The sequence below is a fragment of the Quercus robur genome, chromosome 3 (assembly GCF_932294415.1).
Source record: "Quercus robur chromosome 3, dhQueRobu3.1, whole genome shotgun sequence".
Taxonomy (NCBI): domain Eukaryota; kingdom Viridiplantae; phylum Streptophyta; class Magnoliopsida; order Fagales; family Fagaceae; genus Quercus; species Quercus robur.
The window spans coordinates 60,477,936-60,622,114 of record NC_065536.1 but is presented as its reverse complement, the minus strand read 5'-3'; the positions used below and the strand labels follow the sequence as shown (position 1 = coordinate 60,622,114).

General features: G+C 34.7%; 7 protein-coding genes, 2 long non-coding RNA genes and 2 pseudogenes across 13 annotated transcripts; 8 read left to right on the top strand and 3 right to left on the bottom strand.

Annotated features, from left to right (window-relative positions):
- Nucleotides 1-1,759: 1,759 nt before the first annotated feature.
- On the top strand, nucleotides 1,760-9,757 carry LOC126718696 (uncharacterized). Its single transcript, XR_007653020.1, has 2 exons — nucleotides 1,760-2,548; nucleotides 8,544-9,757. It is a non-coding gene; the product is annotated as an uncharacterized LOC126718696 (long non-coding RNA).
- Nucleotides 9,758-30,496: 20,739 nt separating this feature from the next.
- LOC126719883 (uncharacterized) lies at nucleotides 30,497-31,546 on the bottom strand. Its single transcript, XM_050422388.1, has 2 exons — nucleotides 30,871-31,546; nucleotides 30,497-30,783 (listed from the first exon to the last, which is right to left on the bottom strand). Exons 1-2 carry the CDS (start codon nucleotides 31,544-31,546, stop codon nucleotides 30,497-30,499), a joined length of 963 nt encoding a protein of 320 aa, XP_050278345.1.
- A 6,102-nt stretch (nucleotides 31,547-37,648) lies between these two features.
- On the top strand, nucleotides 37,649-43,210 carry LOC126718695 (protein NRT1/ PTR FAMILY 2.13-like). The gene is made up of 4 exons (XM_050421009.1): nucleotides 37,649-38,059; nucleotides 38,189-38,406; nucleotides 40,715-41,286; nucleotides 42,207-43,210. Exons 1-4 carry the CDS (start codon nucleotides 37,849-37,851, stop codon nucleotides 43,081-43,083), a joined length of 1,878 nt encoding a protein of 625 aa, XP_050276966.1. The 5' UTR covers nucleotides 37,649-37,848; the 3' UTR covers nucleotides 43,084-43,210.
- Nucleotides 43,211-65,565: 22,355 nt separating this feature from the next.
- On the top strand, nucleotides 65,566-77,457 carry LOC126718688 (AMP deaminase-like; annotated as a pseudogene).
- Nucleotides 77,458-79,394: 1,937 nt separating this feature from the next.
- LOC126718689 (uncharacterized) lies at nucleotides 79,395-87,819 on the top strand. 2 transcript variants are annotated; one of them, XM_050421004.1, is made up of 4 exons: nucleotides 79,395-80,346; nucleotides 80,442-80,611; nucleotides 87,064-87,132; nucleotides 87,255-87,819. In XM_050421004.1, the coding sequence occupies exons 1-4, from the start codon at nucleotides 79,623-79,625 to the stop codon at nucleotides 87,651-87,653; spliced, it is 1,362 nt and encodes a 453-aa protein (XP_050276961.1). In that variant the 5' UTR covers nucleotides 79,395-79,622; the 3' UTR covers nucleotides 87,654-87,819. The 2 variants fall into 2 exon arrangements, with proteins under 2 accessions (XP_050276961.1, XP_050276960.1); XM_050421003.1 differs by having other exon boundaries at nucleotides 79,399-80,346; nucleotides 87,058-87,132.
- Nucleotides 87,820-103,280: 15,461 nt separating this feature from the next.
- LOC126718691 (thioredoxin H5-like) lies at nucleotides 103,281-104,330 on the top strand. Its single transcript, XM_050421008.1, has 3 exons — nucleotides 103,281-103,482; nucleotides 103,740-103,862; nucleotides 103,963-104,330. Exons 1-3 carry the CDS (start codon nucleotides 103,366-103,368, stop codon nucleotides 104,092-104,094), a joined length of 372 nt encoding a protein of 123 aa, XP_050276965.1. The 5' UTR covers nucleotides 103,281-103,365; the 3' UTR covers nucleotides 104,095-104,330.
- A 1,670-nt stretch (nucleotides 104,331-106,000) lies between these two features.
- LOC126718690 (uncharacterized) lies at nucleotides 106,001-123,519 on the bottom strand. 3 transcript variants are annotated; one of them, XM_050421006.1, is made up of 2 exons: nucleotides 122,717-123,518; nucleotides 106,001-106,832 (listed from the first exon to the last, which is right to left on the bottom strand). In XM_050421006.1, exons 1-2 carry the CDS (start codon nucleotides 123,277-123,279, stop codon nucleotides 106,385-106,387), a joined length of 1,011 nt encoding a protein of 336 aa, XP_050276963.1. In that variant the 5' UTR covers nucleotides 123,280-123,518; the 3' UTR covers nucleotides 106,001-106,384. The 3 variants fall into 3 exon arrangements, with proteins under 3 accessions (XP_050276963.1, XP_050276964.1, XP_050276962.1); XM_050421007.1 differs by lacking the exon at nucleotides 106,001-106,832 and adding an exon at nucleotides 119,161-120,042 and having other exon boundaries at nucleotides 122,717-123,519; XM_050421005.1 differs by lacking the exon at nucleotides 106,001-106,832 and adding an exon at nucleotides 120,188-121,019 and having other exon boundaries at nucleotides 122,717-123,514.
- On the top strand, nucleotides 107,768-122,711 carry LOC126718694 (uncharacterized). The gene is made up of 2 exons (XR_007653019.1): nucleotides 107,768-107,905; nucleotides 122,081-122,711. It is a non-coding gene; the product is annotated as an uncharacterized LOC126718694 (long non-coding RNA).
- On the top strand, nucleotides 117,889-118,935 carry LOC126718692 (thioredoxin H5-like; annotated as a pseudogene).
- A 5,280-nt stretch (nucleotides 123,520-128,799) lies between the features above and the next one.
- LOC126718687 (pentatricopeptide repeat-containing protein At1g59720, chloroplastic/mitochondrial) lies at nucleotides 128,800-131,931 on the top strand. 2 transcript variants are annotated; one of them, XM_050421002.1, is made up of 2 exons: nucleotides 128,800-130,607; nucleotides 131,772-131,931. In XM_050421002.1, exons 1-2 carry the CDS (start codon nucleotides 128,883-128,885, stop codon nucleotides 131,853-131,855), a joined length of 1,809 nt encoding a protein of 602 aa, XP_050276959.1. In that variant the 5' UTR covers nucleotides 128,800-128,882; the 3' UTR covers nucleotides 131,856-131,931. The 2 variants fall into 2 exon arrangements, with proteins under 2 accessions (XP_050276959.1, XP_050276958.1); XM_050421001.1 differs by lacking the exon at nucleotides 131,772-131,931 and having other exon boundaries at nucleotides 128,801-130,901.
- Nucleotides 131,932-137,394: 5,463 nt separating this feature from the next.
- Nucleotides 137,395-140,594, bottom strand: LOC126718684 (uncharacterized). Its single transcript, XM_050421000.1, has 3 exons — nucleotides 139,949-140,594; nucleotides 139,560-139,854; nucleotides 137,395-137,736 (listed from the first exon to the last, which is right to left on the bottom strand). Exons 1-3 carry the CDS (start codon nucleotides 140,459-140,461, stop codon nucleotides 137,714-137,716), a joined length of 831 nt encoding a protein of 276 aa, XP_050276957.1. The 5' UTR covers nucleotides 140,462-140,594; the 3' UTR covers nucleotides 137,395-137,713.
- Nucleotides 140,595-144,179: the final 3,585 nt, after the last annotated feature.

Genomic DNA, 144,179 nt, shown 5'->3' with positions numbered 1-144,179 from the left:
TGGTTAAACAAACTAACTAATCCAAAAAAAATAAGTCTAGCAACACAACAAAATTTCATGATATTTTTATAATACTTTTTTTAGCTATGATGGATCCTAGTCTAATAATTTATTATTTTATTTTAGAGTAATACTATGTTTATAATATTTTCACAATAAATCTTAAGTGGTAAATTGTTATTGATTCTAAATTATGCATTTAAAAAAAACAAACAAACAAACAAGCCAATTGAACAAAATGAATTTTGGCTCAGCAAATTTTTCTAAACCAAAAAAGAAGCCTAGAAACACAACAAAATATGAAACATTTTCACAATATCTTTTATTTCTAGCTATGGAAGGTCTCAGTCTGATATTTTATTTTTTTACGTCCATAATATTTTCACAACAAATTTTAGGCAGTAAATTGCTACTAGTTTTAAATTGGGACCACCACTTTAAATTGTGTATTAAAAACAAAAAATAAAAAGATTGCCGTAAAAACAGTGCGTAAAATAATGAATTTTGACTCACCTAATTTGACTAAAATATAAAAAAAAAAAAGTCTAGGAGCGCAAAAAAATATCATAATATTTCCACAATACTTTTATTTTTAGCAATGATAGGTCTTGATATGATATTTTATTATTTTATTTTAGAAAAATGTTACCTCCACAATATTTTCACAGCAATTTTTTGATGACAAATTGATACTGGTTTTAAACTAGGCTCATTACTAATATCATTTTTTTTTATCCATTAATAATACATTGCCACTTAGGATTTGTTTTGAAATTATTGTGAAAATATTATGAACTTGACATTTCTTTTTATTTATTTTATTTTGATTTATAAGGAATTGATTTCTCAACAATTGTGAAAATATTGTGACAACAACAACATGTTATAGCATTTTCACAATATATATGTTTTCAACTGTACTTGGTCTTAATCTCATATTTTGTTATTTTATTTTAAATAATAGAGAATTAACACCTCAATAATCGTGAAAATATTGTAAAAATATTTAGAGTCAATACATCAATATTATGTTGGAACATATAAATATTTAAAAGAAAAAAACAGAAAGAGCATAAACCAAAAGGCTAGCATACTATGGAAAAAAAAAAAAAAAAAAAATGCCAGCTCAGGCAAATACCTCACCAAGTTGAATAAACCAAAGACTACTGTAGATAGAGCCATTGGTTTTTTTTTTTTTTTTTTTTTTTTTTTAGAAGGAGCTCTTTTTATATAGTTAAAGTATCTACATCGTTGGAGTTATAAATTTAGTTATTTTATACCACAAAAAACTATTTTATTTATTTTACCTTTTTATTTTACAAAACACCTAACATTGATGTTTTTATTTTAGTTTTCAACTCAATAAAATAATATAAACAACAAAATAAAATAATATATCTATAATAATAAAATAATATATCTACTACAATAAACAACCATCACAATCACTACCATTTTAACCACAATCACCACCACTACCTCCACTGCCAAAGTAATCGCAATTACCACTGCTATTGCCACTAACTCAAGTGTTGGTAATTACAATTTTTAATTGAATGGTTGGGGAGATAGTCATATCATTTTTTTTTTTTTTCAATATTGGAGGCAAGTAGTTGTAAATTTAAGTCAAATTAATGTCTTAACGATGAAAAACCATTAAAAAAAAAAGCAATCATATTTTTTTTGCTAAAAAAAAAATCTCATTGATTAAAAATTTAAAAGATAGAAACTATCAAGTAAAATAGCAATAGAATTGAAACAAATATCAACATTTTATTATTTAAGATTAAAAAAAAAACATTTATTTCCCCAAGACTCTCCTTTCCAAGATTAAATCTACACCACATATTGTTTAAAGAATCTATACAGCATGTACTTCTACCCGTCATTTTTTTCTTCTTCAGCTCACTTTTCTCCCATTTGTTTCCTCACTGTCACTGCAACTTCCAAATTTGCAGTTCGCATCATTTTTTTCATCTCTTAGAGTTTACACATGCAACAATAAAGACAGGTGAGCTTGAGTTTCGGCGGCCATGGGTTTTCAGTGATGGTACCAATCTTGAGTTTCGGTTGGTTTTGGGTTTCCAGTTGCAGTCGATCTTGAGTTTCGGTGTGCCAATCTTGATTTTCTGTTAGTCTATCTCTTTCATTAGTCTCTGGTAGTGGGTTTTTGGTTGTGGTGTCTGGTTTTGAGTTTGGACGGAATGGGTGAGGAGAGAGCTTAGGTCGGCGGTGAGATGGAGGACTGGGCTTGTTGAACTTTCAATTCAAATAACCCAACACACCGATGGCACATTCTCTCTCTCTCTCTCTCTCTCTCTCGGCTTAAACCCGAGCCAAACACTTCTCTCTGTCCGATTTCCCCAAACCCTAACTCTCAAACTCTCCCTCTATCCCGATCTAGCTACTATGAGAGCCCCAAACGGCGCGTGATTGATGGATCGATGGTGTGGAGGCCAAGGATATCACGGATCGATCGAGAACTATGGCTGTGGTGGAGCGTGGGTTCGTGGCTTGAGGCGCGTGAAGAACACGTGCTTCACATAAGGTAAGCTATCGAGCTTTTTTGTGCTTTGGTGAGCATGTATCATGGTGGCTGAAGGCTTAGAGCGAAGAGAGGTTAAATTGTTTTACCAAAATTTCATTTCAACCTCCAAATGTTTTCCAAATTGTATTTTGACCTGAAACTTTCATGAAATCATAAAATGAATTCATGAGAGAGAGCGTTTGATGTTTAGAGTGGGAGGAAGAGAGCTCAGTGAGAGTCTTGGTGAAGGGTGAACCAGTGATGAAGCTTGAGAGGCGGCCATGGGAGTCTGTTGAGAAAGCTTCAGAGGTTAGGGATAGAGAAGAGGATGAGAAAGTGGGGCCGTGTGAACTGTGAAGATACAGAGAAGGTTCTAGAGAAAGGTTAGGAAAAAGTTGGGCCTGGCCCGGACACCTAGACCCCCTATTCGGGTCAGTTTGGGTTGAGGGTTGGGCTTTAGGCCCATTCCGTAAGGGACCTCAGTTCATTTAGGTCTAAACCCTTGTTTTGATCTTATTCCATTGGCATTTAGGCCCAACCCGAGGATGACTTGAGGCCAGGCTGTGGGTTCAAGCCCAGGTCCTTCCCCTTTGTCTTTAAACCCATCTCTTTTTCGTAAACTTTCAGCCCACCTTTTTAAATAGAAGGGCTCATACATGTTTCTTTTTAGGCTCTGTTTTTTTCAACTCTGTGTGTTTCACGTTCTTCTTCTTCTTTTTTGTTTTGAAGGAGATTTGTGATTTTTGTTTTTTGTTTTTTTTTTTTTTTGTTTTTTGTTTTTTTTTTTTTTTTTGAGTTGATTTGATGACTGAGTTCTTGATGCAGATTTAGTATGTTGTTTATTTTTAGTTGCTGCGAAGGGTGAAAAAAATAGTAATGGAAAAAAACGAGTTTGAATCTCATTTTGGGGATTCTAAAAATTTGAATGTCACGGTTGAGTAGGGTAAATAGTTGTGTCAGGCTTAATTTGGTGGAGGTTGTTCTACCTGGGATTCCTATTTATGGAAAATCAGATGCTGAAGATTTTGTTTTTTTTTTTTTTATTATACTTTTCATTTTCTTGGCTACCAAACAGAGGCATTGAGGAATTGAATAGGTTTTTTGGTAGTAGTGGTTTTCAAATCATTGAAATTTAGGTAGCTGCTTGGTAAAATCTTTGTTTTTAAGGAATTGACATTGGAATTATTTGTGATTTTGACTTGACGTGTTAGTTGGGGTTAGAATATAGTAAAAATGACCGTTTCCTAATTTGATGCAGAAAAATCATTGGCAAAATCAATCACTCCTGTGATTAATGTTAGTGGGTCAGTTCGATGATTGTAATTCGTTGCTGTTGTGTAGCTAAGATCCACAATGATGATGACCATGAGGATGATGCAGATGCAATGATCCGATTTTAGAAGGAATCATCTGCTTATAGTTGCTCTGTGTGAGTGTGCCTATTTTGCATTTTTAAGTGAATGGGGTGAAATATTTTTAGTTTTGGTTTAGATAAATGGCTATTGTTGGTCTACACAATGTTTCTGTGCTTGATTCCTTTGGGTTTATGATATTCAAAGTTAACCGTGATGTGAGTGACCAATTTTGACGAGTTTTGTGGTTGATCCCTAATTTCATTCCTTGTATAAGCACGAAGTCCAGATGATCAAAACTTTTCCATAACACCCGCTTTGTAGATCCATTGCCAGAATCCAATAAAGTAGCGACAGTCTTATTGGTAGTGAAAGAGCATAGCTTAATAGGAATCCCACCTAATTGGCGCCTAATTCTCAATGCTCCATCCTTGTTTTCCAAAATAACCTTGTCAGAGTCGTTAACAATAGGAATGCCTGGATTTGCATACCATATATTTTGAAACGATTCATTGGATAAAACTATAAGTACATTCAAATTTGTGTAGTTAGCCAGCAGTATGAAATCCAACCTAAATCTCCCATTTGGAGAATGTAGCTTAGGCCTAGGAAAGGAGCTAATCATACTGCCTGAATGAATGTATTGGGCATTCTCTAAATTAAAAGAAGTTCATAAAACTATTTCACCATCAATGAGATCCAATATTAGATTGTGGGATTTCAAATCTAGTAGCACTTCCTAATATGTTACTTGGAATGATAATTCTATTCCTGAAAGTCCTTAGCAAAATATCTATAAAATTATTTGGAAATTCAGTATTCTTATCTCAAATACGATACGTTTTATCATCAAAAAAACTCTAAAAATCATTCTCCTTTTCACTTAGGGTAGTCCATCTTATATAACTCCTTAGATAGAAAACCAGGTAACTTAACACCACTTTCCTTCGCAAGTTGGATATCACAACACATTGTTGCAAACGAATTTGCTACTGTATTACAGTGTCTGCTAATCTATTCAAGCTCTACACTATAACTCTTCCCCTCAACTAAGTCATCTCTTAGTTTCTTTAGGGTTTTGTCAATTTTTATATCCTTCAAAACCTTATTTGGACCAAGATTTTGAGGGATATGGAGCATATCCAATTGAATATGAAAATCCTTAAATCCATATTGATCTGTAACTTTGCCCATTGGCAGGTGGCCTTCACATCCAACTCCACAATGTCCTCAATATATATATATATATATATATATATATATTATCGATAGAAAACCACGATGGACCACAACATAATGGGTAGCAAGCTTGATCGACCACTACAAGCTCGGTACCAGCCAACTTTTTTCTCGAATTGGCTCGATATCTCTTCACCACAGCATCCTTAAGATAAGAAGCATTTAGCAAAATCTCTCAGATTTGCAATAAAAGGCAAACAACGTGTAAGACTTTTTGAGCCTGAAAAAAAAAATATATATATATATATATATATATATCAAAGTACAAAAATTAAGCATATCATGTAAAGAAATAAAAGTAAAAACACCTATGATATGCTTGATTTTTCTTTACAAGATATGCTTCATTTTTGTACTTTGATTATTACCTAGTTTTTTCCCTGTTGCTTCTAGCACACATTGTGGGCTTCTTCTCTTTTTCCCTCTTTTTTCTTACATATTTTGTCAATGAAGTTTGTTTTATTTTTTAGGCTTAAAAAGTCTTACACATGCTATTTGCCTTCTATTGCAAATTCCGAGGGATTTTGGGAGATTCTTCTTATCTTTTAAGGATGCTGCGGTGCAAAGATACCGAGCAAATTCGGGAAATAAGTTGACATGTACCGGGCTTGTAGTGGTCAATCAAGCTTACTACCCACTATGTTGTGGTTCATCATGCTCTTTTATTGATAAAAAAGAAAAGAAGATATTGTCGACATTGTGGAGTTGATGTGAAGGCCATGTGCCGATAGGCGAAGTTAGTTATAGGTCAATATGGCTTGAAGGATTTTCATATTTAGTTGTATAGTCTCTATATCCCTCAAAATCTTGTTCCAAATAAGGTTTTGAAGGATACAGAGATTGACAAAACCCTAAAAAAGCTATGGGATGAATTACTTGAGGGGAAGGGTTATAGTGCAAGGTTTGAATGGATTAGCAAACACTGTAATATGGTGGTAAATTTGTTCTCAACAATGGGTTGTGATATCCAACTTGCAAAGGAAAGTGGTGTTAAGTTATTTGGTTTTCTACCTGAGAATGAGTTCTATAAAATAAACTACCTTAAGTGGAAGGGAGAAGGATTTTCAAAGTTTTTTGACGAGGAGACATATCTTGTTTGGGATAAGAATACTGGATTTCTAAACAGTTTTAGAGATATTTTACTAAGGACTTTAAGGAATTGAATCATCATTCCAAGTAACATACTGGGAGGTGCTACTAGATTTGAAATCTCACAATTTAATATTGCGGACTTAATTGGAAAGCAACTTTTAGATCTCATTGATAGTGAGATAGTTTTATGAAATTTTATTAAGTTAGAGAATTTATTTATATTTTATATGTTTGCAAAATATTCGACTTTTTTTTTTTTTTTTTTGTTTTGTTTTGATTCTTTTATATCCTAATAGTTATTGCAGGCCATATTCTTAAGGAGGAAATTTCGAACTTTTTAGTTCAGTTCTGGTGTGAGAGAGAAGATAATCCCAAAGAAGAGTACTGGCAGAGCTAGTGGGGGTCGGGGGGGCCACTGATTTTTTTGAATTTCCTTCTTACAATCTTAACAAATTCATAAATTATTTGCAAAATATACTTGCCAACCCCCCTAGATTTTTGAAGAAAACAAATACACCACAAATTTTAGTTTAGACTGGAATTTCGAATTTGGTAATTAAAAAAAAAAAAAAACCCTCAGAAAATTAATATAAAGATGGAAAAAAAAATCCCAAATTGAAAAAATATATATTGCACAGTATACCAACCCACATGTGGAATGTTGACATGACTGAATTTAGACTCTACATGTGAAATGACTGTGAGCAAAAAGAGAGGAAATGTTGGCTGGGGTAAAGGATCTTTGGTCCATGCCAACGGTGTGACCATCTTGGGAAAGAGTGAGATTTGCATTTGATATAGACACCCAGCACTCACAAAAAGAAGATATTGACTCCTAGTGTGGTTAGAGGCTATGAAATCCCCTTATTTATTGGTTGTGCTTGTGTTGGACCACTGTTAAGGACATGTGCATCACTCTCAATGCTTTTGATGTCCATTTTCTTGTTCAAGGATTGCTTTCCACATAGTGGTAAGGTCACTCTCTACATTGCTACCTTGACTTCGGCGTGCTCACTCTCTCTCCTACAGCCACTACATAGTACAATAGCAGTATTAGGATTCAAATAGAGGAATCATGGTTTGACACCTGTCTTTTGTACTTGGCAACATTCCTCGGACTGTAAGAGGAACATGTTGCTGGACCATTAGGGCAAGAACCCGGAGAGAACATTAGGGAAAAGAGTAGAAAGTTTGTAAGGAAGTGAGGTAGAGAAAAGACCTCTCTTTTAGGAAGAGCACCATCATTGTACAAGGAAACTTCCATTTTTCACATAATAGAGAGATTGAAATAGTAAGGGATATTCCCCCTTGCTCACCTGTGGTTGTTCATCAATATTTAAGGGTTTTTCACGTACATTCTTTGTTTTCTTTACTTTCTTTGCAATGCTTTCTTTTTCTCTTGACTTTATGATGTTAAAGCTTTCATTTTTTATCACTTCCAAGCTTTTTATCAAAATGTATTGTTAGATACTCAGCCACTTGTCATATATACATATATACTTGCTAAACTAACATATTGTAACCAGTCTAATAAAAATATAACCAACATATTGTGACATTTCTAATAAAAATATGTTGATAAAGTATAATACTACATCCACAATATTTTCATAATAATTTCACAGCAAATCTTATATATTAAGTAATTACTAATTATAATTTTGATTCAATATGGATTCAATAGTAACATAATTTTTTTACCTATCAATAATAGCTTTTCACATAAAATTTATTTAAAAAATTTGTGGACATATTATTACACCAAAAATCATTTTGGCCCTTAAATATAATTCTTAACCCCTTCAACAAAAACAAATGCTTAAATTACATCAATAACATTTAGGCCAAATAACAACAAAAATAACTCAAACAAACAACAAGTGAATAAATTACTTAACAAAAAGCCTATTAAAAACAAAAAGATAAAAACCTCTAATCATTCAAATTTGTTTGTAACTCGTTCACCCATTCAACAAAAATAATCCATAATTTTATTTTTCCTTTAAAAATGGTACTCAGAGAAATATTATAGTCGTTAGTTCTCTTTAGTGGTAATGGTAGTTATGCTCTCTTTGGCTTTAGTGTCACAACAATTTTGCTCTCCTTTTATCTCACTTTCTCTCTCTCTCTCTCTTATTTTAGACTCTCTCTCACTTTATTACACTCATTTTAGAACTCTAAGTTCCTACTTTATATGCCATTAGTCCCTTTTTTTTCTTTATCCCTTTGTCAGTAGAAAAAAAAATTGTAATACTTTATGTATTTGCGTGTTTTTTTTCTTTTCTTTTTGTAACATTGATGTATTCAAATTATTTTTATTATTATTTTAATAGGCACAAAAATACACCATAATGGTATAAATGAGGGCAAAAATTTCTGTGAGGGCATACCCATATCCCATTCCTGTTTCTTCAAGATTTTGTATGAAATTACCATCAAAGAGCCCAACAGTTGGAAAATTTTGCGCCCCAGAGGATCAAATTGACTCCACCAGCTTTAGGAAGTAATCCGTTCGGCGAAAAGGATCAGTAACAGACTTCAGCGAGAACTGGTACCCTCTTCACCACCTTTACATGCTTGTAAGCTCCATGTCAGTAACAAATTTTACAAAAAAGGGGAGCAGAAATTGACTTTTAGAAACATAACCAAGCAGGTTTTTCCAAGTTTATTTTAAGTTATATTGATCATCCCATAAATATAGAAGATAACTGAGACAGAAATAAGAGTTAAAATAAATATATCAACCAAATCTTTTAGGCCAATAAAATGTTGATAATTGACCAAATAATCTCATATTGAAACATATTACCTTTACCGTCTGAATCCAATTGATTGAACTTTTGGTATAAATTACAGCTTAGAAGAAGGATGTTCAACTCTTCTCTTATGATCTGAAAAATTCAACAAATATCAAGTTCTTGATTCATAGGATTCAAACGTTTCTCTTGAGTCAGACGTTGGTTAAAATTGCCATAAACTGGTGATGATCCACTGTTCCTCTTATATTACATGGTGACTCTTAGTTCCCTCAACTCCTTTTACTACCAAAATTTTGAACTGTAGTTTGAATAAATGCTTAGTCACGTAAGTGAAAGTTAGCAGAAGTTTAAGACAATGTTTCCAGATGATTTAATAAAAAGCTTCCTAATAAACAACTTTTAATTCAAGCAAGCAGTTGAAACTTACTGGTAACACTTCATTGGCCATGTCAAGTACTATAGCATTTGCATCAGCAAAAGGCAATAAGCCAGCTAAGGAGCCCCTTCCGGCCATGTGAAAGCGACCTGAGTTGTACGACACTATAAGATCAACACCACCAGCCTCCTCAAACTTTGCAGATATGTCCCTGCACTAGCTCCTAGTATTGGAATTCCCTTACTTGACCTGGTTCTTTGTAAAGTTACTGTTGTAAAAATAGTTGGTAACTGGTTAGCTGAGTCCACCATGTCAAAGAACAACATCTACTCCTTACTACAATGGTATCTGGTAATTGAAACCTTGTGATACAAAAGTAATAAGTTTATTCTTATTTTGCTTTCTTAGTTAATATGTAATCAAGTTATACGTATTGACATGGCTTTTCTCATAATAAAATCTAAATCACAAATAAGACTACTTAAAATGTTTGAAGTAGTAATTGCTGGTTTTTGTGACAGTATATTGGAAACATTAATTGCTTTGTTAATCTTTTATATAATGGATGCTTATGTCATATTGTATTGACTTTGCCTTGTCAATTTCCATCAATGTAGTCTAATTTGTACATGTCCTGTCCACTTGAGTATCCCTTTTTAGAGATAAAATTGGTTGTCAAAAAAATTCTAGTGCCTCATTTTATTGAGCTGTACTTTCATACGTAACATATGAATTCAAGTTCTAAAACTACGACCCGGTCTTGCATCTGGGAAGTCACTTGGGCTATAGAGAATAGCCCCAAAGCTTGATGAGTTCATCTTGGAAACAGTATTTTTGTGAAATTCTTGATTGGCTTCAGGACTAGCAATTTGCTGAAAACTGGAATCCTCAGAATTCAGTCGACCAATGCATTTGCAAACTCAGAGTCATTAATATAACAAGGATACAACTTCACCTATAAAACACGAACAACTTTTAATTGTACAAGGTAAACAAAGATATTTAAGCGCAAAGAGAAGGTTGAAATTGTGACACTAATACAATCAATTCAATTCAAGAAAAATAGAGAGAAAGTTGAGTTGTTCTTCAAGGGAACTAGACCTCCTAAGGAAAGTGTAGAGAGAAAGGTTCTGCATTAACATTCTGAATGATTCTTTACAATTCATATAATCTCCTTTATAGGCTTTACAATGCCAATATCATTACACTAAGGGTCTGTTTGGATACCGTTTATTTTGCTGAAAACTGAAAACTTATTGTTGAAAACGCTGTAACAAAATAAATTTTAAACTAGTTGATTTTTTTGGCTGAAACTACTATAGTTTCAGCTGAAAGATTGTGGGGTTCGTAAATAGTACCGTGGGACCTAGGTGATAAAACGCAAAACGTAGCCTGTAAACGCATTAGCCAAACGCACGCTAAAGCTACTAATTGTCAATTAGTTATACCAACTAACTACCCAAAACAACCATAACAAAATAAGTCCAAGCTCAGCATAACTAACTCCTACTCAGCATGATTGACTTCAGCTCCTATCATTCACTTCCCCTTAAGAAAGACCTTGTCCACAAGGTCTATGCAAGATTTCAAGTACCTAAATAGAGTGTTGATCCTTAAAATTTAGCTCATAAGCAATTTTGGTCCAAACACCAAACAATGTATTGCATATATCTATGCAAAACCAAACTAACTAACTACCAAAATACATTGTTGGCCCCTAAAATTTAGCTCATAAGCAATTTTGGTCCTTATAGTTTAAAGTGATTACATTTAGTCCCTATGAAGTGTGGAGTGATGATGGAGTTGGTTTTTAAATTGGTCACGTTGTCAAAGGACTAAAAGTGATCACTTTAAACTTCAAAAACAAAAATCACTCACGAGCTAAAATTAAGAAATCATTTTTTTTTCCTTCACAAAAAAATAAATAAATAAATAACTAAAGAAAATGTCGTGTAATTCATTATAAGAAATATTCATAAACTATTTTGTGTACTTACAAAAATCAAGTAGGAAAAAGGATAAACCTAATGCCCATATTATAACAGAGGATATGACCCTAAAAAGAGCTACACTATGAAAATGAACTTTGACCATTTGATAGGTGTAGGGACACAATTTGGAGTCCAGGTCCAACAGGTATGGGGTTCTGGCCTAAAGAGTCCCGAAACAATGAATTAATAGAGAGTAGGTTACAAAACTAGGCCTTAACGAAGTGTATTCTAGCTAGAATTGGGCCATGCAGCAATTGAAAGTAAGAAGATCCCCTTCATGTTCGTTAGATATTCAGTCCGAGGAGACGTGGTTGACGTATACGGGACTCCGCTTAAAGGCTATGGTTCTGGCACTGTTCTTCTGTTCTAACTCCCTCTTTTCTCCGTCCTCTTCTTCATGGGGACTCCCCTTTCTTATATAGCCTTCTTGAAGTCATCAGGACCTTACACTTGTTGATCATCTGGACTTTCACTTGAGTGCCTATTCCATCAGACATCCCCTCCATCTTTCTGTGAGTTGTGGTAGCATAAGCAACACTGTTCACAAGTCCTCTCCATATTAATGCGGCCAGAAAGGTAGCTGTCATGCATTTAATGTGGCAGCTGCAGCCTCACTCTTGGCATCCTATGCTTTCTTCCTTCTTACGGGCTTATGGGACTCATCCTTGTTACTAATGCTCAATGCGGTGGGTCCATCTAGCAGGCAGAGTGCATGTTTGAGCTATTTTTGGTACATCCGAGGAGAAATTTCTCCTTAGACTGCCTTTTAAACATCTTCAGGCCCATAAGAATTGGGTCGAGAGCCCTTTTGGCACCCACGTCTTCTCCTCGGACGCGGTCGAATTTCCCATACGGGACCCAAGACCCATTGTATGATCTTGGGCCTTTGCCCCTACAATAGGTATAAAAAGTAAAAAGTGATATGAGTTACACTCAGAGCTTTATTTTTACTATACAATCTTTAAGTTGGTTGACCTCCTACATATAGATTTTAAGATAGAGAAATGATTGGCAATATTACTTATGTAGTTAAAAAAAAAAAAAAAAAAAAGATTTAAGGAATCAAACAATCAATTTAAACAAAAATTAGGTTGTAATCCGTGGTTACGCAAGAAAACATTCGACAATAGAATGTCACAAGTGAGATGGACTTATGGCTTACAAGCTGAGTATTATGTGACTTGGCATCAAAATTATGAAAATCAAAATGGAAGCCAATTGCAAAATTAGACTACAAATAGAAGCTAATTTAAATTCAATTTGGATTCTCACCATGCTTCGACTTTAATATATATACATTATACATGATAAATAAATACCAAAAGCTAAATACATAATAAATGTCAAAGCTATTTATCTATGAATCCAATTCACAAAATGAAGCACTACACTAGAATTCTATTTTTGTACAATCAAACACACACACACACATGCACAAATATAGAGACAAAGATTAGAGAATGTGTAATGTGTATATAGCTTTAGAGAAGAGAAGAAGAGTTGTTGGAGAAGGTGTTGAGGATTGGATTGGACAAGAATTGGAGCTTATCGAGCTTCGTATCGGTCGTTCCAACAACACAGAAAACTCGGAGAGTTTAATCACGTACGGTCCGCCATTTTCAAGTCCCAAAGCTCTATAAATTCGGATTTCGGAGTTGGTTTGCAAAACTTTGCAAGGCTAGCTTGTTAGTTAGTGTCATCCCGTAGGTAGAGGGGGCAGACAATGACTGAAGTTTTAAGTAGAGTATAGGGTTAGATATGTAAAATCAACCACTGACTCATATTATATTAAAACTAGTTTTTTTTTTTTTTTTTTTTAGAATGAATTAAAACTAATTATTGACCCGTACAATTTGAATTTTAATATTTTGTTAAATAGTAATTATTTCCTTTTTAATCTAAGATAATATAAGTAGACATTAAGAATAAGTATAACCACACCCAATCAATTCTAATACCCATATATAAATCCAACTAAATTAGGAATTTATTGAGATGTTATTTGGTGTGATAGGATGTATTGAATTTAAGTAAAATACTGATGTGGCAATCACATATTAGATAGTGTAAAACATGGGTTTTACACCCCATCCTCACCAAATTTAGACTCATCTAAAAAAAAAGGTTGGATAAGTTCTATAAGGTATTTGTTATTTAAAAGAAGTATTTTTAAATAATAATTAGCCAAATATGTATTAGGGTCTTCTTTATTAAGAATAAGTATAACCACACCCAATCAATTCTAATACCCATATATAAATCCAACTAAATTAGGAATTTATTGAGATGTTATTTGGTGTGATAGGATGTATTGAATTTAAGTAAAATACTGATGTGGCAATCACATATTAGATAGTGTAAAACATGGGTTTTACACCCAATCCTCACCAAATTTAGACTCATCTAAAAAAAAAGGTTGGATAAGTTCTATAAGGTATTTGTTATTTAAAAGAAGTATTTTTAAATAATAATTAGCCAAATATGTATTAGGGTCTTCTTTATTAAAGAGAATTTAACAGGGCAACTAAAAAAAAACATAATTTCAACGAAACAAAAAAAAAAAAAAAAAAAAAAAAAAAAATTTATTTGAGTTATACATTATTAATCATTATTATAAAATAAAGGGAATAAAATCCCATACCCGAATACAAATAGGAGTCTAAATCTTCTGTCTCATTCTTTCTGCTCCACTATATACTCCACAAATAAAAACATGCCACATGTCTATTTAATTTATTAAATGTTAAATTTATGTCTATTATTATTTCAGTTTCCTAAAATAAATAAATAAATAACTCATCATATTTAGGTAATTGAAATAATAGAAGGCATAAATTTAGCATTTAATTAATAAATTAGATGGACATGTGGTATGTTTTTATTTGTGGAGTATATAGTGGAATAAGAAAAGTGAGATAGAAGATTTGGACTTAACAAATAGTTTGTTAGTCCTAGAGTATAATAATATACTTATGTACTTTAGTGCTTATGTTGATTATAAAATATCATAAAAATGAAAAAAAAAAATTCTTTTATACTCATTAAAAAAAAAAGATTCTTATTAAGTTGAGCAACGAAAAGTTTCTCCAACCTAAGGCGGCGCTAAAACCCTAGGTTGGTAGAATACGTGCCTACTCTCTGAGTGAGGCTTCCGTTTGGGTTTGTGGGATTCTTGACCGGCGCAGGGAGAAGCATGGAGAACCTGTCTACTCTTTGGGAATCCTTTTCGTTGACGGAGTCTGAGGGCAGTACGTTTCAAGTGGAAGATGGTGGACTTGAGGGGAAGTTTCTTCTGGCGGCTAGGTTTTTTACGGGAAGAGTGTTGAATATTGAAGCCATAGCTCGCACGTTTAAAATATTGTGGCACACAAAGAAGGGCTTCGAAGCAAGGGACATGGGGGACCACTGTGTTCTGTTTGTTTTCTCGGAACAGAGCGACGTTGACAGAGTGTTGGCAGGGGAGCCATGGTCGTTCGACAAGAATCTAGTTGCTTTAAAAAGAATTCGACGTCAATCTGAGATGAAGGGTTTGGTCTACGATAGCGCATGTTTTTGGATTCAGGTGCACGATCTTCCTATCAGTAGTCTGAAGCTGCATGTGGCACAAAGTATCGTCTCGGTAGCAGGGGAGGTCATACACATGGATGGGGGAGAGGAGGACTTTGAAAGTAGCCACTTTGTGCGAGTTCGAGTTCGATTGGATATTACAAAACCATTATGCCGAGGCAGAAAAATTGGACTGAGTAACGGAGAGGACGGCTGGGCGGGGTTTAAGTACGAGCGTTTGCCGAACCTCTGTTATTGGTGCGGCCGTCTTACTCACCAGGACAGGGACTGTTCGCTATGGGTGGCTCGCAAGGGCTCGGTGCAGGGCAGTGGACAGCAGTATGGTTCGTGGCTGCGATCAAGCACACCGAATCTGGCAAAGAAAACAGTTATCCGGGTTGATGGGTATGAAGAGATGCGACATGAGGATGAGGGTCCTGTTTTACATTCGGAGCACAGTGAGGAAGAGGACGGGGCAACTTTGAATGCCACACATGGTATTGGGGTTGAAGATTGTGATCATGGTGCTAAGAAGGAGAGTCGGAGTGAGAGGCTTGCTGAAACGCCATGCGAAGGGGCTGGTCCAACAGTTTCGGAAGGTGTTTGGCGGAATGTTGACAGGGATCCGACCAGGAGCATGGACATTGGAAAGCCATGGGGCCTTACCAGCCAGAATTTCCAAGCCCAACTTGATGAAATTGATGCTAAGATTGGCCGGCTGGATGGTGGTATGGACTGTGGGGAGCAGCACCAAGTTGGGAAGAATAATGGTCTAGGGGTCCGGATGGAGAAATCAGTGGATTTTGTTTCTACTCAGCATGATGATGGTACTGTGTCAGTAGACTTGGGCTCCTTGAAACGTCCAAGGGAGGTGTCCAGTGAGGAGTTGGGTATTGCAAAGGTTAGTAGAAAGAAACAAGCAGTGGTGATCAAAACTCAATCGGTGGAGGCTGATGCTCAGCCCCACCGACAGCCATGAAAATCTTAGCATGGAACTGCAGGGGGCTTGGGAACCGGCGTGCAGTTTAAGAGCTTGTCGAAATAGTACAAGCACAAGATCCCATGATTGTGTTTTTGTTAGAAACATGGTCATCTACGGAGCATATGAGATGGGTAAAAAATCAGATTTTCTTTGATGGGTGTTTTACGGTTTCAAATGATGATAGGGGAGGGGGTTTAGCTTTGTTGTGGAAAGCAGGGGTGGATGTGTGGGTGGATAGTTTTTCTAAGTATCACATTGATTCTATTGTGCATGGTGGTTCAGAGAATGCTTGGAGGTTGACTGGGTTTTATGGGGAGCCTGATACAGGTCGAAGGAATGAGGGGTGGAACATGCTTCGTATGCTTAGCTCTAAACCAAAGCTTCCTTCGTGTGTTCTAGGTGATTTTAATGAGTTGCTTGAGGTACAAGAGAAGAGAGGTGGGGTCCCTCGGGCACACTATTTGATGCAAAATTTTCGTGATGTGTTGGACCTTTGTGGATTTGCGGATTTGGGATATTCAGGACCAGATTTCACTTGGCACGGTAGGCGGAGGGGGGAGTGGATTTGGGAGAGATTAGATAGAGGTATTGCAAATTATGAGTGGATGACTTGGTTCCCTACAGGAAGGGTGAAGCATTTGAATTGCTTTACTTCAGATCATCGACCAATTCTTCTTTCTTTGGATGGGTGTATAGAGTACCAAAAGTGGCGTCGTAAGCCTTTTCGGTTTGAAGCAATGTGGAGTTCAGACCCTGAGTGTAAGGAAGTGATAGAAAGGGCTTGGGATTGTGCTCCTAATGGTAATCCCATGTTTGTGGCTGCCACTAAAATTAAAAGATGTAAGAAACAGTTAAAGACCTGGAGTCGGGTCCATTTTGGCAATGTGAAGCAACAGATAAAGCAAGTAACGAATCAATTATGGCATGCTGAAGAGGTTTCGGCCAGGACTGGGGAGCATTAGGAGGTTATGAAGATTAAAATGGAGTTGAATTCTCTTTATGATAAAGAGGAGAAGATGTGGCAACAGAGGTCCAGGGTTCAATGGCTGAAGAATGGGGATCAGAACACAAAGTTTTTTCATGGGACTGCTACTCAAAGGAAGAGGAAGAATTTTATTAAAGGGTTGCGTGATGAGAATGGAATTTGGCAGGAGGATGAGGAGGTTTTTTCAGCTATTATTACTAATTTTTATACTCATCTGTTTACTTCCTCAAATCCACAGGAACTTGACAGGGTTTTGGAGGGGGTCGAAGCTGTGGTCACTGGGACGATGAGAGAAGACTTGGAAAGGCCTTTTACTAGTGAGGAGGTAGGAGTGGCAATTAAGGAAATGGCCCCGTTAAAAGCCCCAAGTCCGGATGGAATGCCGCCTCTTTTTTACCAGACTTATTGGACTAATATTGGTATGAATGTGGCTCAGGCTGTTTTATTCTGCTTAAATACAAAGTCCATTCTTAAATCAATTAACCATACTTTTATTACTTTGATCCCCAAAGTTCCTAATCCAGAAAGAATCTCTGACTTTCGACCGATAAGTTTGTGCAATGTTATTTATAAGATTATTAGTAAGACGATTGCCAATCGGCTTAAACCCATTCTTAATTCTATTATATCGGAGACTCAGAGTGCTTTTATTGCTGGAAGATTGATCACAGATAATATTTTAATTGCCTTTGAATCTTTGCATCATATGAAGACTACGTGTACAGGGAAGAAAGGCTTTATGGCTATGAAACTGGATATGAGCAAGGCGTATGATAGGGTGGAGTGGGTGTTTCTTGAAAAGATTCTTCTTAAGATGGGTTTTTCGGCTACATGGGTAGGCTTGATTATGGAGTGTATTACCACTGTTTCTTATTCTATCTTAGTGAATGGGGAACCGAAGGGTATGATTGTTCCATCTCGAGGATTAAGACAAGGAGATCCTCTGTCCCCTTATTTATTTCTCTTTTGTGCTGAAGGTTTGAATGCTCTCTTACGTGGGGCAGCAATGATTGGTGAAATCCAGGGGTTCTCACTGTGTAGAGCGGGACCAAAACTAACGCACCTCTTCTTTGCAGATGATTGTTTAATTTTTTGTAGGTCTACTCTAGATGAGTGCAATAAAATTCAAGAGCTTTTAGCATGTTATGAGGCTGCGTCAGGTCAGGTGATAAATAAGGAGAAGACCACTCTTTGTTTTAGCAGAAATACAGATGAAGCAACTCAAGAAGCTATAAAAGTGGCCCTTGATGTCCCTGCCATTAGACAGTATGAGAAGTATTTGGGTTTACCTTCGCTAGTTGGAAGGAATAGGACGGCGTGTTTCACTCAAATCAAAGAAAGAATCTGGGGTAGGATGCAGGGGTGGAAGGAAAAGCTGCTGTCTCAAGCCGGTCGAGAGATTATGATTAAGGCTGTGGTTCAATCTATCCCGGTTTATTCAATGAGTGTGTTCAAACTTCTGGTAAGTCTTTGTAAAGATATTGAAGCAATGGTTCGTAAATTTTGGTGGGGTAATGGTGGTGGGAAGAAAATTCATTGGGTCAAATGAAGCTCTCTTTGTTCTTCGAAATCAATTGGTGGCATGGGTTTTCGGGACTTTCAAAAATTCAATAACGCACTGCTAGCCAAACAGGTGTGGCATTTCATCCATAACCGAGACTCCCTTCTTTTTAAAGTTTTTAGTGCCAAGTATTTTCCGCAAGGTAATATTCTTGAGGCGGCTGTTCATCCAAAATGCTCCTATGCATGGCGGAGTATTCTACAAGCACGAGAAGTCATTGAAAAAGGGGCTATTTGGAGGGTTGGTGATGGGAAGTTGATTGATGTGTGGCGACATAGGTGGCTGCCTGACCTTAATCACAGCAAGATCATCTCTTCAAGAGTTGATTTATCAGTGCATCGGGTGTGTGATCTGTTTTATCCGGATACTCGAGTTTGGGACCCGGGTCGTCTTGAGAATTGTTTGATTCCATGGGAGGCCGATTTGGTGCGAAGGATACAAGTGTGTGAAGCTGAGGCAGAGGATACTTTAGTTTGGCCTTTGACGACTGATGGGGATTACAGTGTGCGGAGTGCTTATTGCTTGCTTGTTTCAGCCGAATTAGCTCTTCAGCCCAGTTCATCAGTGTTGGGTAGAAACGGGTTGGTTTGGAAGAAAATTTGGAAGATGAAGGTGCCTCCAAAGATTCGACACTTTATTTGGCGTGCTGCGAAGGATGCTCTGCCCACTAAACAGAATTTACAGGCTCGGCACATACCTGTTGGAGTGGAATGTGATGGCTGTGGAGATCACACGGAGTCGATAATTCATTGTTTATGGGTGTGCGATCAGGCGAGGTCGGTGTGGATGTCGCTCCTGGAGTTTCGCTCACTGGTGCAGAAGAAATGTCGGATGTTCTGTGACTTACTGGAGGAAGTCTTCAGTGCTGGGCCAGCGAAGAAGGTAGCTTTGTTCGCTACTGTGGCGTGGTGCATATGGCAGCGTCGCAATCGGTTAAGGGAGAACCAGTCAACGTGGAAGCTGCATGAAATTGGTGATAACGCACAGCGATTGGTGGATGAATTCTGGAGCGTCAATTCCCAAGAGAGTGGCGCGCCTATTCCTCGACACAGGGTACGCTGGTCTCCTCCGTCAGAGGACTGCTTCAAAGTTAATTTTGATGCTGCGTTTTGTGAGGATTCAGGTTTGGCTGGAATCGGAGTGGTTTGCCGGGATAATTCTGGTCAAGTTATCGCGGCTCTTAGGCAAAATTTGGGTCAGGTGCAGTCTGTGGAGATGGCTGAAGCTCTGGCGGCGCGAAGGGCTGTGGTCTTTGCCAGGGAAATGAGCTTATTTTGTATCATTGTTGAAGGTGATTGTCTGGCAGTCATTCAGGCCTTGCGTCGAAGTGGTCTTTGTCCTCTGCTATTTGGTCATATTGTGGATGAGACTAAGCGTCTGGGATCCGTCTTAAGAAGTTGTGAGTTTCAACACGTTAGGCGGGAGGGGAATAGATTAGCTCATAGTTTAGCTAAAAAAGCAGTTCTAACTGCAGATTTTGAGGTTTGGGTAGAAGAATTACCCGAGGACGTGGATGGTGTTTTCCAGTCGGATCTTCCTTGAGTTAGGTTTTTGTTTTTTGCTTTGTAGTTTGTTTTTTCTTTAATAAAATTTCGCTTACCTTTTTCTCAAAAAAAAAAAAAGATTCTTTCCTTAAGAAATTTCTTTCTTAATTAATTTGAATGAAAATTTCCTTTTGATTTACGGTCTAATTATTCCATAACTCATGAGATTTCTTAATTATATATACACACACCGTAAATGGGATTTGAGTTGTATTTGAACCTATAATAAGTCATGCAACCGTTAATGGTATGTCCTTGATATGGAATGGGGGCGTTTGGTTCGCTATAATGTTACATTATGTCGTAATATTACGTTATTGCAATATCAATACAAGAAAATAATATTACATTATTTAGGAAGATAATAAAATTAAGATGATATGATATATTTTGTAGTTTTAAATTATGGTAATGTTAAAAAAATAAAATAAACAAATAACTTTAATGTCACATTATTGTAATGTGTATTACATTAAGGACACATTATAGCGAACAAAACACCCCCTATTAAGTGATTTCCCTGATATGCTCAAAAACTTTATTTGATTTACCTTGTATCACTATCAAAATAATTTGGAAACATTTCAAGATTATATAAAAATTAAATGTTCATTTGTTAAAATCAAAATAGTGTCTTCATTCATTTAAATAAGAAAACAAAACTGACTGATACAATTTGGACACAAAATAGCAAAAAAACCAAAACATCACCTTTCTCTTGATCAATCTTATTTTTCTTCATAGTATCCTCTTATTCATTAGCATTTGCCTCAAACTTTTTTTCTTTTTCTTTTTTTGCCTCAAACTTGATTAACCTGCATTGTAATATAATATTACATTCCTTATGCGGTTATGCCAACTTATACTTTCAAGTCTAGATGACCATAGATTTACTTCTTCTTCTTCTTCCTCTCTTTTCTTTTTTCTTTTTTTTTTTTTTTTTTTTTTTTTAGAATAACCATAGATTTACTTGAGGGACTGTGTTGCTTGCAATAAAATATTATATATATATATATATATATATATATAACTGTTTTGAAAATTTTAAAGAAATTATTAAGGGGTGAAAGTGGAATTTGCCTTCTAAAAATATTAAATATACGTATATGTGTTTGAGCATATGGCACATGGCAATACATTAGACTTCAGTGGGGATCCATGTTTGTTGGGTACTTGAGTTGGGTACCTCCACGTGACAATAGGCACCATGCATGATTGGGGAAAGTCCAAATTCTCCACATTGGTTGCATACTTGCATCATGCATTTCATTGTTAGGATTTTTCAAATTGGAAATATGAATATTTTAGTTTTACTCATTTTTTATGATGCCAATTGTATTAGGAATCAGGATACAATGTAAATACAAAGTAAAAGATTGTGCCTGGGATGGGCTTGTCTCGTTTTTAACTCTTAACTGGACTTCTATGATACCCAATTACCCGTACGTAGATCCGTGCCAGTGCATGATATGCTGGCCAACTAGCTATGAAGCACGGGTGCGTTTCGAGACTCGGGTGCGGGTGCGGGTGCGGGTGCGGGACTCGGCAATTTTTGAAAAAGGTGGGTGCGGGTGCGGCAGGACTCGGCGATTAAAAAATTATTAAAAATATTTTTATAATATATATTTAATATATTGCTAAGCATACTTTTACTTTTTCATATTATATAAACAAATACCAAATTTAAGAGTAATAATAGATAACAACTAAAACGTAAATTTTCAGATTCACAAATTTATTTCTAAGCAATTTGAAAGAGAGAAATCGTAAAGAACAAAGAATAAAAATTAAAGAAAGAGCAGAGAGAGCACACCTAAGGCTGAAGCAGTGCAGTGTGAGGGACGGAGTGACTGAGGAGATGAGGGACGAAGATGAGGGACGAAGCAGCTATGAACACAGAGAAGGAGATGAGGGACGGAGTGACTGGATGAAGTGTGAGGGACTTAAGGGGTCTGGGAATAAGGTGCGTTTGCAACTTTTTTTTTTTTTTTTTTTTTTTTTAATTTCGGCCTGACTCGGCCGTTTCGGCCGATACAGGCCGATACGGACCGAGTCGGCCCGATTTCGGCCGCGTCGGCGCCGATTTCGGCCGCGTCGGCGCCGACTTTGGCCGCGTCGGCCCGCGTCGGCCCGATTCGGGATCTGCCACGTGGCGCGACGCGGCACGACACGGGACGGACGCGCGGTCTGCGGCGTCCCTCCCGCGTCGCCGCGTCCCGCCGCGTCGGACGCGGGTGCGCCGGCCTGGGAGCCGCGTCCGTGCATCCCAGCCAACTAGTGAACACATCTTTACTACTCTACATTGATGGCGCCAATCCTTAGAGAGCAATAGCATCACGTATACTAAATGCTAAAAAACTCAACCGCATCAAATATTTTAAATCTCAAAATATTTAGCATGGGGCTACAATGTCATTCTCAAAATGAGATGATACGGACCAAAATGCTAAAAAATTTATTTATTTTTTATTCACTCTCTCTCCTCTCCACTGGCTCTCATCTCTATCTTCTCTTCTAATTCTCTGTCTTCTCTTTCCATTCTCTCAATCTCTCTTGTCCCTCTTTGGCGATGGCATTTCGGTGGCGGTGCATGGCTAATCTTATGGGTCTTCGACGGTGGTTTGATCTAGTGGGTTTCGGAGGTGGGTTGCAAGAGAGAGGTGCTAGTGCTAGTTTCGTTTTGTGGGTTGCCCATGGTTGTGCCCATGGGTTTTGTGGGTCGTTAGATTTTTGGTGGGTCAGCGTTCTTATTGGTGGTATTGGGTTGCTTTTGGTTGGTTGAACTCAAATTTATCTCTTTTTCTTCTTCTTCTTCTTCTTCTTCTTTTTTATTTTATTTTATTATTATTATTATTGTGGTTTTGGTTTGATTTTGGGGCTTATTTTATTAGTAGTATTTTGGCCTTCTTTTGCTGGTACAAATATATATATATATATATATATATATATTATTAGTAGTATTTTGGCCTTCTTTTGCTGGTACAAAAAAAAAAAATATATATATATATATATATATTATTTTCTTCATTATCAATTGTTATTATATGTGATTCCAAATGTACATTTTCAGAAAAAATAAATAAATAAATAAAAGATAGATTGCAATGGAGAATCTATAACAGTGCAACCACCTGTCGGAGTTTATGAAAACAAACATTTTATTTTTCATTTTTTATGGCCATTTTATTTTTTAATGTAATTCTGCAGTTTTGTTATAATTTAGACGGTTCAAAAAAGTCAAGCATTTTATGTAGAATAAAAAAAAAAAAAACTAAGTGAACATTACAAATCAATGTATAATTTTTTTATTAAGAAAAAAAAAAATATATATATATATATATATATATTTTGTCTATGTGTGAACTACCATTCAACCTACAAATATAAGTAAAGAAAATCAGTGGAACTTGGAACTATAAAGGGAATTGCTGCATGTGCCAAAGGACCATCAATCTCGCACCCACATTGCAGATGGAGAAGGTGTTCTTGATTCTGCCTGATGATGAACTGATCGTCAGTTTATTATGATCGTCCAGATGGAAACCGTCCCTCACCAATCCAATCCTCTGCAACTTGTGGACGAAAGAAAGGGAGTAGTTCGCGGGCGTTGTGTCTGCAAAAAGGTCTCCGATGCCAAAGTCAGAAAAATTGACAAAGGAGAGCAGTGAGAATAATGTGTTTGAGTATTTTTCTTACCCTACCCCTTTTGGGGTTCAGTCTTTATATATGTGTGCTTACAGGTGATTTCTTCTAGCCGTTGGTGGAGTCTTGATGGAGGCTTTAATCTTGCCTGATAACGCTCTTGCAGGGTGTTAATGATGAGCTGCCCTTCCCAACGGTCTGAAGGTTGATTAATGTCTTGTAACGGCTCCGCGAAGAGTGGGAACGAGTGTTCATGTCTTTGAGCGACGACCTTTTCCCTCAGGACGGTTTTATTAAGGTCGTCCATGACCTGCATTGTATGGACGATTACCATTTTGGTCGGGCGTATGACTGCCCAAAGTTTTCCTCAGGTAAGATTTCACATTTTCGTTCGAATATAGCTATATCCATGCTTCTTTTCTTTGCTTTAAAAATGTTGCATATGTCTTTTGAGATGAGAACGGTTAAGAGCAAAATTTGGATTTGTTTTCTTTTAATATTTTGGCATTGTCTAATTTAGCCGATTGAAGTTTGTGTAATCCATTGTCATTTTTCAAAATACTTTTCAACTCCAAGCTATATCAAAATTTCATTTTAACCCTTCAAATTTTACAATTACATTCTTGATCCAAAACATTTCTGAATTACATTTTCAACCTAAATTCCATTTCAACCCCCAAATGTTTTCCAAATTGTATTTTGACCTAAAACTTTCATGAAATCATAAAATGACCTCCAAAATTGCCAATAACTGCACAAGGGTCTTTTAGACCATAAAAATGCATTTTCAATCCTTTTTGTGCCAAAATAAAATGTTTTCATTCAAGAATAACAAATTGTCAAAATGACGATATTCTCATATTTTATAAGGAATTTTGTTCTTTTGTTCTTTGTGTCTTTTGCATGAGATAAAATATTTTGGAAAAAGGAATTGCAAAATTTCATTTTGTTTGGCTATGCTTTGAAGTGAGGTTAGCTTTACTTAATTCAATAATGCAATTTATTTCTCTTAGAAAATGTCTTGTAATCACATGCTTAGCAATGCCGGTTAATCTTGTTTTTTAAATAAATTGTTTACGTGTACATGCATTCACATGTCATCCTAGGATAATTGATATATGTCATTCATGATTCACATGTCATCCTAGAGTATATTATACATACATTTTGTGCATTACATGTCACCCTAAGGTAGATTTTACATGTTATACATCCATTTGCCCTTCTTAGGATAAACTTGCATCATTTAATTTTTTTCAAGTAAAAAATTTAAAGTCTAAAAAATTAAAAAATATACTTACCGCGATTTGAAAACAAAAGGTACCAAAGTATTTCCACCTTCGATGGAATTCAATTATTGGATTAGGTATTGACTCTTTGAGTACCGTATTTGTCTGCATCAAAAAAATTTATTCAATATGACTTCTTCAATATTAATATATAATAAAGAATGATGCTAACGAGTGCTCTTAAAGTAATAGTTAATAATCTATTTTAGGAAAGTTTTAACATTACTTTTATGAAAAATGAAAAAAAAAAAAAAAAAAACTGTCAAAACATTAATTGTTTTTCCTTTATTTTTCTATAAAAACTTTCTTTAGATGAATTGTTAACTAATGCCATTTTCTGTATATATAAAAAGTGCAAGTTTTTCTTTTGGTAAAATGCACAAGGAGAGGCTACAAGGAAAATGACTTGTGAAGACCTAAAGTGGTAGAGTTAATAACTTGTGCTACATGTACACGATAGAGAACAGATAACTCACTTTAGTACTTTAAACCTATAAAATAATATAAAATAGTAGCTTTTTTTTTTTTTTTTTTTTTGAGAAGGATATAAAATAGTAGCTGTTTGGGTGAATATGGCAATAAAATAATATAGTTTATAGTGAAAAATAATAATTTTATGTTGTCAAAACGTTAGAACTGCAAGCTGTATCACAATACACAATTTTAACTTTTAAAAACACACACCGGTTTTTGTTCTGTCTTTTTTTGGTTTGCACGTATTCACAAAAACTCACTTTACATCTCAAACATCAAATATGAAGAGTGAGATTACTGCACACTGATGACTGATGACTGATGTGGAGGCAGCCGACACTTGTAGTTGAGTGGACTTAGGTAACAACTTGGGGGTGGGGAGGCAAATTATCGAGGACTAGAAAGTTGGGAAGAGGCGTAAGAGCTACTCTTCTCTCTTTCTCTCTCTCTCTCCAAATTTGGGTTTTTGTTTGATAGTTCATGTTTAGACTTTAGATGAAAGAAGAATCCTTATTTATATATATATTGGATTTTTTTTTCCTTCTTTATATTAATTTTTTTGAGGTTTTTTTTTAATTTTTTTTATTTTATCAAATTCGAAATTTGAGGCTGAACTAACTAAATTTGTGGTGTATTTATTTTCCTAAAAAATCTAGGGGCTAGCATGTATATTTTGCATATAATTTATTATTTTGTTAAGGATTGTAAAAAGGAATTTCAAAAAGTCAAGGCGGGTCATGGTCCCTCGCCTCCTTAAAATGAGCTAAAATGTTCGAAATTTTCTCATTAAGAATAAGGTCTGCAATAACTATTAGGAAATTAAAAAAAAAAAAAAAAAAAAAAGAGTTCAATATTACGCAAACATATAAAATAGAATAAATTAAAAAAAATTCTTAAAATTCTCTAAATTAAAAAAATTCTTAAAATTCTCTAAATTAAAAAAATTCATAAAACTATCTCACCATCAATGAGATCCAAAAACTGCTTTCCAATTGGATCTGCAATATTAAATTGTGGGATTTCAAATCTAATAGCACCTCTTAGTATGTTACTTGAAATGATGATTTTATTCCTGAAAGTATTTAGCAAAATATCTTTAAAATTGTTTGGAAATTCAGTATTCTTATGTCAAATACTCTATGTCTTTTCATCAAAAAACTCTGAAAATCCTTCACCCTTCCACTTAGGATAGTCCATTTTATAAAACTCCTTTCTCAGGTAGAAAACCAAATAACTTAACACCACTTTCCTTTGCAAATTGGATATCACAATCCATTGTTGCAAACGAATTTGCCACTATATTACAATGTTTGCTAATCCATTCAAGCTCTACATTATAACCCTTCCCCTCAAGTAAGTCATCTCTTAGCTTTTTCAGGGTTTTGTCAATCTCTGAATCCTTCGAAACCTTATTTGGACCAAGATTTTGAAGGATATGGAGCGTATCCAACTGAATATGAAAATCCTTCAAGCCATATCGATCTGTAACTAATTTTGCCTATCGACACATGACCTTCACAACCAACTCCACAATGTCCACAATATCTTTTTTTTTCTTTTTTTATCGATAGAAGACCATGATGAACCGCAACATAATGGGTAGCAAGCTTGATCGACTACTACAAGCTTGGTACCAGCCAACTTTTTCCTCAGATTTGCTCGATAACTATGCACTGCAGTATCCTTAAGATAAGAAGCATCTCGCAAAATTCCTCAAGATTTGCAATAGAAAGCAAACAACATGTGTAAGACTTTTTGAACCTAAAAAAATATTTAAAAAAAAAAAAAAAAAAAAAACTAAGTAACAATCAAAGTACAAAAATCAATCAAGCATATCATGTAAAGAAATAAAAGTAATAATACCTATGATATACTTGATTTTTCTTTACAAAAATATGCTTGAGTTTTGTATTTTGATTGTTATGTAGTTTTTTCCTTGTTGCTTCTAGTTAGGGGTGTCCACGGGTCGGTCCGGGTCAAGTTTGGGCCCAACCCAAAATCGACCCGCTCACATCAGGTGGGAGGTTGAACGACCCGCCACTGACAACCTCGGGTTGAGTCGGATCGGTCTCCAGTGGACAATGGTCGGGTCGGTTGAAGTCAGAGTGAGTTTCAACCTCCAGATCTTTGCCGAATCTTCACCAGATTTGTTGATTTTTCTTCGGATTTGTGTGATAACCACGGGATCGAAGCAAAAAACCACCTCAAGCCCAGATTCGAGCGAAAACTTCCATCTCATCGCCAGATCTTCACCGAGTCTTCGCTAGATTTGTTAATTTTTCTTCGGATCTATGTGACAACCACGAGATCGAAGGAAAAACCACCACCTCAAGCCTAGATTTGAGTTAAAACTTCCATCTCATCGCTGGATCTAACCAAAAACAACCAAATCTTCACCGGATCAGAATGGATCTAGGTAGATCCGACCTTCTTTCACGGGTTTCGTTGGTCAGATCAGGTTCATCGGGTTTTGGAAAAGAAAACTTGCCATCCAACCCACCTAAGTCAGTTTTTGGTGGAGAAGACCCGCCGCCGATTGTCACCGACATCAGGTTGGCCAGTTTTCGGGTCAGCTCGGGCGATTTAGGCAAGTGGGTCGGTTTTCTGTTTCCGGTGGACAGCCCTACTTCTAGCACATGGCCTGTGTGCTCTTTTTTCTTACATATTTTTTAGGCTTAAAAAGGCTTACACATGCTATTTGCTTTCTATTGCAAATCCCAAGAGATTTTGCAAGATACTTCTTATCTTATGGATGCTATGGTGTAGAGATATCGAGCAAATTTGGGAAAAAGTTGGCTGGTATCGGGTTTGTAGTGGTCAATCAAGCTTGCTACCTATTATGTTGTGGTTCATCGTGGTCTTCTATTGATAAAAAATAAAAAATAAAAAATAAAAAATAAAAAGATATTGTTGACATTGTGGAGTTAGATGTGATGGCCACTTGCCGATGGGCGAAGTTAGTTACAAATTGATATGGTCTGAAGGATTTTCATATTTAGTTTGTATACGCTTCATATCCCTCAAAATCTTGGTCCAAATAAGGTTTTGAAGGATATAGAGATTAACAAAACTCTAAAGAAGCTAAGAGATAAGTTACTTGAAGTGTAGGGCTTGAATGGATTAGCATACACTGTTATACGGTGTCTAATTCGTTTGCAACAATGAGTTGTGATATCCAACTTACGAAGGAAAGTGGTTTTAAGTTAGTTTTCTACCTGAGAAGGAATTCTATAAAATAGACTACCCTAAGTGGAAGGGAGAAGGATTTTCAAAGTTTTTTGATGAGGAGATGTATCGTATTTGGAATAAGAATACTGGATTTTTAAACGGTTTTAGAGATATTTTGCGAATTAGTTTAGAGGTATAGAATCACCATTCCATGTAACATATTAGGAGGTTCTACTAGCTTTGAAATCTCACAATTTAATATTGTGAACCTAATTGGAAAGAAACTTTTGGATCTCATTGATAGTGAGAGAGTTTTATGAACTTTTTTTAATTTAGATAATTTTAAAATTTTTTTATTTATTATATTTTATATTTTTGCATAAGATTTGACTTTTTTTTTTCCTAATAGTTATTGCAGACTTTATTCTTAATGAGGAAATTTTGAGCATTTTAGCTCAATTCTAGTGTGAGAGAGAAGATACTCCCAAAGAAGAGTACTAGTGGAGCTAGGGGGGCTGGGCGATCATGGCCCCCTTGACTTTTTGAAATTCCTTCTTACAATCTTAACAAAATCATAAATTATATGCAAAATATATTTGCCCTGATGTCTGAGCATGCCCACATGCCTAACTGTCGAAATCATTAGACACAAACATCAAAAACCAGACAAAACACCTAAACTATAGTCTATTTGTTCTCATACAAATTTTCAACTCAAACTACCCCCCGCCCCACAACAAATGCCAAAGGGTATAAAATTTAATATTAAAAAAAAATGTCGAATATAGGAATACTGTAATTGAAATCAAGAAACTTATCTTATAAAAATATGAAATTACTATATATATATATATATATATATATAGTCAGCGACATAGAAAGCAAACTATAGAATTGATTCTAGATGTTGAAATTTATTATCCCCAAGGATTGCAATCAATAATAACACCATTCAAAACAATTGAAATCGAGGCAAAGATTGAAAGAATAAATAAACAGAAGAAGAAGAAGAAGAAGAAAATGAAAATAAAGATAGATATATGTATGTTAAAACTTGAAAAGACATAAAAGAAATTAATTAATTAAATGTCCTGGGGTGGTACTCGATATCGAACTAGCTAAGCTCGATTGCCCATTGGACCATTCTCCCAGCTGCCTCGAGTTTGTTCATGGACTTCCTGATGGATTGGTCCATCATTACCAAGATGGAGTTCGCCTGAAAGTACAATCACAACTTGCGTGAAGCTACTATCAGTGCAAATGCAATCTTTTCGATCTTGGGATACCTAGCTTCTGCTCCTTGGAAAGCTTGACTGACGTAGTAAATTAGGAGTTGTTTCTTGTCCTCTTTTCTAATCAAGGCTACACTCATGGCTGTGGCTGATACTATCAAATACAAATATAGATTTTCTCCTTCCTTGGACGGACTTAGGAGGGGTGGATTGCTCAGGTAGCGCTTGAGTTCTTGAAACGCTATCTCACACTTGTCAGTCCAGGCAAAAGCTTGCTTCAGTATCTTGAAGAAGGGCAAGCATTTGCCCGTTACTTTAGAAACGAACCTGTTAAGTGCTGTTATCCTTCTTGTGAGCTTTTAGACTTCTTTGACGGTCTTAGGTGATGTCATATTGAGTATGGCTCGTATCTTCTTCGGGTTTGCTTCTATCCCCTTTTGGGATACCATGAATCCCAGGAACTTCCCCGAGGCTACTCCAAAGACGCACTTGCTAGGGTTCAACTTCATCTGATACTGTTTAAGTATGGCAAATGTTTCCTTGAGGTCGTCTAGATGGGCAAACTCCTCCTTGCTCTTGACGAGCATGTCATCCACGTATACTTCCATATTTCTCCCGATCTGTTTGCTAAACATTTTATTCACTAACCTCTGGTAAGTTGCTCCTGCATTTTTCAGTCCGAAGGGCATTACCTGGTAACAGTAGAGCTCCTGACTCATGATGAAAGTGGTTTTCTCCTAGTCCTCTTCGGCCATTTTTATCTGGTTGTACCCTGAGAAGGCGTCCATGAACGTCAGTAACCTATGCCTGGCAGTAGAATCCACAAGTTGGTCTATCTTTGGCAGAGGGAAACTATCTTTTAGGCAAGCTTTATTCAGGTCTATGAAGTCCACGCACATTCTCCATTTCCCATTCGCTTTCTTCACAATGACGACGTTAGCGAGCCACTCTGGATAGTAAACCTCTCGAATAAAGCCAGTCGATAACAACTTGTTAACCTTGTCTGTAACTGCTTGATTCCATTCTAGAGCGAAGACTCGTCGTTTTTACTGAATGGACTTCATCTTCGGATCCACACTTAGTTTATGTTGGATGACTTTTAGAGATATACCTGGCATGTCCTTGTAACTCCATGCGAAGACATCCAGGTTCTTTTTAAGGAACTGGACGAATCTCATCTTCATCTCGGGACTTAGTATCGTCCCTATTCTGGTCGTCTTTGCTGTCTTGCCTTCGACCAACTCCACTGTCTCCAGGGCTTCCACTTTATCTTCCTCCTTCTCCTCGATCATCCAGGTATGGTTTTCTTTTGCCGCTAACACTGCTTGGTAGCATTCCCTAGCTAATACTTGATCTCCTTTTACCTCGCCCACATCGTTCTCTGTTGGGAACTTTACCTTCAAGTAATAAGTAGACGTGGCTGCCTTCCAGCGGTTAAGAGTAGGTCTCCCGATGATCACATTGTAAGATGAAGGGCAGTCTACCACTAAAAAGTCCAGCTGGCGAGTCAACTGTCTCGGGTGAGTCCCCACTGTCATCGTCAGCGTCATTATGCCTTTGGGATACACCCTGTCTTCATTAAAACTTACGAGGGGAGAGTCAAATAGGTGCAGCCTTCTTGGATCTAGCTTCAGCTGTTGGAAAGCGGAGAGGTAGATGGTTTCTACCGAGCTACCATTATCCATAAGGATTCTCCTAGTATTGAATCCTTCTATCATGAGCATTATGACCAAAGGATCATCATGAGATTGCTTCACCCCCCTAACATCTTCTTTTGAGAAACACATGTCTCAAACCGTCCGTCTTTGTTTAAATGGGGGCATCCTGTGGATGCTGTTCACTTGCCTCTGATACGCTTTCTTGAGGGATTTGAACGACCCACCCATGGATGGGCCACTTGTGATCATCTTGATCTCTCCAATCACATTTGGTGGGCGCTGGGACGTGCGATCCTCGTCATTGGGTGAAAATTCGCGTTGGTTCTTGTTATCATCTCTAAATCTACTGGATTCCCCCTTTTTCACATACTTATGCAGTTTCTCTTTCCGTATAAACTCCTCTATTTATTCCTTTAGGTCCCTGCAATCCTCTGTGTAGTGGTCGTGATCCTTGTGGAACCGGCAGTACTTTTTCTTGTCACGGACATTAGGGGACGAATGTAATGGCCTTGGCCATTTGAGGTAATGTTCATCCTTAATCTGCGCCAAAATTTTGTCAACAGATATAACTAAATGAGTGAATTTTATCGTTCGATGGGTTTTTTCGTCTTTCCTTTTACCCCCGTCATTGGTCCGACGATATGGACGCTCCTTTTTTTGTCCTCTACGATCGTCCTCCTTTCTTCATGTCTCCTAGCTTTTCTACGTCCTTTATGGCGACTAATGCATCTTCAGAGTTCATGTACTTCTATGCCTTCAGAAGCATCTCTGCTATCATCTTTGGAGGATTCTTCGCTAGTGAAACCACAAACTCTTTGGACTTTAGCCCCACCTTAAAGGTCGTCAACTGCACCTTGTCATTAGCTTCGTCTACTTCCAGGGCCTCCTTAGTAAAGTGTTTCACGTACGACCTCAGGATTTCTTTCTCCCCTTGTCTAATGGGGAGTAAGTGATCCGCTGGCCTCTTAGGGTGTTGTCCGCCAATAAAGTGGCGCAAAAAGGCGTTGCTCAACTGCTCGAAGCTGTCAATAGACGAAATTGGCAACTTTGTGAACCACTCCCTTGCTGCTTCTTTGAGAGTGGTGGGAAAGGAACGACACAGTATCTCGTCAAGAGGTTGTTAAAGGCCTAGCGTCGTCTTGAAGGTGTTGAGGTGGTCCTAGGGGTCCTTCAGTCCGTCAAACGGTTCAAATTAAGGCAACCGAAATTTCAAAGGCATTGGGCATTCCAAGACCGTTGTAGTGAAGGGCGAGTTTGTTGCCCTAACCATTCTATCCAGCCTTTGGTCCGTTTTCCCCTTAATGGCGTTCCTCAGTTCGTCCATCTCCTTCATCATCTCTCTCAGAAGATCTGAGTTTTGTTCATCCGGAGTAGTAGGTCCTCGACGGTCACTTCTTTTATGGCTATTTCCTTCATCCTCCTGGTTGGCTCTGGACTGGTTCTCCTCCTGTTGAAGTCGTAGCCTCATTTTCTGATTTTTTCTGGTGAGCTCTTTGACGGTGGCCGCAAGAGCTTGGACTTGCTGAGCTAAGGTTGCTGAATCCTGGTTGGACTCCATCTGAATGTAGAGGTTGATTGAAAACTACGTTTTCGAACCTGAGTACGAAAGAATGTCGTCCCCACAAACGGCACCAAACTGATGAAATGCAGATTCGTTAGTTATTGTAAGTACATCCAGATGAAGCCGAATGTTCGTCAATGTCACCGTGAGAAGGGTAAGATAGTTCCCTTAAGATGGTCACCGATGTGGTGTCTGCCACAACGTCTCCAATGCCAAAGTCAGTATAAGAAAGCTTTTGGGAAATAACAGAGTATTAAAATAACTAGTAGTGCTTTTTGGTGTGTCTATGTACCTTATATTGGAGCTGTGAAGGCTTTATATATGTTTCCACAACCCCTAGCCGTTGTAGTAGTTAATGTGGCTTTAATGTCTCTCTTGGCAACGTTTCATGCTCAATAATGTGGGCCTTAATGAGGCTTCTAACGGTCTGTACAGCTGGTCTTATAACCGCTTGGGACATTATTGGCTGCATTAAATGGCTTCGTTACTTTTGTCAGTGATATGGACATGTGGTTAGCTCGTTGCAGAGGACGGACTCGTTGGTCTTGGTGAGGTCATTCAAGGAGGTTGAATTCGTTAGTCCCATCAGTCATAATAATCTAAACCTTTGCCCGTATAAAAAATCACAAACAGAGCAACCTATATAATGGGTGAAAATTTTCACTGGCACCCATTACACTCAAATCGCATCATTATGTTTAATAAAAGGAATGAGGAAAGCTCTAGCAAAACAATAATAGAAAGTAAAAATATTTTGAAGATGGACCTGTAACTATCCTAACTAAAATCATTTGTTCCCATTCGTTATAATGGAATTAACAGATACTTCTGCTTTGTTTGATTCAGCAATGATGTTTTCTAGAAAATGAGTCATTTTTCAAAAAGTATTTTCTATAAAACTATCTCATTTTCCTATGTTTGGTAGCAACTTTAAATGAATTGAAAAAAAATCTCATTACTTCCCTTATTTAGCTTGCTGTGAGATAAAGTTGTTTTTTCTAAAAGAATTAGTGGAAAACAATATCTAAAAATAAGTCATACTTTTTATGTTTGGTAGCAACTTTAAAAGAGTTGAAAAAAAATCTCATAACTTCCTTTATTTAGCTTGCTGTGAGATAAAGTCATTTTTCAAAAAAAAAAAAAATTGAGAAACAATATCTAAAAATAAGTCATACTTTTTATATTGACTAAAAATAGTTTTCCTTTGACTCATTTTTTATAAGAGAAAACATTGGGTCCGGAACTGGCGTAAAACCAGTGTTTTACGCCAGCTAATGAGACCACACCACGTCATATATTTAATATTATTTTATTCTCTTTTTCCCTTTTCTCTCTCATATGACTGTTGTCCTTCTCCCTTTTCCTTTTTGTTTTTTCCTCTTTTCTCTTTGCACTCTTCTCCCTTCTCAAACAACTCTCGTCACTCTCCTCCCTCTCTTAGGCATCTCTCCATTCTTTTGTCCCTCTAACACAAATCAATAGAAAATCAGCCCAGCAAAGCCAAGCCATAGCCACCATCCATAACCCATTAATCAAACAAACCCACAACCCAACCTACCACCACCAAAATTCAACCCAAAATAAAGAAATTTTGGTTTAATCAATGCGAAAATGAATTTACTTGAGGTGTTTGGCTGAAAATGCAGAGAGGGAGAGCTCAAAACAGGAAAAAAAAAATGGAGGATTTACGGACCCAACCACCGCGATCCACCACCACAACAGCTAGCACCATCACATTCTGCCACCATCATCTAAATCCTCAGGAATCACAACCACCACCATCGAAGATAAAGGGACAAAAGAATGGAGAGATGCCTAAGAGAGGGAGGAGAGTGACGAGAGTTGTCTGAGAAGAGAGAAGAGGAAAAAACAAAAAGGAAAAGGGAGAAGGATAACAGTCATATGAGAGAGAAAAGGGAACAAGAGAATAGAATAATATTAAATATATGACGTGGCGTGGTCTCATTGGCTGGCGTAAAACACTGGTTTTACGCCAGTTCCAGACCCAATGTTTTTTCTGTTTTTCTAATACTACCAAATAGTATAAAACACGAAAAATTATCTTTACATATGATTTTCCATTGAAACAAACAGAGCATTCCAATTAGAAATATATATCAAAGAGTAGTTAGCATTGGACACATCAAAAATAAAAGATTATGACAAGCTTAATTAGTTTCATTATTAACCCTTCGACAACACAAAAATCCGTTGAAAAATCCAATTTTCAACTCCTAGATAACATGAAAAACTAACCCTTCTCTATTGGATGAAAGGGTTTTGTGTCATATCTCTCTCTCTCTCTCTCTCTCTCTCTCTCATGAGGAGAAAAACTCAAACCATACACGACAAAATTGTGTTGTTTAGGTATAGTAGGTGCTAAGGAAAATATTCCTCCTACCAAATAAATTGCTCCATTAGAATGTGATTTTTAATAAATATGGATAGTGGAGATTATATTGTCATAACTTATAAAGTATAGGGTTTAAAATGGTGAAATTAAAAAGTTTAGGATTTAATTTATAATTGAAAATAAACTTTCAGGATATTTTCTTTTTTGATTTTCCCAAAAAACCTTAGATCTATTATTCGGCAACAAAATACTTTACTACAAAAAATAATCTAAATATACTATAATAAGTGACATGATATGGAGTGCAAAAAAAAAAAAAAAAAAAAAAAAGTGACATTATATTGAATCTCGTCTACACTAAAAGAAACTCATTGATATCTTGATTTAGTTAAAATTAATTATCATGACACATATGTCATAAATTCAAATCATATAGCATCTAAAAAACTTTTACCAAAAAAAAAAAAATTGTATCTAATTTTTTTTTTTTTTTTTTTTATAAAACAAACGTAAAATCATTATTACTCAAAATAAATAATAACCAACCTATATTAATAATCTTTGAATATGAATACTGGATAAGATGAGAAATTTCAAGAACAATCAATATCACAATAATTTGCAATTTTAATATTAGATGGCATTTTCTGGTTCCGTTTTTAAGTTTGCAACTTTTGTGACCAAAACAGGTTGGAATTATCACAAAAATGGAAAAATATGATTAAATAATGTGTTAAGTTCAATTTACCAAAAAGAAGCCAAAAAAAAAAAAAAAAATCTTCTCTTCTTCTCCAAAAAAAGAAGAAAAGAAAAAAGCAAAATTATTAATGTTCCATCAGTTGAACAAGTGATGACTGTTTGGATCCAGCTGAAAAAACCAGCGTGTCTACGTCTAGTGTTTTCCTTTTTTTTTATGCACGCGTTTTTAGGTAGTAGACAAAGTTACTATTCATGCACTGTTCACACACTATTCACGTACTATTCATGGGACCCACAACCATTTTATTCAGAAAAAATTATTAAAAATGGGTCTCACAGCACTATTCATACATTTAAAAATTATTTTGTTACAGTGTTTTCAATTTTCAGTTTTCAACAAAATAAGCTGTATCTAAACGTATCTAAACGGACCTGTGGTACCGACTTATATGATACTTCTTTTTTTGTTTTTTTTGTTTTTTTTGAGAATCAACTTATATGGTACATAATCAATCAATCAAAGCCCTATCTATGATATCGGAATCCTTCATGATATATCCTGTCTGCAAGTTTGAATTCCACGTTCTACCTATAGCTTCTAGGAGAAGACTGAGAATTACTTTATTTATTATATTTTTACGATAAATCTTAAATAATATATTGTTATTGATTATTACATGAAAATAATTTTAATAATGAGTTTTTTTTTTTTTTAAGACAAAGCGTCGTTTTTAATGATAGTTTTTTATTATCAAATCAAAACACCAATCGGTTTATAATATAGGCGAAAATTGAATCTCAGATCACTTATTCAACTATTAGAAGATTTATCAATTGAGTTAATTGAAACCCACTTTTAATTGTGAGAATTTAAATTAGAATAAAAAATAACTTACTACTTAAAATTTATTGTAAAAATATTGTCAGCTTATCACTTCTTTAAGGGGAATACTACCATGATTAATAATGGTTAAAAAGTTCACCATCAGAGTGAAAATGTTTGGGTAAAATTGGTGGTCCAAGCCAATATGCCATCCACAGTCCACTGACCACAACGTGGTAGACCACCCAGATGAAAAACACACTTTCAGTTTCAACACCTTTTGTCTTTGCATGTGATGACCTGAAGGTGAAAGGAAGCATCAGCAAATGACACACGTCTAAGTCCTACCTTAAAGCATCCACTAAGCCAAATTTTTAACTTTTTAGCACTATAAAAGTTCATTTTATCTGTTTTATTTTCTCACATCTAACGGTAATAATGGTTTTATTTTAGCTATTAACACAATAAAATAATATAAATACTATAATAAAATAATATTTTATTCAACAACCAAAACACAACCACAACAAAAAATAGTGTGAACACATGGTGGACATTAGGAGAGACACTGAGGTAGTGAGGAGAGAGACAAATACAGTGTGAACGCAAAATAAAAAAAAAATTTACCTTTCAGCTACAGTGCACTACCAAAAGTAGCTGTGCACGGTAGCTGTAGAGCCAAAAAATATAAATTTGGCTCTACTATTGCAAGATACATTTTGATATTTAGTGGAGATAAAAATAACTATATAACTATTTAGCACCACTATTGCTGGTGCTTTTAGAAAGTATTTTTATTGTGTCTGACTAAATTTCGTCACCCATTTAATATCATCCCCACCCTCACCACCTCTTCCCTTCATACATATTTGTGCTATATATAGGTTATACATTCTTGCCTTAACTCAAACCTCATCAAAGTGAGCGCCTCTATGTGACTTGAAAGGAGTGCTAAAGATAATAAAAAAGTAGTCTAAATCAGAAATATAGTAGTAATGGCTCTTGAGGTTACGAAGCAACAGTCAGCAAGCTCATCATCTTGGTCATTCTGCAACATGAAATGCTTACCAATCATACCTTCAAGATTATCATCATCATCAAAGGAACAGCAGCAACAACAACAACAAAGGGATGGCAAAGTCTTATCAGATTCAGATACAAAGCAAAGAAAGCCTGGTGGTTGGAAGGCTATGCCCTTCATCTTAGGTCTCTCTCTCTCTCTCTCTCTCACACACACACGCACGCACACACACAAATACAAACAAATAGACACAGTAAGGAATGAAAGAGATCTGACAGAAAAGGTGTTGCCGTTATATATATTTTGATGTGCAGGAAATGAAACGTTTGAAAGGATGGCATCTTTTGGATTGTTGGCGAACTTTATGGTGTATTTGACCAGAGAGCTTCACATGAATCAAGTTTCTGCAGCCAATATTCTTAACCTATGGGCTGGTGTCTCAAATTTTGCACCCTTGCTTGGTGCCTTCATCTCTGATTCCTATGTGGGCCGCTTCAGGACTATTGCTTTTGGATCCTTCGCATTATTTTTAGTATGTCCCCCCTCTTTTAGAAATTATATCCTGTAATAGGTATACCAAAGCTCATGGGCATGAGCATAAACTATTCAGCCGGCTAGGGGTAATGTCTTTGAATTATCCGACAATTGATTTTAGCGATTAAGTTCTAGGTTTTACTAGTAGGTTTTACTTGTAAGGGCGAGTACAAACATGGTTTAGAAAGGTTTTGTACCAAAGTTATAAGAAGTTCAGTCCAAGTTTTACCGGTTAAAGACCAATATAAACATTATTCATTAAAAATGTTATATATTAAAGTTATTACAAGTTTTATCGGTTGAAGGCGAGTCTAAGTTTTACCGGTTAAAGACATGTATAAATATAATTCATTAAAAATGTTGTATATCAAAAAGTTATATAGTCACATAATAATATTCAATTGTTAATTTAAGTCATAATAAGGTTGACTTAGTATCTCTATTATAAGTGTTAAATATTAGCATAGAGATGTGTTATATCATGTTATGTATGCTAGAGTAAATGCGGAAGAGGAAGCATAGAGGAGGAACATTGAGAACACGAGGGTTACGTGGTTCAGCCTTACGGCCTACATCCACGGAGGAATCCCTTAAGGGCTACATCTTTATTGTATGAGAGTGTAGTACAATAACCTCCTGTGTTACAATGAACCCTAACATGAGTATATATAGGTGACTAAACCCTAGACTAATAGACTTCTAGTACAAGTAGGAGACTTGACTTGCACACAAAGTAGAATTAGGGTTGGGCCTATTACATTGGGCTAATATGAATAATATATATCTCTAACAATAAGTTACAATTTTCTTTTTCTCACTTTTTTTTTTTTTAACGTAAGTTCAGAAATCTTAATATCTAAACCTCACCCCAATCTCACCCTCGAATCTCGAACTAGAGAGCCCATGAAAAACCCCCCTAAGTCCTCGTGGCAAGAGGAGGTACCACTTTGAGCCTATCATCGGTGGTGATTCCTCTCACTCTCTCATTTACGAGTGTTAATTTGGTAAATACCAAATGTTATTGGAAGACCCTCCAAATCGTCATGATTTATGTAGAAGAGACATATTTAATTTGTTTAGGTGGCAAATACTAGGGTGTGCGACAGTTATCTACACATGTATGGTATTTAACGCAGTGGATGTAACTACAAATACATCTTTTTCATTTTTGTTTTGGTTGATAGTGAAACCTCAAGAGTTGGCTCTGTCACCTCTCTACCGCCAAAATTCGATTTTGTGGTGCATGATATGGAACTGTAGAAAGAAAAATTCTGGCACAAGCTAACCTTTTGCTTTCTCGTGGACCCAGTTGGATGGTTGATATTATTACGGTAGCTTCGCAAAAACATAATGAATTGTTTGGTCAATTATATTTAATATGCATATGTGACTCATTAATAATACATTGTCCAGAATAGACTATAGAGTCCCTACTAGGTGTCACCAATTTGGACTAGTTTAATAGTGAGTATTGTTAATTTGTTATTGTTGTTTTGGTTAAATAGAACTTTCTGGTGTTTTAATTCAATATAGTCCTCTTGTCAAAAAATAAATAAATAAATAAATAAAAGTAAAATTCATTAAAGTCCTCTATATATGATTTGAATACCCCTGCAACACTTAAAAATCTATATAAAGAATAAGATAGTAACAATTTAATTTAGTTCTTCACTTCTTTAACTATGAGACACATCAACTACAAAAAAAAAAAAAAAAAACAAAACAAAAAAAAAAAAACAAAAAACAAAAAAAAAAAAAATTAAATGTAATTAATTAAATGGTGCTTTTTCTGAGGTAGATTTAAGTGCATGATACTAAAAGGTATTGATTATTGGGTTGTGTTAATAGGCACAGTAAAGTATCCATTAACGCCAAATTTTGTGTGAAAATTTTTTGTCTCTATGTCAGTATTTTGTCAGTTTTATACACTTTAGAGTCAGATTTATATCATTTTTCCTATTTATTCATTTTTCCTTTATTAAATGACACCTTGATTATTTTACCCAAAAAAAAAAAAGTATTGATTAGTCCCAACAATCTCTTAAAAATAGCCTGTACATCATTGAATATGTACAAAATTCCAGAGAATAGTAGTTGTTGAATAAAAACCGAGTAATTTCACATGCATTTATTTATTGATGTACATATCCTATAGTGCCAATTAATCAAGTATATCATATGTCACTTTCATCATTAAAGTAGTTTTACTTCAAGTCTTCATACAAATCTTTCTGTGAAATAGTTTAATACACAAAATTATACTAGCTTTTAACAATTTTGATCAACAATAATTCACAATTCAACAGGGAATGCTGACTGTGACTTTGACGGCCTGGCTGCCAGAGCTTCATCCTCCCCAATGCACCAAACAAGTGCAAAAATTGGGTCAATGCATAGGTCCAACCAAAGCTCAACTGGGTATTCTAATAATGGGTCTTGGCTTTTTGTCCATAGGCTCAGGTGGGGTTAGGCCATGTAGCATTCCTTTTGGTGTGGACCAGTTTGATCCAACTTCTGATGAAGGAAGAAAAGGAATCAACAGCTTCTTCAATTGGTACTACACCACATTCACGGTGATCTTGTTGTTCACTCAAACTGTTGTGGTTTATATCCAAGACTCTGTTAGCTGGGTCATTGGCTTTGGCATGCCAACCTTGTGCATGTTATTCTCAATCATATTATTCTTCATTGGAACAAAGATTTATGTGCATGTCAAAGCAGAAGGAAGCCCACTTTCTGGCATTTTTCAAGTTCTTTCTGCAGCTTATAAGAAGCGTGGGATTAAGCTTCCATTGGACAGTGAAGTAGGTCCAATCTTTTATGATCCTCCACTGAAGGGGATTGTATTGACAAAGCTTCCTCTCACCAACAATTATAGGTAATGCATCTCTATCACAAAAGATTTTTCTAACTTGTATATTAATTGGTTGATGGTACAATGATCTTTGTGAATGCTTAAAAAACTCATTGATTATATTTCAAAAGCTGTGGGGTGGCTTGTTTTTCCATGTTTGATGTCAGATAATAATTGAGGACCCTTAAGTTTTATTTGTTCTTGCGTCATGCCCACACCTATTGTGGATTATGATAGACCTTTTTTTAATAAAAAGAATCGGTTACCAATTCATTATTATTATTATTATTATTTTTGGTCAAAGATTCAGTGAACTGAGTGGAGTTACTGTTACTTGCTTCTAGAACTAACGTAACGTATGGCTGGGTTTTAAAAATGGATTTTACACTTGTAATATAGTAAACTATTAGTAATTTCGTAAAAAAAACTATTCATTGTTCCAAAACCTTTTATTATTAGAAAATTAAAATTTTAATCATTTTGACTTTTGTTTTATCTCGATTCTCCAAAAAAAAAAAATTTAACTCATATCATTGCATTGATACTAGAATGAACTACCACTTATCTTAAAAGTTTGAATTATTAAAAAAGTTATGAATTTAATAAATGGTGTTAATTGTCATCTAACAAAATTTTAGTTATGCTTTGACATGTGCATGAAAGATTTATTATCTTGTGTAATAATTACAAACAAGTGTGAGATTTAATCATATGTAAATGAGATGTTATACATGCAATTGTTACACAAAATACCAGCTGCTTGTGTATGGGTCAATTTTTAAGACTAAATGAATTAGGAAAAAAAATTAAGCATTAGTGAAGTAAACTTGGTAAATAAGAATAGGACATCTATCATATATGTTAGTAAGTCCAATTTTGAAGTTGTGCCATATGTAATTTGCTTGCTTACGTAATTAAATTCACTGACTGATTCATTTCCTCAGATTCTTAAACAAAGCTGCAATGGTATTAGAAGAGGATGAACTAAAGCCCGATGGGACTTGTGTGAATCCATGGAGGCTCTGCGCCATACAGCAGGTCGAAGAGGTCAAATGCTTGATTAGAATCATCCCAATTTGGTCTGCTGGAATCATTAGCCTCATTTCAATGACACAACAAGGAACATTCACTGTGTCACAAGCCCTTAAAATGGATCGTCACCTTGGACCACACTTCCAAATCCCAGCAGGCTCAATGGGAATCATATCATTCATCACAATAGGGCTATGGCTCCCATTCTATGATCGATTCCTAATACCAGCCCTTAGAAAAATCACAAAACATGAAGGTGGAATCACACTTCTCCAAAGAATGGGAATTGGGATTGTGTTTTCAATTCTATCAATGGTTGTAGCTGGATTGATTGAAAGGGTGAGAAGGGCCTCAGCTATGTTGCACCCACAACCCTTAGGGGTTGCACCAATGTCAGTCATGTGGCTAGCACCACAGCTTATTTTGATGGGGTTTTGCGAGGCTTTCAATATCATTGGACAGATTGAATTCTTCAACAGGCAGTTTCCTGAGCACATGAGAAGCATTGGGAATTCACTTTTTTCTTGTTCCTTTGCTGGAGCTAGCTACCTGAGTAGCATTTTGATCACCATTGTTCATCATGCCACCAGAACGAAAAGCAGGCCTGATTGGTTGACCAATGATATTAACGCTGGAAGACTGGATTATTACTACTTCGTTATTGCAGGGATGGGAGTCCTGAATTTGATATATTTTGTATACTGTGCTAAAAATTATAGTTATAGGGGCAGTTTGCAAAAGGAAGATGAGCCTTATGTGGATGTGGAACTTAGTTCGATCAAAGCCTGAATGTGATCTCCTAAGTTTTACGTACGTAGCTTTATTATGAGTTTTCTTAAACTCTTTTACTTGTAATCTAAGCTTGTAATTAGTACATAATTAATAAAGGTGATATTAATGTTGGACTTACATAAAAGTAATGTTACTTTAATCACTATATATATCAAGTCAACAACTATGAAAAAAATGTTGTGTGGGGTTTAGCAAACATAGAGTAAATGTTCTATTTCTTGCAACCTCGCTCAAGCAAGCCTTAGATCTTCTTGAGTTGGTTTTAAGTAATGAACCACTTATCTTGCTTGAGTGAGTTTGTCTTCACTCTCATGTGAGCCTTTAATCAAAAAATGCATAAATTAATCTTCTTCTTTTTTTTACATAAAGTGTGCGTTTATCTTCGTTTGTTTGTTTTTTTCTTTTTTTTCAAGCCGTGATTGTTGACTTTTTCCATGAATAGTGCATACTATGCACTGTTCACGGGACCCACAAACTTGACTTTTGAACCACTTTTTCATTAAAAATGAGTCTCACGGTATTATTCACACATTTAAAAATTATTTTGCTACAGAGTTTTCAGTTTTCAGTTTTCAACTATATCCAAACAGACCCAAAATAACATAATCAAGATATTTAATTTGATTATAAGAGAGTGTCATGAAACATACCAACACTAAAAACCTAACAAAGTAACATCTTTTTTTTTTCCCCTTCTTTTTTGACAATCAACAGTATAACCCCACGCCGGGACCACTCAAACTTTGGTCCATGAACCCCTCAAGCCTTTAAAGCTTGAAAAAGTATCAACTCACGTGGGTAGTGGTCCTAACAAAGTAACTTTATTGACATTAGGTCATTGTTGTAACATGTAAAAGTAAGTATAGTACCCGCATGCCCTACTACCTAGGACATGCACATTTATTTTGGTTGGCTTGGCTATTTGTAGTATATATTTGACATTGCCAAAAATGCCAAAAATGTTTCAATAATTGTGACTTTGAGTGTGTGAGAATGTGTGGCACAAAATGAGAGTGACCAACTTTTGGATCGAAAATCACGAAATCTAGCAGAGGAATAACGTGGCAATGAGTAAGGGTTAGAGAGACTATAATGATTGTACTAGCTGTGGAGAGGCTGTTTTTGGTGCCACATATCTTTTTGAATGTGCATGCGTGCACACATGGCACAGAAAAAGCAATGAAACATAAAAAATATCCTTCATAATATGAACATTGATTATGAAGGGATTGTATTTATCTGCCAGTGCAATGATCGATCATGAATCTGTAACGGAGAGAATGTGCATGGTCGGTTTATCTTTTTCTTTGTCAAAACTCAAAAAGATGTATAGAAAGAATAAAAAGTTGAACTCCCATTTTATTTAGCAAGTGTCTTCATGTAGAGCCATGACAGTGACTTGTACGTGCATCTTTGAGGAGTTTATTTATGCAATACAATCTTATTCTTATTTATTTATTTATTTAAGATTTGAGCCTATCAAAGTGACACAAGTTCAAGTGATTATGAAGCGATTGTGTGTGTATATATATACATATATTAAGTCACATTCTCCTTAATTATGCTCATAATCTTTCCCAATAGAATTCTTGTAATCCATACATGCACAATATTATTCAAAACTTTGGTTTTTTGAATTACCTAAGATGATAATTTATTGTCAACTTTGACATGGGTTCATTATTAATATCAGTTTGTTATCTACCACATTATTTATCAATTTAATAGTTATGAATCCCATAAAAAATATAAAAAATAAAAACAAAAAATAACAGTTATGAAAAAAGTTGTGTACACTTACTATTCTAATTTTGTGACCTTATAAAGCCATGTCCCCCAATCTCTACCCCACAACTCTAGCTCCTTCTCTGTTTAGTAATGGATGATATCATGTTAGACTCAAGAAAATGCTCTTTAATTACCCGTTGTTCATCTTTCCTATTGTGCATTTAGATCAACTTACATGTCGATGTTTCTTTGTTATTTGTTGAAAGCGGAAAAAAAATACAATTATACCTAGAAAAATAAATTTTTTAAATATAAACAAATAAGATAAATAAACTATTAAAAAAAACTAAGATATGTAGCAGTTGTGGAAAAGAATTATATCCTTGACATTTCTCTTATTAGAAACCAAAAAGAAAGAGAGTTGGAGCTTATTCATATGAACATTTTAATGATTTTTATATATAATGATTGATGCTTTATTTTTCCAAACAATCACAAAAGCCTAAAACCCTTATAGTTATGGCCACCAAAGGAAAGGCCAAAGGAAAGGAGGGAAAAATATTATATAATAAAAGTTGGATCTTAGAAGTTGTGGTTGCGTCAAGTGATTATACTTTATTAAAAATTGTGGTAAATTAAATAATTCGGCCCCTTGTTGTAACTTGGGTGGTTTCAAATTAAACCCAAAATTTTTTAAAGTTTTCATTAAAACCTTAAATTCTGAAATAATGTGAATTCATGCCTTTAATGAGTCACTATTAACTAAAAGTAACAAAAATTCACATAAATTGTGACTAAATCTATTTGAATGCAAAAATTCATTTCATGTGAAATTATAAACCCTCTTATTCTCCATATGAAATTTCTTTATATAATAATCATTCATTTAATTATTATCATCAACATATTCAAAATGAAATTAGTATTACATAAACTCATGTCCAAATCATCTATATCATATAAGTTATGTCCAAATCATGCATCCTAAACTTTAAAAAGTTTGTTTTTTGTTCCTAAACAATTGAAAAGTTCAATTTTTATTCCTAAACTATTGAATATGTTTTACTTTATGTTCTTAAATTTTATCAAAAGTTTGTTTTTATCCTTAAACTATTGAATTTTTTTTTTTTTCATATTTTTGTCTCTAAACTATTGAAAAAAAAAACTCTTTATAAAATTTAAGGATGTAAAAATAATTTTTTTAAATTTAAGAACAAAAAAATAACTTTTGATAACATTTAGACACTAAAATAGTATTTTACTCAAATAAATATTACAACCAAACCCACCACATCTAAAAACAATGATCTTATAAAAATGTTGTAAAATTTTATTGTATCCTTAGAATTTCTTTTATCGAGCATCCTTTACAACCAACCCTCATCTCCCCCCCCCCCCCCCCAAAAAAAAAAAAAAGAACCCTTTTAAGGTTTTATGAGTAGTTTAGTTTCAAATGTCTAATGATGAAGTAAGGATGTGTGCTTATAATTAATGATTGAGTTATCTTAGAGATTTAGATTTGCAACTAAGCCTTATCCACACACATCTCTTTCATTTCTTATTTAGCATTTTTTTTTCCCCACATAGGCAAAGGACCAAAAATAAACTTAGGAATTCATTATTCCCATTTAGGGATGGCAATTTTGCCCTGCCCCTCCCCACTTTGCCCCATGCAGGTTTTCCCCGCCCCGCAAAGGTGATGGGGTAGGGATGAGGTGAGATTTTAGACCAGCACTACGGGGTGGGGTGGGGATGGGCTTACACTTTTTAGACCCACCTCGCCTCTTCTCCGCCCCGCCCCGCCCCGCCCTGCCCCGCCCCACATTAATAAGGGTTAAATTGTAATTTTTTCATACTCTAAAACCTTACTATTTAAATAAAAATATCATCAGATTATTTTATTCTACCTAACGTGGCTCTCTACCTCTTTTTTCTCTCTAGCAAAGTTAGAAATAAGGTACCAATTTCAACATTTTCTTTTGTCTTTATTAGAAACAAATTTATATATTATTAAATTACTGATTTCATTCATGATTCATACGTCTTTCTTTCATCATGAACATAATATAATTTTTTTTTTTAATGATTTACGGATCTGAGACTCTAAATATTTGTGTCTATGTCATTGTGTGTGTGTGGGCATTTGGCTGTTATAAGGTACAGGTTTAAGACTTTTTCCTATTCTCTATGAAATAGTCACAAAATGGGAGGAATTAAATAATGCACACTACTTAGTAATTTATAACATTTATTGGATAAAAGAGACGCATCTTGAATGCGGCTTTATTCTTGTCTTCCATTGAATGGATGGTTTGAAAAAAATCAGACCTATCAAAGAGGAAAAGAAAGTTATAAAGGAGATTTGTTTTAGTGGCTTTTAGGCCAATGAATACCCATTTGTGTTTGTGCTGCCGGTGCTATGATTTCTAATTTAATTGTTTAACGACGTTGCTTAATTGTTTAACGACATTGCCAAGGAGATTTGTTTTAATTTTTTTTTCTTTCCCATTATTTTATATTATCTTTGTTGGAGAAATATAGTTTGTCCATTACTAAGTTGCTAAATTAACATCAGGGAAAAAATGACTTCACATGAAAACATTGGTAGCTCCAATCCATCTGGCAGCAATCAATTTCCTTTGATAGTAGATGAAGATAATGCGACCCCATCATCACCTCTGTTGAATATGCCAAAAAATGTCCCGGCAATCCAACCTAGCAATGAAATAATTCAAGAAGAGAGGAAGTACAAATCAATTGTTTGGAATCATTTTAAGAGAAAGAGAGTTAATGAGAAAGACAAGACTAAGTGCAATTATTGTAAGAAATTGCTAGTAAGTGGATCCAATTATGGCACTAAACATTTGCATGATCATGTGAAAATATGTCCAAGGAGAAAGTTTCAAGACATTAGGGATATGAATCAAAAAATTTTGGCGAGGGATCAAAATAAAGTGGATTCAATGGCGGGTGTAAATGCTTATAATTTTGATCAAAATGTATCAAGAAATGAACTTGCTCGTATGATCATCTTTAATGAGTATCCCCTCTCTATAGTTGACCACATTGGTTTTAGAAAATATTCAACTTCTCTTCAACCATTGTTCAAGATGGTTTCTAGGAACACAAACAAGAAGGACATTTTGAGCATCTATGAGAAAAAAAGGGAGAAATCAAAGCATGAAATTGATAAGAATCAGGGTAGACTTTCTATTACCACTGATATGTGGACTTCACAAAACAAAAGGCGAGGGTTTATGGTTGTAATATCACATTTCATTGATGGTTTGTGGAGATTACAAAGCCGAATTATGAGGTACTTTTTTTAAAGTATATATTCATTTTTATGTTTCAATTAAATTCTTTTCAAATGTTTTATGAATTTATGTCATTGTTAGTTCTAATTATTTAAATTTCTCATTTAAGGTTTATTTATGTGCCATCTCCACATACAAAAAAAGTGCTTTCTAGTGTCCTTCTAGATACTTTGTTGGAGTGGAATATTGATAGGAAGTTATCTACTGTGACTATGGACAATTGCAATACCAATGATGCAGTTATAAAAATGATCTTAGATAAGCTTCAACGTGGTGCACTTATTATGTGTGGATCAATGTTGCATATGCGTTGTGCAGCACATGTTCTTAATTTGATTGTTCAGGATGGTTTGGATGTAATTGGATCATGCATTGAAAAGGTTCAAGAAAGTGTGGGATTTTGGACTACATCAACAAAGAGAAGGCAGAAGTTTGAAGAGATAGCCCAACAAGCATATGGTGAATGTACCAAAGAACTAGCCCTTGATTGTAAGACTTGTTGGAACTCTACCTATCTCATGCTATCTATTGCTATAAAGTATCAAAATGTCTTTATTGATTGAACATATGTGAGTCATCTTATAAGTGCATTCCAACAGAGGAAGAATGGGAAATGGCAAGTAATATATGTGAGAGATTGGCAGTGTTTCACAAGGTTACAGAGCTATTTTCAGGTACCTCATACCCTACAGCTAATCTTTTTTTTCCTAAGGTGTGTGAAATAAAAATAGTTATGAATTCTTGGTTTACAAGTGTGAAAGTTCAATTAGTTTATAAAACACTATGAACATTTAGACCCGTAATTTACAAATTACCAATTCAAGCTTAATGTCAAACAATTAATGTGCGAAATATAAACATAAGCTTAAAACAGAATTAATAAAAAATCTAAACCAAATAAAATCACATCCACAATAGAAATTAAAAGGAAAAAATTAAGGGAAGAGAGATGCAAACACAAGGACAACACACGATGTGTTATCGAAGAGGAAACCGAAACCCTTGGTGTAAAACCTTGTGAGAGTGCTTTTTTCTTTAGCACACAGGCCCAAGGATCCTGGGCCAAATAGTTGTAGTTTGGTGGACTGGGCTTGGTTCACCGTAACTAAATGAGGGCTGATTACGAACTAAGTTGTACGCAAGTCACATAAATCTCCTTAAGGCAAAAAATGTGATTCCTCCTAAGCAATAAAATACCATTATAAGTGTTTTAGTATCATAAAATGACCCTTTACTCTTACAAAATAAGTAAAATAGATATTCATAATATTCACAATGAGAAAGAGATTGAAATAGAATATTTAAGACTTATCTTTTATTGTATAAACATTTTAAAGAATTCCTTCACTTGGTACCCCGGGCGTACTGTCATGGGATCCCGGGGCGTATTAGGCCTGTAAGAACTCAGAATACTAATTCTCTGCACTATACAATCTTTTTCCATGCTTGTTATGCAATGGAGTTTTGTCATTTCCTTTTACCTCTATAGGTCCTACACAAGAACAACTATACAATGCACATATCTTCAAATAATTGTTAGTTTCTTAGATTAGGATATATATATATTAATACATATACATATATGTAAATGAATTTCGTGAGAATGATTCAGTCACAAGGATCCTGGCCCCAATTCTCACAGACTTAGTGCTTTTGCACAAGACTTGTGGGATTTGGAACTCAAGTCTGAGTGGCTTTGCTTGGGCAAAGGACTCAGCTTTACAAACAAGAATATATTTATTGAGCAGCAAGAAGCAGTAAAGGAAGATAATATAATAAAGAAATATGCAAAGTAATTGTTAGAAATCCTCAAATCAATATGAGATATTTCATTATTTTTCTTAATTGTGGATTACAAATGTGTTCACTAAGACATGATACAAGGTTCAAATAAGCTCAAAAATTACAGACTTCGATGGCTATTCAAGTCTCTAAGACTTGCAAAGTTTGAATCCTTTTGAATCCAAGTATGTGCTATAATGGCTGCTTCTGGGATACCGGGAGACGTTCCTCTGTTTTTCTTAAATTTTACAGAATTCTAATAGCTCTGTTATGATATTCTTCCTACTGAAAATCCCTCCCTTCAACATGGGTTTTCTCTTCCTTTTATAGTGTGTTTTCTAGGGCTCCGAGGTATTAGTGATTTCTCTCTTTTGCCCCTTAGAGCTCGTGCTGTGACAGTTGCTTAGGGGCTGGTCTCTTCCCTTTTTTCTCATGGTTTTCATCTTTTAGTGTTGTTTCTCTAAAAGTCACTTGCTGACTTTCCATTCCGGGGCGTCCTTGGGCAACTAGCCTTCAATCTCTCTTCTTTCAAGGTTTCTCACTTTTCAGACTCAGCTGTCGGTTGTATTTCCTTACTGTCATTATTCCCAAATATTTGGAATCTTTTACTGCTGGGTTGAAAGTTCCCTTCCAGTCGCTTCTACTTATGATTTTCTCATTCTTGGTTCCTTGTGGTACAGCTCCTTTGTTCATGAATGTTTGTTTTATACTTTCTGATTCTTTGCTGCACCACTGGGTACTTGAGAAGTACATCTCTGTTCTTCATTTCTTGTATTTCGTGATACCTCGCTTGAGCTGTTTTAATCCCACATTAGTTGTGCTGCATTACTTGAGGATCCCGAGCCTCTGGCAGCCTCTGGGTATCCCGGCCCAGTTCTTTCACTGGATTTTTTAATGGCCTTTTTGCTGGAAATCTGAACATAAATAGGACCTTAATGTTGATTCTTCTTGATGCTTGAATTGGGTCTTCTTTACTTTTCATGGAATGGGCTTTCTTGTGAAATTTTGGCCTTCAACAAACCTCTCTGTCATCCTCCAAGTGGTAAACAATCCACTAAAAAATGTAATTAGGATATATGAACAGCAGAAGACCCTCCAAGCCTAATCTACTCAATGTACCTATGCTCTCCAAGCTCCTACTCCAACGAGGTTACGCCGAACTTATTTCTTCTTTAGCTTACCGAATTCCGCTACTTGACCATAGCATCAACCAATATGAAATTGGTCCCTTCTTAACTGCTTCCCAAATACCAAATGGTTTTCTCACAGATATGGATATGGTGAGAAAAGGTTTTGGTAATGTACCTCTCAAGGATTTGACAATGGAGAGGAAGAGAGTAGAGGAATTTGAAGAGTCTCTATGTGAAGATTGTGGATAAATCAATCTTGTTTTTCTCTAGGGTTTCTTTCTCAAAATTCTCTCTGGAAGCTCTCTACATTTCGTGGATATAAGGGTCTATATATAGTAGGGTAAAAAAGGAATGCGAAGAGTCAGTTTTTCCTAAACATGGCAGTCTAGCGACTTGGCCTAGCGACTGGGCTGAGTTGCGAATTCAAGCCACGAGCTAATGGCCTGGCCAACCTGGGACTTTTGTCCTGTAGTGCAATAGCTAGCATGACTCTTCAACTCCCCTGCATGCTTCACATGTGTGCCAGTTTTAGCGGCTTGCTAGTCGCGAGTCACCTGCGAGTTCCAGCTGCGAGTCTCTGCATCCTTGCACAATCTTGAGCATTTCTTCACACTCTCTCACTCACTACCCTTACATGATTCCCACCTAAATACAAGATTACTAATTGCTAAAATACAAACAAATTTGGTACGAAATAAAGCCAATAAGATGGTTGATAAAATTCAACTTTACAAAGCGCAAGTGATGTGAATAGGAGTACGGCATTTAAAATGTAGGAAAAATTTGATTGTTATTGGAATGTGATTCATGGTGTTATGGCCGTGGCAACTATTTTAGACCCAAGATATAAGATTGAATTGTTAGAATATTATTTCCCAATAATTTATGGTGATGAAGCTGATAATGAAATTCAAAGGGTTAGAGATATTTGTTATGAAATGATTCATGACTACAGTTCTAGGAGAATGGGTAGAGAAGGTACTTGTGGCCCTTGTGTGGGAGAGGATCTGCAAGTTGATGACTCCCTTATGGACTTTGAAATATATCTAAGTCAAAAAAAAAAAAAAAAAAAAAAAAGGTGGGAATATTAAATTGGAGTTGGACCATTGCCTTGATGATGATTTAATACTAAGAACTGTGGATTTTAATATTTTGGCATGGTGAAAATCTAATAGGCCAAAGTATCTTACTTTGCAACGTATTGCAAGGGATATCCTTGCCATTTCAGTGTCAACTGTTGCCTCAGGGTCATCATTTAGCACAAGTGGTTGACTGTTAAGTCCACATCGTAGTAAACTTCATCAAAAGACTGTGGAGGCATTAATGTGTGCTCAAAATTGGGTATGGACTGAAATTAATAGTAATTAAATATACTAGTTTAATTATGCAATGATTTATGTTGCTGCATTCTTTATTATATTTTTCAATTATTTGATTGAATTTATTTTACCTTTTTTTTAGGTTCTTCATCTACCATAGATGGAATTGAAGATACATTCCAAAATATCCTGGATGATTATGATGATAAAGAAGAAAGTGGTGTCACAATAATGGAAGAAAGTGGAGATTCTTTTTGAAGAACTAGGCATTAATGTGTGCTCAAAATTGGTTATGGGCTGAAATTTATGGTAATTAAATTTACTAGTTTAATTATGCAATGATTTATGTTGCTGCATTCTTTATTATATTTTTCAATTATTTGATTGAATTTATTTTCCCTTTTTTTAGGTTCTTCATCTACCATAGATGGAATTGAAGATACATTCCAAAATATCCTAGATGATTATGATGATGAAGAAGAAAGTGGTGTCACAATGATGGAAGAAAGTGGAGATTCTTTTTGAAGAACTAGGCAATTTTTATTTTGTTATGTTTTAGGAGTTTGGATTATCTTATTGTGTCATACTATGAGATTTTTGTTGTGATATTATCTTGTTAAACATTTAGATAATATCATTCAGTTTTTGCTAAAAATTAGTTTGATTTTATAGGATAAATTTATTTATAATTTCAAGTATATTTTTATTATTGAAACATGTCATTTTATTTGAAAAAAATGGTAATAGTTGTAGAGAAAATTAACAAAAATAAAGTTTTACGAGGTGGGGCAGGGTTTCGCGAGGCCTTAAAGGGTGGGGATGGGGCAAGAAATTTTCCCCGTCATGCAAGGCGGGACAGGGACAAAGACCCCATCCTTCAGCCCCACCCCATCCCATTGCCATCCCTATTCCCATTCCATGCCCCCAAAAAAGTATCATAATGTTAATATATGGTTAAACTTATTAGAAAATATCAAGTGATATAAAACAACTGATCAATGCAATAGTCCAATCTCTCTGTATCATCTTCCATATAATTGTAATCTTGACCACTTCCACATTGTCGTCCTATACATAATTATCATCTTCATGACCATCCTCCACTTGAGTGGTCAGTCAATATTCCCAAGAGTCCATGTCGATGGCTGAGTGGGTACTGCTATATTAGGCCGATTATATAGAATATCAATCAAGCTTGGAATAGCATTGTTGGAGCTTTCAAAATCTCAATTCCCAAATCCTAGAACTTAAAAAAAATTTTGCGGCCTGCCACTTTCTCCTTCGCTTACATACTTAAGAAGCATTGTCATTTGGTTTTTAGTGAATAAAAAGAATACCTTTCCGGAATTTCTTACTTTTAGTTTTTGCCCATTCAGTGCGTTATTCTTACCCATATTAGAATCTCCACCGGCCACCACCAACATTTGTGCCATCTTTTCCAAGTTAAACTAATCATATTTTCATAGTCACTTAGATAATGCCCACTTTCTAAGTTGGCCGAATATCATGAAGTTGTAAAGTCACACATGAACTTTCACCCAAAAATAGAATAAAATAAATCACATATATGAACAAACTGTCACAGTAGGTTAGAATCATATAAGTGTGAAAGCTTGAGATATTATGTGGTTTATTCATGTTTGTGCCTGTCACAAAGAGGCAGAAAGTATAGGACAAATCTTTAATCAATCAATATATATTTTGGCCCCTTCTATGAGTGCTTCTGTTCTATCTCTTTCAAATATCTGGCTTGTAGCTACGTTGCACATAGAAGAGCCCACCAGAATCTAAGCCTAAAGAAAAACTTTGCACATGACGAACCACTAGTCACAACGTGCCATTGGAAGCAATCATACAAGGAAACCAGTCTCTTTCATAGTTTATTTTACTAGTAGTTGATGATATACAATAAAAATGACATGAAATAATGTGAAAGATCTTTCACATTATTTCATGTCATTTTTATTGTATATCAATCACAAGATGCGATTAGATGTAGTGTTTAAAAGATTTTTATTGTTGATGAGTAAAAAACTAGATAACAACACTAAAACTTAATTTATATGATTTATTTTATACCACTTTTTATGCTTGCAAAATTTCAAAATGATCAAAGATCAATAATTATGTCATCAATTAATTGTTTAAATTCAAGTTTTTGTAGTTTATAATAATGCATAGATGATCAGTTTATAGATTGAATAGTAAATAACATCTAATTAGTATGCATGTTAAGAATATATAAAACATGTAATCCAACAATGAGATTTTCAAAATATGAATTCAATAACAAATTATTGGATTGTGTAACATTATTTAGAATATATATATATATATATATATATATATATATATATATGGGGTTTAACACACCTAACCCACTTAGAAATCAATTCATATTTGGCAAAGCGATGTGTGGTCGAGCGGGTTGGGCAAATTGTGCAAGTTGTTACGCAGCCATAGATAAAAGCATCAGCATCAGCATCAGCTAGGCCTGGGTTTGATTAGGTAACTCACACTTTCGTATAGTAATTTAAGGCAATATAGTACAGCACTATCATCTAACCTAGAGATATTTATGAATTTTGCAAGTAATTTTAAGGTGTTTCCCTGATGACAGTTTTTCGATAGTTTAAGTACGAGTACAAAACGAAGGTGGAAATAATATTAATCCAATCAGAAGATTTATCACAGATATTAAATTTATTGTTGCTGAAACTGAAAACTGAAAACACTGTAGCAAAATAATTTTTAAATGTGTAAATAGTACCGTGGGACCCATTTTTAATATTTTTTAATGAATAAAGTGGCTGTGGGTCCCATAAATAGTATTGCTACAGTACCGCTACAGTACTGCTACAGTACCGCTACAGTGCCGTTTGTCTCCCTTTTCTGCAAAACGCATGAAATGTAAAAAAAAAAAAAAAAAAAGTGTGAAAACGCAGACGCAGCAACGCAACGCGGAACCAAACACACATTAGGGTCTGTTTGGATTGAACTTATTGTTGCTGAAACTGAAAACTAAAAATTGAAAACTGAAAGTACTGTAGCAAAATAATTTTTAAATGTGTGAATAGTATCGTGGGACCCATTTTTAATATTTTTTAGTGCGTAAACAATAATAAACAGTGCTTATTGTCCTTGGAACACGTGAAGTGAGGAAAAAAAAAAAAGAAGGAAAAACGCAGCTTGGATTCAGCAGAAAACGCTGAATCCAAGTGTGTGTTTGGGTCTGCGTTGCGTTTCCATTTCTGCGTTTTCTCCTTTTTTTTTTTCACGCGTTTTCCCCCTCACAAGCGGCTACTGTTCATGTACAGTACATGAACAGTAGCCGCAATATTTGACCAGTTTTCCGTGAACAGTGCATTCGTGCACTGTTCACAGACCCACAAATTTCATTTTTTTTTATCAATTTTTTCATTAAAAATGTGTCTCACGGTACTATTCACACATTTAAAAATTATTTTGCTACAGTGTTTTCAATTTTCAGTTTCAGCAAAATAAGTTCTATCCAAACACACCCTAAGAGTCTGTTTGGATAGAACTTATTTTGCTGAAACTGAAAACTGAAAACATTGTAGCAAAATAATTTTTAAATGTGTGAATAATTCTGTGGGACCCATTTTTAATGAAAAAGTTGCTGAAAAGTGTAATTTATGGGTCTGTGAACAGTGCATGGATGCACTGTTCACGATGGAAAAGTCAATATTTGCGGTTACTGTTCAATAAACAGTGCATGAACAGTAACCGCATTAATCCAAAACGCGTGAAAACCAAAAAAAAAAAAAAGAACGAAAACGCAGCTTCACAAACGCAGACGCAGCTTCAGTGAAATCCAAACAGACACTAACAGTGGTTATAGGAGATAAAAGGGGTAGCGGTCATGGTTGTCAAAATTCCAATCTGAATCTTACGATCCTACAATTTTATGATCTCACTTGCTCAAAAAAATCCAGATTTTTCAAGAATCTTTACGATCGTTCAAGATCAGTAGGATTGTACAATTCTATCGATCCCAAACGATCCTAGTTTCTTGTAATCTTCTTTAACTTGACAGAAAACTCAGTTGGAGCCAAATGAAAAATAACATCCTAATAAACCAAGTTTTGCTATTCTAATGTAAAGAAATAGAGTGTTAGTTCGACCCAAATAAAAAATAACATCTCAGAGTGTCACGTTTTAAGGTTTTTGGCATTTTTAAATGATGCTTATAAATTGATGTAGTTATGGTCATTACATCAAATGGATGCAAAATTTTGGTTTTTTATGAATGAATGTATAATTTATGTGATTATTTAACATACCAATGTGTTTTTTTTTTTTTCTCAAATAATGTAGGATCTTATAATCCACAATTCGATTTTACGATTTTATAATCCCACCTACCTCCCACGATACTACGTAGTATCCCGATTTTGACAACCTTGGTAGTGGTTAAGCTGGCTATCCAAAAGATTAAAAAAATTATAAAAATAAACATGGTGGTTAGGATCTAATAGAGTACTAATACCTACATTCTCAACATAAGAAAACGTAAAAGGAATTTCTCACCCACTTTGATTTGTCGAGTTTACAAGATTTAAAAACATTTCAACTATCAATTTAGTTTTATTCACAACATGTATGTTTAGAATTTGAATTATTTTTATATTGATTATCCTAATCCTGTAATTTACTTCAACCAATCAATCATTTGATTTAGTCTTCATGTTGTGGAAATTGAAACTATATTTTTTAATAGTACCAACAAAATTATATCTTTAGTGGTGATTATTCTACCAGACTACTTAAGCAATGTTTTAAAGCCTCAAGATCAGAGTAGTCTTCCACACATCCACAAAAGGTGGAAAAAAAAAATCTCAAATCATAATTTCCACGTAAACAAATTCACAACCTAAAATATGAACCATCAAGAAAGATGGTGATCATTTTTTTTCTAGAACTAGCTTATAGATCAATCCTGTTGATCAACATTTGAGTTTTGGAATGCTCTCATTTTAGATTCAATTTTTCAAGTTTGGCTTCCTTAAACTCCTTTTACTTTTAATAAAGTCTAAAGACACAACAATTTTTATAAACTTTTTCACAGCATTAAGGTGACATGCTATATTAGTACTAATAAAAATGAGGTCAATAATTGATTTATGTAAAGTAATCCTGTTTCAATTATAATTTGTTATGTCAATAATTATATATGAAAAAAGATTGTAAAAACTGTTTTGTACCTAGCATTATTTTTTTACTTTTTCCTCTTGTTTACTTTACTTCCATTTCAAATCAATATAGTGGTCACCATCTGTAGGTAAAACGGTGAATTGACCACTACTTATTTTTCTTTTGTTTTTAATCGATTAGGTAATAGAAAAAGTTTACTTCCAACCCATAAACATTTAAAAAAAAAAAAAACTAAATAAATATCATTTAATTCATATTTAAATATAAGAAAAGTCTTCATTTAAAGTTGTTTCTTTATTTAGACCTTAAAATTCATGGAGCCAACTCTTTATTATGTAGATGGCATCTATAGTTTTCAATGTTATTTGTCAAACATTTGAAACACTAAAGAACCTTGCTGTTAAAACTATTTATCGCAAAAGCTCTGTAGTTTAAAGTTTTACTTCCTGCAACAATGTCAACAGACACCAAAGCTCAAAATTTCAACTTTAAAACTTAAGAATATTATTGTTTTGAACTTTCAAAGTGGAGAAAAAAAAGTACTAGTTAGTAAAATTGTCAAATGGATATGATATTGGACTTAAAAATAACCATTGGTATAAGAGCCAGGTCACACGTATGACTCACTATTGCGCATGTGCAGGTGTTGGGGTTGGATTGTTGGCCGGAGGCCTAATGGGCCAAGTCTAATATCCTAATAGATGCGGAGGCAGTTGGACCAAGTTTTAGTTAACCTGTTGGCACTAGGCTGTTACCCTTTAAGAGAATAAAGTTGTGCCTTTACTTTCAGCTATAGTTTTTGGTGTAAAGGGTAAGCGCTTGATTCTAACAAATAATAATGTTGCTAAAGAATTTAATGAACCTTAAAGTTCTTTATTCTTCTCTAAACCCAATGCCAGATCCAGACAGGGCATATCTGAAACGAAAAGACAAATATCAATTGTATGATTTGTATAAACCCATTCATTGTTGAATTCAAATTATCATCATCCCTATTTCTGAACCTCATCATAACACCAAACTCATGTTTTCTTTCTGTATGTTTTTTCTGGTTTGCGCATGTTTCTTAAAAGCTAATTCTTCTTTATCCAAAGGAAAAATAAATAAATAAATAAATATGAATGCAGTGGTGATGAATGTCTTCTCTTTTCTTTTCTTTTTTTATAAGACAATCACTGTAGCTAAATCTTCTTTATCATCAGAAGAAAAAAAATTAAAAAAAAAAAAAAAAAAGAATGTAGTGGTGATTAATGTCTTCTCAATAATTCATCTCTATCTAAAGGACAACGACTATCATCATCATAAAAAATAAATAAAAAAATCTATTGTTGATGCATGTCTTCTCATATTCCTCTCTATCTGAATGACAGTCACTACAACTAATTCTTCTTCAATGATAATATTTATAAATAATAATAAAAAAAAACCCATAAATGCAGTGATGATGCATGTCTTCTCAAAATTCTTCTCTATCTAAATGATAACTACTATTGCATGGCTGTGGACATCAATGTCGATATATGACACTATGACAGGATGAGGAGGTGTTATTTTTATTTTTCTTGACTTCCATATTAGCTTAATGGATGAGGAGATCTCCATCAAATTCTACCTACCAATATTATTGGATGTCTCTATGACATTAGCATTTAGCACAATTCTTTCCATCACAATATATTAAGTTTTTCGATTAAACTTAATATATAATTGTATTGAATTTAATTTTTCTTTTAAAAAAAATGTAACATTGTTTTTGATTTATTAGTTAATGCAACAATGTGTTTGAATTTAATTAAGAAATCTAATTTACAATACCTAAAATTTTACCATTACTCATTAGTGCGATGTTAGAATTTTAGTTCAAATTGTAAAATTTCGCACTATATACCTTTAAATAAAAGTGTACAAGTGGTAATTTTTTTGGGTTAAGTAACAACTGGGCAAATACAACAATTTATATCACTTTAGTTTGTTTGTTTAAGATTAGGGTTTGACTAAGGAGAAATTATAAGATCCAAATGGTGGACAAGTAATGTGGTCCACCCATTCTACTAAAAAACTTCCACTTGTTTAAAATTGTTAGTTAGAAAATTTTTTTAAACAGAAATTAATTACTGACTCAGCAATTTTAAACAAGTAGAAGTTTTTTAGTGGAATGGTGGACAAGTGACGTGGTCTACCAAAAGACTCTATAATTTCTCCTAACTAAGAGCATCTCCAATAGCCTCTCTAAACCCAAAATTTGGAGAGCAAATCCATAAAAACGTGCTTCAACAGTCTCTCTAATTCACTGTTCATTAGCAAAAAATTGGTTGCTAATGAACAGTAGCTCTCTAAGTCTGATAACCTACTATTCATGAGCAAAAGAATTAATTCGAATAAAATATTCAACTATCAATTAAAATATTGAATTTTTACTCAATAATCACAATGGTAACAACAAAACTATTTTAGATCTTTTCTCTCAAACATCTCTAAATTCAATCTTAATCAAAATACAAACTCAAAAACACAATCTTAAAATTAATCAAATCATAACAATAAAAAAATAATAAAATAAAAAAAAGGAGACAAAAGCCATCTGACCCACGATGGAGCAAGCAAGCAACCCACGGTGGAGCAAAAAAGAGACAACGCTTGCCTGTGTCCTTCAATCAACGGTGGAGCAAGCAATCGCTTGTTCTTAATTTCTCTGTTTCTTATCACTGTAGAGAGTGTTCTAGAAAAGTAGAAATAAAAAAAAATTTAAAAAAAAAAAAAAAAAAAAGAGAGAGAGTTAGAGAAAGAATGAGAGAGCCGAAGAAAGTGAAAGTGAGATCCAGAATGAGCTAGAAAAAGAAAAAGAAGGGTAGATAGAGATGGGAGTGGGATAGGTGTGTGGTGGAGAAAAAACCAAGAGAGAGAGAGAAAAAAAAAGTATGGATATAATTAAGTTTGGAAAAATAATATAAAAAATAAGAAATGACAATTAAAAAATGCTACCACAATATTTTTATAATAAATTTTAAGTAATATTAGCTAATATTTGTGAATAAAAAAATGATTTCAATAGTGGATTCAAATTAGAACTAGGAACAACTTTTCACATAAGATTTTGATGTGATTCGTATGAAAGTATTGTGAAAAATATTGTGAATATAACATTTTTCATTGAAAAATATAATTGTTGGGAATGAATATAGGAAGAATAAATGATGATAAAAAATAATAAATAATGAATGAAGAAATAATATTTAAATGAGATGGAGAAAATGATAAAGAGTCTGTTGGAAAGTCCATTTGAAAAAGTAAGTAAGCGAAAGGTAAAATGAATTGTTCACTCTCCAAATAATACAAAAATTTGAAGAAGCTGTTGGAGATGCTCTAAGAAAACTAGAGTTAACACCTCAAATTTTTTCAATAGAGATGACTCAACTAAGATTTTTATTTTATTTGTATGTGTGAAAAATACAAATTACACCCTTTAAATTTGTTCAAAATGCTTTAATTCCCATTTTTCGTCAAAAGTGGTCCTTCCGTCCATCCGATTAAAAATTTGTCCATAATGGTCCAACTAAGCAAATTGGAGTACAACTCCTCCGGGCTTTTTAAAGATATGGGCTCAACTAAGAAAATTTGGAAAACCTTCTTGGGCCACAATTCATCATGGCTCCATGGAAAGAATTATGGGAGGGGAAACAACCATTAGGATTGCCCAATTCTCATCACTCATTGTTCACATTTTGTGGAACCTACGTCATTTCTACTTGTTTAACTTGGTTTTCTTTCTTGCTTTTTATCGCTCATAACTTAAAGAAATTAGTTAAGAGGGAGTGAAAATGAGAACACAAATTAGTTTTCTGATCATGGATTATGAGTTATAGTGGCAATATTGTAATTCTCTAGAGCCAAGTGGGTCCTACCCGTAAGTCAAGTCACATCAAGTGCCGGAGCAATAATGAACTCCAATGGGGGCAGAACTACTGTTCACTACTAATGTTTTGATTAAAATTTTTAATCTTTCTTAGTGGCTGTTTTGATTATAATGTTTTGATTATCATTAGAGAACATTGTTAGTGGCTGTAGTCTTTCTTCGTTGGTCCCATAGCTTGACATAAAGTTGAGTTTTTGGTTTGGAATACTCACTGAGAATTTCCAGCCAAACATAACAAAGAATAAAGTTATGGGAAATTTTGAGTTAGAGTTATAAGAATTGGATAATGAGTTTGAGTGAGGAGATTTAAGTGATGAATGTTGAGATATGAGTGACCTCCAAACCAAATATAGCCTTAGGATTCAAATCCTCTCTTTCTCAATTATCAATATATTTTTTTCATAAGGCAGGTTTTTTTTTTTTTTTTTAAGTAATAATTGGGCAAATACGGTACCATATACCACTTCAGGCTAAATTTTAGATATGATCCCAACTAAGAAAATTAGAGAATTTTGCTTGGCCATTGATTCATTGTGATTTTTTTTTTTCTCTCTCTCTTTAATTGTAAGTCCAATATGTATACGAGAGTGGATCATAAGTTATAGGCGGGGGAGGAGGGTTGTTTTTTTTTTTTTTTTTTTTAGGGCCACACCTTTTATCTCTTTCAATCTTTTTTTATTTTTTAGGGTCGGCCCTATGGGGAGTTGGGCAAAGAAAGAAGAATGGCTGACACACTTGATTTCTTGTACAAATTGAAGCCATATGGCCCAATTGGTGTACATTATTTATTTACCACTGGTCCAGTATTAATCATCGTATCCTATCATCATAGACCCTTAAAAAATAAATGAAAACAAGATATAGATATAATCCACCTAAGGGGGCCTTCATGATCTGGGCCGCTGTAGGGCCGTCCTACCCTAATTTCATTTTGATCTTATTTTAAACATCCAGCCCAAAATATGAGTTTTTTTTTTTTTTTTTTAAATAAAAAAAAATCAATTATAAGAGTGAATTGGCATATATTATAAGAGCTGTTCTTACAATTATGACGTGACAGAGTGTTATTGGTGAAGAAAAAATAGTAAGTCTATGTGTAAATGATGATTAACCACTCACAACCTACCATATCATAATTATGACTAAATAATTGTAAAGTAATTTGTTATTCTAAAACTACTCTTAGCATAATATTAAAAAAAAATTACGTAATTTATCATTTTGTTACACTTCCATCACTTTTATTGGATGAAAAATGACAATATAGGCATCATGTGAGCCAAAACAAGTGTACAAATACAATCACTGATTCTCAAACAAACACACATGTTCATGTGGTAAAATCAAAGTAAGTTGAAGAACTTGGGGGGTTGGAGAAGTGTAATGCTAGTAGTTGAGAAAAGTTAAGTAAACTAGTTTTTGAGAGAATCGACAAGATTTTGAAAAGGTGGCACTTTAAGTGCCGTATATAACCTTTAACGTGATATGCTAAAATAGTAGATGGAATCATGGGAAAAGCATACACTTTTCAACTTTATCCAAGTAAGCATACATATTTAAAAGCATACACATTTCAAGATAGCAAAAAAAAATCCCACTAAATACAAACACTTACAACATTACAATTCATGTCCAAAAAAAAAAAAAAAGAAGCAATTCAGCATTTTATTATGATTTTCTCAAAAAAAAAAAACATTTTATTGTGATAATGCATGAAAACCACACCAAGTGGCAAGTGAAAGGGAATTTCGAGACTTTCTAGAGAGAAAAAAAAATTGTTACAAAATGCTAACACATGAAATTGAAAAAAAAAAACAAAAAAACAAAACGCACACACACAAATATTAAAGGGTTAAAAAAAAGTTTGACTTACTTCCAGTACTTTTTTAATTGGAGTTTCCTTTTGTTTTAATGAAAAACAGTCATATCACCCACTTACTGAATAAAATGTAGAGATTAAAGCCCACTACCTCTTACTATTGTGTATTTAAAACAAAAAGAGATTTCCAATTAAAAAAGTATTGAAAGTAAGAAAAAAAAAATACAAGAAATTCATCGAGTGAAATTAATATACCTTTCGCACGTACCCAAATATGACAGCTTTGTCTTGCCAAAATGAGGTTGAATTGGATTATTTGGGTTTGGATCTAAATAAACTAGTTATAGTGAGTAGAGATCAAAAATAGGTAGGACTTCCCATCAAAAATAATATATATATATATAGGTAGGACTAAAAAAATTTAGTAAGAACTTTTATAAGAAGCTTAAGAAAATGTACTCAATGTTGATAGTAAATTCAACATCGTAAAATATTTTGTGATTGATAAGTGTACCTTGAGCTAATGGATAGTATAGTCCAAAATTTTCATGTAATTAAAAGAAATTTAATTTAACTTTAGTATACAATAAAATGGAATAATAAAAAAATTAGAATTTTAAATTTATAATAACTATAGTTTAATATAAATAGATAAAATGTTGCCATATATTTAAAAATGAAAGAGTTGTTTTATTTATTTATTTATATATATATATATATATATATATATAAAGAAGAAGAAGAAGAAAACGAATCAATTGGATTAACTCACGAGTCACAATTCGACTTAACTTGACCAATTATTTAAATGAGTATTGTGGGGACCGGCCCAAAATAACAGGCTGGCTGGGCCCTAGGCCCGTCCGAGGAGTCAGCATGGTCCAAGCAATCTTTATTCAGGCCTACTGGGACAAAGAAAATATGTCCGAGGAGTAATTTCTCCTCGGATGCTGCAAATTCCGGAGCAAAAGTACATCCTAGCCACTACAGTTAATCTTCCCAATACGTAAAATGGAAGGAAACCCAAAAAATCTCAGCAAAGACTATCACCACCATATTAAATGCATTGCAACTACTATCCTGGCCGCATTAATGAGGAGAAGAGCCCTGAACAATGCTACCTTGGCTACCGTAACTCACAAAGAATTTAAAGGGGTGTCTGATGGGACAGGTGCTCAAGTGGGGGTTTGGATGATCAACAAATGTAAAGCCTAGATGATATGAAAGGACCTATATAATATGTAAAAGTCCCCCGAGGGAGGGGACGGTGAAAAAAAGAGAGGGAGAGAATACTGTAGAGAAGCCAAACTGCATTGATCAGTATCTATTAATCAAGTTGGCATTTTTGTTCTTGTTTAGGTATTCCCTAAACCCATGCATCAGACCGTTTAAACCAACTGAAACCGAGTTCCTCAACCCATACTCTACAAAAATTCATTGTGTGGGATCTTTTGGACCAAGACTTGAGCAACAAGGATTGGGCTACCAAATTGTTCCCCTACAAGTATAATAAATAGTTATCCATAGTAGTTTTCATGAGAAAATCAAGTATAATTGTGCTTGTTTAAATTTATTTATTTATTATTTAGAATGAATAAGAATACGATTGTATCTAAAAAAAATTTATAAATAAACTATACAAACTCAAAAAAAAGAAAGAAAAATCAATTTCAAGTCTCAAGCAATATTGTTAATTCCATTTTAGTGCATGTTTTGATGTGTTTATTGAAACATAAAATTTTGGTATTGATTAATTCCGACCTATCGTTTTGAAATTATCGCTAGTATATATAGATAGGTAAACACAAATACATTGTTAACATCTACATTTAATTATCGTCAATGAAATAATAAGAATAAAATCAAAACAACATAATTTTTGTTTTTATTTATTTATAGAATCAAACTGAAATTTGACCGTAATGACCGATGTGGGATTGGCAAAAATAACCTGAAATGGATCATAATTTAACCTAAAGTGGAACGATGCAATTTTTCCTCTCAATTTGTTTACTAATATGGAATGCTAAGATCACAATTTTTGCTATAATTTACTTATATAGTAAACTGTGAGTAGTAGAGTAAAAGTAATGAGCTCATAACTCAATCATTCATAACTTGTCACGTAAATAAACTGTAAAAAAGATTGTGTTTCCAGCATTACTCTTTTCCACGAGAAAGGAAGGGAAATCCACAGAAGTGGAACAATGGTCTCAAGTCTCAATTGGCTCAATCCAGGTCGAGGCACACTTTCTATTTTTCATTTAAAAACAAATAAATTTGGACTTTTCCCACGCACGAAAGCCATGGCTCGAACATCGAAGTCCAACCCTGATATAAAAAGGCCTACGAATCATTTCAATGGACAGAAGAAGTACTACTACCAGCAAAACAATTGCAGTGACAGTCCCTCACTCCACTCTTCGACTCTCACACTCGCTCATCACATAGGGTTTCCCGTTTTCTGAAAATTCTTCAACAAGGTTCACGAAGAACCACTTTCTCATGGATTCGTCTTCAGCTTCGTCTCTGCAACTAGCCATGGCGGCCTTGGTGGGAGCCTCGTTCATGGCCATCTCCGCCTTCTACTTCCACAAGCGCAGCGTCGACCAGGTCCTCAACCGCCTCATCGAGATCCGCCGTAACCGCCCTCTCAATGCCGTTAACAACCACGAAGACGAAGAAGAAGAAGGCGAAGAAGCAGAGGAGGAGATAGACGGCGACGGAGGCTCCGGTTCCGACGAGGAAATGGTGATCGATCGGAAAATGTGGTCCCGGGACCTTTCGAAGTCGCTCGACGAGAACTCGCTTCGCGGCTATAGAATCTCGTCGTCGCTGCCCAATGTGGCTCCCGGAAACGATTTGTTGGATGAGAACCACAAGTTCGATCAGCCGATGAGAGCTCGAGCCAAAATTTATGCTGCTACATCGCTCGATAAACTCAATTTGATCCCCTCGGGGCTTCCGCCTCTTCGATTTGATCAGAGAGATGGTATGAAACTATGAATTTTCTCCTTCAATTTTAAAATTAATTTGATTTTTCAGTGATATATTCTTTGCAAAATAGTTTGAGAAAATTCATTTTTATAGAAGAGAGATTAAGATAATGCTAACTGTCAAATTTGTAACCAGTAAGCAAGATTAGCTTGTCTAACTAGGAAAAAGAATGCAATGTTTGTGCAATTAAGTTGAATCAATAGTTGCTTAGGGTGTAAATTAATATTCATTTTGAAGTCGATTGAAGACGTAACAGAGAATATGACATTGGATAGAATACAATTGCAGAAAAGATTACGTGTGGCCGACCCTGACTAGCTTGAAATTTTGGCTTAGTAACATTTTTAGAAGTAGTAAAAAGGGCACGTCAATTAAGGAAGTGACAGAAAGTATGAATTTGGACAAAATAGAATGAAGGAAAGGAATACATGTGGTCGACCCTGACTAATATGTTGAGTATCCATACGCGACCCCAAAAAATATGGGACTAAGGCTTTGTTGTTGTTGTTTTTAACTACTACCCAAAAAATCTAAAAAAGAATGAAAGAAGAGAAAACAAAATGAAAAAGAAGCTGAATTCTAATTGCTGTGATTAATACAGTTCTAATGTTGCCAACATAAGCCCCTGATTGCTTGATCTTGATGTGTAAATGCTATTTGAATCCTAAAGAGCAGCACATTTTGTTATGCTTTGGCTGTTTGCAGGACTGGATCGATTTGTTAATCATTCTGCAAAGTATACGAGGGTGGCATCTGTTGGTAGGCTAGTGACGCCAAGGTCCCCCGGTGGCAATGCTTTTGATGATGAAGGGGATTCAGACGACGATGGAACCGAGCTTACAAATGGAGAAGACATGCTTTTTGACTATGGAAACATAGATTCTCCAATTGATTTCACAAATGCACAAGTATGTGTAGTTATATCAACTTATTCATATTTTAATACGCTTTAGCTTGAATTTTAAAAATGTTGTATTTAGTTTTAGAAAGTAAATCAGTCAGTTTACCAAAACTAGGTTATGTATGCTACTGAATTTATTAAAATTAGCACAATGGCCTTGAAAATAAACTTTAATCTTGTGTCTGTTTTGTTATTCATTACTATGTGAGTAATGTCAATGTTGAGAAAAATACCAAACTGTATATATATATATATATATATATATAACAACAGCAGTCTTAGATTACTTATTAAAAAAAAAAAAAAAAACAGCCTTTAGACATATATTGCTAAGTTAATAAGCTTTATAGGTTTTGAGATAATATGGTAAGGCTCTTATCAAAAAAAAAGAAAAGAAAAGATAATATGTTAAGGCTCAAGTATCTTTTTTCCCCCCCTCTGTTTACAACAATAGGGGGCGGGGGGGGGGGGGGGTGGGGAAATCAAACTTAGGTTCTCAACTGGGTAGTGTTATTGATCCACAAGGCACTTGGTTCCATAGTGTAGTTATATAATCTTTATTAATACCACTATGGTATCAACTGTGAGGATGTATTTATGATTAATTGAGAAACACTATGACCTTACTTGAACAGGATCTGTTCACTTATAAAAAATTAAAAAAAAAAAAAAAAGATTAATTGAGGAACAAAATTCATTGGACCAAGGCCAATCTTATGTGCGAAAAACGTCAACGGATTGTAGCAATATATAAGTTTCTCAGTTTTCTATGTCTTTATAGTCATTGTTTATATACAATCTGTGATAACCAAAAAAAAAAAAAAAAAAAAAAAAAAAAAGAGTATCCAGAATAAATCTGTTTTGCCGTTGATGGATTTGCAGGATGTAAATTCAAACAACGAAAAAACTTGCAGCATTCAAAAAATAGATGAAGATAGGAAGTGTATACAAGATAAAATGTGTATGGCAACTGCAACTGAAGCAAAAGCTAGTGTAGATCTGCATGGTGATGGAAAGGTAGATACACCTTCAGTGCACATGGTGGGGAATGATCCTAATTTTGAAAACACCGTTTTAGCTCTAAGAGCAACACTCCATGGTATTTTTAAATTCCTTTTTCCACGTATTTTGTTGGAGATCTGTCTCTCTTATTGCCTCAAATTTTGTTGAAAATTGAATTTGTTGGCTATATTATTTGCTGACTTACCCATTGGTGGCATTCAAAAATCTACTTTTTTACTCTACTTAATTGCAATTATATGTGGAAGAAGAAATGTGTTTTTAATAGTTACAGAGAATAGGCTTATTCAACCTCTGTAAATGCATGGTTGTTTTAATATTATTATTTGAAGAAGGGACTAATTACATGATGCCTATTTCTCTATTTCTCTTGTAAGAACATGTGAGGTTGGAGTCAACAAGCAGAGAAGAGGAAGAAGTACAAAAAATGATTTGTGAATGTTTAGATTTGCGTAAAAATTATGTCTATAGGGAACTGGTTGCTCCATGGAAGAAGGAAACTGAGGGGAAATCTAGTGCATCCAATATGAACAGTGATCCCTTTCACTTTGAACCTGTTGAAGCAACAGCTGTGAGTCATTTTTTGCTTGTTCATGGTGTGAAATTTTTAAAGATTTTTTCCCTGATACGTATGAAAGCTATGTGAATGTTTACATTCAAGTACAGTCATTCATTTGTTTGATGCTTTCTGATTTTCCAAGCAGCACCGTTTCAAAATGGTAGATGGAGTTGTACATGTTTATGCAAGTGAAAATGGTAAGCATTGCAAAGTAATTCATTGTTCAGTAAAATAAATATTCTTTGTCAAATACTTAATTAAATGTATTTTTGTGTTAGCATTTAGTTTTTGGATTATAAGAATATTAAAGCTCCCTCTCTCTATTATAACACAGATACTATAGATCTTTTCCCTGTTGCAAGTTCAACAAGATTTTTCACTGATCTGCATCAACTCCTAAAAATAACATCTCTTGGAAATGTTCGCTCTTCATGCCATCATAGACTACGATTTCTTGAGGAGGTAGCATCCTGCAATCCCTGTTTTGAACTTCTATTTTGTGTTCTTCATTTAGCCAATGTATATCACTTATACCTGAACATCATACAGAAATTCCGCCTTCATCTGTTAGTAAATGGAGATACTGAGTTTCTGCTTCAAAAGAGTGCGCCACACCGTGATTTTTACAATGTCAGAAAGGTTGATACACATGTGCATCATTCTGCATGCATGAACCAGAAACATCTCCTACGCTTCATCAAGTCAAAGCTAGGAAAAGAACCTGATGAGGTTGAAACTGTTTTTTTTTGCCCCTCCAAACTGTTTGTTTAGTGAATTAGGTCTATCTTTAGTTTCAACCAACATTGGTTGTGTCAACTATGGGCAGTGCTGGTTTAATATGTCTTACAAACTTTCTCTCCCTTTTCAATTTATTTTTGTTGATGCTTCTTAATTACACTATAACTACATTGGACAGGTTGTCATATTCAGAGATGGAAAGTATATGACACTTAAGGAAGTTTTTGAGAGCTTGGACTTGTCAGGGTATGCATTATTATAGTTATCTTGATTTTTGCTAGAAGAATTCTCTCTCTCCCTCTCTCTGTGTGTGTTTTTGCATGTGTGTCCTTGTTTATCTAAACTGAAGGCAATTGCAATGCAGGCATGATCTTAATGTTGATTTGTTGGATGTCCATGCTGATAAAAGCACATTCCATCGATTTGACAAATTCAACCTTAAGTATAATCCTTGTGGACAGAGCAGACTCAGAGAGATATTCTTAAAGCAGGACAATCTTATCCAAGGTTTGGTTCACAATAACAGTTTTAAAACTACTTGTTGCCTGCATAATCTTTGATGATTGCAATTTGGAATGAGAGTCAATTGCATTTGGAGAAACATTTGGAATTAGAACCAGCCTTTTGTTTTGTTCATTTTTTCTGTTCCTTTGTAATTGATATATTTTTTTTATTATAAGTTCCTATTTGGAAAATACAAACATGAATACATCATTTAGAACTCTAGATTTTCTTATGCCAGAATCTAACAGATACATTTACGACAATCGGATGTGTCATGTGTGCCTAATCTGGTTTTGCAATATTACTAGGTTAGTTAATTCAAATTGGTGAGGCATTTTGAAACTGAAAATATGATTTGTAAGGAAATGGAATTAACGTATTTTAGCATTATTGACTAGTGTAAGAAACGAAATAAGTTTGAATAAGCATGCTTAGCAGACTGTTGATCTTAATTACTTGGGTTATCTACATGAATATTTTCTTGCCATTGTACTTAAAACCATATGCTTTTAGGTCCTAATTATGCCTTCTCTAACTTCCTCTGGGTCCTTTCCCTTTTTGTTTTTTCATTTTAAATTTTATTTTGATGCTTACCTTTTGATTAATTTTGAATCAAATCACTCCAATATAGGGTGGGTAGGTACCTTGAGCCTAATTTTATATACAGGGTGATGCTTTAAACTTGACATCTCATATTTTGCAAATTTGGATTCATTATGTATTGGTTTAATTCTTTTTCTCTTCTGTTTTACTTTATCTGTATTTATATTGAACTGATTGTTATTTTTTTTGTTTGGGTGAGTACTACAGGTCGGTTTTTGGCAGAAGTAACCAAGCAAGTTTTAGTTGATCTTGAAGCAAGCAAATACCAGGTTTATATCAATTATGATGTTAGAAGATATGAAATGTCAAATTTATTTCCGCCTTGTTCTCTCTCCTGTTTTATAGTATGCTCATGTTCATTATTGTTGGGTGTCTTGTCGATTTTTCTGGATAATCCTGCAGCTGCAGATATCTCAGCTTACCTAGTAATAACTTTTTACTGATTAGGTCTTTGAAAATACATTAGAGCAACTTGCAGGAAGGGATATGCATAATTTTTGCACCATCATATTCTGCTGCACTTAAATTTAAGCCAAATAGTCAGACTCTTATAGTTTCATGTACTTACATAGAGAGATTTTTTGTTCTTTTAAGAAGAGATTTTTTGTTCTTTTTAAAAAATAATTACATTGGAGTCTCTTAAAGCTTGCTGAACTCCTTGAATTTTGGCTACTATATCTGTACTTGCTGGGCAACTAGGTACAAAAGCCAAGATTTGATTGCAGATAGTTGCTATTTGTTTTGTAAACTTTTTAAATTTAAGAATTCTTTTTGCTCTCATCTGCTTAATTCCTTCTTATCATAATGGCAAGTGTTACACTTGCAATTAGTTTGGAAGTGAGTACCCCCCCTCCCCCACCAAAAAAAGAGTAAACTTGGCAGTATGCTTTGTTTGTAACTAAGGGGTTGATATGGAACATAGCATAAAATTTCAATAAAATAAATGATATGGAGAAAATTTTGGAACGTGAATAATCCAAAATGTGGACCATATCCTCTATCAGTGGGACATATGACTGCTGCATATATAAAATTGATTCCTTGTATGGAAAAATTTCTGTTGTGTAATTTCATTGATATTGGTTTTCGTTTTGGGCCTTTTGGCACACATATCTTAATCTTATCAGTTGTCTCCTAAGTATAACTCAATAGTAACACCAATTAGACTGTTGTTGGTCTCAAAAAGTTGGTCACTTTGAATTCTAAAGAACATATGTCATTCTGTCATTTTCAGATGGCTGAGTACAGGATTTCCATTTATGGAAGGAAACAAAGTGAATGGGACCAGATGGCGAGTTGGTTTGTTAATAATGCTATCTATAGTGAGACAGCTGTATGGTTAATTCAGGTAATCTATGTTTTCAGCCTTTTCTTCTGATAACTGCTTAGTATGTATGGCTAATTGTCTGTTCACTGTGCTGGTTCTTGTAAAATGATTTGTTCCACATTGCTGGTACCTCATGCTCATTATAATATTGTTTATAATCAACTTACTTTGTATGTTTATATGTGTATGTTTATATGTGTCTGTTTATATGTGTCATGCTTCTGTCTGTTATAGCATTATGGCGCAATTAATTGTTTATTTACTATTTATCACTTATTCAAATATGATTTTGAACAGGAGGTATATTGGACCAAATGGAATGAGGATAACAGAGGGGTGTGTGTGTGTGTGAGAGAGAGAGAGAGAGAGAGATTTAGTGTAACTTTCTTTAGTTTTGCATTCAGATATAGACATGGTCTTAATGGAATCCATTAGTATGGAACATTTTCTTTTCCATGTGAAATTCCTAGTATATGAAAGAGTAAAAAAGTGCTATTGTTGTTGTGGTTCACTCGGTGGCAAAAAGATCATGTGGAAAAGTAGCATCAGGCCATTTGATGTTACTCCAAATTAAAACCCGTGGTAATTAATAAACCCCATTCTGCATGGGGCATTATTCTAACATTGTAACATTTAATTAGTATGGAGCATTTTCTTTTCCATGTGAAATCCCTAGTATATGAAAGTGTAAAAAAGTACCATTGTTGTTGTGGTTCGCTCGGTGGCAAAAAGATCATGTGGAAAAGTAACATCAGGCCATTTGATGTTACTTCAAATTAAACTCGTGGTAATTAATAAACCTCATTCTGTGTGGGACATTATTCTAACATTGTAACATTTAATCATACTCCACATTTAGACTGTGGATAATTATTTTAATGTTAGTGTTTGTATTTGGAGCCTTATGGAATGAGATATATCAAAGATTTAGACAGCAATATGGCCTCTATTCTGAGTGGAAAAAAAAATCATTTTGAGTAGTCAATTTGGACCACCCTATTGCTTGTGATATTATGTATGAGAATTTATTAGAATCTGTACAAAATATATTTGTCCTGCACCTGTACGATCTTGAGCCTAATGATAATTTGTTTATCTTGTGATACATAAGAGATTGTGTTGGATACTTATTCTAACTGGTAATAAAAATGACATAATTTCGCATCAATGGTTCAAATCTATTTGGAGCATCACTTCTCTTAGGAACCTTTGCATGTTATCTTTACTGATGTATTATTAATTGCTACGTTCTCCTCAAAATTTCAGTGAGCTTTATAGTTCTATGTCCTTTTCATTAACTTCTTCACCCCCCCCCCCCCCCCCCCCCCCAAAAAAAAAAAAAATTATATCAACTGCATGTTATCTTTACCAATGTATTATTAATTGCTACTTTCTCCTTAAATTTTCAGTGAGTTGTATTTCTCTTTTTCATTAACATTTTTTCCCCAATATTTATATCAACTTTAATGTGCAGCTACCGCGGCTATATAATGTGTACAAGAAATTGGGAATTGTTACCTCTTTTCAGAATATTTTTAGATAACGTTTTTATTCCACTATTTGAAGTCACAGTGGATCCAAATTCTCATCCTCAATTACATTTGTTCCTGATGCAGGTTAGTTGAATATATCATATTTTTGTATATCCCCTTTTTATTTGACAATTTTATAATCATTCTACTTCTTGTTGATTCATATGGAGTTACACTAACTCAGCCAAAAAAAAAGAAAAAGACAGGGAGTTTCACTATATTCCTCATTCTTTCTTTTTGTTTCTTTTTCCATTTGTCTTTTGATAGTACTACTAGTGTTGTAGCTTCATAAAAAAATTGTTATTATAGATCTGTTTATTGCGTTTTACATTTTTTAAATAATTTTACATCTGAGATTTTACATCAACATAGCATTGTTTTTTCAGTTAAAAAAAGAAAAGATATATTGGCTTACAGTTACAATTATTGCTGCCATCCAATGTGATTATTTTTTGACTAATGCTGCATGATGCAACTGCCAGTTTGTCTTTCTATTTGACTGAAGTGGCTCCTCACCATGCTCTTTGAAGAACGATAGGGCCATAATTGTGGGATTGAGATCAGATGTGCTGGTTGCCGTCCCATGTCAGTTGGGAAGGTGTTATTAGCTTCACAAGTCTTAAACCATAACTTTTTCATGGTTACTTATGTCAAACACTTTTTTTTATTTAATTATCAAGAGTGATAAACCGTTGCAAGGTGTGTGGTGAACTTCATATTGCAAACCTCTAAAGAACTGTTGACATATTCAGCAATTCCAAAATGGTATGTGTTGACTATTTTTTGATATTGTTGGCCATATCAGCTGACCCATGTGTTGAAGTCGATGATACCATAACTACTCAATGGAGCCTTGGTTCCATTACTTGGGGTCAGCCACAAATCCTTTCTCCATATGCCTAAGCCTGAATCATACACTTGGCAATCATTTCTTCTGTCATTACCCACCCTTCATTTTTCTGCATTTTTTATTGTCCCTTTCTCTTTAAGTTGAATTAAAGCACTTGTTTAAATTGTTTACTTATAGGTCCTACAAATAGGTCCTCGTGTTGAAGGCCAAACCATCCTAGATAATTGTTCCTCATTTTGTCTATGTGTGTGCCTCCTTACCCTTGGGAATGCATTTATTTATTAGGGTCTGTTTGGATACTGCTTATTGCTGAAAACTGAAAACACTGTAGCAAAATAATTTTTAAATGTGTGAATAGTGCCGTGGGACCCAGTTTTAAAGTTAAATTTGCATTTTTTTCCAAGTTGTGGGTCCTATGAATAGTGCCCATGGACCCACAGAAATGAAACGCGGATGCACTGGATAGCGCAAAATGCACTATCCAAACTCACACTTAATCTACTTTAACCTCTTTGTTTCTGTTGTATTGGATTGTTACCAATTATGAGACCATGGATGAAAATAAGCATTTCCTATTTTTTATGATTACATACCCTTCATACCATCCAACTTTTTCTTGACATTTCTTTTTACTCTAGGGGCATAATAAGATTAGTTGATTTTCAATTCAGGTGGTGGGTTTCGATCTTGTAGATGATGAAAGTAAACCAGAACGGCGTCCTACTAAGCATATGCCTACACCGGCCGAATGGACCAATGAGTTCAATCCTGCATATTCCTACTATGCTTATTACTGCTATGCAAACTTGTATACTCTCAACAAGGTATTCTTATATTTTATCTTCTCAGCAAACTACACCTTGTCCTCTTACATTCTACAAATTCTCACCCTTCTTTTACTATATTGCATTATTTTACCCTACCTAAGAAAAAAAAATCGGTAGAAATTTATATCACGCTCTTGTCTTCTTCTTTTTTCAGCTTCGTGAATCAAAAGGAATGCCAACAATAAAACTTCGGCCCCACTGTGGAGAGGTTTTTGTCTTCTACTGTTGTTTATGTTTTTATTCTTTTACGTTTACTAAGATGCTTATGATTTTTGGAACCTTTGCAGGCGGGTGATGTTGACCATTTGGCTGCTGCTTTCCTTCTATGCCATAATATATCTCATGGGATTAATCTGCGAAAATCTCCAGTTTTGCAGTACTTGTATTACCTTGCACAGGTTCACCCACTTGTTTTTGCTTTCTGTCTTGTATTTGTTTATTTTCATTTTAGTTTTCCTTGCTAGCCAGTATGTCATAATCTGCTGTCCTAAAGTAATTCTCTTTTATCTTTTCAGATTGGTTTGGCCATGTCACCTCTGAGCAATAACTCCCTTTTCTTGGACTATCATCGCAACCCTTTTCCAATGTTCTTCCAGCGTGGCCTAAATGTCTCGCTCTCAAGTGATGACCCTTTGCAAATCCATTTAACAAAAGAAGCTCTTGTGGAAGAGTATAGTGTTGCAGCACAGGTTGGTTAACTACTATTTTCTATCATTGGTCATTGTCATTTATCTCTTATAGAATGAAATTTTGCAGGTCTGGAAGCTCAGTGCTTGTGACCTCTGCGAGATAGCTAGAAATTCTGTCTATCAGTCTGGATTTTCACATTCAGCAAAGGTGAGGGACTTGACAAACAACAATCTTTTGAGTTGGCCTATACAAATCTGAAGAAAGAAAAAATCATGCACAAACTGAAATTAATTTGTGAATCTGAAACTTTATGTTTCAGGAAAGTGTCCATAACTCCAACATGTCTACTTTTTACCTATTAGAAAGACCTATTAGAAAGTTGAATATTTTGAACGCTTGGAAAATCATACTCATAATGATTGTGCTTTATGCTACAACGCAAGCAAAAGGAAATATGCTATATTAGTTAGGGTCCATTTGGGATAACTTATTTTCATTTGCTTATATTTTGGCTTAAAAAATAAGTTGGGTAAAAGTACAGCTGAATCTAGCAAAAGTTAGTCTTTAAAAAGTTGTGCATAAGCTAGTGGTGAATTTTTAAGCTTGTTCAAACACACACGGACTCTAGAATGATACATTTAAAAAAAGAAGAAGATGACTTAGGGCCATTGCCTGGTACACTGGCAAGGTCTTTGGGTGTCAAGCACTTGTGCATGGGTTCAAGTTTTGTGAGTGTTCACTTCATGCAAGAATAGGATCATCATGCCCATGCCACCCCTCGCATGACTCCACCTAAGTGGGACTTGCACTAGGAATAGTATTAAGTTATAACCTGAGGTAATGAGCTCTAACTCAAACTTTACATCCTCAATTATGTGATAGAGGTTAAAGTCATCCGTTCATGATTCACCAGATGCATGTGTAACTTCATAATAAAATGTGTTGTGTATCCAACCTGATATTGAGCTACGTTTCTTTAACATACAACTGATAGAAAGTTGCTTAAGGAGATGGTTCCATGAATTCCACTGCTCCCATATTTGGGGAAGGAGATTAAAGTTCTTGCTATGAATTGGTGTATCCTTTTAACCTTTCCAAACACCTACTCCCTTTTGTTCTCTATTTGGGTCTGCAATTTGCTGCTGTGTTTTTGGCATGGAGAAGCAGAATAATTACCCAAAGTTGGTATTTAAATAGCAATTCTAATAATGATTATGATAATATTCCTCTTACAGTTGCATTGGCATGGTGATAAATATTTCTTGACTGGCCCTGAAGGAAATGATATTCACAAAACAAATGTTCCCCAATTAAGGATTAAATTTCGATATGAGGCAAGTTTTATGATTATTGATATAAACCATAAAATGCAATCGGTTCGATGTCTGTTGTTTCCAGCTAATGAGATAGATGTTTTGCAGACATGGAAGGATGAGATGCAGTATGTCTACTCAGAAAAAGCCAGCCTTCCTGAAGAAATAGTCCCATGAAGAAAACAATATAGATTTCACTGTATCCTGGTAGCCAATGATGCTAATGAAATGTGGAGTTAAATTAGGGTTGATGTCAATATTTATAATGGCTTATAACTGCCAAATTCTGTTGTAAATTTATTTAAGACCCTTCTTCTGAGTTCTAAGTTCTAATTCACTGCTTCATTCAATAGAAAAGTAATAGAGTAGTAGTTTCTAGAGGGAAAATTATTAGAGCTTTATACAATTTTGTTAGGCCCATATAAAAATGTCCCATCAGAAATACCAGCTTAACCAGTTTTTGTTCAGGTCGAGTGGGGCTTTGAGCTTTTATTGGTATATGGCAATTTTGGATTTGCATTGCAAGGCTCCTTGAATTGAATTTAAATATGATATTTAGAAAATGACATCTTTTTGGAATTTATAGCTTTTAGTCTGTTGCATCTGATTAAGATACCAAATGATCTGGCTTGGATTCTTGCCTTGTCTACTATCATCTTTATTCACTACCCAATGGTGAGGGACACATGAAAAAGTGCTACGGTTCTGAAAGCTTGTCTCAGAAAAATTACTAAACTGCCTCATTAAAGTGCCTTATTTCCTTGAAATGCTCCTAAAGGTGCCTTTTAATATTTCTTTTCTCGTTTGATTTAGACAATTCTTTTCTCTTTTGTTTAGACAAAAAGCCTCCTGTTGAGCTTTACTTTGTCACATGTTGATGGGAAATATATGGTAGCGTCCAAAAATATTATGGAAGTGATATTGAACAGGCAATTCAATACTCTAAATGGTGCTAATTTCTCATTCAACTATGTGGTTTTGTGTATTATGCAAATGTTTCAATCTAAATTGCCGGTCGCAATCTGAAATAGGCAGTGTTCAATTCTTGGATGCTTCGTCCAATTGAAAAGGAATCATAGAAAAGTGAAAAACAAGAATGCCAGGAAGCATGTCTCTTGCGTTTCGAGGTAGTTGAGTACGGAATCATATTCCTCACATTTTTGCCTTAAAAGTTACAGCTTTACTGCCGCAAATGTTATCGGCATTGGTTTGTTTGCTAATGAAACTTCTAATTCATAAATAAATAAGTAAATGGAAGAAGATTTTAATTTTTTGTGTAGTATTTATGACTGATTGCTTTTTATCATTAATTAAGAGATTTTACCAATTAAATTCAAATTAAAAAAATCTTAAGAGATTTCACCCATTAAACTCGAATTCACAACATCTTATTAACTTTTTCAATTTAAAGTTTAAACCAGCGAGAAAAGAGGGTGAGATGAAGGAAATAAAGGCGAGGTTATATTTTCCTTTGGGTGTATGATTGCTTTGAAGAAACTGGATGGAAACAGAATTATATGAGTCCCACAATAAATGTGGTCTTTATCTCTCCTATTAATAATAAAACGAAATTCTATCTTTGATGTCAAAAAAATAATAAAACGAAATAAATGCTGAGCCTTTTTGATTCCTTATCCTTTTATCTTTTTCACCAAGCCAATTAAGAAAAAAAACTCATTTTTCAATTTTTTTTTTCTTTTTTTTTTCATTCCCCAATCCAATTATATTAGCCAATAATTGGTTGACAATGATAATGAAGGGATAAACGTCATACTCTACTCAAATGATATATTACTAGTAATAGATTACTAATTGGAATTTAACCAATAACAACACAAACAAACTATTCGAACAAGCACTTAGGTGAGTTTTAGTTAGCTCAATCAACCTGTGGTCAAATAAGGTAAATTGTTTAATTTTCACCTAAACTAAATAAGTTAGCTCAACAATTTACACGTTTCAATTAGCTTAACCAATAAATTGTTCAATCCCTACCTATACCAAATACCAATAGGTGTTTTAATTTGATGATAAAAATATCTATAAGTTAAAAATTTTTCTTTTAAAAAAAATCACTAATTGTTTTTTTTTTTTTTTTTTTTTTTTTTTTGAGAATCGGTCATTTATTTACTTATTTACAAAGAGCACTTAGGGTTAACTTACATAATTACAACTAATCCCAAATCCTAAAAACCGTTCAAAATCCCAATAATATATATATATCCAATGGAACCAAAAAGAAGTGCACCCCAGCTCAAAGTCATTACCCATAATAATCCCATAATAATAACCCCCTACTAGTCTAAAACTACACTATTTCACTTCCCCCCCTAAAAAGTCCCCCTTTAAAAAGCCTTATTAAAACCCTATCCACCGATCCAACTCAATTTCCACCCACCCAAACCCCCCACTTCAGCTCACACATCTCTCTCTCTCTCTCTCTTTCCCACTCTCACTCTTTTTCTCCCTCGCCGCTTTCTCTCTCTCTCTCTACAAAACCACCTCTCTCGGTGGTGCCCTTTTTAAACCAAAACACACACACACAAAAGCCAATGGCGGCGACGGCGGCGGCGTCATCCGACGTGTCAGAGGGTCCAGTCCTGAACCTAATCAACAAGCGCCTCCGCGCGCTGCGCAAAAAGCTCAACCGCATAACTCAGATGGAAGAAGCCATCGCCCAAGGCAAACCGATCAACAAGGAGCAAGAAGAAGTCCTGCGCTCGAAACCCGCCGTCGTAGCTCTCATCGACGAGCTCGACAAGCTCCGCCCGCCTCTCGCCCAAGCCGTCGCCGAAGAGCTCTCTCTCTCCACTCAGCGCCTCCACCTCTCCCCCTCCGATTCCGCCGCCGACGACACCGAAACCAACAACGACATCGACAACAACATCAACAACAATTACAAATCCACCGCCTCCTCCTCCGACGAGCAGAACCGAAACGACGAATCTGACCTCGGCCTCGTGGAGGATCTTCTGAATCTGCTCTACTTCGGCTCGCTCTTCGATGTGAAGTCTCAGGGAGATTTCACCGCCACGATGCTGACGAGGACTCACGAGCGCGGCTGCTGCTTGACCTACGATTACGTCACCGACGACGCCACCGATCTGCTCGGCGAGCGGGACCTCGATTCGATTTCGCTGCTCGGCGGCTTGTTGATGTCTCGTCCCGTCGATTCGAGCTTGTCGCATAAGAATGCGTTGTTGCGTTGCATCGAGCACGCGAAGCTCTGGCTCGCTAAGTCCGATCGGCCTATTGATTCCAATGCCAACCTTACTTGTATAATCTTTGATTTGAATATAATTCTCTTTGTTTTGAATCAATTTTGAAGAATTGTGTGTGTGATTTTGATTTTTTTGGTGGTGTTGTTGTAGATTCGGCATTGAGAGAGAGGCTGAATAAGATTATGGCTTCGGACTATTTCACCACCTCGCCGGAAATGAAGGCTCCGGTGGAAGTAGCAGCTGGAAATTACGCCTCTTTCCAGGTACCGATCACGGGTCCAACACAGGTGGAGGGTTCAGTTGCTCAGTTCCAGCATCAGGTATAACTTTTTTATGATTTCGGTTTTGTTTTCTGCTATTTGGATTTTGATAGCGATAAATTTGCCGTAGAACTTCTAACAAAAAGATTGATTCTTTAGAAATCAAGTACCATTCAATGAGTGCATTGCCTCTTTGAGTGAAGAAGAGAAGGGCTTTGTATAGAAAGCCTTGAGCCATGTTCGTCGCCCTAGGCTCACCATTATTTCATTTTTTGTTATGGTTGCATTGTGTTCGGTCTTATATTATTCGTTATGATATAGATTTGCGCATTGCTTTATTTGATGACTTGCATTGTAGTCTTAATATGAGAAGTTTCGTTGAGGAATTGGTGGAATAATGTATTTATAGTGGTTGGCGTTTTACTCTGTAAATGTGAACAATATTTGATTTTTCTAGAAGCTTAAGATGATTTGATTGGGTTATGCTAAAGTGATAATAGTAATGTGACTGCGTGTATCTATTTATGTGCTTAAGATGTGTTGGGAGTTGATAATTAGCACTCACATTGCTAGAATCTACTGACAGTGAAAAAAGAAATTTTGGTGGCTAGTTCCCATTTGTGCAGTAACCTATGGATTGTAGAAACAGTGAATGGGTTTTTTTTTTTTTGACTTATTATATATGAATGTGTAATGGAGTGTATTAATTTTTGGTAATATATGTAACACAAAGGCCTTGAAATAACTATAAGCTGGTCAATATAAACCTTTCTCATTTCTGTATTATATATATAGGTTTCTAGTTCCTACATTGAATACTGGGAGATGGGCATTAAAGTTTACCATTACATTACATGCATAGACGTGTGATTTTGTGAAGCTGTTATGTTAAAGCCCATAGATTTTCAATCTTAAAGTGCATGCATGTTCAAAAGAGAGCATCACAAAAGCAAAACAATGATGAAAAAATATTTTTAATAAGAGTAGTTGACCAAAATGTATAAATCATTAACAGTCAGATGCAATTGTCACATTGGTGGAGATAAGTGTTGTGTTGACTGGTATCTGACATGCTGTTTTTCATAGGGAATTTCTAATTATGGTGACACTGCCTTAAGAACCTACCTCTGCTGTACTTTTATAAGGATGGGTTTTTGCTATGCTGTTGACGGAACTTAGCAATCTTAGAAAACATATGCCCTTTTTTTAATCATAAACAGAATAAATATGCCTGTCAGTATCCATGATTGACTGGTTTTCTATACTTGTGTCTGTGTCCCACACTCCCACTGTCTATATGGTTGCTTCAGCTCTAGAGTGTGTTTGGATGGGGAGTAGTAGAGGGAAGGGGATGGGAAGCGATATCATACCCCTCATTTTTAAATCCCCCAAATTTGGGGAATTTGAAGGGGAGGGGTTCCAATTATATTTAAAAAGTACTTCCTCCGTCCCATTTTGTTTGTCCTGTATTCCATTTTGAGATGTCCCAAAATATTGTCCTGTTTCTAAAAATAAAAGTCATTAATTTACTAATGTTCCTATTATACCCCTATTTTATTAATAATTCAATTTTTTGATAAATTTATTTAAGGGTAGTTTTGGAAACTTATACATTTTTAAAAAGTAGACAAAACAATAAATGATGTTCCCTTAAAAAGTTTGACTTTCCAAACAGGACAAACAAAGTAGGACGGAGGGAGTATATAAATTGTCAATTTTTCCGTTATGATGCCAATGTGTGTGTGTGCGCGCGTGTGCGTGCATGCAAAATAAGGTCATAATTCTCAAATTTATATGACCATTCGCCTCCCCTCTTCTCCTCCTACTGATTTTTTAAACATTCAAACAAGGGGTGAGGTTAACCATTCTCCTCCCCACTCCTCCCTTTAAACTTCCAAACACTCTGTTAATGCTCCAGGGAGCCCCTATTGCGTTAAATTAATGAACTATTTAGTATTTACTAATTATCACCTTTGGAGAACACAATTCTTTCATTATAGTGATCCCAAGATTAGATGGTGTTTTTGTTCTAGATTGGTAAATTTGAATTTATAAGTTAGAACTTATAGAAAACACTGACTTACTAAAGTGATGAGTGTTCTTTATTTATGAAAATACAAAAATATGAATTTGAAAGAAAATCAAATTCTATTGAAGGAGGAATAATTTTCCATTATAAAAGGCATCCATCCATCTAACTCATAATTTAATTGGATAATGTTTTTTAAAAAGCTATAATACTTTTTTTGCATGATAGAAATATCTTGCTTTTTTTTTATTTTTTTATTTTTTATTTTTTATTTTATTTTATTTTAATTAATTATTTTAATTTTTTTTGTTTTGGTGTATCTCTTGTAAGCTTTGCCGTTTTCAATGTAAGTCTATTACCTGTTAAAAAAAAACCTTGCCTGCATGTCTTACATTCACTTTTCTATATTGGCCTTTCCCTACTAAAATGATATTCTGATTTTTTTTTTTTTTTTTTTTTGGGGGGGGGGGGGGGTGGGGATGCTCTCTTGAATATAAAGCCAGCATGTACAATTATTTGTTAATATTTACTTGTAGTTCCTTAAGCTTTGTTCTTATGCAACACCAAATGCACTTTAAAGCTTCTTAGTTGTTTTTATTAGAAACTTGTCTATTAATTTAATTTAATCCTTACCAAAAAAAAAACACTGATGACCCAAAAAAGGATAATTTGGTTTTTTTTTTTAATGCTTATTTTCATAAGACTTAATAAAATTGATAAAATTATATATCCAAATGCCTCAAGTCCCTTGAATCACCTATGTGAAGTACTTGTCGGTTTCTGTTGTACTTTGTCTTTTTAAAAGTAACTTGTTATTAAACTTTGCTCCATAAGAATTAAGATACGCCATGTAGGTTTAGATTTTCTCTCTGTTATTGAGTTTGGGGCGCACCTTCAGGAATAGATACACTTACCCCCCTCACCTTCCCTCACCATCTTTCCTCCTCCCCTCCATTGGCACCCTATATTTTCTATTTTTCTAAGTTCCAGAACATATATGGAGTTATCTGGGTTGAGATTTAGGAATTTGTGGTTTCTTTTAGTTATCTTTTATTGAAAATTATTAATTATGCTTCTTTTAAATTGCATTTTAGGTTTTTATCTCATGATTTTTGTAATCAAATTCAATTAAGTTTAACATGGCATGATTCAACATGATGAACCCAGTAAACTAGATTGATAAAAATAGAAAAGTCTTACCAGTAAATCAGATTGATGCAGCACAAAATGTTTCAAAGAAGTTTGCAGGGAAAAGAAAAGAAGGATAGTTACACATTACCGACCCTTGGTTTGGGCTGATTGCGCTTTGATCACTTGTGGTTTAAAAAGTATCACTTTGCCTACGTGAGGCTAACTCTGCTACACAACTGTAACTCACCTCTGTGCCCACCATCAAAAAATACAAAAAATTAAAATAAACAACTAATTGAGAAATCAACCCCTCTCTCCTCGTCCTATAAAAAAAAATTCTTCTTGTGGTTTATGTTCAGGTTTTAACAAAACAAGCAAAGGATGGGTAGGAAGAAAGGTCTACTAATGCCAATCAATCACAAAAGCCACCTTTCTCTTTAATCTCACTAGGTTTTCATTTCTTTTCTTTTTATCTTTTTTGTTCTTACAATCCTCGGATTTTATTAGTCCTCTTCCATTTTTGGGTTTCTTTTCTCTCTCCTCATGTTGTAAAGCATTATGGGTTCTCGCCTATTCAGCAAGATTTCTGTATTCCCACTTTGAACTCTTTCTTTCTTCTCTGAACACTTTCTTGGATTGTTGAGAACTATTTGAGTTGAAGAAGACAAAGCTGTATTTTATCTCTTTGTATTTGAATCATTCAATCACACACCCGCCTCTATTACATCTCTGTAAGTCTTTAGTCTTCTAGGTTTCTCTTCTTTTTCCTCTCTTGGTCTCTGCTTTTCTCTCTTGTATTAAAAGCTGACAGAGGACAAAGGAGAACAAAATCAAATCAGCACTGGACAGCTTCAATTTTGAGGATTTCGGGTTGGTTTTTGGTGCAAAAAATGCTGGAAAATGATAAGTATGATAGGAAAAATAATTGTAGGATTTGGGATTGAAAAAAAAAAAAAGGATTTTGGAAAAAAAAAATAATAAAAAAACCCAGATCTTGGTTTTCTTTTTTCCCCCATTTGTTTTATTCCCAAATAGTCAAATACTATCATTCCTTTTTGCCATTAGACAGACACCCTATAATCCTTATTATTTTTTCAGCCTTTTTGTCTCAAAAACCTAACCCTAAATCCTTAAAATCAGAGCTCTCCAGATCTGTACAGGTTTGTTATTTGTTGTTCTGTCCTACGTCGACAACTTTTTAGAACTTTACCTTTCTTCCAAGTACAACTGCTCTTTTCCCAGCTTATTTTTTAAGCAGAATAAAGCAATGAAAATTACGTATCCTAAATGACCAGTAAACAAAATTCCTGTGCTTCAAGGTTAGAAGTTGCAAAATCTTGCCAAACGCTATATTTTAAGCATTAGTCCGGAGAAGTGTAGGCATTTCCGTGAACAGAACTTCACATAACTGGCACGCTATATTTTTTGCAATTTTGCTGAATGAGCATGTGCCATGTAGTCATACTTTTTAACCTGTCTTTTGTCAACATGTTGTAGACAAAGTTGACTTCAACCCGAAAAGAAAAGTCCAACCTTACTTTTTTTATTAATTTTTTTTTCTACTTCTCGTTTTACATCCTGAGCTCACATTTATTTCTTTGGAATTTTTGATGTCATAACTGATATGTGTCTTTCTTTGAATTTATACTCTCACTAATGATTTCATATTCTAGTACTTGAAAATTTTGACATCTTGTTGGGAGTTGTGGTCTTTGGTTTTCTGCTTGTTTGGTATTCAATGGGTTATGCCTCATACTGTTCTTGAGTTGTTTGAGGCTTGGTAAGGAAAGTTTGCGCGATGTTGACACATTGATGTTTGGAAGTTAGTGCCTCATTGCTTGATTTGGTGCATTTGGCGTGAAAGGAATGCTAGAAGCTTTGAAGGTTGTGAACGCTCTTTGCTGGAGATTAAGTCCTTTTTCTTACACTCTCTTTGAATGGAGTGTGGTTTTTTCTCATTTTTCTTGTTCTTCTTTTTCTATTTTTCTTGACCATTGTTTTTTTGTTTCTTGATTTGTGCTCCCATAGTACATCCCCAATGTACTCGGTTTGGCAATCTTTTTATTATTAATAATATTCTTACGTTATTTATCAAAAGAAAATTTTGACATCTTGTGTGGCTTGGTAAAAAGCTCTTGCTACTTTTTATGTTAGAAATGAATGGTGTGAGTTTTGCAAAGGCTTCCTATCATCATTATTCAAGTTGCTGAAAATAGAAGTTAGTAAATTTGAAGCCTTTTGTCCCCCCCCCCCCCCCCCCCCCCCCAACCCCCCCCCCCCCCCCAACCCCCCCTCCTCCCTTTCTCCCAAAACTTGATTTTATTTTTTTAGTGTATTTTTTCTTATGCTTATGAGGATGTTACAAAACAAGAATTCTAGGTTTTCTGTTGACTTGGTTTCCAAATCTTATGATATTAAATCCATGATGAATTGGACTCAAATTATAGCAAATTGAGTGAGACAGCTTATGGGGCTGGTAAAGGAGAGAACAGTTAATGCTTGGCTGAGGGCACATGATGGGTCGTTGGTGTGATGGCCCTCTCAATGTAAGGAGAAGAGTGCAAGGTTTCTTGATAATAATCAATTTTTTTGAATAAATGGAAGTCTTTTAGAATGGTGTAATGCAGTTTACTGGAGGAGTGCCTGTCTCAACTTAGAAGAAACTTACCAGAGAGAATAGTTGGAAACTAGAGTATTGCAGGAGCATTAGGAGCTGTTGTCATGAATTGCAAAAGGCATGAAGGGAAAGGCCAAAGAGCTCTAGCTCAATTGGCAGTTCCTTCTCCCATAAAACATGGTTGAGGGTGAGGTTGTGGGTTCAAAAATCAGTAAAGGGTGTGTGTGTGTGTTTATGTTGGAAGTCCTAAGTTTCGATCTTTTTATTAGACAGCAATTGAATTGCTATTCATGCCATAATTTAGAGAGCCTTGGTAAAATATCGCTGGTTCAACCAATCTTACATTAGTTTTTTAATAGTCAGAGGCCTGTTCTAATTGTTTTTCCTTCTTCTGTAGTGCTTGCTTTTGTCGAGTTGCTCTGATAAAGAAATGAGTTTAAAATGCAATTTTACTAGTTTCTTTATGGCACTCCTCTTTAGGCATTAATTAATGTTTATTAACAACTGAGCTGTTCCTGTCCTTGTAGGAGTGCTAATAAGTTAGTGTACTGCACCTTCCTTTATATTGTTACCATTTACATTTTTTCTTTCTTTTTTGGCTATGGATTTCTCGTTATATTCTGTACTGTAGTCTTTTTACCTACCGTGGTTGCATCGTATTCTCACCTTATTAACTTTACATCCCTACCCCTGGTTATGCACTCCCTAATTTCTTGCATCTTTGCATAGGACCAGGACGCAGGAGATTTTCAAGGACAGGAAATTGGTGATGATGAATCCAGTCCTGTGGATGAACTGCAAAAGGTGCTCTAAATAAGCCCCATTGCAAACCTTTCCCTTCAGTAGTTTCAATTCCTTTTACTGATTAAAAAAAAAAAAAAGTTTCAATTCCTTTTCTTGAATCATGTGTGGCTTCTGCTTGTCAGGATGAAGTAGAGACAGAAAGTGCTGCTGAGGTTGTCTCAGGTCAACATGAACATATTCCATCACAGGCAGAGCTAGAGCATAATGAGGTAGATTCGCAGTCAAAGGCACAACAATACAATCCCAGAAGGCCCTATCAGAACCAAAGAGGTGGGCGTGGCGGTGGTGGGGGTGGCCGTAGGGGTTATTCCAATGGTCGTGGAGGTCGGGGCAGTGGCAGGGGAGGCGGACCCTATCAGAATGGTCGCAACCAATATTATGAGCAGCCTGGAAATTATTATCCCAGGAACCATTATAACAATAGAGGAAGGGGGGGCAGGGGAGGTGGGCAGTCTTACAACAATCATGGTTCAGTCGTTCAAGGTGGCCATGCCCCAGCCGATGTTGGGGTTCGTTCATAACATATTCAACCATTAGATGTTCATATGGTGTTTGTTACTAGCTTTTCTAGGTGGGTGGTGAAAATGCTTTTTCCCGAAACATATATTTAATTTGGTTGCTGTTGATGAATTCACCATTCCGGACCACCTTTTTGTAGTTCGGTTAATGCAGGATTTTTCTTCAGAACCTTGTGAGAAAATTAGTTTTTTTTTTTTTTTTTTTTTTTCGACTTCTTTTTATTAAAAATTGCCATGCCTGGACTTATTTAAGTCTTGGCTTTTATTTTTTGGGTGTGGTTGCCTGGCAGTTGACCATACCTGATGATAAGCACTTGAGATCTTAGACGAGCAGTGCTTCAGCCTTAACCTTTGATGTTGAGAATCTATGGTGTGATGAATACGCAGTTTGTTGCGTTTTCTGATCTGATGCAGCTGAACCTTTTTATTAGATTTTAGAATATCAGAAGATTTTTGATATCTGTTTTTGTCTGTTTAGATGATCAATGGCATCTTCTCAAAAAAAAAAAAAAAAAAAAGGTTCAATGGCAGAATATATATTAGCAGCAACTTTAGCGAGTGGCTCAGAAGAAGAGAATTGATTGGGAGTTCATTATATATATATATTATCATCAAGTTATAATAACACCCGATGGTGATTGCTTGCACCAGTATTCTGTTAGACCAACTGTTGCTTAACAAATGTCAAGGAAATGGAATACTAAAATTATCTAATTTGTCAAGTGAAAACTATAGTCGTTGTATTGAATTTACTAAACAAGTAAAAAGTAAGTTAAGGGTTTGATCAATCACGTTCAATTGTGATGAAATTTAACACATGAATTGCTGTGAAATTTAACATACACTAGCTGTATTCAAAATAGTTCTGAAAATTAGATGAATGATAAACCTATAAAGGACGTCTATGATGAGTTCAACAAATATATCGATTCTAATAAGGTACTTTAATTTGAAGAAATGTAATGTAACTTTAGATATGTATAATATGCCAGCTGATTAGATGGTAGACTGATTCGATGATCACTTACCAAAAATAGAAAGAGCTTAGAAGCACTGGCGCAGTAAGATATATGCGTATTAGTTATGATGTTTAAGTTAGAAAAGTGCTCAATAAGAAGAATTAATCCGATTAGTGTTATTAAAGTAAACTCATTCCTTGCCCTCCACTCTACAGAACAAGAACTTGTACTTATGGAGTGTGACCATTACACTAAAGGTGCGCATATATGTCCTATCATATTCATGATTTTTGGTATATATCCAATACTTTCATGTCATATTCATGATTCTTGGTATATATCCGATGCTTTCTATAATGGAGAGTAACGGCCTTTATGGATTTAAAACTCGGGTCTTGATGTTCGATTGTATTACACGGAATGCTTTCAATGCTTAGAGATCAGCTCATTCTTTGATCTGACCCCTCAAACTTGGTACTCAACTTACTTTGAGCTCGAAATATTCTTCGGTCAAAATTCTCCCCACTTTGAACTCTTTAATCAATTTGATCAACATCGTTGATATTCTAATATTGGCGTATTTTTAATTTCCGTATCAGTATATATTATACCGTCTTCTTCTTAGATCCAAATTACAATCGTCCATGTCAATTCGAAGCCTCTCTAGCCTGTCTTTTTCCAACAAATTGTTATATTCGGTTTATTCGTAAAAGCAAATCCATTTGTCTCATAATTAATTAACTAATCCCGTGAATGATAAGCCAGAAAATGACACCACCAGTGAAAGCAAATTACGAGTTATGCACTTAATAATTACAGAATGTCAAAAACAAAAAATTCCCTGCTGATATCAATTATTGAAAAAATGATTTGGGTGTGGACATTTAAAAAGCGAACACGAAATTCTCAATGGGCTGATTCTTGGGCACTTTCCAGGCAATCCTTCGAGAAGGACATCTTCTTCCTTTCCCACCTAGAAAGAAAATATATAAAGAAAGTAATTCACAAAGAAAATGAAGAAAAGAGATGATGTTCTAGAACTTCCAAATTAGAACTCGGCATCACTCATGAAATATTTCATCAATGGCAATGTGGGGTCATAAAATTGACTGATTCCTTTAGGGCTGTAAATGAGTTCAGCGAACTGAGTATTAAAAGTTCAGATTTGTTTATTTGATTTTATTTCAAACAAGAACTAAGTTCAAGCTCATCACCAAACAAAATTACATGTTCAAGCTTGGTTCATTTACTTATTGAGCAAGCTTGAGTTTATTTACGGGCTACTTGATTAACTTATTCTTTTCCTAAATATAGTAAAACCATGATCAATATGTTTTACTTTTTTACAAATCTATAAATTTTTACTACAAATGAATTGTTTATGTTATGAATAAACTACAAATAATAATTTTATATCATATGAACCAATTTACAAATTAATATAACCAAATTTCAAGTTTATGTAAACATATTTTTAGACAAATATACATACATACATACTGTAGGGACACGATTCGCAACGAACCACAACAGTGTTGGGTTCGCACGTAAAAAGGCCCAGACAATATCATTTGTAGAGAGTGGGTTTGAATGGCATGACATTGGGCACAGATGGACGATTTGATCATGGCGTCCATGGAAATTCTTATACGGGTGGGCCTTGCTTGACTAGCTAAGCCCTCCATTGGAGCGGGTTGTAGGATTCTTATCCTCGGACGCTGTCCAAGGATCCTTGTGTCCTTCCCTCTCTCCACTTTTTTCAGGAAGAGATCCCCCCCCCCCCCCCCTCTTTAATTGCTGGGGAGTTCTTCCTTTTATATCCGCCTCCTTCTCTTACCGCAAGTTCACGTGTAAGTCTCACCCTTTTTTTGGGGTGCAGACCTGTCCTGTCAACCCATACTCCAGTATGGTTCGGTGTCGCTGGGAAAGTTACAGGGTATGGTCTCAGAGCGTGGACTTGTCAGATACAGTGCTTGGTATTATAATGTTGGTAGTTTTTTCCCTTACCCTACTCCTGAACTCAGTTTCTCCATTTCCTAAGGTATTTCATGAGGTGCCGAGCAGGAGGTTATCCTCGGCAATGGCTATTCCTTGGCGTGGGCCGTAGCCCCTGGGCTCCCATGCAGAACGGGCCTGGGCCGCGAATTCACTAGCCCCACAATAGCCCCTCAAAATCCTGCTGCCCGACTTTTAGTTGGGGATGAGGATTTTGATAATGCTGGGCCCAAATCACGACTCACTCAGATCATGTACTTTTGATATTTGGGCTTTCCCCTTTGCATAGGAGATTGCATCGGATTAAGAGGCATTTCTGTAGTCTTTGGTCACACGGTACCCTTTGACGTTCCAGTGTTCGAGGTGCGTCTTCACGAGAATCCTTTAATCTCATGGTTGCAGGTGGCGTTAGAAATTGAGCCGGAGCCATTTTGTCTGTAGCGTTCCTTGGGACACTGCATGAATTAAATGCCATCTCCTTATCTTTTTAAATAAATAGGAGAGAAAGTTGCTTTACCTACACACAAATCCTTCAGTTTCCTCCCAAACCATAATCTCTAAGCCATAATTACAACTCCCATATCCGGTACTATCTTCCCTTAGTATAACATGTTTGAGGCGCAGGTTGGGGTGAAGGAGCTCCCTCCGCCACAGCGGCGCCGAGTCCTTACGAGATTCAAGGTAGTGTGGTCTGGGCATGGGGGGCACAGATTCAAGAAAACACGCCGCCTTGACGAAGGGAGAAATGGTGTTTCTCCTTCTTTTAGTCAAAATCCGAAGCAGGTTCTGTTCACACCAGATTTTTGGTGTGTCAGAAGAAAGATTCTCCGCCATCAGCTCCGTCTGCCTTGTCGCAGGCAAATTTTGGTGTAGGCTCCTCAACTTCCGGCTCCCTGCACCTTTTCTTCAACGGTGTGGGCCTCAAGTTGGGTTCCCTGCACCTTTTCTTCGGCTGCGCTAGCCTGAAGCTGGGCTCTCTTTGCACCTTTTCTTCGATGGTGCAGGCCCCAAGCTGGGTTCTTTTGCTGCCTGAGTTATGGGCATGTAAAAGTATTGAGGAAGAACAAGGTCTTGAAGCAGCAGCCAACCTCTCCTCTGTGCTACCTCCCCGGCTTTATCTTATTCTCTTATATTTTTCTTTTCGATTATGTAGTTTGCTTTAGAAGCCAACCTCTCTTCTGTGCTGCCTCCTCGGCTTTATCTTATTCTCTTGTATCTTCCTTTTCGATTATGTAGTTAGCTCTAATATAAGCTGATTCCAACCTTCCATTGTACGCTGTACTATTTCTTTGTTTTAATAAAAAGGGAAATTTATTTACTTGTTTTGGATACTTTTCTTTTTTGCAACACTATTTTGTGAATGGGTGTGTTCCGTGTGTGTTTTTCTTCAATGATACTTAGAACAGGAAACCTTGAAACATAATCCAAATAATTCTAATTTACCGACATTTCCATGCATAATAACGATAATTCATTGTAAGTTAAACTTAGGAAACTAACCAAGATAGCAGCTGAATATTCTATAATAAGTGCGAGAATACCGTCCGAGAATGATAAACTCTAAATAATTCATCCGAGGAGGTGATTGAGCAGTAGGGAACTCCGATTGTGTTTTAGGCAACATATTTCTCTATATTACATCGATCCCTTTGGTGCTGAAGATCCGAGAGCAGACTTGAGAATCCTCGCAATTTAGGAATTAACCCAATTGTTAGTGGAGAGTTTTCCTCGGATAGACCCTAAGGTCCATGTAATGTAGTTTTTCCTTGTAAGTAGTTGGTCTTCCTAGAGGCTTGAGTCCGAGGACCATGCAAGGCCTTGGTTTTGTCTAAAACTTGTATTTTCTTTGTAAGTAGTTGGTTTCCCTAGAGGCTTGAGTCCGAGGATCATGCAAGGCCTTGGTTCTGTCCAAAACTTGTATTTTCTTTGTAAGTAGTTGGTTTCCCCAGAGGCTTGAGTCCGAGGACCATGCAAGGCCTTGGTTCCGTCCAAAACTTGTATTTTCTTTGTAAGTAGTTGGTTTCCCCAGAGGCTTGAGTCCGAGGACCATGCAAGGCCTTGGTTCTGTCCAAAACTTGTATTTTCTTTGTAAGTAGTTGGTTTCCCCAGAGGCTTGAGTCCGAGGACCATGCAAGGCCTTGGTTCTGTCCAAAACTTGTATTTTCTTTGTAAGTAGTTGGTTTCCCCAGAGGCTTGAGTCCGAGGACCATGCAAGGCCTTGGTTCTGTCCAAAACTTGTATTTTCTTTGTAAGTAGTTGGTTTCCCCAGAGGCTTGAGTCCGAGGACCATGCAAGGCCTTGGTTCTGTCCAAAACTTGTATTTTTCTTTTATTTGTTTATTTTCTGAAGGTTAGCTCCCCGAACAAGGTGGGGGGAAGCTAGCTTGATGTTTGAAGCCCCTAGACCTGCCCATGCCATTGGCACTGCGAGGCGTAGCCCCTTAGTGGGAATCTATGTTGGAACAACGACAATGTGTCGCCGGTCATAAAGGCATCCTCATAGACCCTCGCTTGACAAAAGCTTAACTCTACCGCCGCCTGAGCCAACACGCAAGCCATCCCCACAGACGGCGCCAATTGTAGGGACACGATTCGCAACGAACCACAACAGTGTTGGGTTCGCACGTAAAAAGGCCCAGATAATATCATTTGTAGAGAGTGGGTTTGAATGGCATGACATTGGGCACAAGTGGACGATTTGATCATGGCGTCCATGGAAATTCTTATACGGGTGGGCCTTGCTTGACTAGCTAAGCCCTCCATTAGAGCGGGTTGTAGGATTCTTATCCTCGGATGCTGTCCAAGGATCCTTGTGTCCTTCCCTCTCTCCACTTTTTTCAGGAAGAGATCCCCCCCCCCCTCTTTAATTGCTGGGGAGTTCTTCCTTTTATATCCGCCTCCTTCTCTTACCGCAAGTTCACGTGTAAGTCTCACCCTTTTTTCGGGGTGCAGACCTGTCCTGCCAACCCATACTCCAGTATGGTTCGGTGTCGCTGGGAAAGTTACAGGGTATGGTCTCAGAGCGTGGACTTGTCAGATACAGTGCTTGGTATTATAATGTTGGTAGCTTTTTCCCTTACCCTGCTCCTGAACTCAGTTTCTCCCTTTCCTAAGGTATTTCATGAGGTGCCGAGCAGGAGGTTGTCCTCGGCAATGGCTATTCGTTGGCGTGGGCCGTAGCCCCTGGGCTCCCATGCAGAACGGGCCTAGGCCGCGAATTCACTAGCCCCACACACACACACACACATATATATATATATATATATATATATATGAGATGGGTTCAAGTTACACCTGGTGTAACTCCACAAGGGTTACACCTTTTTTAAGCCGTAGATTTATGAGAGATCCAACGGATAAAAACAAAACACCATTATCCATTACAACATTAAATACTTACCTAATTAATAGTCTCTCTCCCCATTAAATATTTCTTATGTCTCTTTTTCTCTCTCCTTATTAAGTCTTTCTTTTCATTTTCTTTGCAATTTCTCCTACGTATCTACTTTCTTAGTTTTTTTCTCCCGAATATCACTTTCCTTATACCTGTTTTACAAAATGTTCAAGCAAAACTATTCATGGCAGGAGCTGCAAATAGAATAACACAAAAAATTAAACAGCACAATAACTATAATAAAACCAATGCAAATAGAATAAACAGCTTAGAAGTTGAAGAAACTTGCATTAACGAAATCTCCTTCCTCCGCTTACTCAAGAAACTCTGCAAAGATTGCTCCCTCATCATCAACAAATGAATTTGTAGGGAGTTGAACCTGGGGGCTGGGACCACTTATCTTCTACTATAGATTTTAACTAACTCTTCCACATTAGAAAGTTAACAATTAAGACATTTAAGAAAGATCGTATTATGATCAAAGCACTAATATTGCTCCTACAAATAATTGTATTATGTAATGAGTCTAATCACTCTACTAATAATATGATGTAACAGATGTTATCAAAGTTCTTTGAAAAATAAAAAATAAAAAAACCTAATATTTGTCCAATTGAGATTCCTAATGCACATTAAAGAAATTTTAATATAGAGTTTTAAAGAGCAACCAATTGACAACAGAGTTAGCTTTTCCATGTAGAGAAATACTCTTTTGACAGAGCCCAACAAGGTGTTTTCGTTTGAAATGATTCTTATTATTCAATGATCACTTGAGTGGTGCCTAAAATCTTGAGAGAATTACTATTAAATTTATTCCATTAATATTTCCCCAGTTAAGAGAAATAATTTAAACTACAAAATGTCAATGCCTCAGGCGAGTATTAGGATTACTCCAGTGACATCAAACAAATATGGTCATATAAACATTAAATTTCATACAAAACAATACAACTATTACAAAACTCAAAGGTGAGAGATTCTATGAGGACCTCTTACATTGTTAGCACTAGTTATTAGAATTAAAATGACAGAGAGAGAACCCAAAGATGGAGAAGCAAAAGCTGCTGCCTCCAGTTCATGCTTTGTCAACAGCCTGGTTGTGGGACAAAATTTTATATTTACAGATGCAGTAGTCTTAATGGATTCTGCCTCTGCTGATCTTAAGAAAAGTGGGTTTTAGTTGCCTCTATAGTTCTGCTAATAAATTCTGATCTCGACATATAGTCCTTCATGCGACACTATAGCAAGTAAAACCCTTCATCAGCACATTTGGTCTACTACTATACCAGTCCCTTGAAATGAATCCAGCCAGGCCCTCTATGAAAATAACCAGTTATCCAATGAGTGCAATAGAAAAGAGAACGTACTTCCGTATCATGGAAATACGCATAAAAGAAAATGCAATTCAAATAGTACATCCCAATAAGATCTCCTCATTTAGTTGTCTGATGCCATTTGCAGCTCCTGCCATGAATATTTTTGCTTGAACATTTTGTAAAACAAGTATAAGGAAAGTGATATTCAGGGAGAAAAAAACTAAGAAAGTAAAATCGTAGGAGAAATTGCAAAGAAAATGGAAAGAAAGACTTAATAAGGAGAGAGAAAAAGAGACATAAGAAATATTTAATGAGGAGAGAGATAATGAGGAGACTATTAATTAGATAAGTATTTAATGTTGTAATAGATAATGGTGTTTTGTTTTTATCCGTTGGATCTCTCATAAATCTACGGCTTAAAAAAGGTGTAACTCTTGTAGAGTTACACTAGGTGTAACTTGAACCCATCTCTATATATATATATATATATATATATAATATTAGATGAGTTCAAGCTACACCTTTTTTAAACCGTTGGATTTAAATAAATCTAACGGTTAAAAAAAGACCCTCATTATTACAAATATTCTTATTAGGATCTCATTAATTACTCTTATTTATTACATTCTAAACCTATCTCTAAACCCAAAAATGTTTCTCTCTCTCTCTGTCTCCTCCGCCATTTCTCCTCCACCATTGTTCCACCTCTACAAATTGCCAGTAGGAAAAGAAAAAAAAAAAACCAACAACAACAACAACCAAGCCGAATACTTTATGAATAGGATATATAAACAAATAAGGAAATACCTTAAATGAAAAAAATACTCAATTCGAATACTTTTAAATTTCCCATCTTTGAGAGGAATTTAATCCTTTCAGCATTCCAGGAACAATAGCCAAAACCACATAAGTACTTAACTTCTAACAGATCCGAAGCATTCAATGAAATAGATATATTGCTAGTATTGCCATAATATGAGAGTCCACATAATATAGGAGAATCAATCATGACTTCTACCATATTGTCAAATGATGACAATCCCAATGATTTAAGATGATGATGACAACTTGAAAGCCTTATTCTTTTCAGCATATAACAAGAAGTTATCTCTAAGGTCTCAAGGACTGGAAGTCCAAAAAGATGGTCATGAAGCCACTTTTATGTTAAGTTTGGCATATCTAGATTTAGTTTTTTCAGATTTTTTAAAGGAAGCAAGTTGAGCTCGGATATATGCTTCTCCATTAACATAGATAATGAAGATTTGATTCTTCCAATTCAAACCTCTCAAGGTCATTGTTGTGAACCTTAATTTCCACGAGTTTAGGAAGATTGAAAATCTTTATACATAATTTCCACCATTGTGTTCATCTATATATATATATATATATGGAGTTTTTTTTTTTTTTTTTTTGGCAACTGTAGAGGTGGAACAATGGTGGAGGAGAGAGAGAGAGAGAGAGAGAGAGAGTCAGACGTCAAACGTTTTTGGGTTTAGAGATAGATTTAGAATGTAATAAATAAGGATAATTAATGAGATCCTAATAAGAATATTTGTAATAATGAAGATCTTTTTTTAACCGTTGGATCTACTTAAATTCAATGATTTAAAAAATTTAAGCCTTCATGTTCATGAACTTGTTCAAGAATATGTTATTATATTTAAACTTGGCTTGTTTAATAATCAATCCTAAAGTTGGATTTGAGCTTGACTTGTTTACTAAACAAACAAACACAAACGAACTTTTTCTCAAGTCCAGCTAGAGTTGTTCATAAACTGCTTCATTCATTTACATTCTAGTTTCCTTAGAAAGATTAAGCAGCATAGGATTACATGTCATGTGTTAAACCATTGGATTTGTATTTATGTCGTGTCTTATTAATACTGTTGGCTTTATTTTATTTAATTTATTTTTTTTAATGGGATAATACCATTCGTTTTGATTTTGAAGATGTCAAACCCATTGGTAGCGAAATGAAGGAGCTTTATGAAATGAAATGGTGAAAAAGGACCTTATAGCCATAGGAGTGCTACTATGTATTTTTATTTTATTTTATAATTATTTATTTTTATACTCAAATATAAATATTCAATTAATGATTAATCTATATATCTATATATATAATAATAATAGGTGAATTTGAGAGAAACTCAAATTAGTATTTCAAATTAGAGTTCAAATTTTGTGTCATGTGTCTTAAATTATTTATTTTTAAAGAATTTTATTTCTTAATTTTAGAATCAAATGTGAGATCACACCATAAATATTCATCCAAGTGAGTTATTAAGTACAAAAATCAAAGAGTCTAGAATAAATTAATCATAAAAAAAAAGTGTTTAACAATAATTAAAAAAATGGAAAATTTATATTTTATACCTAATAATATCTGTAAGGACTCAATTTGTAACGATCCCAAACTCATATTGGGTTCGAACGCTAAAGGCTCAAACAATAAATTTGTAGAGCATGAATGTCAAAGAACTAGATTAACTTCAAAAGAAAAACGATTAAACTTAACGTTTCTAGATGAATTAACATAAATATCACGATCAATTTATCATTGAAGCAAGCTAAGTTCTTTTTTTCATGAGATTTTCTTCTAGGCATCAATTGTTCAGAAGTTCCGATCTTTCTCTTAATGCACTCTTTCATGTTATATACTACCCTCTTAGTGTCATCTTTACCACATATGTGTAGGCCGGATTTGGGGGATTCCTTCCTGTCCCATCTAACACTTCCTAGAACATTCAATCAGCAGCTGTAAGGCTGCTTCATCACTGTTCAGGCATTACCTCCACATTAATGCGGTTAGAGAGTTGGTTGAGAGGTAACTAATGCGGAGGTAGCAGTTGTCAAAGATATTTGTTTATCTTTTCTTTCTTACCCTTGGTCTCATGTCCCACCTTTAGTGGTAATGTAGCTTTGAAGTGTGTTTGTAACAATATGGCCTCCAGGTCGTCCTTGGACACATATTGCCGAGAAGGATTTTGTCCTCGGACGCATACTGGACCCATCTCATATGATATCTACTCCTCTTTTCATTTGGTTCCCCTTATAATCTTATATGGGCGTCCTCGGATGGTTTAACGTCCTCGGATGGGCCACAAACCCAATTAACACAGTTTTAATATTTATTGATTAACCAGCCCCCACAATATCTTTACAAATTTTTTTTAAGAGTTAACAAAATATAAAAATGATTATCAATAGTATTTAAATTATATTATGCATCTTATTGTATATCTTTCTATCAAGTCTAGAATAAATGAATCATAAAAATTAAAAAAAAAAAAAAAAGTGCTTCACAATAATTTTTAAAAAAATGGACAATTTACATTTTATACCTAATAATATCCTTACAAAATTTTTTAAAGAGTTAATAAAATATAAAAATTACTATCAATAATATTTAAATTATATTATATATCTTATTGTATATCTTTAAGTGTATCCATACATATGCATGAGGTTACAAGCTAGTAATACTGAAAAGGAGAGAACATTTTTTTTTTTTTTTTTTCGTTTGCTACGATTAATTGCAACTATAACATAAAACAAAAATTTGGCAAGTAGCTAGAGCTATTTTGCCATAACATAACAAATTTATATATATATTATTGCAATTCAGAATAAATGTGGATACAAACTCCAATATGACCAAATTGCTAAGTAAGCTCCATTATCTTCAATGATGATGGCAGCCTGAACCATTACCGGGTCCAGGCAAGTAAGTGCATGGATTAGGGGCCGAAGGTGGAATCAGGGCTGGAACTTGAGAAACTGGCACCACTTTGACTGTCTCAAGTTTTTTTGACTTCATGACAACAAAAAGCCTTGTAGTTTCAACAGGCTTGCTGTTAACAATGAACAATGTAAGTACCATGATCATCACCACCTTTACAATGGTGAAGACATTTTTCTCTGAAAACATGTTTTTCTCGATCAAGATGTGGTTTGAGATGTTTCTAACCACAAGAGACATAGGATGTGTATTTTCAATGCATGTTTGGGGAATGAAACCAAGTGGCTTAAATTTATAAGTAGTAACAGAAATTCGAGAGACGTCTAGGCCACGTAATATTATGTCGGTTAAGGCAGTTGATATGATAAGGTTGGTTCCTAAAGTATGCTGTTGGTATTATCAAGAATTTTTTTTTTTGGGAGAAACTATTATCAAGAAATTTTGGAAGCACTTGAAAAACACAGGTATTGTGGTGTGAATGACCTTTCAGGCTGTCACCTGTGTCACTCGCAATTATAATACAACTGAAACTAGTATATAATAATAGGAAAAGTTGAGAGAAACTCAAATTATAATTCTAAATTAGTGTTTCAATTTTGCTTCATGTGTCCTAAATTATTTATTTTTAAAGAATTTTATTTCTTAATTTTAGAATCAAATGTGGGACCAAATCATAAATATTTATCCAGGTAAGTTATTAAGTACAAAAACCAAAGAGTATAGAATAAATAAATAAAGTGCTTCATAATAATTTAAAAAAAAAAATGAACAATTTACATTTTATACCTAATAATATCCTTGCAAAATTTTTAATAGAGTTAATAAAATATAAAAATGACTATTAATAGTATTTAAGTTATATATATATATGAATTATATTATGCATATTATTGTATATTTATAAGTGTATCCATGCATATGCATGGGGTTACAAGCTAGTGTTTATTTAATAGTAAAAATTTTTTTTTTAAAAGTAAAATTCTATTATTAACTGTTAGAAATTATTGATGCTATTTGTTATGGGAGTTGGTGTTTTTGAAAAACTATGGGCATTTCAGACATTTTAAGAATCGTATACATATAAAATAAGGGGCAAAAAAAAGTAGGATAGATTCTTAAAAGAGTTTTAACACAACATTTGAGCTTGTCAAAACAGCCTTATAAAGCTAGCAATCCTGAGAAGTTCTAGTAGCATTTTGCTACCAGATTTTTTTCCACCTTCCAAAAGAGCATTTGGACCTTTTTGATAGTTAGTTTCAAAGTATAGGTTATGCTAGATGATTGCTCTCTATTATCAAATTAAGATATCAATTGGTTTTTGGTGTAGGACTAGGCAGAGATCGAAATCTAAATCTCTTATGAGACTGGTTTAAACACCTTTCTCATAACAATTGAGTCTCATAAGCGAGTAGGGGGTGCTCTATAAGTCCATCTCACTCGCAGCATACTTAATATCTCCTTAGCGACCTAATATGTCTCTAACCATTCTTAGTATGAAAAGTCTAAGAAAGAGAGATGTTTATTCATACTCAATTTCACAACTTATCTATGTTGTAATTTTTTTTTTTTTGAAAATCAATCTAAGTTGTAATTGAAAACGATTTTTTAGCCCAATTACAACTATCACACTAAAAAAAAACAGTGAATGCCTAGAATTGGAGAGGAGCCGACAGAGGAATAAGCTTTTTATGGGCTTGATGTTATAACTTTCAGTTCTTGCAAGCAAAGTGCTCTCTACATCTATTCGTTCTTGTTTTCCTGTAATTATAAATTTGTCATGTACTATCAAACGTGTGCAATTTGCACCTTTGATGTGGTAGGCGAATATTAAGAGATAATCAGTGAGTGGTGGAACTCCAAAGTTAAAAACTTTTGGGACCATTAGAGAGATGCTCTCTTAGGAGGACAGTTAATTGTGCTATGTAGCACATTGCTAGGTTGTCGTAATCGTTCTTAATTCAATTCTGTGACGACTTCATGCCCAGAGATATGCTATGATAGTTGGAACCAACAATTCTCTTCTTTCCTTTTATCAAACGAATAATATGATTATTTTCACATTCTATAACATAACTGCATGCTTTTTTGTTTAAACAGTTTGTTAATATGTCAAATATATCTCTAACACAATCTTTATGGTGTAATAAAACTTCTCTATATCTCTCGTCACACGAATAGATCAGAAAATGAAATCGTGAGTTCAAAACCCATCGAATAAATGTACAACTAACCAATAAGGCCCAAAAAAAGAAGAAGAAAATGTGAGAGTAATGGGATTTGGAATGGAGAAAACTGCCTCCCACATCACAGTTCAGTACCATACGTTAGCAAGTTGTAATTAATTTTTATGTTCGTTTTTTAGTTACATTTCCTAAGCTATATATATGCCTATATCATGTCAAATGGAAACTAGATTGAATTTCGCAAGTGATTTTGTGTAAAATCAACCTTCTTCTTTTTTTGGTTAAAAGGCTTTATATTAAACAACAAAAGAAGCTACAAACTGGCCACAGAGGCCAAAGTAGAGGCTACCCGCCTATAACTGTAAAAACCTTTACTATCAAATACAAGTAAGTTATCTAATTCATTAAAGGGGGAAACATCAAAAATAACAAAATCCTCCCTCATATAGCACCCATTCTTGGCCAAATAGTCAGCACATCTATTTGCCTCTCTAAACACATGAGCTACCCGAACCTGTGAGAGACTTGCCATGAGTGATCTGTAGTCAAGAAGCAATGGAGAAAATTTTTTGTTAAAGCTGTCAACATTATTTAACATCTCCACAATTACCTTGGCATCAAGTTCCACTTCCAAATTTCTAATTCCTAGTTGAATGGCAAGAGACAACCCATCCCTCAAAGCCCACAATTCAGCCATAACACTTGTGGTGTACCCAATAGATCTTGAGTACCCCTTAATCCACACCCCGTCACTATTCCTAATTAATCCTCCACCACCAGCTCTACCTAGGTTAAAATCAACCTTCTTACAACATACATTGCAGCATCAATAAGATTGGAATAATATTTAGCAAAAAAGAAAAAAAAAATCCTAAACTAAAGCATATTTAAAAGCAACAACATTTTCCTCCACAATATCGTAATCTTGATTCTACATTACTAGAAAGAATCCATGCCTTTAAATCTGTTCTTGCAGACAGTGGCAATTCCAGGATTTTTTTTTAGGGAAGTCAATAGTGTTGGAACTAAGAATAATCCGGAGAGAAAGTTTATTTATTTTGTTTAACGAATAAGGAATTTTAACAGTAATGCTACTAATGCAACACTTTCATAATAAAATCTAGGTGGCAAGTTGTTAAAAGTATGTAAAAAAGTGATGTCAATTGTGAGTTTAGATAAAAACCAATTACAACATACCGCTTAACTTTTATTGTAAAATTATTGTGAAAATATTGTAAAAGTAGCACTAAAATAATTATATTTAAGCTTATTTTAGCTGAGTTCAAACAAAATTTAAGTTTAGGGTGTTCAAATTTTTTATTTAAAGGTCAAAAAAAATTATTTATTATTATATATATATTTTAGCCAGGTCAGGGGATTCAAATGAACCCCTGGGCTGGCTGTAGTGCCGCCCATGCTTGCAGTTTTTCTTGAACGGCACCTCTTTAACAATAGTTTATATATTTTTTTCCTTTCCTTCCTGGATAATTAATCTTCACCATACTCCACTAACCATTACAGCCAATCAGCCCATAAGTTGTTAAAGAATTTGACATAATAATAGTTTATGCCACATTATTCAGCATTATGTCCATTTGATAAATCATCAAGAAAACTATTTCAAATATGATGAGAATGATTCTCTCACATTCATTATTTCATATCCACTCTTCATGTTTTAGACGTAGATATTATCTTTTTGCGTTTTAAAATATGCATATCAATGCATACAAACGTGAATATCGTGTGAAAAATGTGTGTAAATTGAGTGACGAGCGAATATTACGAAACTAGAATATGAAAGCTTTAAAACGAACGGCTAGCTGTGGAGAACTCTTGCTGCTGATTAAACAGACGAATTATTGTTTTATTTGGGTACTTATATGTAAATAATATGCTTCAAATAGTATTTTTAATTAGAGCAGACGGTTCTGATAGAAAGAATGTCACATCAACGAATCGAATAAAGCCTTCCCTCCAGCCTATTACTGTAGAAATTTCTCCTCCAGCCTTTTTCAACTCTCTATAAAAAGCCTTCCCTCCACATCCAAATTCCAAGCCAAAATTACGTCTTCTAAAATTCCTAGTCGTAAGAGAAAGTAGCCAGCTTTTACGAAGCAAAGAAAAATGGGAGCCAACTTCTCTATGGTGGAGAGTGAATCGGGGCCATCTCGTGTCACTGCCTACCATTCAAAAGACCAATGGAAAGCCTACTTCGAGACCTCCAAGCAATGTGACAAACTGGTAACACTGCAACTGCTAAGTCTGCTCTTTTTTTAAAGCTTCTGTCTAGTATTCTAGTGTACTAGATGGGACACGAAAATAATACATGATCATTTTTGGACACGTATCATGTCCGTGTCCCGTCAGAATACTGTATCGTGCCCAGTGCACTAGAGCACTGGACACAAGCTGAATCCCCTTTTTGGTGAAACTATGCTTATCCATAACTATATAGTGTGTGATATTTGGTGTTGATTACTTATTTTCTGGTGATAAAGGTAGTGATTGATTTCTCGGCTACATGGTGTGGACCTTGCCAATTCATAGAGCCAACCTTCAAAGAGCTCTCTTGCAAATATACGAATGTGGATTTCGTCAAGATTGATGTGGATGAGTTGGAGGTATGACTCTTGTCCTTTTACTATAATACATGTGTAATTTTTTTCTTCTTCTTGTTGTCCTAGATGGTTTAGACTTAAAAAAATGTTTAAATGAAAACAGGCTGTGGCTCAAGAATTTGCGGTGGAGGCAATGCCAACATTCATATTTATTAAGAAAGGAAAAGTGGTTGACAAGGTTGTGGGTGCTAGGAAGGATGACCTGCAGACCAAGATTGAGAAGCACAGCACATAGATTTACAATGATGAACCATGCTGATCCTGTTAGCAAGGCCATGCAATATGTATTCTACAATAACTTCTTAAAGAGAAGAAGAATTGAGGAGCAGGAAGCATCAAATAATCACCAGTGTGTTCTGGCTAAATAAGATGGAGTTTCTTGCATTTAATTTTCATGTTAATGTAATTTGCTTGAGCAACCATCATTTTTTAGTTTTAAATTATTTATATAAAATCTCTCTCTCTCTCTCACTCTGACACCATTGAGCAAAAGAAAGAATATTCCATAATGATAGGAAAGTTAATCGGAGTCTATCCACTTGTGAAAGTATTTGGTGGCCTCCCTGTAAAGATAACTAAAGCATATCGGCAGGGCAGGGTCTAAAAGTTCTTTGATGCCTCATAAACAATAAAAAGTTGAACAAAAGAGATGGTGGCCAAATTAGGATGCAATATTTTCATGCAAGTCATTTCAATTCAATAAACCATCAACATCTGCATTGATGCGAAGACCATTACAGTTCAACCGACAGTTTTTGATATTTCCAATGGAGTTGTCATGCTATAATGTTTAGAGCATCTCCAACAGATTATGCAAACTTTTATTCTGTTTGGAGAATAAATAGTGACTTTTACCTTTTAACTACTCACTTTTTCAAATACACTTTCTAACTGATTCTCTATCACATTCTCTATCTCATTTAAATATTATTTTTTCATTTATTATTTATTCTTTTTTTAACAACTACACATTTTCCAACATTTTTTTATTCAATACTTGATTATTATAATAAGAAAAAAACACTTGAAGAATGAACAGTAGCCCATCAGACTTGATGAGCTACTGTTCATGAGCAAAAAAAAAATTCTGGATATAGAGAGTCCATTGGAGACCTATTTTGTAGGTTTACTCTCTATAGTAAAGAGGATTTTGTGTTTAACTCTCCTGTTGGAAATGCTGTTACACGATAGAGGCAAAATCCAAGTGCAAGCAAATTTGATAAGCACCAAATTTATTTCAATCATTATTAATATTTAATATTGTGTATGATACAATTGCCTCAACTTTTGACTATTTTTTCTAATACTACAAATACCTGTATCTGATAGTAATCCGGTAAAACATTTTGCTAAATTACTAGTTTTGCTTACAACTCTTTGTGAAAAGTACCAAATATAGTTCCTTAGCTAAATGTACTTTATAAGTTCCCAATTGAAATCAACCGAAAGCATATATCGACCAATGCAATAAAAATACTGAATATCTTTTTGAAAGAAAATTAATTTCAAGCATGTAATTCATTGATAAATGCAACCACATAATTGAATTCAGTTGGGATACAGTACCTAAAAAACTATATCAAAATTCCATCCTTGTGAAAAAGTATAGGACGTGATGAGGTGCTGCATACGACAATCATACAAGATACTGTCTCTGCACCCTGAGAAAAGGAATGCTATGTCCCTTTCAGTTTCTTAGCAGCCATTCTTTTCCATAGTTGAGCATTAGGAATTACATCAACGTCAAAACACTGGGGTCGGCACAATGATTACCCAGCTGAATGCTGGACTGAATGCTTACCACCAGACCTGAATTGATTTGAGTAATTATCACTTCAACCACCAAGGACACCCCAACTCAATTGCTAAGAGTCTCAGGCTTCAAATGGTTTAAGCTTGTCTACAAATTTAACAGAAAAGAAAATGGCGACGATACGTGGCAAGTCATCCACCAAGATATTGGCATCTGCTTTCAAATTCTGACCTATCACAGCACTTATTCAGGCAAGTACAGGTTTAAATAAACAAAATGAATTCATACATACACAATTTGAAAAAGATTTCGGTGTATACCAGATTGAACCATACATTCTTTTAAACAAAATGGACAGGAATAGTGCTTTCTGGTAGATCATTCAAAAGAAAAAAAAGCAAAATCTTATAGTTGATGTGAAATCTGTGGATGCATTGGATTACATAACTTCCAAAATACATCAATATAAAATGTTCTTGTGACTGCACATTTAGAAAACTATCTTTACATTCCTAGCATACGAATTTCAATTAAATAAACCAAAGTCTTCTTGTGGCAACTGGCAGCTAAGGCAGTAGCTGAGGATGCTAGTTCTTCCTACGCTACATTATGCTACCAACAAACCTACCAACAAAAATGCCATCCCTCCAAACTTCCTTCCTAATATGCACAATCTTCATTTTTATTAGTGAAACAACGTATTTACATTTAACTTGACCTTAAACCGTCAATCAAAGTTACTGGATATTTATAAGCCTAGCCTCAAACAGAACTAGCTCTCAGATCCGCCCAGCGCCCTCCTCAAGTCAGATTTCTGTTCTGATGAGAGCCTTGAAGGATAAATAACATCAAACTTAATTACAAGGTTTCCTCTCTTGCTGGGTTCCTTCGAGACAGGCATTCCTTCATTTGGGATCACCATCTCATAGCCAGGTTTTACAATATCAGTCACTGGGAATGTAAGATTCCTGCCATCCAAGGTTGCCAAATTAAAACTCGCCCCTGTGAGAGCCTCCAACAGTGATATTTTCTGATTAACCACCAGATCATTTCCATCCCTCTTGAAAATAGCATGAGGTTTCTCATCCACCACAAATATTAAATCAGCTGGAATAATACCAGGTTCTTGGTTGCCTTTCTCAGGGAAGGTGATTTTAGTGCCCCTCTTCCAACCAGGTTGGATATCAATTTTTAATATTTCTTCAACAGACTTGGGCATACTGCAAAAAATTAAAATTGCTAGTATGTGACACCATAAAGAAAGGAAGAAACATTCAAACTAAAAAGTGCAGTGGAAAATTGAACAAACAAACCAATAATGACATCGAATAGTCCCACAGTTACTTAGTCCCCTTTTTTTCCTCAAAAAATAGCTATGGTTTTCCGGAAACAAACTGAAAATGTCAATTACAATCCAGGCTATCCAACCACACTGCACACATGATCTGTCTAAGAATGCAACTTGGTTCCAACTAATTTAGTTCAGCTACAAGGCCCACAAACCCAGTCCCAAAACATAACCAACTTAAGGTTGGTTTTTTAAATTCAACCAAAGCCCTGATTGAACACAAATTTTATCAACATAAATCTAAGATTAGGTACAGGGATGGAAAAAACATCAGCTGGTCACTTCAGGTGTATTCCTAACTTCAAAAACAACTTATACAATAGAACAAAGTGATAAACTTGCAATTTCAATTTTCAAGTCAAAGCTACAGAAAGCAACCAAAATAAATTAAACTTGAATTTCTATTTTCTTTTTTGGCCATAAGAAAGAAATTGCATTATCAGTTTATAATGACTAATAAATTGCCTTGCAGATAATAAATTTTGCTATAACTCCTAGGCGAAGGACACGTTGACCCAAAACCAAATTGCAGATCATAAATCCTCATAATTTCTTAAATTTAAACCAGCTCAGGTCCCTAACCATGAAACTAACCCAGTAAAGGTAATCTACTTTTCAAATCTACTGTGTGAGATGGACCACGGTTAAAAGAATGCCCTTCAGAAATTTCATTTAGCCAACTGGGTGCTTAGGATGCCGAACCTACCAAAGTTGACTTCCACTAGAACCACATAAATACAAATTATCTTAGCAGACTGTCAAACTGAAAATCATTTAAGACAAAGCTTGCAAAATATCGAGAAAAATGGCATCATAGTAGGTGACAGAAAATAAAACAAATATTTTCCAGTGGGGCATCTAATAAGAGTGAACAATCAAGCAAAGGAGCACGGGGCAGTCCAAATAAAACAAAGCAAAGTGGTGAACAAACTCTGAGGAAATTAGGTGGGAAAAAAATATATTCTTTCTTGTCAATTTATGTTCAGAATCTATTGAAGCACGAGGAGGTATAGAATTCATGGTGAATAACCAAATGTTTCAACAAAATAGTTCTCAAAGTTTCGTCTTTCAACTGAAATTTATATACTTTTATCGAACAAAATCACATAGTAAAGATGGTTTCAAATATACTCCACGAAATGTGGAAAAACCTCAAACATGAATGCAAAACTCATCTTCAATCGTTTTGATCCGTATCCACACCCTTCACTAATTCTTAACAGGAAAAAGAAGTGCCATTTGAATTAAATCCCATCGAAAAAAATGGTTTATAATAATGAAAAAACTTATTTTTATAGTTTTAAAGTCCAAAATTAGCTCAATTCACCCAACTATTATCTATACTAGTCGCTAACTCGTGCGATGCACTGAAAAGATATTGTGTACAAAGATTTAAACAATTCTTTGTTTTTTCATCTTTGATTCAACATTAGGATTCCTATCCTTGATAGGAAACATTAAATTACGAAATAGAAAATATAAATCAAACTTTAATTAAAATATCCAATAAATGCTAAAATATCAATTTCCAATAAATTGAAAGACAACTTTAAAGTACTTTTTGTATCTTCTTCCATTGTTGTTCTTACATTCATTTGAAGTACCACTAATATAAGCTTGTCAATAAAATACGTTGAGAAATGTATTACGAAATGCAGAAGTTAGATATCAAGTTTGTAATTTTGCTATATTAAAAAAAAAAATGCACTTCTCAAGCTAATTTTTTTTGTCAGTTTCTATAATAGAGTCAAAAACTTTCTTAACTATGTAGAATTCCCTTCTAAACTTGAGATTATATTCATTTAATTATATTTGGAAAACAAATGTTTTTCCATTCAGCTTCCATCAGCTTCCATATACTTAAGAATCCCATCTTGTGCTCTACTTCCTCGGAGCCTGATCTCAGTGGTCTGCTTGGGCTTCTGCTTCTCTGCAGCTTGTTGGGTTGCAATCTTCGGTCTTTCCTTAAGCCTCCTGAGTTTGATACGATCCTTTCACATTCGTCTTTCCAATTCTTTTGCTTCAATCTCTTCATCACTCGCTTACCCTTCTTAGGAATGATACCATAGACAAAGCTGTGAGCTTTGCAAACTTCCATCAGCTTCAGCATATACTTGAGAATCTCATCTTGTGCTCTACTTCCTCCGAGCCTGATCTCAGTGGTCTACTTGGGCTTCTACTTCTTTGCAGCTTGTTGGGCTACAATCTTCGGTCTTTCCTTAAGCTTCTTGAGTTTGATATGATCCTTCCACATTCGCCTTATCCGCTATGTTGTCACACTTTAATTAAGTCATCAACTTCTAAATCCAACCTGTTGCCTAATGTGTCACCAACCAGCATAAGGTGGTTCATTGAATCAAATTACAACAACCCTCTAGTTGATGAGAAAAGCACTTGGGAAAAAAAAAAAAAAATCTTTAATCTTACTACTTATTTTTGTTTCAGTCCCCAAGCTATACAGCCACTCTAAGACTAAAATGAAAAGTTGTACCAGGCTCCATAATAGCAAAAGGTTCTGTTACATTGAACATCAAAATCAATCCACAGTCAAAAACCCAAATTAATTTGCTATTCCTACCTTATCTCAAATACCAAACAAAACATAATTATTGCTGAAAGCTAATGAATTCACAAATATTATGCCAAATAGCCCCTTTTCTTTATTCAATCAAACCCATCTTCCCGATGACCCGAAACCTATAAAAATCCCTAAAAAATCTTAGATTACAACAATTCAAATATTAATATACAAGACCCAGCATCCTATAACAGATTTATAAACAAACCCACATCTCAAAAAAAAAAAAAAAAAATATATATATATATATATATATATATAGCCCCAATTCTCAGAATTTCCAAAAACTGAATCTTTTAAACATATAGAAATGAATCAAACTCAAATTCTATAAAATTATTAAATTACACGTAAAATAGGTTCACAACAGAATCAATTCAAAGGACCAGATTAAGTTATACAACAATTTCAGTAGCCATAAAACACAAATGACAGCAAAAGTTGTACTCTTACACTACATGTTCGTTGAAATCGCACAGGATAAGACCTAAACCAAATACTTACACACAAAAATGACAGAAAATACTTACACATACCTATACACACATAGTCGTTGAAATCACACAGGAGAAGACCAAACCCAAAAATCTAGGCTCACATGATGCATGCAACATAAATAAACTCAACATCTTTAAATTAATCCCTATCTAACAAAAAAAAAAAAAAAAACACTGGCGCAAGCCAAACAACCAGACAGCAAAGCAAGCTATGCATCATTCTGTACAGTATATTGCAGCTTTAGCTACAACCTGCAACCTTCATATACAGCACAAAGACTGATACTGTTACAGCAAAGGAGAACCCAAATTATAGCAAAATCACCTGTACAAAACCATACAGATGAATCCAGTCCATTCCATTACTTGGACTTAAGGGATATTAGAATTGAGACTCCAATTCCTGCATAAGACTCTATCAAGAATTGAGTCATCATAAATGGGGCCACTCTCCACTCTCCACTCTCTTAAGTAGAGTAGATGGAAAAATGAAATGGTAAAACAGTGGAATTAGAGACTTTTTTTTTTTTTTTTTTTTTTTTTTTTTTTTGCTTTTGATAAACGGAATTACAGACATTACTTATCATGCGAAATGAAAAAATCCAAGACGGGAAAAGGAAAAAAGAATAAGATACTTCCTACTTAACTTAGTCAAGGCAGCTAGGATAGGGAAAAGTTTGTTTTCTTTATAATAACAAAATCCTTGCCCTGCAGAATTTTAAGCAGACTTTGGTGTTCTTTTATTATGCATTCTTTATACCAAGAATAGCTTATTGCATCAAGAATTTGTTATAAAAGATTTTTTGTAGTCTATGAAACTTAGACTGTATGAGGTGTTTTTGAGTGTTTGAGTTTGGGCAAATGAAACTTTTACAGATCTAAAAAATTATGCATATGTTTCCTAAAACTTCCTAAGGATCTAAGTAGACCCTTAATATTGTCCAAGATTGTTTCACATAAATTCTCCCAATAATCTAAGCTAGAAAAATATATCATTGCATTAGTCTTGCATTGTGTTATGCTGAGAAAGAAAATAATGACTTGGGCAAAAGGAGAAATTTAAATACCTGAACTTGTTTGCAGGTAAAAAAATTTCTTACCTCTCCCCAACTGGATAATCATCAAATAACCCTACAGGAACATTCAAAATTTGGGAATTACACTTGGAAATAACACAGGGGAAAAAAAAAATCTATAAAAGAAAAGAGAGTAGAAGATGGACTAACCACATTGTTTTTGTATTACCATTGCGCAAACAAATCTGGAGCTTCTCTTATTTGGTTTGTCATCACATGCAGCTCTTGAATTTTGATCATTTGTAGCTGAAGAGAATAGAACATTCCATTTTATTGTTGCTTCTTAAAGTATAACTGGAAATTTAAGAGAGAGAGAAAAAAAAAAAAACTGTAAGGGAATTTGACAACCTTTGATAATTGTTTGGTTGATTCAATATGAGAAAACTTACGGCTAGGATCTGTCTTGGACCAATTTGCGCAACTGGGGACGAATTTTAATAGCGTCATTACCAAAACATCGAATATGGTAAATTTTGGACCACTCTGATTCACTTTATATTAATTTGGAGCAACCCCTCATATCATATGGGAAATAAGTCTACATGAACTATTTAGCCTCTCTCATTAAACAATATCTACATGACTACATAAACCCATATATGACCCACAACACAAAAGAGTTAGAACTCCAATTAAAACACCCAGTGGCGTATCCCTAGCAAGAGTAAACCCATATGTTAAGCAAACCAAATTGTTGAGGTATCCACACAACAGCACTACACGAAGAAATCAGAATCACACTGACCCATATACGACCCACAATATAAAAGAGGTAGAGCTCCAATTAAAAAACATAGCAATCAAAAATTCAACATCCTTAAAAAAATCAAATACAAAGAAAAATCAACATAACAATCATCCATATCATAGCATGAAAGAGGCAGTAACAAATTTTTTAAAGAAAAAAAAAATCAATCAAAATAATCTAATCCTTACATTGAATTATTATGCGGGGCAGTCACAAGAATAGAGCACAAATACCTGAATTGAATCATCCACCTTTTGTTAGTATTAATATATTGTGAGGAGAGAAAGAGACAAAGGAGGGAAGACAGAGAGATTGCTGTTCTAGCTAGCGTTAGCAAAAGCTGAAGGGTTGCCGTTGAGGAATTGAAACCGCTGAAAAATTAACACGGATGAAGGGTTGCCGTTTAAAAGGTGGGGAGACAGAAATCGTGAAACACAGTAAACTGAAAGGTGAGGAGACAGAAGGGCATTTGAAACCGTGACACAAGCTGGGGCTTGGGCTTGGGCTTGAGCTTTATTGTGGAATTAAAGCTATAAAGTTTGGGCTTTATAGTGGAGATAAAATGGAGAATTATTTTCATTTTTTTAGTATTTTAAAATTTAGGAAAATTATTTTAAAATTATAGGAGAAATTCAAGAAAAAAGATGGTAATGACATGGCTGCTGACATTGCTCAATGTGAGCGTAGCAACATTAATTGCTACCTTTCAAATTTTAGTATTATATTGATTGATTAGCTAAAATATTCAAAATTAGTTAAGTCAACCAAAATTAAATCCAACAAGTAATTGTCTTTGCCAATTTCAAACAACACTTACACAACAAATAGACATATTCCATTCCGTCGATAACAATTTGACTAATCATTACTCCACACTCACACACATATCTACCTAACAAATTCATAATCAAAATCAAAATAAAATATGCTAAAAATAAATATATATTAAAAAAAAAAAAAAAAAAAAAAACTTACCCAAACATATATATAAGTGAAATAACATATACTGAAAGCTGAAACAGCGAAAGTTACATTACATGACATGTAAGATAAAACTTATAAACTCTTGCTGTAATAATAGTGTTTGTTTTTCCTGTTATTGGTACGGGCCTTAAGGTAGAACTTATTCACTTGCTATAATAATAGAACTACAAAGATTCAGTCAACAATTGAAGCTTTTTATTTATTTATTTAGGGTTTTGTGGGGGGGGGGGGGGGGGGGCAAGTTCTGTTGTAAACTTGACTTTGAATGTTTCTTACTAGTTGTTTTAACTATAGTAAAAAGGTTTTTGACAAGACTTAAGAGTTGATATAAAATCCACAAAATAATTGCAATATTTATCACCTTGTGCACTAACATGGTAGAGTGTTCTGCTTGATCGACCCCCATCTCAAGAAGGCATGGCTTTTTTTCTTGTTTAAACACCTGCCATTTGTCTACAACTACTTTCAAATCTAAGTTACTTTATTTTAGATTTATTTTTCTTATTGCAATTAATTCAGTTATTACAACTTATTGTCCTATTGGGCAACACTTGACTTTTATGCTTATTCTTTTTATTTTTTCTTTGACCTGATGAACAATCAATTGCATATATATATATATATATATATATATATTAGCTTTTAGAATTTCTCTAATTGATACTTATTAGGATTATATATATATATATATATATTACATTTCTTGGCTCCCAGTTATGCCAAGCAGTAATAACCTTGTGTCTTTACTTTTGCAGTAAACATATTTGCCTTTTCCTTTCTAAAGGATATCATTTTCTGTCTTTAATTTTATTTCGTATGTCTTGTAGTCGTATCTACTCTGTTCAACTTTGTGAGGATGTTTGTACGAGCACATGAGGAAAACTGCAAGTAGATTGAGCTTGAAAAAATTGAGTGTAGAAGGAGGAAGACGAGAAATTGAAGTTAAATGCACCCAAAAAGGGGCTTTTACACTGGATGCAAACTGCCATCAAGAGTGGCAACGTCAAATGATCAAGTGTTACAAAAATTGCATTCTGATGAGCAACACAAGATAACGTAATTGCCCCATGGATGAAAAAACCCTAAAAAGGACTAAGAAAACAAACCACAACTGGCAGCACTGATGTTGACTGGGAGAGTCATTTTTAAACAATAAGCCTTTTACACCCTTTCAAGTTTTGGAACTTATTTCACTTTATTTGTTTCTTTTCTTTTTTCACTTTATGAATATTGAGATTTATGTTTGTTTTATTTTTAATAATGGTTTGTTGTTTTTGGAGCAGTTGTGCTGGAGTTGAAGGAATCCTGTTCGATGAGCTACTTTTATGATGCTCTTTAAGAATTATGTAGTGTAAATCTGTTATCATCATTTTTTACTGTGTATATATTTTTTCATTGATAGGGATGTAAATGTTGATATATATATATATACACACACACACAAAGATAGTACATAAAGATGCACTTGTATCAATTACTAGACAAGAGTCCATTCTCATACCTATCCCTCATGCATATTTTTGTTACAGCACCGAAAGAAGAAAAGACAAAAATATTTTTTTATTAGTATAATGGGAAAAGACAAGAAGAAAATAAATAAATGGCTGTTATTTTTGGGCTTTAGAAAACATCAAAAATCAAAAAGTCAAGAACATAGCTTGAATTTTATGCGTGTGTTTTGATACACAATTCTCTTGAGTGTCCCTTTTGTTTGACTCAAGGTTCAGGTAAATATTGCCCCATGATGCGCCAATTATGTTACTAGGCTACAAGCTAGGATATCTTGACAAAATGATCGAAAATAACAGATTTACTAATGTAAGCAGTATTTTTCTAGAATTATATTATATTAAAAATTATAATATATTTTTCACAAAATAAAGAAAATCATATGTCAATCAAAACCTATTGTGTGCTAAAGCTAAACAAGATTAGTGCCAACATGGATTTATTATTTAAGTCAACTAAAGATACATGCACGGTGAATGGCAAATGGCATGATAATTGTATCAAAGTAATCAAATAACATACCTCCTGGCGAGGGGACCTGCCTCCACCAGCGGTTGTGGCGACCTCATAACATGGCATATAATTGGGAACCTCGAATACGCCCATAGCTGCACCAACATCAGTGCTCCTCCACACTGCTTCGCCTTCGTCTCTGATGCCTTGCATAGGTGCCTGTACAGTTAGGCTAATGCTCCACTGCCCCAACTGTAATTCTTCGCATCACTAATTGGGTTCAGGAACTGTAGAGGCATCACCGACACCCGGTTTGCTGACTTGTCCATAAACAGAATCGACCCTAACCACACCAGTATGTGATAGAGCGCATGTTGCTGCACTACCTTGTCAATAGCATCCCCAGTTAGGGGACCTCTAAACTGTTCCTTCAGCTAGCTGACTCTTATCCTCGCCCCAGCAAGGATAGACTTGTTCTCATGGGGATGCGCTACGGGGTCTAGAGGACGACGACCCAATAACTCACGACACAACACAGGCCAACCCAACTTCACACCCCCAGTCACCGGCAACCCATCAATAGGAACCCCAAGCATCACCTCAATGTCTTGTAGGGTGATAGCCATCTCTCCGTGCGGTAAGTGGAACTTGTGCGCCTCCGGACGCCAACGCTCGACTAGTGCTGTGATCAATGCGTGATCAAGTTCCATGTTTGGAACCTTAAATAACCCTTCCAAACCCACCTCAACTACGTAATGGGCAATCCGTGGGTCTAGCCTATGCTGGGGTAACTCGCAAGATCAACGTCTGCACTTTAGCACGCCTGGCACTACCTGCACACGAAAGAGCGTTGTCTTAGGATAATGCACACAAAATAACTATAAGAATGCTACGTAATAATAATATGCATGAAACAGTAGGTTCATCTCTAGTTACGAACATTTTGCAATATGTTAGTTAAGATGCTAACTAGTTATTCACTCAGCTCAATAGCAGATAGGATCAACTCAAGATCAATCACATTGTTTAAAATTAGCATTATGTTTAGGAATATAATGGCAGCAGGTTCATTTTCATTGATTACTATAACTTTTAAATGAGATCTACTAATACTGAATATACCTTTTCATTAGCCACTACTGATGTTTAATATCTTTTTTATCATTAGTAGTTTTGCGATCATTTTCTCTTTGGATTAGATAAAATTCTGCCTAGACCAAAACAGTAATGATACCATTTCCAACTTCTTTTTTCAAATAATCAAAGAACCCTACAGAAAGAAAAATTAATGACTTCGACACATCTGAAGTTCAGTACAACTACGTACCTGACCAGCGGCAGGCGTCTCCCACAGTGCCGTGGATCGATGAGTCAGCTGCTGTGTCAACTGTGTACTATCCACAGGTCTAGGATCCATATTTGGATGTTGCTGCATGATTGACATGCATGCAATCTAGTTAATAAACCATTGATCGCAGGCAAACATTAACAATACATCCAGGACTTGCAATTATAAACATTCATAATTTCCAATACACCAGGACTTGCAAAAAACAATAGAACTTGCATATTAACTATGAAAGTATCATAACAACTAACATGCAACTTTAGACAGAAACATGCATGAGGTTAATGAGGTTCAAATCTGGCAGAACAGAATTTCCATCAGAACCAATCACCATGAAATTTGGAGGGGAAACTTACTATAGAAATTATGTTTTTAAATTGTCAAGACCATTACGTATATGAAGAAGATAGACATACTTCAGATTCAGGTAAAAGATAACAATAATTCAGGTTGAATTCCTGCATATCAACACTGGGACTAAACTAAAACCAATAAGTATGTGGAAAAGTTATTGAGTCTCTAGTCAGTTTATTATAAGTATGTGGAAAAATTATGTTTTAAAGCTCCTACTTTAAGAGAACAAATTAGATCCACAATCCATATTAAAGCCCAAATACAATATAGTTCCAGGGTAAAGATTAGATTTTTTTTTGTTTTTTTAACTTTATGTTGAAATAAACTATATGAATTAAAAAGGAATTTTCCCTAATACATTCCAACTGTATTTTACATGAATTTGTGCCCTAGTTATGCATCAAAACCCAGTTCAAAACCAAACCCAACAAAGCTCAAACGGCAACAATAATAATGAATAGAGAAAAATCTAACAGAACAAAACTGAAGAACCCACACTCAAATCAGAGTACATGCACAAGCCACACTTAACTCAGATTAAATGCAAGGGGGAAAAAATTGAACTCAGCAATGATGAAATTACCTTAATACGTTTCTAATCCTTTAACTCTGAAGATGGATTGGGTTCACCTTCTGCTATGGTGAGGGTTATGGTGAGAGTTTTGGGTGTGGGTTTTGGGTGAGGGTTCACCTTCTGCTTCGGCCTACGGGTATAAATGGGTAGATATAACAGAACTTCAAAATGCGAAGTTCGCTTTCTCTACTCTGAACGGATTGAGGGTGGGAGACAGAACGTTTGAGAGTGGCAACTGATCAGACTAAGGGAAGAAGACAAACTGTTTTGGAGACGTTACATTCAAAATTTACTCTGCACATAACTCAATTTCCCCACTGCCGAGTTACAAATAGTAACGCGAGAATATTTTATTGCCCAAAAGCCAAGTTGGAGTGCCAGTGTCGCAGGGACCTGCATATAACTCGGCTTTATCATAACCGGGTACTTTAAGTAACTCGATTTTAGTGTCATCGAGTAACGAAACAGGGACATGCCCCCATATAGTTTGCAAACAGGGGCATATTGCTATATATTTTGGCAAACAAGGGCAAAAGGCTAGATTCTCCTTGGTCTCAGATGGGTTAAGTTTGAAATATTCAAATGGGTTAAGTGTCTAACCCTAGTTAAGTGTGTGGTTTGGGTTTTAAATGACGTGGCACATTTTTGACCATTGATGCTCTCCATGGGAAATCCTCACCGTGTACTAGAGCCTCTCCATTTCAAAGGGAAATGGAGAGGATCCGGATCCTCCCTCCAGCCTATTACTATAGAAATTTCTCCTCCAGCCTTTTTCAACTCTCTATAAAAAGCCTTCCCTCCACATCCAAATTCCAAGCCAAAATTACATCTTCTAAAATTCCTAGTCGTAAGAGAAAGTAGCCAGCTTTTACGAAGCAAAGAAAAATGGGAGCCAACTTCTCTATGGTGGAGAGTGAATCGGGGCCATCTCGTGTCACTCAAAAGACCCAACGGAAAGCCTACTTTGAGACCTCCAAGTAATGTGACAAACTGGTGACACTGCAACTACTAAGTCTCCTCTTTTTTCTTTTTCTTTTTAAGCTACGTCTAGTATTCTAGTGTATTAGATGGGACATGAAATTAATACATGGTCATTTTTGGACATGTATCGTGTTCTTGTCCTGTTAGAGTACTGTGTCGTGCCCAGTGCACTAGAGCACTGAACACAAGCCAAATCCCCTTTTTAGTGTAACCGTGCTTATCCATAGCCATATAGTGTGTATTATTTGGTGTTGATTACTTCTTTTCTGGTGATAAAGGTGGTGATTGATTTCTCGGCTACATGGTGTGGACCTTGCCAATTCATAGAGCCAACCTTCAAAGAGCTCTCTTGCAAATATACGAATGTGGATTTCGTCAAGATTGATGTGGATGAGTTGGAGGTATGACTCTTGTCCTTTTACTATAATACATATGATATGTGTCATTTTTTTTTTCCTTCGTGTTGTCCTAGATGGTTTAGACTTAAAACATGTTTAAATGAAAACAGGCTGTGGCTCAAGAATTTGCGGTGGAGGCAATGCCAACATTCATATTTATTAAGAAAGGGAAAGTGGTTGACAAGGTTGTGGGTGCTAGGAAGGATGAGCTGCAGACCAAGATTGAGAAACACAGGACATAGATTTACAATGATGAACCATGCTGATCCTGTTAGCAAGGCCATGCAATATGTATTCTACAATAACTTCTTAAAGAGAAGAAGAATTGAGGAGCAGGAAGCATCAAATAATCACCAGTGTGTTCTGGCTAAATAAGATGGTTTCTTGCATTTAATTTTCATGTTAATGTAATTTGCTTGAGCAACCAACATTTTTTAGTTTTAAATTATTAATATAAAATCTCTCTCTCTCTCTCTCACTCTGACACCATTGAGCAAAAGAAAGAATATTCCATAATGATAGGAAAGTTAATCAGAGTCTATCCACTTGTGAAAGTATTTGGTGGCCTCCCTGTAAAGATAACTAAAGCATATCGGCAGGGCAGGGTCTAAAAGTTCTTTGATGCCTCAAACAATAAAAAGTTGAACAAAATAGATGGTGGCCAAATTAGGATGCAATATTTTCATGCAAGTCATTTCAATTCAATAAACCATCAACATCTGCATTCATGCGAAGACCATTACAGTTCAACTGACAGTCATCTTTACACGATAGAGGCAAAATCCAGGTGCAAGCTAATTTGATAAGCACCGAATTTATTTCAATCATTATTAATATTGTATATAATACAATTGCCTCAACTTTTGACTACTTTTTCTAATACTACAAATATCTGTATTTGTTAGTAAACCGACAAAACATTTTGCTAAATTACAAGTTTTGCTTACAACTCTTTGTAAAAAGTACCAAATATAGTTCCTTAGCTAATGTACTTTATAAGTTCCCAATTGAAATCAACCGAAAGCATGTATCGACCAATGCAATAAAAATAGTGAATATCTTTTTGAAAGAAAATTAATTTCAAGCATGTAATTCATTGATAAGTGCAACCACATAATTGAATTCAGTTGGGAAAATATATGATACAGTACCTAAAAAACCATATCAAAATTCCATCCTTGTGAAAAAGAATAGGACAAGAGACGAGGTGCTGCATACGACTATCATACAAGATACTCTCTCTGCACCCTGAGAAAAGGAATGCTATGTCCCTTTCAGTTCCTTAGCAGCCATTCTTTTCCATAGTTGAGCATTAGGAATTACATCAACGTCAAAACACTGGGGTCGGCACAATGATTACCCAGCTGAATGCTGGACTGGATGCTTACCACCAGACCTGAATTTATTTGAGTAATTATCACTTCAACCACCAAGGACACCCCAACTCAATTGCTAAGAGTCTCAGACTTCAAATGGTTTAAGCTTGTCAACAAATTTAACAGAAAAGAAAATGGCGACGATACGTGGCAAGTCATCCACCAAGATATTGGCATCTGCTCTCAAATTCTGACCTATCACAGCACTTATTCAGACAAACACAGGTTTAAATAAACAAAATGAATTCATACATATACAATTTGAAAAAGATTTCGGAGTATACCAGATTGAACCATACATTCTTTTAAATAAAATGGACAGGAATAGTGATTTCTGGTAGATCATTCAAAGAAAAAAAAGCAAAATCTTATAGTTGATGTGAAATCTGTGGATGCATTGGATTACATAACTTCCAAAATACATCAATATAAAATGTTCTTGTGACTGCACATTTAGAAAACTATCTTTACATTCCTAGCATACGAATTTCAATTAAATAAACCAAAGTCTTCTTGTGGCAACTGGCAGCTAAGGCAGTAGCTGAGGATGCTAGTTCTTCCTACGCTACATTATGCTACCAACAAACCTACCAACAAAAATGCCATCCCTCCAAACTTCCTTCCTAATATGCACAATCTTCATTTTTATTAGTGAAACAACGTATTTACATTTAACTTGACCTTAAACTGTCAATCAAAGTTACTGGATATTTATAAGCCTAGCCTCAAACAGAACTAGCTCTCAGATCCGCCCAGCGCCCTCCTCAAGTCAGATTTCTGTTCTGATGAGAGCCTTGAAGGATAAATAACATCAAACTTAATTATAAGGTTTCCTCTCTTGCTGGGTTCCTTCGAGACGGGCATTCCTTCATTTGGGATCACCATCTCATAGCCAGGTTTTACAATATCAGTCACTGGGAATGTAAGATTCCTGCCATCCAAGGTTGCCAAATTAAAACTCGCCCCTGTGAGAGCCTCCAACAGTGATATTTTCTGATTAACCACCAGATCATTTCCTTCCCTCTTGAAAATAGCATGAGGTTTCTCATCCACCACAAATATTAAATCAGCTGGAATAATACCAGGTTCTTGGTTGCCTTTCTCAGGGAAGGTGATTTTAGTGCCCCTCTTCCAACCAGGTTGGATATCAATTTTTAATATTTCTTCAACAGACTTGGGCATACTGCAAAAAATTAAAATTGCTAGTATGTGACACCATAAAGAAAGGAAGAAACATTCAAACTAAAAAGTGCAGTGGAAAATTGAACAAACAAACCAATAAAGACATCGAATAGTCCCACAGTTACTTAGTCCCCTTTTTTTCCTCAAAAAATAGCTATGGTTTTCCGGAAACAAACTGAAAATGTCAATTACAATCCAGGCTATCCAACCACACTGCACACATGATCTGTCTAAGAATGCAACTTGGTTCCAACTTATTTAGTTCAGCTACAAGGCCCACAACCCAGTCCCAAAACATAACCAACCTAAGGTTGGTTTTTTAAATTCAACCAAAGCCCTGATTGAACACAAATTTTATCAACATAAATCTAAGATTAGGTACAGGGATGGAAAAAACATCAGCTGGTCACTTCAGGTGTATTCCTAACTTCAAAAACAACTTATACAATAGAACAAAGTGATAAACTTGCAATTTCAATTTTCAAGTCAAAGCTACAGAAAGCAAGCAAAATAAATTAAACTTGAATTTCTGTTTTCTTTTTTGGCCATAAGAAAGAAATTGCATTAAGACTAATAAATTGCCTTGCAGATAATAAATTTTGCTATAACTCCTAGGCGATGGACACGTTGACCCAAAACCAAATTGCAGATCATAAATCCTCATAATTTCTTATATTTAAACCAGCTCAGGTCCCTAACCATGAAACTAACCCAGTAAAGGTAATCTACTTTTCAAATCTACTGTGTGAGATGGACCACGGTTAAAAGAATGCCCTTCAGAAATTTCATTTAGCCAACTGGGTGCTTAGGATGCCGAACCTACCAAAGTTGACTTCCACTAGAACCACATAAATACAAATTATCTTAGCAGACTGTCAAACTGAAAATCATTTAAGACAAAGCTTGCAAAATATCGAGAAAAATGGCATCATAGTAGGTGACATAAAATAAAACAAATATTTTCCAGTGGGGCATCTAATAAGAGTGAACAATCAAGCAAAGGAGCACGGGCCAGTCCAAATAAAACAAAGCAAAGTGGTGAACAAACTCTGATGAAATTAGGTGGGAAAAAAATATATTCTTTCTTGTCAATTTATGTTCAAAATCTATTGAAGCACGAGGAGGTATAGAATTCATGGTGAATAACCAAATGTTTCAACAAAATAGTTCTCAAAGTTTCGTCTTTCAACTGAAATTTATATACTTTTATCGAACAAAATCACATAGTAAAGATGGTTTCAAATATACTCCACGAAATGTGGAAAAACCTCAAACATGAATGCAAAACTCATCTTCAATCGTTTTGACACGTATCCACACCCTTCACTAATTCTTAACAGGAAAAAGAAGTGCCATTTGAATTAAATCCCATCGAAAAAAAATGATTTTTAATAATGAAAAAACTTATTTTTATAGTTTTAAAGTCCAAAATTAGCTCAATTTTCCCTACTATTATCTATAATAGCTAAAATACTCAAAATCAGTTAAGTCAACCAAAATTAAATCCAACAAGTAATTGTCTTTGCCAATTTCAAACTACACTTACACAACAAATAGACATATTCCATTCCGTCAATAACAATTTGACTAATCATTACTCCACACTCACACACATATCTACCTAACAAATTCATAATCAAAATAAAAATAAAATTTGCTAAAAATAAATATATATTAAAAAAAAAAAAAAAAACTTACCCAAACTCATCGGGAACCAAACGCGAAATCCTCATCTTCTTCCTGCAACCTTTGTAAAGATCCTCCAGACTACAAACCAATTTGCTCTCGATCGCCTCAGCTTTCTTATTTTTATTAACAACATTATTATTACTATTGTTATTCTTATGATTGTGATTGCGATTATGACTCTGATTATTGCTATTCAAATTAAACTGACTTCTACCGGCAGCGGCGTCGCCGTACCGGCCCGCGCGATCGTCGGCGGCGCGAGATCCGCCGAAGAACTCGGCGAAAATATCATCAGCGTCACGAGGATTGTACCGGAACGAGGCCGAATTATTCCCCTCGGCGAACTGGAGTCCTTCCTCGCCGTACTGGTCGTAGATCTTACGCTTGTGAGCGTCGCTGAGAACGTCGTAAGCTTCGGAGATCTGCTTGAACTTAGCCTCCGCCTCTTTCTTGTTCACCGCCGGATTCTTGTCCGGATGCCACTTCATCGCCAGTTTCCTGTACGCTTTCTTCAGGTCTTCGTCGCTCGCGCTCCGATTCACCTTCAGTATGTTGTAGTAGTCCACTCCCATGGCGGCTAAGAAAAAGAAACAAAAACAAAAACAGTGATTGATAATGTGAGCGATTGAAAAAAAAAAGCTTTTTATCTTTTTTATATGTAGAGAAAATTGGAAGAGTCGGCCGTTGCGAAGAAGGCAAAAAAAGAAAGGAGAGAGTGAGTGAAGGGGTAAAGTGGCGGAAAGCAGAAAAAAAATAAAAGAGAGAGAGAGAGAGAAGTAGAGCAGTGGTCACGGTTTTGATACGCGTTTAGTATTTTTTGCTTACTTAACGGGTGTGATATTATTTTCTCGGGGATATTTCCCAGTAACAGCTCTGGTATTTCGGAGTTCGTGAAAGTCGCGGGAAATTTCTTTTTTTCTTTTTATTAAACAATATTTTGACCTTTTTTTTATTTTTTGCCCTGACGTGGGTGTTGGTGGTTAATCCCTTGTATGGGTTATATTGCATCAATTAACTTTTTTTTTTTTTAGGGGGGGGGGGGGGGGGGGGTGGGGGGAACTATTCCACTTCCTAGTTATGAAGTACCTCAACATTTTGATAGACTGGTATTATGATAAATCAGTGTGTTTATGACCAACTTATTTAATTTTTCACTAAAATAGTGTTAAAATATACTTGTATTTTAAAAAAATATATATATATAAAAACAAAAAGTTAAAAGTTGTGCTTGTAAGTTTAAACCAAACAAATACTAATCTAAGACCTCCATGTTTAGTCATGCTTGTAGGGAACCCAAAAAACTGAGCTAACCAATTGATACTACAGGGTTCAATAAAAAATTATTACATTAAGAAGTCATAAACAATAATATGAAAATAGCAAATTTTTGAGATACTTTTTTTTTGTTTTTGTTTTTTTGTTTTGGTAATAGGTTAATATAAGATATTACCTTATTAATATGTATTAGATTGATAATACACATTTTTTTGATAGAATTATTCTTTTGAAAAAAAAAAATAAAGTGACTAATAAATGATAATTTCTTGAATATATTTACATTTGAATAATTCGGGAGTAATTTTTGTTGTGTCTATTTTCAAAAAAAAAAAAAAAAAAAAAATTGGGAGTGTTTAGGGTTTTTCAAAGTCAATGGCTAAATTGTTACAGTAGTAATTTTTGTGATATGTTGATTTGATTTAATATATTTTGGGGGGTGTTTATTAAATAGCTTTCAAAAGTCAACTGTTATTTATATTATTATATACTCGTATATGACCTTTTAGTGAAATTTCAACTTAATTCATAAGGTTATATCTAAATATATTAACATTAGACTTCACGAGATATTGTTTTAATTGTGATATCGGACCATTTAAGAATATTGATCATATACATCTAATATTGCAACAAATGGCATGGATACCAAATTAGTTCAATAGAGAAGGTGATGCAACATTGACATTCTTAGGAAGGCACAATTGGAAGAAAATCCACTTCACCAAATTAATATAGAGAAGGTGATGCAACATTGACATTCTTAGTAAGACTCAATTGGAAGAGAATCCACTAAAATGGTAATTAATATTCCAAAAAATAACAGTTTCATACCTTAAAATTTGTTATAAGCGTGAAAAATATAATGAAATGCCTATTTTGTCTTGAGTTACTCTATTCAAACCCCCACATGGTATCTAGGTGATAGGTTTATTAGTCTAGAATCTAATGTAAATTTGGAGGTTTCAAATTCAATTTACCACACTATCAATTCATGGAGTGTTGGAGATATGTCATAAACAAAAGGTGGAATAATTTAGCCAAATATTGGGACAAAAATTCCTATAAAAAAAAATTTAACAAAGAAGGAAAAAGATACCTAATTCTACGGTAGTAGGCTAGTAGTATTTTTTTCTTTTTCTTTTTTTGAGAAACGACTAGTAGTATATCGGGTGAATAAATAACTAAACCACAAAATAAGGACCACATAATTAAGCCAATGGCAAGTTAGGAACATTATTGCTTATCGAATGGAATGTTAGCCCACATAAATAGGGTGACTTAACAGTCCACAAAAATAGGGATTTTATTTTATTTATTTTTATATATGTTACAAATATTAGGGAGACAACTATCATTTTTGTGAAACTTTGGAGGTCGACAAAGTTTTAAAATTTGTTCCATACTAATCGAAATGACCGAATATTTGTGCATAAATCAATACAATCAACCTACTTGTTACTCCATATCTTAGTCAAAATTCTAAGTTGTACCAGACTGTATCGATTTACCACTCCAAATTTTACTGATTTCAAATTGTATTTTTATTCATAAGATTTTATGAAAACCTTTATATATATATATATATATATATATATATTTTTTTTTTCAATTGTTATAAACCTTATATGTTTTTATTTTTGTTAATGAAATGACATGATATTTAAATTTGGTATAAAGTTATTGTCTTATTTATGTTAGTCTCAAGAGTCTAACAATACATCAATATCAAAATATTATATTTCAATAATCAAGTTGGAACAGTTCACGTAACAGATTTTCAATTTAATTATAGTCTTAAATTACAAACAATAATAAAAAAATGAGTAATGTACATTGCACCACGTGACCTACTCTACCAAACTTTGTCCTATTTATTCTTTTTGAAGGGAAAAAAAAAAAAAACTTTATCCTTTCTTATATATATATATATATATATATATCTATATTTTTTTTTGTTAAGCCTTTTGGTCAATTTCACATGACGTGGAATGAGGTTCGTAATAGGCTTGTGAGCTTATCAGGACCCATAACCATAATATAATCCAAAATATTAAAATGACTCAAAATGAGAACGTGCAGTGAAGTAGAAATAATAGCTGGAGTGATAAGAGAGAGTCAGAGTCTTTCTTTTCAAAATACAGTTAACACAGAGAATCAAGTCGGTAGCCGCGGAAATAACGAGTGGAATCGTTTTCTTCCATACGTAACTAATAAGTCCTAAACGCAAGTAACGCTAAATACGCACCCGTTGACACGACACCGTTTCCTTGTTTTTATTTTTATTTTTATTTTTTTATATTTTATATTTTATTTATCACAAAACGACAAGGATTTAAAGCTTAACGTGGGTGTTGGAGTTTGGGACAAATAACCCGACAACAATCCGACCAGTTCGATCCTTTTGAAATCAAAGCGATAGGTTTTAGTCTCGGTTTTTTCTAGATAGGTTTGCTTTCAAAATTTAAAGATATCTGTCGCTTTGATTTTAATTTTTTGGTTTCAAATTTGTACCAACCTGTGAAATGAAGTGAAACCCAACCAAACACCATGTGAGAAACTACCATATTTTACTTGTTTTATATTCTTCCACTTGTCAATTTGTACTACTTATTATATTTGAGCCATACAAAATATATATATAGCCACCAAACCCCATAACTCGAGTTTTACTTGAGAGACACTACAAACACATGAAATTTGATTTGTGATGTAACCCGTATTGATAATGGTAGGTAAAAAAAATGATATCAATCGTTTGTAAGAAAATTAGTAAAAGCTAACAAACTCAATAAATGAGAAAAATGAACTTCAAATGGTTGGCTTAATGGTTCTTAAGATCTCATTATATCCGTGAGATTCTGAGTTCAAAACTTCTTGTCAGCATTTGGAGTTATTTTTATAGGATTTCTTCCTGTAATAACTTGGTGCGTGTAAGACGAAGAAGCGATTGCATACACTCAAGATAATACTCAGATACTCGAAGAGGTTTGAACACACCTTGTTTGTAAAAAAAAAAAACAAATAATAAATATGTGCAAAAAAATGAGATTCTTCTTTATAATAACTTGGTGCATGTAAAACGGGAAAACTACATACACTCGATGGAATAATCAAAGAGATATAAACACCCTTGTTTGTAAAAAATAAAACAAATAATAAATAAGTGCGAAAAAAATGTTGTCAAATTTTTTGTATCATTACAAGTTTTACTTAGCTTGTTGGGCTGTATTGTGAAAAAGAAAAAAAATATATATATATATCCTACTAATTAACTTGTGGTAGGTCGAGCATTGATGCAAGTCATCATGCCATTGATTGCGAAAAAAAAAGTTTTGACTTGTTACATTATGCGAAGTATTTGTTACGTTGGGTGTTCCTGCTTGCTTGTTCATTGAACATTTAATAGCTTATTATTATTTTCTTTGAAGTATTTCCTATATTGCTTTAAAGAATGTTTTCTTTTTTTTTGAATATTTGTTGCTTGATGAAACTCGTACAGTCGTACTTGATAATATTTCATTTTTAGGTTAATTGTAAAATTCAATCTAAACTATGGGGTATTTATACTTTGCAACCTAAACTATAAAATTTTATAATCATTACCCAAAATTTGGCAAACCTTGTAAATAATAAGGGTCAAGTGGGTAACAATCAATGGATTAAACTAATGAAGTACGTAACTAGCAAATAATTGTTGGGCATGTTATAAACTTTATTAAAAACGAAAGCCCATTAGTTTCAAATTGGGAAAAGCCGAAGCCCGTTGTATACTCCTCAATTTGCACTTAGGTCCACGATTTCTTCTCCTATAGCGATAAAAATAAAAGGGGAAAAAATCTCTTCAATGCAATGATCAATTTCTTCCTTTCATGACCTCAATCACACTAATAATTTCCATATTTAATCTATTTCCTCTTAAGAGGTTTTACTTTCAAATCCTCTAAAATATTATCATTTCAATTTGGGAAATTTTCAATTGAAAGAAAGTTTTGAATCAAGTCGGCTAAAACCATAATTATTTCCTTTCCTTTATTATTGACTTATTGTGCGGTTAGCCACAAAGATGAAAATATACACAACTCACATTTTTCCTTTCTCTATCTTTTGCTGTCAAATTGTTCCTCGAGCATCCAACTACGACTTCATAGCCTTGTAGGTAAGTGCACACTAACAAATTGTTATTGTATACTGGAAAGTGACCACCTAAACTATTTGCACTGAAGGAACTTTTCCTAATGAGAGCAAAATTGACTGCAAAGTACAATGAATTTAGTTCTGTGCTTTAGTTCAACAAATTGCTAAGTTCCTAATTATTCCAATTTAGGTTTCAATCTACTATACTCTATGTTCTTTGAATTCAACTTTTTAGTTTTGTTAATTAGTTTTAACAACCTACATATATTTTTCCCATCAGCAACAACAAGGGTCAAATTGAAGGAGCAAAGAAAAGATCAAGAAGAAGAAGAAGAAGCAAGTTGTATCTCTAAAACCGAAAAGAGCAAGGTCACAAAAATAACTTGCAAACCAAATATCATATATTTGTTGTAACTCTACCATTTGTAGTGGAACTAGCTTGGGACAATCCAATGTTCATGTACACTTAATCTACTGAGATATAAGCGCATATCAAACACTTGTCACGTGTTCACATCTTAATGGGATCTAATGCACAAGAGTACTGGATCCAATTTTTAAGTAGTAAAATTTGTTATAACTATGACACTAGTATTTTTTTTTTTTCCTCATTCTAAATATCATCCATTCTAGAAATAAATAAATAAAAGAAAAAAAGAAAAAAAAGCATGTTAATGACTTCGATTAGAAAGCCCCCAATGAGCAAAATGAGTATCTTATCTGCCAACTGCCATAACAGCCAGCCAGTGTGTATCATATTATCATGTCAATGGTGCTCACAACCACACCAAGCCCACTTCCTCACTTTCAGTCTACGTTCACAATCAACAACAACAACAATGGCTACTCAGCTCAACATCGCAGCCACAGCCGTCTTCTCCAATTACTCAATGAATGTACGGACATGTCTCAGCTCAAACAAATCCACGCTCACACACTCCGCACTACCACCTCCACTCACAGTCCACACACCCTCTTTCTCTATTCCCGAATTCTCCACTTCTCTTCTCTTTCTGATTTCGACTACGCTTCCCGGGTTTTCGATCAAGTTCACAACCCCAATTCGTTCATGTGGAACACTCTCATAAGAGCGTGTGCACGAAGCTCTGACCGCAAAGAGGGGGCTATACAGTTATACTATAGAATATTAGAACAAGGAATAGTCATGCCGGATAAACATACATTTCCCTTTGTTTTAAAAGCTTGCGCGTATTTGTTTGCGCTTTTTGTAGGGAAACAGGTTCATGCCCATGTTTTGAAACTTGGGTATGATTCAGATGTTTATATTAATAACAGTTTGATTCATTTGTATGGAACTTGTGGGTGTTTGGATGTAGCGGAGAAAGTGTTTGTTAAAATGCCTGAGAGAAGTGTGGTTTCATGGAATGTTATGATTGATGCTTATGTTCAGTTAGGTGAGTTTGATACTGCATTGAAACTGTTTCGTGAGATGCAGAACATGTTTGAGCCTGATGGGTATACAATGCAGAGTGTTATTAGTGCTTGTGCTGGTTTGGGTGCTCTGGCTTTGGGGATGTGGGCTCATGCTTGTGCGTTGAGGAAGGGTGGTGCTGACATGCTTAATGATGTTTTGGTGAACAATTGCTTGGTGGATATGTATTGTAAATGTGGGTCATGGGAAATTGCTCAGCAAGTCTTTGAGAGGATGCCTAAACGCGATGTGAATTCTTGGAATTCAATGATTTTAGGGTTAGGCATGCATGGGAAGGCTGAGGCGGCATTGGAGTATTTTGTTAGAATGGTGAGGATGGAGAGGATTGTCCCGGATTCTATTACTTTTGTTGGTGTTTTGAGCGCATGTAACCATAGAGGTATGGTAAGTGAGGGCCGTAAGTTTTTTGATATGATGATTGCCGATTATAAGATTGAACCACGATTAGAGCACTATGGATGCCTTGTAGATCTCCTTGCTCGTGCCGGGCTCATTGATGAAGCTTTGAACTTGGTCTCAGGTATGCCCATGAAACCTGATGTTATAATTTGGAGGAGTCTCCTTGATGCTTGTTGCAAGAAGAATGTAGGTGTAGAACTTAGTGAAGAAATGGCCACACAGATCCTTGAGTCAGAAGGAGGTGATTGCAGTGGTGTTTATGTGCTTTTGTCTAAAGTTTATGCATCAGCTAGCCGATGGGATGATGTTGGAATGGTTAGGAAATTGATGACTGATAAGGGTGTAACAAAAGAGCCTGGTTGTACTTCAATAGAGATAGATGGCATTTCTCACGAATTTTTTGCTGGGGACACATCTCATCCTCAAACCAAAGAAATATATAAGGTATTGGATGTCATTGAAGAAAGACTAGAATCAGTAGGACATGCTCCTGACTTTTCACAAGCACCAATGGTTGATGAGCTCAACAATGAAAAACAACATGCTCTTAGGCTACATAGTGAGAGACTTGCAATTGCTTTTGGGCTCTTAAGCTTGAAACCAGGCATGCCTATACGTATATTTAAGAATCTTCGGGTATGTGATGACTGCCATAAGTTTACCAAATTAATATCTAGAATCTATAATGTCGAGATTATTGTGAGAGATCGTGCTCGATTCCATCATTTTAAAGATGGCATCTGTTCTTGCATGGATTACTGGTGATGATTTTCTGTTGTATGAAGAGTCATTAGATGTATATTAGGATAAAGTACATTAAAGACTTGTATGCACAAATTGCCTGCCACATCCATGTTATGGTGAATAATTTAATACCTTTTATAAAAGTATGTAGTTTTGAACATCTATGAATAGGAGAAAATTATCTTATACCGTCTTATGAGACATCTATGTCACATCATGTTTGAGTCCCACATGTTGTGAGAGAGAGGTCTCATATCTCATGAGATACATTCTTATGAATGGGAGGTAGTATCTTATGCAATATCACTCTCATCTATATGTAAGGTCCAAAACCGTAAGTTCCACATTCAAGAAAGAAGATTGTTGTATATACACTCCTTACATAGGATTAGGGTACTTCCTGTCCAAGCTCAAGCTGACCAGTTACAGCTAACTTATAAGATTCCACACGCACACAGAAATACAGAGCTTATCCATTGAAATTAACTCACATGTTAGCAGCCAGAGTCTTATATTACCTTTCTACGTTAATTACAATTAGTCCCATTAATTTCCCTGGCAACAAGAGTAGTTTAGTGATTTAAGCCAATATGCTTGCCAACTTTGTCTTGCTAACAAGTAGGTAGGTTTCTCACGTTAGTACATGACATCAATTGACAGTAGTTTTTAGTTTTAGCTCGATCATTTGGCATTAGTCAATCTTGATCTACTATGCAAGCCATTATTTAGATCATTTATATATTAATTGCTTCAGAATTCAAAATTATAATCTGACTTGCACTTTGCAGATGCACATGCTCTCCTTTGATTCCACATTGCTTGTCGGTTTAGACAAGTTCCTTTGTGTGATAGAATGACTCAAATGCAATTTTTATTAGAGAAATATGTGTGTCAGAAATCAGAATCACTACCTTATGATACTTTAATCCATTATTATTATTATGAATTATGTTAATTCAATTTAATATTTAGACAACATAAGCTTGAATTGAAAATCTTTATTCAATGCCGTAATAGTTATTTATTTTTATGAATATTCTTCTTCATGCTCTGCAGGGCCCCTCGCGTGTCCCCCAAATTATTGCTAAAATAAGGCCATGGATTGCGGCAGTTTTTATAGAGTCAATTTGCCTTTGCTAAAATAATGAAAATTTTTAAATTTTGGGGAAAAAGCATGATCTCAAATTGTAGCTATGGATAAAGTAACTCATAGAAAGTTTTTTCAAAGAAAAAGCCAACTTTTGTACCATAACTCTTGCCATCGCTCTGATGTGGTCAACTATGAGTGGTGGAGAAAAAGTAGTGAGTTCATATGAAATTGGTTGTCTACCAATCATAATCGATCACATTAGAGTTATGGTCGTAGAAGAACTATTTTTGAAAGTGTCATTCTTAAAAGCATATTGTATTTTCACAAGGTAATTTTTTAACATCACATCTTTCAAATATTACTAATTGTTCAATTATGTATTTAGAACGCAAAATTTTGAAACTATTTTTTTTTGTAAAAGTATGTTTTCAAATAGCTGACCCAAAGGAACAAACAATGTGCTATCAAGTATCATTATCAACCCCTATGGGATTTATCCATCATTGACAAATTCTCCATACGACTCAGTCTTTTGAAGTTGTCCACACATTCAAAAAGTGTTTCAGAAATGTTACTGCCATGTGAGTGAGACTAAAGAGAGTGGTAAGTGGATAGTGGATCCTGAAGTTTGAGCTGTGGTGCACTTGTGCTTTGACTGCTTTCTATCCTTGCTAATGGTTGCTAACTTGCTATGCCGAATATATCTACAAAGTTGAGTACATGAAAGATTACAAATTGAGGGGACGATAATTAATTGGTTTTATTTAAATAATATAATAAATGAATGAATGTTTAACTTTACTCTTTTTTTTTTTTTCCTTTTTTTTTTTTTTTTAAATCATAGACACTTGGCCTATTTGTCTAAAAGTTTGAAAATTATATTACTAAAAAGTTTTGTTCGTAAGTTATTTAGTTATAGTCTCTTTTGAAACTCAATATTAGAATTGTTTGTAAGTTATGGGTCCACGTTTGTGGGGTCTACCCTATATATATGTGAGGGATATTTTGTGCAATTATTACCGGGTAAAATCGACCAACTTGGCTCCTAAATTCAACTTGGTCCTTAAATCGTTAATTATTAGTCAATTTTGAAAAGTCTTGAACCTTGGGTGTTAATGGTATTTTACTCATCTATATATATATATATATATATATATTAATAGGTAAAACTGAGAAAAAATCCAATTGAAATTTAAGTTGGAATTCAATTAAAGTCTAATTTTGTACCACATGTCCCATCTAATCTAAGTTTTAAATTTTTGTACCAAGTGAGTTAATTCTGTGTTAAAATTAGATTTCAATTAGAGTTTAATCTTGCACTACGTGTCCCATTTAATCTAAGTTTTTTTTAATTTTTGTACCAAATGAGTTAATTTAGTGTAGAAAACGAATAGTCCAATATAAATAAATCATAAAAAACCTAATCATATAACTAAAAAAAAAAAAAAAAAATCAAATTTATAAGTCATTTATGTAATATGCCATGACTATGTACGATCTATTACTAACTAGGTTATATATATATATATATATATATATATATATATATTAAACCATAGTTTATAGAAAATTCAGTTAGAATCAAAATTGGATTTTGCTTTTGTTAACTTTCCATACAAATTAAATTGTTTAGAATTTTGTTATTATTTTTTCTCTGAACTAATGAATATATTTTTTATACAATTTCTATTCAGATATTTGTATACGAAGATATTGAATGTAAAAAACTGTAATTGAGCTGAATGATTTTATACACCTATTCTCATTCAATTTAAGAGATATTATTTGACCAATTTATTATTTTATTTTGTGTTGTATTTAGTAGAATTTTATAGACAATAATTGTGAATTGATATTGTATATGTAAATCTGATAGTGATTTTCAAAATTATGTATGTAATAGCAATGTAATGAAAAACTTGGTGTAAGTAACGAATATCATGAAAATTGCAAGAAAAAACTATTTTAGTACCTCCAAATGTACTGATCAAACTATGTCTTATATGTTTAATAACCCAAGCTAATATCAATAGTACTACTATAATTTTTCATTCCCGTGTGTAAGCATGGGTTACATACTAGTTATTTTACAAAAGAGATTGAAACTTAGTTTGGACAAATTTGAGTTTCAAAAGTGGCTATATAACTAAATAATTTGCTAAAGAAGCTTTTAGTTATATGGTTCTAGGAAAAGCTATTGTTTTGATTAAAAAAAGCCATTGGCACTTAGTTTGTATTTTTTTTTTTTAAATTAACATTTTAAAATCAAACTCTAAAATTTTAATATTATTTCATTTGAAATTTCCAATCAAACTATAAAATTAAATTTGAAAAGTTTAAGATTTAAATTGATATGACTTTTAAAAGTCTATAGTTCAATTTTAAGCTGATTAGATGATTTAATTGTAACAATTTTAAACTTTATGGTTTAATTTAAATTTTTAAAAATAAAAGTGTTTAATTTAAATTCATTTAAGAAATACAGGGCTTAAAAGATAATTACATTGAGTATTATATAACATTAAAGTTGTAGGGGTATTGGGCCTAGGAGCTCATTATCTATGTATAAGGGGTCGTTCAAGGAAGGGTAAACATTGTCAAGGGAGTCCGTATTAGTGAATGAAGAAGTTAGTTTTGATCATAATGGCCTTGGAGGTTGGGCCGAGGATGAGTGCCCCCTCGGCTAACCCAAGCCGAGATTCATAAAGGTGGTCTGCCGTCCAAGAGGATGTTCCAGGAAGTTCTGCTGGCACAGATAAGCATTGCAGAAACAAAGGATAGAAGGGAGTCCTAAAACATCTAAGGAGAAAGCTACTACTACTGCATTAATTGCTTTGCAACTAACTCTCTGGTTGCATTAATATGGAGGTGATACCTGAACAGTGGCTTTCAGCCTTACAGCTATTACCTAAAGACTTTAGAAAGGTGCTGATGGGGCAAGTATCAAGGCCAACCATCTAGCTTGCATGTGGAGGGTGGAGATGAAAACAGAAAAGAGTATAAAAGAAGAAGGAAGCAATGAGAGAAAGGGATCGGAAATTTGTAAGAGAAAGCACGGTAGTAGATTGAACCACATCTGTAACCATTTTCAATCAATATATATTAGAACAGATCTTCTCGAATTGTGCCAAAGACAAATTTATTTAGATAATTCCAGTCCATTTCTGTTTGATTATCTTTTAAAATCCATTCTAACTGTTATCTCATTCATTAGAGCCTAGTTTTCCAACTCACTCTCTACAAATTCATTGTATTGGGCTTGGATCCAATCATATTTTGGGTCTAAGGTCAAAAACGCGTCCTTACAAAAGTCATGAAAGATTTGAGTAATGTTAAGGATATTACAAATTTTACTATATAGGTCTTAAACATGTCACCAATCATAAAATGTAATTCAAATCTATCATATTGTTAGAAAATACTACAAATTTTCCTACATAACCTTTACAAATTGATATAACACTCATTAGTTTATAAGTTGATTGTAGGATTCTTATAAACTTCTAAGTGGCACTCATCACATTTATTGTCACATTGATTTGTAAACTTTTTGTAGTATTTCTAAAATCACTCGACAATTTTTTTATTTTTTTATTTTCTCTAACCTGTTCCACATGATTTAGATTCATTAATACACATGGTAAAATTCTAGAACTATTACAAATTTTACCATAAAAAAATTATAAGCTAATGTGGTAAGATTATGATTGGTGACACTTAAACAACATAATAAATAAATATATAAATTACTTTTAAGTAGTTGGTAACATGTCAATTTATAAGGTTTATGTAGTAAAATTTGTTTTATCACTAACATCACTTAAATATATCTATTTATTAATTGTCATTGTAAATTTATTCCAAAGTTTGACTCTACTTTTGTCTACATAATCATTTTTTGTTAGACAATATAAAATATTGCCTCTTTATACAATGTGTCAAATTTAAGTATTTCCTTTTGAGTATTTTTTTTTGTGGGGGGGGGGGGGGGGTGTTGGGGGAGGGATTATTCAATAGTTCTGGTCTTGTGGGAGGAGAGATTTGAATCCTAGATGTTTCTACTGAAACACCAAGAGGTGTCAGTTGAACTACAATGCTCTTGGCACAAAATACTAATATAAGAAAATATAAATTTAACTACCACAAACAATTCATTTTAAAATTGTACTAACCTCTTTCTTAAATCTATGACCTCTAGACTATCTAAATTCGCATTCAAGTTTGAAGAGTTTATAGAAAACAATGATAGTTTACTTAGGATCATTCAAGCATGAATAGTCTAAATTAAGAGTTCTAAAGACATATCTTGTACAAATGAAAGAATTGCTTTCTCAATTGCCTCTACAAATTTATCTCAAAGTTTTAAATTAATAGTAGTTGATGTATCAAAGTACATACTTGCATCAATTGCCTCTACAAATTTATCCCAAAGTTTGACTCTAATTCTTGGTTAAATTACAATTAAGATAAATTTTGATTTCAATAAAACTAGGAATTTTAGTTGAACAATATCAAATTGAGACACGAAAATCTTGCTTGGTCGCTAGTGTAGTCTTCTTAGGCTCTTTTTTGTTTTTTGGCATTTATTCACGGTCATCTTCAAGGCAACTTTATCTTCACAAGTTACATTCCAAACTCAAGTTGTCTTCAAACTTCTACCTTCAATTTGAAGGGTGTGTTAGGGACTCAGAGATATTAGATTCATGTGTATTGGCCCAAGGGTCTAATTATAGTGTTAAGTCCATGTATTCCTAACCCTATCACCTAATCTTATACGTGCCCTACTTAGGATTCATTGTAACATATGAATTGAGATTATAGTGAAGATGTAGTCGTCTAGGACTTCTTCCGTGAATGTAGGTCGTTAGGCAAAACCATATAATCCCTACGTTCTCCCTCCTCTCTATACTCTATCTTCCTTATATAATAAAGCCTAACTAGACCTTCAAATTATATGCAATTAAAAAAAAATACCCCTGAAAGTAATTTTACAATAAAATTAACTACGCAAGTCTAGAAAGAGAAATTAAATGCATTCCGGAAAACAAAATCACAAAACCTTGCATTGCTCCTTTATTTTTATTTTTATTTTTTTATTTAAATAATGAAGACACGTTTGCTTATATTTTATAAGTATTTCGTTAATGGATATCCTAAGGGTATTTGTTAGCTAATTATTTTAAGAAGGTTTTTATGAAAAAAAAAAAAAAAAAAACAATTGATTTTTTAACAACTTTTTCTATTTTTCATAAAAATTAATAGTACTAGAACTTCCTTAAAATTGTTATTAACAAAGGGAAATGTTAACGAGTGTCCTTATGGCACTTGTTAATGATCCATATAAAGAAAGTTTTTATGGAAAATGAAAAAAAAAAAAGTAATTAATATTTTGACAGCTTTTTTCATTTCCCATAAAAGTAGTATCAAAACTTTCCTAAAGTGAATTATTAATGAGTGCCTTAAGGCACTCGTTAGCAAAACCCATTACCAAATGCTCCTGAAGACATCCAGTAACTGAACCCATTTTATAATGTAATATAACCTTTGATGAACCCCACAGAAGAGTATCATCAGAATTAGCTTCCAAGAAGAACCAAACAGGAACTTTATTGATGGGTCACTAGTATTGTTATGACTGCCCATCATATCAAATAGAAGCATGTGCTTTGAGCTTTCTCCGTTCAACTGTCTAATTTATTAACACAACAGAACAGAGTATTCCGGCTAAAAATAAAGAAAAACCACACAACAGAGTAAGATCCACCCTCTCAAAAAAAAAAAAAAAAAAGAGTAAGATCCTGAATGCTTTGAGGCGGCATACAAACTGGCCTGAATCATAATTTTACAGAATAATTGTTCATTCATATGAAAATTATTGCAATGTACCTCATGATGCTTCTCTTGATACTTAATTTGCGAAGTCCGTTGCCACTGATACACCAAAAGCAAAGACAAAAAGATATTATGAAATGGAGATGGGCAATCAAAAATAAGAAATAAGAATACAAATTGTTCACTACAGCCCTTAAAGCTGATGGTGAAGATGAAAGAATATGATGATACAAGTTAAGTCATAGTTATCTCAGTGATATTATGAACGCAAAAGAGATGCAACGCTTGATATTCTGATGCAATCAAGAGGATCACAATAGTAGGAATGAACTCTTCTGAAATTACATTTTCAATGACATTTATGTCATTTGATGAAACAAATTGGAAATCCACCAAACGGACCAATAGTATATCTTCACATGCTTAGCAATATTGTCCCTCCAAACAAACTTTTGATCTTACAACTATGTTGGTAATTGCAGGTATTCTAAAGGAATGGGATAGAACTTTAAAACCAACCATGTCTTTCATACCTAATTGTTACTTTCTAGTCTTTCTTTTGCTAGCCTTCATTGTATAGTTATCCTTTCTATATCTATTCAACTCCTCCTAGTGTCCCATAAAAAAAATAAAAAAATAAAAAAATCCTAGTGTAAAACAGAGAGAAGTATCAACAACAAAAACAAAAAAAAAAAATTTGGTACCTATCAAGATTCAAAAGCTACAAGAGTACATCACATGGTGATAATTATTTTGACATAGAAAGCAATCTTGCTAAAGAGTCAAATTACTGAAGCTAAGTAACTACCAGTTAGCATATTTAACATGCTTGCCACTTTGGTAAATCTTTGTACGTTTCTTTTATAATGATAATCCGCATCCATAGTTTCCCAGTATCCTTCAAAAGCCTTATGCACCACTTGACAATACAGCCCAAATATGTGCTTTCCTAGTATGCAACTGATGACCAAATACTGAAATGTCGAGGGAAATTGGAGACTTAAAAATGTTCCCTCCAAGCAAACAGGCACCTTTCAAATTCAATGTTTAATTTACAATAAAGGCTTTGACTACCCTACAGTGAGCTTCACAAAGCATGGTTGTGCACTTTATGCTCAACCCCTTTTTTTAAAAATAAATCACTTTATGTACCATTTGACTGATAATAAAGCATAGGGAATCAGATCAGAATCTAATCTATTAGAATTCTGTGTTTAATACAAACTGATCGTGTGTTCCGTGTATTTCCGAAAAAAATCATTTTTACCAGGTTGTAATGCTAATTATTTATCAGATTCATACACCAGTTATCACAAAATCGATTGAGAATTCAGGAAAGATGATATATACACAGTTTTTGGGAGGGCAAATAGAATTATTTAGAGAAAAGAAGATAGAATTTTGGTTAAATCTAATGAACCAAAAATAAACAATGGATAAAGTTTGGATTTGACCAAGGAAATCCTAACCTTTGGGAACCAACTAGGATCCAACTTTGATTAAACTTATCTGATCTCTTTACTTAATACAAATACTTAGCTGGTTTTATACCAGTTACTAGTTTCTACATCTTAACAATCGAAAAATAAGGACCTCACAACGTTTTCAATCTAAAAAACCCAAATAAAATACCTAGTAAGGTGCTAACAATTTCTAGTCATGGACTCACTTCACATAATCTTCTCCTAAAAACTAGGACATAACTAAACTAACTTTAACTATTGGAGTCCTACTACCAAGAATTACAAACACTCTTACTGCCAAGGACTCTAATAAACATAGATGTTAAAATATCAAACTTCTATAACACACAAATAATAAACCCCAAACATTATCCCACTTCTACATGATCTATTATGGACCCATAGCCCAAAATTCATGTACGTAACAAAAGATCAAACCAACTGAAGGTTAAAACTCACCTTTGGATGAAGATTGAACCAAAACAACATGCATAGTTGAATTGTTTGGAGGAAGCTGCAATCGAAGGGGATGAAGGTTTCCATTGAAGGGATTCCGAGTACACACTATAATACCCTCCAAACCCGTCTCTCTCTCCAATTTCTGAGTCATTTCTTCAACCACATTACCCTTGTAAGTAAAATACTCCTCCACAGCTTCATCATCCACTTCACCATTATCTTCAGCCACATGATAGAATATAGTCCTTCCCTCTGACCTTGGTGATGCTGCACTCACATCATTCGAACCACTAGACTGCAAACCAAAACACAAAAACAAAACACTTTTACAGCTAAACCAAAATATTCAATTTTTATATTAAAAAAAAAAAAAAAAAAAAACTCAGAACCTCCAAAGAATTCTGATGTGATGGTGGGTGTGAGTTTTGACTCGGAGACTGAGCTTGAATCTCGACAATATCGACATCCCAGAGAATATAATTCTGAGAAGAGTCCCTAAAAGGAATGTCATGGGTGATAGAGTTTCTCCAAGGTGGCATACCACCATTGGCTCTCAAGAACTTGCCGAACCGGGTCTTTAGCTTGACCCGGGACCCTTCGTTGATGGGTTCCCAATCGTGCGAGGAGTCGAGCCTCTGAGGCAGAGATTGCACCACTTTGTGACCCGTCGCGCCAAACAAGTAGGGGTGGTTCGAGGCAGTGAGGTACTTGTTGTAACAGCTCTTGAGTCGGATTATGGATTGTGTGCCTTTGACAAACTCGACGGTCCACCAGGCTTTCTTGCTGGAGGTGGAGGATCCGTTTCGCTCTTGGGTCACGGACACTTGGTCTTCCTCGGCTACAAGGTACTTGTCATGGTGGCTACGGAGGCGGACCGCTTTGGCGTTGCCGAAGAGGTCCATTACTCTCAGTAAAAAACTTTGTTCTCGGAATTTTCAGAGTTCAGACAAGAAATGTTTTAATCCCCATGCATGTGAATGATCAGACTGAAGAGAATGGTAAAGTGAATGATGAATTTGAGCTGTTGTGCTCTATTTAAAAAGATCTGCTGGTATACATCATGCCAATTTCTTTTTCTCTCTCCTCTTACATGTCAGATCTCTTATTCTGTGGTTGAAAATTTTTTTGATGAACATTTTGTGGTTGAAAATTAAAGTAAGAGACGTGGTATTGTTAAATGCTACATTATAATAGATATATTAACTTTTTATCGTGTTAATATAATATATATTAACTTATAAATTAACTTTTTGTCGTGTTAAAATAGGATTTTTTAGAACAACTAAGAACATCATTGTTGAAGAATCTACTCTATCCTATTTTACCATCTTAAAAAGTTATTTTATCAATTATATCATATCATTTTACAATACATCCTGCATCCAAAAACTCTATTATTTTACTTTTTCATTAAAATATTATTTTTTTAATCTTTCTTTATTATTTCTTTCACATCATCACTTTTTTTCAGCTAAGAATCTGATTTCAACGGAAAAATGGTGGAATAAAAAAAAATATATATATATATATATATATATATTTTTTTTTTTTTACCATAGTGTTACAGTACAATTCTAAAGCAAAAAATTTTGTAATAGTGAGATATACCATTTTTTGATGCAAAGGTTTTTGAGCTATGAAATGCCAAAAAAGCCTTAGATATAGCATTAGCATTCTTCAATTAATGCTCTAATGCTAGTTCTTTTATTATGCTAAAGTTAACTATAATTTGTAGAACATGAAAGCTAAAAAACTGACTTTTTATATTAGGAGAAATTACATTTTACCACTCTAAATTATATCATAAATTAAATTTTGCATCATACACTTTTAAAATGTAAAATGCACTGTTAGAACCATAAATTATAACTTGTGTTATACTTTGCACCTTGTTGAGGTCTAAAAAAATATGAAGTTGCACTAAGGTCCAAAATTCTTGTGTTATAATAGATAAATTAACTTTTTGATGTGTTAAAATATAATTTTTTAGAACAACTAATGCTAGTTATCTAACTATGCTAAAGTAGTTAACTACAATTTTTAGAACATGAAAGCTTAGAAATTGACTTGCCGACACCATGAATTGGTTTATATAAGGAGAAATTACATTTTACCACTATAAACTATATCCTAAATTAAATTTTGCATCATACACTTTCAAAATAAAAAATGCACGGTTAGCACTATAAATTATAACTTATGTTATACTTTGTACCCCGACGTAAATTTTGCCATTATCTTAGATAGAAAACCTAATCACATGTGAATCGCATGACTCATGCTTAAGTGGCACAAGGTCAAGTGATTCGCATGTGATTGAGTTTTCTATCTAAGATAATAGAAGAATTGATGTCGGGGTGAAAAGTATAATATTGGTATATTAATAGTTCATGAAGATAAGTGATAACTACGTATTCTGAAGTTTAGGGTATAAATATAATTAGGGATATAGTTTAGAGTTTAAAATGTAATTTCCACTTAATATTACTTTAAGTTTGTTTGTTTCAACATTAACGTTTTCTTGAAAATGAATTAGTTTCCAAAAAATATTTTCTAGAAAATTATTTAATTTTACTATTGTAAGGACACAATTTGTAACGACCTCAAGATAATATTGGGCTCATACGTAAAAAGGCCCAAACAATATCATTTGTAGAGCGTGGGTTTGAAAAGCTAGGCCTTGGTCACCGGACGGTAGTTTTTTGTGGTGTTCATACATAATTAAATCGTGTTCGCTCTAGAAGTCTTTCTCCTGGAGGCGGGCTGGGAGGCTCTGGTTTTTGGCCATTTGTCCCAACCGCCCTCTCCCGGATTGCTTATCCCTCTTTTTACATTAGCCTGTGTTCCTTATCCTTCGTCCACGTGTAGGATCGACTTTTCCAAGATTGATACTTGTCCCATCAACCCATACCCAGAGTGGTTGGGGGTGGTTGTGAAAGTTTAAGGGCATGGCTCTGTCATGTGCAGAATGCTTTATTGCAGTTTTAGCAGCCTTTTACTTGTGCTGTTCCCGCACTGTGATCACTTTTCCTTTTAGGGGCATTTATGGCATGCCGAGCAGGAGCTCGTCCTCGGCCATTTCCTTAGGCCGTCCATGACTCTCATGATGCGTCATTGGCCCTGTATCTCCTCGGCGCAGGCCTTGGGCCTTAACATGGAATGGGCTGGGGTCACAAATTCTCTGGCCCCACAAAAGCCCCTCAAAATCCTGCTGTCCGACCTCTTGGTCGGAGAGGAGGGTTTTGGGTGATGCCACGCCTTTATTGCGGTCTGCTTAGATCTGCCCTTCATCAATGTGGGTGTCTCTTCATCTATCCAGGAAACACACCGGACTACGAGACATTCCTCTGAATTCATTCACACTGCGTTCCTGCCGTTTCATTATCCAAAACGCGCCTTTAATGACTTCCCTTTACGAGACCATTTAATTTCGACGGTTATTGACGGCGTGGGGAAATGGAGCGGATATATTCTCGTTTACAGATTTTCTTGGAAATTTGGATAGATTGAATGCCTCCCGTTTTGCCCTTCATATAAGAAGAAAGGCAAGAGGTTACTTCTCTTACACAGAGACCTTTTAATCCTTTTAAAGTCTGAAACCCTTAGCCTCCCCCAGAGTTTCCTTTATCTGCTAGTTTACACCTTGAATTGTGATACGTTCGTGATAGGAGCGGGAATGAAGGGACCATACCCTTCCCAGAAATGCCATGTTATTCTGAAACTTAAAATGGTTCAGTCAGGGCAGGGATAGTAGAGACTCAAGATACTTCTCATCCTTCCTTCAGCCAAAATCCGAAGCAGGGGCTCGTCGCGTCAAACTTTTGGTGCGACTGAGCTGGGGTCACCCATTATCAGTACCAGCCGCTCTTTTATGAGCATAGCTAACATGACACCAACGTGTTAGGAGTCAGGACTGACGCAGGGACAAAATATCTCTGCTTCTTCCTCTCTTCCTTCACTGGTGCCTCCTTTTGCCTCCCCTTCTTCTTCTTTCCCATCACAAGATCCATCCTGGTGCTCTTCCTTCTTCCTCTTCTTCTCCTCCTCTACCAAGGGAGGTCCTCCTCTTAATATGGGTGCTACTGGAGCATAATTTGGAAAGACTTGGGAGCAGAGCTTAAAAAGACTTCTGGCTGTTTGTTTGTTTTGTTTTTTATTGTTTTTGTAATTTGTTTCCGACATAGGCTTGTTTAAGCCCTTCATTGTACACTGTAATACCTCTTTATATTAATAAAAGTCATCATTGCTTTATTTCGTATATTCTATCTTTTCTTTTTGAAATGGTTATGCCGTGAATAGACGTACTACCCTGTGACTTCTTTTTTATTTTTGTACTCTGAACGATACTTAGGGCCAAAATCCCAGTTAATAAAAAGACCTTGCTCTGTGCTTATTGAAACTATCCGACATAATAATGCCGATTTGAACAAATGATACTTAGGGCTGAAATCCTTACTAAGAAGAAAAGGAAAAGATATTATGATGAGCTTATTAGAGCTGTCTGGCATAATAACGCCGACCTGAGAAAACAATACTTAGGGCCGAAATCCCTTACCAAGAAAAAAGATGTCATTATGAACTTATTAGAGGTATCGTGTATAATAAGACCGACCTGAAAAT

What these genes read in the sequence shown, in the direction of transcription:
- LOC126719883 (XM_050422388.1), bottom strand. Translation starts at nt 31,546, where the DNA reads ATGTGTTTCTCAAAAGAAGATGTTAGGGGGGTGAAGCAATCTCATGAT. An exon ending in GAGTTACAAGGACATGCCAG is followed by an intron (nt 30,784 to 30,870) that starts GTATATCTCTAA and finishes TCTTCGCTCTAG; the next exon opens with AATGGAATCAAGCAGTTACA.
- LOC126718695 (XM_050421009.1), top strand. Translation starts at nt 37,849, where the DNA reads ATGGCTCTTGAGGTTACGAAGCAACAGTCAGCAAGCTCATCATCTTGG. An exon ending in GGCTATGCCCTTCATCTTAG is followed by an intron (nt 38,060 to 38,188) that starts GTCTCTCTCTCT and finishes TTTGATGTGCAG; the next exon opens with GAAATGAAACGTTTGAAAGG. An exon ending in GATCCTTCGCATTATTTTTA is followed by an intron (nt 38,407 to 40,714) that starts GTATGTCCCCCC and finishes ACAATTCAACAG; the next exon opens with GGAATGCTGACTGTGACTTT.
- LOC126718689 (XM_050421003.1), top strand. Translation starts at nt 79,623, where the DNA reads ATGGCGGCGACGGCGGCGGCGTCATCCGACGTGTCAGAGGGTCCAGTC. An exon ending in TTCCAATGCCAACCTTACTT is followed by an intron (nt 80,347 to 80,441) that starts GTATAATCTTTG and finishes GTGTTGTTGTAG; the next exon opens with ATTCGGCATTGAGAGAGAGG. An exon ending in CTGTGGATGAACTGCAAAAG is followed by an intron (nt 87,133 to 87,254) that starts GTGCTCTAAATA and finishes TCTGCTTGTCAG; the next exon opens with GATGAAGTAGAGACAGAAAG.
- LOC126718691 (XM_050421008.1), top strand. Translation starts at nt 103,366, where the DNA reads ATGGGAGCCAACTTCTCTATGGTGGAGAGTGAATCGGGGCCATCTCGT. An exon ending in CCAAGCAATGTGACAAACTG is followed by an intron (nt 103,483 to 103,739) that starts GTAACACTGCAA and finishes CTGGTGATAAAG; the next exon opens with GTAGTGATTGATTTCTCGGC. An exon ending in TTGATGTGGATGAGTTGGAG is followed by an intron (nt 103,863 to 103,962) that starts GTATGACTCTTG and finishes AAATGAAAACAG; the next exon opens with GCTGTGGCTCAAGAATTTGC.
- LOC126718690 (XM_050421006.1), bottom strand. Translation starts at nt 123,279, where the DNA reads ATGGGAGTGGACTACTACAACATACTGAAGGTGAATCGGAGCGCGAGC. An exon ending in TTGGTTCCCGATGAGTTTGG is followed by an intron (nt 106,833 to 122,716) that starts GTAAGTTTTTTT and finishes AATTTTTTGCAG; the next exon opens with TATGCCCAAGTCTGTTGAAG.
- LOC126718687 (XM_050421001.1), top strand. Translation starts at nt 128,883, where the DNA reads ATGTCAATGGTGCTCACAACCACACCAAGCCCACTTCCTCACTTTCAG.
- LOC126718684 (XM_050421000.1), bottom strand. Translation starts at nt 140,461, where the DNA reads ATGGACCTCTTCGGCAACGCCAAAGCGGTCCGCCTCCGTAGCCACCAT. An exon ending in CACATCAGAATTCTTTGGAG is followed by an intron (nt 139,855 to 139,948) that starts GTTCTGAGTTTT and finishes TTTGGTTTGCAG; the next exon opens with TCTAGTGGTTCGAATGATGT. An exon ending in GGTTCAATCTTCATCCAAAG is followed by an intron (nt 137,737 to 139,559) that starts GTGAGTTTTAAC and finishes TTGGTGTATCAG; the next exon opens with TGGCAACGGACTTCGCAAAT.